We start from the raw sequence: 127,432 nt of genomic DNA, 5'->3' as shown, positions 1-127,432 counted from the left end.
ATGAATCAACACAATAGATTTGGTCTGAATTTTGAGTTTCATTTTCATTACTAAAGAACCATAATGGGCTTGAACTGAAAGGAATACCTAATTCTAGAACCCTTTGAGCTGACTCTACCATGAGCTTGATAGGTCAGGGCACACCAGGAAAGAGCTTGTCTGAGAAGTACATATTTCCACTGCTATTGAATGGTTTCCAGGCCTAATATTCTCTTTTAGTTGAGTTGGTAAAGAAGTTTAAAACTGAAAAGAGGATTGACAATAACGGTTCTCAATCATATGATCCAATAATTGATGATTTCTACTGAAAATTGTTATCAAAACCTTTTATCTTTCCAGATATTTTCTCTTACCTTTCAAAGCACCATCAACTGGTATTTTTCTATTAATACCATCAGATTTTTTGTCAGAAGATACTAAAGCTCAAAAGAAAGGAAGGATATGTCAGCTGGTATTTTTCTATTAAAAGTACCACCATCTTCACAAATAACGACTGGTCTCAAGGTGATTCAAACTCTTAACTTCCTATGTAAAATCATTGATCTTTACCCCCTTCATTCCTTCTACTAATTGTAGAATTGATAAGATTTTGGTTTGACATCCAAGAGAATGTAAGACGATCTAAAAGTAGAAAATAGTAAAGAAGAATGTGAGAAGATAGGAAATAGAATAAAATTAGAGAAGAAGGTAGGTAATTGACATAGGAATGAAGGTTGGTTATTGATTAAGATTTAGTGGTGGAATTGAGTTTTTTGGTTAGATTTTTTCCAAGATACCTAGGATTTCTTGGAATAAAATCATCGGTTGTGCACAATGCACTTTTTATACTAAATAAAAAGTTGAGATTAAAAACTTAATTTTAAAATCATCAATAGTCTTATATTTGTTTTGTTTTCTCAACCAATCATTTAGTATATACGTGTACAACAAAAATTTGTACACAACATATGATGTTTTCCTTTTTTTATTCATTATCGTTCAAATATCATCTGTGTATCTGGGGATTCAGATCCCACGACTCACTATACACCTCTTGTTGAACATAATAACCCCACCCATGTGTATAAAAATGCACATAATTGAAGATTTCATCTTTGAAAAAAAACTGATATTGGGCTTGTAATGCAATCCTTCAATTATTCCTTAAGAAGGGCTAATTCTTTCTTCTTCTTTTTACTTCCCTGAATGGAACACTATATAATGGTCAGTGGAGTATGGTTGCAGCCTTAAGTCAAATATAAAAACAACCTTTCTTAAAAAATTGCTAAGGTATGAGTACTATATAGGTTTTGACCCCCTGAAAAAGGAAATTTTTATTACATTGGAATGTTGTTGACCCATAGACTTTACTTGTGTGAAAGTCTATGCCACTAAATTTGCTTTTTTTGATACCAATTCTTCTCATCAAAGAAAGATTTAAAAGAAAAGGTAGGTTTTTTTTTCTTTCTAAATTTCTTGGTGAACCTCCATTACATTTAATTATAGAGACACTTAGTATGCAAGTTCAATCAAAAGAGGGAAACTAGTATGTAATTTCAATGAAAACTTTAGGACAAGAAAATAATGATTGAGAAAGAAGAAAATGCATGGGTCATTCAACATTCTCATTTGAAATTCTCTTGTTTCACCACTTGTGCAAAACACTCAAGCTTATATTCCCTATCTGACAGACACATGCCTATAGGCAATAGCCCAAACATAGGGTTTGGAACTTTCCTGAAAAAGTGGCTACTCCATCCAAGAAAATTAAAAATATGCATCATATGATCTTGAGATAACATCACTGTGGCCAAGGTTTGAATGGAATATTATCACAAAAAAATTTATATATGATTCTCCAAATCTTTTTGCACTAACTTGTGGTGCTTAAACAAGCAACCCCAAGTAGAAAAGCATCATCTCATCAACCAAACCCCACCAATATTATTCATGGGGATTGGTTTGATTAGTAACTTGGGAATCCATAAAAGTAAAGAAAATCCATAAAGCTAGGTCCAAAGAAACAAGTGTCTGGGTTTCCTTAGCCAGTAAAGTTGGGCTAAAGATCGATGATAAGATTCAAAGTCTTGAAATCGATTGGTTCACCACCACTTGGGTATTGTTTGTTTCATGGGAGTCATGCTATGGAATTTGGTTCAGGACTTTTGTCAAACAGCTGATGTGTGTAGGGGCTGGTGCACTGGAAAGCTTGACAGATTGCAAGCCAATGCGCTTTTGGTCTCCTTATTGGGGGATACGTGGCTGGATGAGTTGCACTGGTATCACCGACCCCCACAAGTGAGCCGAAGAATGGATTGTGAGAGAGGGAGATAGTCAGCTCTGCAAGTATAATTGACACTCTCTGCTTTTCAGTTAAAGCTCCACTTTCTGATAAATAAATGGGTTGAGAGAATGATGGAGGGGACAGCAACTTTAGAGATTGGCATCTGGCACTTTAAGAGATGTGACGCCTTCAAATGAAGCTATCTTCTTTGATGGGATGAGTAGATTACATGAATGGTTGTGGACAGTAAGGATCTGATCCAATTAGATTTAAAAGAGTATAACTTCATCTGTAATCCAGACAAGGTAGATTTCAGTCCCATTCAAAGCCCATATGGATTGTCTCTGCAAAAGAAAGAAAAATATTTGCTTTTGCTTTCACTTTCAAGAATTCTTCTTCTTGTGGAAAACTGGAAAAAAATTCCCTTCAACGCATAAATGCAGAAACCATTAAAGGAAAAGAACTAATCAATGGTACCCGCGTGTCACAGGTGCATTCAATGCATTAAAGCAACTGATGTCATATCCTTCTTTCTCTCCTAGAAGTTGGATTTCAGCCAGGTTCATGCATCGGCCATCAGTACCTGAGCCAATAATATATACAGGTTTGTGAAACGACCTATCATTTGTTGTGATCTGCAGGTTTCATGGAATCACTAATCGTGGGTATTTCTTGGCTCCTGATAGAGATTACTTATTCGATTATATGGTTTTCATTCTCCTGCACTTTTGCTCACAATGCATAATTAATCTATACTATTTTTTTTATAAGTCTTAATTTATCAAAATCTGTCATTCTTTTTCAGTAAAAATGTTATCTCATCTGTCCGAAAAGATGTCTCAACCCTTTTCTTAATTAATGAGGTAAAATTCTATAGGGTTTACCTAGGACTTCCATCCACTTTGGGAAGTCAAAGTCTTAAATTTTCTCCTTCCTCTCTGAATGGCTAGGAGAAAAGCTTGGTGGCTGGAAGGAAAATCTTTTATCTCCAGCGGGGAAAGAGATTCTTATCAAATCAGTGGCCACAGTTGTTCCCACTTGTGCCATGTCAACTTTTGTTTTACCAAAAACCTTAAGTAACAAACTCACAAAGCAATTTTGAACTTTTTGGTAGAAGAATGAGTCCAATAGGGGTGTCACTTGGGTAAGCTGAACATGTCATGCTTACCCAAAAGAGAGAGGGGTTTGGTTTTTCGAGATTTGCATCTAAACAGGGCTGAAGACTTCTAGAAAACCTAAATTCATTGTGGGTTAGAACTAAACATGCAAAATATCTTAACCATTAGTCTTTTTTGGGTGCTTCTACCCCAAACCATGCTTCATGGTGGTGGAAGAGCATTCTAACTGGCCGAGAAGTCTCAAAAAGGGTCTTTAGAGAAGAGTTGGCGATGGACTCTCTACTCGCACTTGTAGGGATCCTTGGATTCCTGGGGTATCTCCTTCTTACTCCCCTTCGGGGCTAACTCATTTAAATCCTCCAATCTTGGTAAATGGGCTGATTGATTGGATCCATAAGAGATGGAACTCATGACTCATTTCAATACCATTTCCTCCAATTATCAGGCTGGCCATTTAGACTCTTCATGTTTTGTCTACCACCACTCCAGATGAGAGTGTGGATCTTCTACCTGTCTAGGGAGGACAGAGTGCTCCCCTGACAGTGTTGCAACCACAAATCATGTGGGATCCACAGGTAAAAAACCCACCACCCAAACCCGGTGGGCCCCCTGTAATTTGTGAATAGCTGTCAAGGGAGCACAGCATCCTGATGGGAAACTGATCCGGACTCTCCAGATAATTGGGTATGGATTGGGACCGAATTTGGATTTTTTCCTGTTAAATCGGCATATTATTATGCCCTTTCAACCACATCTCATACTTTGGATGTATCTTCTTCCAACAGGCCTCACTGGCTTAAAATCTAGAATATCCAGACCTTACCAAAGATCACCAATTTCATTTGGAGGGATTCTCATGAAGCTCTTCCAACAAACAAAGCTCTATTTGCAAGAAATGCTAAACAATCTCCAATGTGCTGGATTAGCTCAAACTTTGTTGAGTCTGTCTCTCACTTGTTATTCCATTCTGATCATGCTAGACAGGTTTGGTGGACTTCATCATTGAGATTGGACACAACTGAGTTTAGAGGTAACAACATCATGGTTGATTGGATGCATTTCATTGATTCTAAATATCAGGCCTTGGGTCAATTAGATCTTGTTTATACCATCTGGAGGGTAATTTGCTGGGTTATTTGGCCGAAAGGAATGAGTTTCTGTTTAAAGGTAGCTTTCCTTCTTAGTTTAAATCTATGACTTCCATTGATAGAATGTTAAATGATGTTCGTTTTTCTTGTACAGTTTGGAATAATAATGAAGTCTCTTGTAATCTCCCTACTCATCCAGTTTATTCTCCTACTGCTGAGGTTTCAAATTGTTGCAGGATTTATGTTGATACCAGCTGGAATCATACTTCAAAAGATTGCAGTAGAAGCAACATATTTTGGGAAGAAGCTGGGAACTTCATTGCAGCCAGAACAGTAACTTGTTTTGGGCTCTCAGCTACAGCTTTAGAGCTGGAATCAAGTAGAGATGCTTTACATTTTACTATGTCTTTTAAATATTAATAGGTTTCAGGTTTTGAGTTTGTGCAGTTTATTTACATTCCTAGATCTTTGAATGCCCATGCTGATGCTTTAGCTATAAGGGGCTAATAGGTTTTGATTGTCTCATGTTTGGTGGCTTAGCCCACCCCTTTTCTTGTGAACTCTGGATCTTTACTCTTTAGAACCTCTTCAGAGGACTTAATATAATTCTGATTTTGATTAAAAAGAAAAAAGAAAAAAGTTCTTTTATCTCTTTGGTGAGAATGACAAAGGTTCTTTATTATTAAATGGCTACTAACCGTGATTCTGATACTAAAAATCAAAATGAATGATATTATTGCTACCAAATAGAATCAAACCCATGATCTTATTGTTGCAAGATTTGTGTTTTACTGACTAAACAACACTACATTAATATATTATAATGATAAATAACTTTTAACTATAACTTTAATTAAACTTAGGTAGCATTGGGTTGGGTTGGGCTGAAGCTAAACCTGAACCTAGCCAGACCCTATTTATTTGTAACCCGAGCCGGCCCTTTGTGTTGAAAAAATAGGACTGAAATCGAGCTCGGCTCAGGACAGGTTTGAGCCTGGCTAGGTCAACAGGGTTTTATTGTAGGGGTGTAAACGGACCGGATTTAGATCGGATAGCGGTCATACAATATCTGCATCCTGTTATATTCGGACGGATTCGAATAATATCCTATCGGTTTTTAGACAGATTCACTTGATAATCGGATAGTTATTTCTTAAGTAGATTCTTCTAAATGTGCATGAATACAGATTGAATACAAGTTTTTAATTACCTGTTTACATCTTTACCCTTTTATTTGTAAGGGCTAAATTTGAAATTTAAGAATTTAACAACTTTGATAGTTATTTTAGTAGAAAATTTAGAAAAAATAGTCACATATCATAGGTAAAGAGTTTATAAAAAAAGAAAAAGTAAAGCTAAATAAGTGATTTAATTGGATAATTTTATCATACGGATAATGATAAAAAGTATACCATATCTGCATCCTATTAGTAATCGGACGGATTCGGATACCCCTAAAAGGATGCGGATGCGAATTCGGAAGTGAATTTCGGTTATCCATTTACACCCCTATTTTATTGACACCCCTATGTAGTACACAATTTTGAGTAAGATCTAGTTGATGAGTACCATACATTCACCCTATAATTGATGTTCAATTTCTAGAAGTTGAAGTTTGTATTTTTCTTACATCTCTTTATCATATATTTAGGAGAACAATCTATTCTAAACATGGATAAAATGGACTCTAAGTGGATCTCTTCCTAAAGTTATGGTGCAAAGTGTGATGGGAGAACAATCTTCTATTTGAATGGATAGAGAATCTCAACTTCACTCAGAAGGGAATTTACCTCTGAACATTTTAGCCAGCAAGAAAAAATTTACCCATGAACATCATTTTACCCCTATAAATATCCTAGGTATTTGGAAAAATCCTCTTAACTTTGCATGGGTTAGATGCTCATATTTGTGTTTTTTAATTTTGGTCATCATCAGGCCAATTACAAGAACTAATAGCCCATAAGACTCATAGGAATAAAGAAAAGAGGGATAAGACGTGGAAGGAAAGAGATTCGAACTTAAGACTTCTTTAATTTTACTACTTCCACATAAGAGGTTGCTATCATTGTTCTAAAAGTAGATCTAGATATTTGCATATGAGCTGTTACACTCTTAAGCATAGAAGTGATATTTAGCATATGGTTGCATAGCATTATTTATTTTGGCCTTAAACAAGGAAAAATTCAATAGGGAGCATTGGGAAAATGTTGAGGAAACTTTGTTCAAAAAGGTGGTCTAACCTACTGGGCACGAGAGTTTTAACATGGACGCCCATTTGGCTCAAACATGAACCTTATTAAATAATTAGAGCTCTCAAAAACATAATAAATGAATGGTTAAAAAAAATCATAATAGATAAATAAGAGCAAAGTATATATACATCTCTTGGTTTGTTAACTATTATGTTTTTGTTTTTCTTTCTTCCCTAAAATTCCCCTTGTGCTTAAGATGGTTAGTTTTAAAAATAATAGGACATAGCTGCTTTAATTGAATTTTTATTGTAATTGAGGGGAAATTAAAAAATAAATAAATAAATAAGTAGAATACACAATGCCACATATAAAATTTCTTTAACTTTTTAATTCAATTTTTTCTTTAAAAAATATCCATACTTCTTAAAAGTGTAGTAAGATAATATGCGAATTTAAAAAATTAAATAGGTATTGAGTCATTACTTAACCTACTATTCTTATGGTAGAGATACAATTGATGTACAACTAGATACATAGTGCGTATAAATGTAAAAAAAAAATTTTTAAAAAAATTCAAGTTGACGTAAACTTAATAATTTACAAACCAAGGAGATCTATATGTAAGTCACTCAAGAAATAATGAAGAAGAACAGTCCTTTCGACATGATGCCCAATTATAATATTAGAGAAATTCAACCTCAAGGGGTTGCCTCAATTGGAAAGCTCCTTACGATTAAGGCAAAACTTGATCGAAGGATGAATAAGCTAGGCTGAATGAAACTTCAATGTAAAGAGGACATTTGTGATGGCCCTAATTAGCTTGATGATGTAGTTGAGGTGGAAATAGTCTACCCATATGCCTCGAAAATTCTCTGACACAGACCACCCTGGCCCACCTATGTTGGCTAGGCTATAAGAGGAAAATTTTGAAGGCGTTGGAATAGAGGATCTGGACTTGTTGAAGCCATGGTCCGACATGTCGGTCCGTGTTGCCGTGTCCAACCATGGCGACACGGCGACTCAGGCGACATGTCACCAAATGTCGGCCGACTTTTGGTAGGGGTTTGATTTTTCATCAAACCCCTATTTCGAAGGGTATTTCAGGTCATTTTTTACCTGAAATTTTACGTGTAGCCTAATTTGAGGCTAACAAACATATTGGGAGTGTTATTTTGACTTAAAACATCACCTAATCTAAAGTTTATAATTAGCACATGTCCGGCTATATGCGGGCAAAATTGGAAATTTGAAAAATTCATATAAACTAATGTAAATATGTAAACACAACACAAATACACAACTGTAAATAGATATACTAAAGTTTTACCCCAAAAAAAAAAAAAAAGATGTACTAAAAAAGTTTACAATTCATTATACAATTATGTTGAGTATGGCTCATGTTTCAAATATTGTTGTCGACGGACATTGTAGAGGTCCTTGTAAGAATATTTCTATCCAAAATCACATAGATCAACTAAAAACACCTTAGTATAATAATGACACAAGATGATCATGAGCATACATTTCTATAGTTCTATTAGAGACAAAGCGCAGCGGAATATCTTCTTTATGTCTTCCACTAGGAACGAACTTGAGGTGGAAGTTGATTCTATGATCAACTTGATGTTAGATCTTCTCCTCTAGACTCCTCCCTATTCACTGGCTTGATGGTATATCCTTTCTGACTAAGCAGATGTGATTGTGATTATGATCAAGGTTAAAGAAGGGACCTAGCATCCTTTATATAGACAAATCCGTTAGATCGTCCATCAAGATCTAACGGTTGCTATTAGCCGACACTAGCCAGTCCATATAAGAGTTCTAGTAACCATATATTATCCATATCAGACCAATAAGAAACCAAATAAACGTGTAACACAATCAATGAAGCCCATCTTATGTGGAATATTCAATTAATATTTTAACAGTCCTATGTCACTTTGGCAAAAATCGAACAAAAAATCGGCGAAAAACGAATGAAATACCGTTATATATGCGAATGTAGCGATATATCACCAATTTTTCGGCAATATATCGACATTTCGGCGATATATCTTCGACACAGGGCGATATATCGCCGATATATTGTAAATATCGTGTCGCTGGGGGGAGTCGTGTCGCTCCCCAGTGACACGGCGATATATCGCCGACACAGTGTACCATGGTTGAAGTGCACACAAACGACGAGGTACGTATATATGAAATTTTAATCAAGAAAATGGGTGGACCTATCGGTCCAAGCCCCTTTGTTTCCATCACACCTAATGATATCTTGACACCCTAAATAATCCAATCTAGATCCTTTGATTCCCGAGTTCCACCATTCTCATAAGACTTCTTCACCTCAAAAGTTATCATCTAAATGGATCTTCCCAAGACAAAGATCTTTAGATGAACTTCTTTTCCAGCTGGAATCAACAAATAAGAACACACTAAAGCAAACATCTAAGACTTAAAACAAGCTTCAACCTCTCTAATCCAAAATCATGAACCCAACTTTTTCCTACTAATCTATTAACCAAGTGTTTAAAATTGCAAGAGTCAACTATAACAACCTATTAACCCTAATCAAATAAGTTGACGATATCATTAAATAGCTTAATATGAGATTAAAAAAGTACAGATATGTCTACTTCTATATGTACTTGCTGCCCACTATCACACTAAGTCTCACCTCACCTCTCCCAAGTGATCTTCTTTTCATTTTTTTTAATGAAATATGAGAACCTATGAACAAGTTTCTGTAAAAAAATATTACAAGCATGCAGGCCTGAAACCAAACCCTTTCATTAAAAACAATTTTATTTATTTAAATTAACCAGCCAGCCAAACGTGCAACCCACAAAAAGAAACCTCTTCAAAAACACAGAGACCGACCTTCACGAAGTTCACATTTGCACCATCACAAGCTTCTGCTGCTCCAGCAAGAGAGGAATCCCTGCTGAAATCAGCATTGCCCAGAATGCCAAATTCGGTAGCTCGGCCTCTGGAGCAGCCAAAACCACAGAAAATAAGTCCACTCCCATCACCATTCCCATCACCAACTCGTACTCCAACCTCTCTCCAACAACCTTCAAACAAGTCCAAAGGATCTAAATCTGGAAAGCTTTACAGACAAGTTCGTTCCCTCTTCAGGGCATTCCCCATTATCCACCCCTGCATGATGATGCCACTTCCACTATATACCAACAAACCCGGCCAAGATGGACTCATTCATGGAGGAACAAAATTGACTTGCACCCTCTATGGCTGCCGAAAGGCAAGAGCCACACTTGCTGTCCAAGAAAACAGAAGGTGTTTTCCCATGCTAATACTAGAATTAGGGTTTCCAACTGGAAAGCTGCTACAAGAGATGGGTTCTGGGCTTATGAGAATTGCGCTAGAATGCGAGAAGCAACAAGTTGAGAAGACAAAGCTCATTGAAGAACCTCTTTGGAACATGTTCTGCAATGGCAAGAAGGTTGGGTATGGTGTGAAGAAGGAAGCATCTGATGAAGACATGAATGTTATGCAGCTTCTACATGCTGTTTCAATGGGTGCAGGTGTTCTACCTACTTTGAATCCAGAAACATCTGATGGGGAGATGACCTACATGAGAGCTTACTTCGAAAGAGTTATAGGGTCTAAAGATTCAGAGACCTACTATATGATGAACCCAGATGGCAACACTGGACCTGAACTAAGCATATTTTTTGTGAGGTTCTGACATTTTTCATCCAAATGGGGGAAATCACAGGTTCACCAGAAGCTTGATTCATGGAGATTGATGCATAAATAGACATGTTACCATCATTTTGAAGGGTAATGCTCTCCAAATCCGGCTCCAGTTCTCTCTCCTCTGCTTGGAGATTACCAGTTCCATCCTTGTTTTCTGAGTTTGTAAGAGTTTGTACTCCTGTTTCAAATCGGCTATAGAAACCAAGGCAACCTGAGATTCTAAGTCTGTGTTGATAGGTTTTAAGAAATTCTAACCATTGTGATTCGAAAAAATAAAATTAGAGTGTAGATATTTTACTATCTGTTTGTAAACATCTCTGACTGTTAGAAGTAAAAGAAACAGTAATTACTTTGAGTTTGCTCAATTTCCCTTGTAATTCTCGGTCTGAAAATAGACTGAAGGCTTTGGTGCAATTGTAAAGTTCTTTCATTGTGACTATATAAGTGACTGAATGAATTTCTTTTTCACAAAAAAATAGGAATCAAGTGAGGCTGAATACAATATACATTATATAACAAAACGATTCATATGTATACAAGCAATATAGTGGCACCAATATATGAAGATCAATAATGTCACTCTATAAAATCTAAGATTGCACAATTGTTAATGAGGACTCCATTATTTGCCATGTATATGAAAGTTTAATTCCTAGAAGAACAACTGCAAACCATGGTCTAAAAATAGATGTCTCCCAGAAAGTTAATGTTATCCTAATTCAGTTTGCTCGTAACAGTGTTACCTTGCAGTCGTATGTCGTAATGTGAAGGCGTTCGACAACCCAAGGCGCAAAAAATTAAGAACATATGGGTCACCAAGAGGAGTAGTCACTCTTCTTGAAAACAAAAGATCGATGTATGTACACCTAGGTTATGCCCTGACAACTATGCTTGTAGCTAGTACACTTCTAGATGCCCGTAACACCATTAACCAGTCTTGTTACAACTTCGGGCAAGAAATTATAAAGATTAATTAGTTTTCAATGAGTTATACGAATTACCTTTTGCAGAAGGGGGTACCAATACGAAATCGGTTCATCTTACCATTCTTCTGCGCTTAGCTATTGACTAGTTTTCCAGCTCAACTCGCCTTTTAATCTACTAGAAAGTTTATCATTTGCTTTTGGCTTTAGGACAACAAAAACTTATAAACAGACGTCTTTGTCTCAATCATACAAACACAAAAATGATGTTTAAATGGCCATAATATTTGATACTCGCAATATTTAATTAAGGGAGAAGAAAGCTAAAAATTCACTTTTTTGAGGGAATTAAAGGTGAAACTCTTGAGAAGGGAGTAAGACTAAATAGAGAATAAGTATATGAGAGTTGAGAGGGGAGTAAAAGTAAAGAGCAAATAAGTATAGGAGAGACAAAAAAAATTCCTTCTTATTATTCTTTGAATAGCTTAATGAACATGTACTCATTCAGCTTGAAAAAGAAGGGTAAGAATGCCCTTTACTTTAAGAGACCAGAAAAACTTCTAACCCCTCCTATTTCTATTCTATTAAAAATATATTAAAGAACTATTTACAATTATTCACTAACCAAACATAATTTTATTTCCACAATATTCTGGACAATAGTTACTAACTTCATTTTTATCAAAAAAAAAAAAAAAGAAAGATATTTAACTGACTTCTAGAGCAAAAATCAGAATAAAAACTGATACCAAAAAGAGCAATAGAACAGTGTCATAGTATTTGCTTACACTTCTTCCAGGTTCTCATTCCCTAACAATTTTTCTTAATGCTTATTCCATATATACAGATCATTCCATGGTTGGGATTGTTACCCTTTCCCACACACATGATTCAGGCATTTCCTTCGGTTCAAAAGAAGAGTAGCATTTGGCCCAAAAAAACAAAAAGAAAAGTCTAGCAATGAAGTAGAAATTCATTCACACTAATGGAACCAGTTAGTTCACCCAAAAATTGGGAAGTCACTATTAATTTTTAGTATTCAGAACCATATGGAACATAGAGTATCATTAGGACATTCACTTGAGCTGCACCTGGCTGAATTTATATCCCGGTGATGCTACCCGAGGTACAAGCTCTACGCCTCTACCAATACATATATATCGGTCTGAACTGATTCTTCATTTCAAGTATTTCATCAACTTGACTCTCCCTTCATCTTCTGTTGTACAATTTCTGCAAATTCCTCCAAGCTCATCACCAAGACATCATCTCTGTCTGGAATGGCAACCATCACAGATGACACAACACCAGCAACAATGCCTGCATGGCAGAACGGGGAAACAACGATTACCATGAGGTAGATAATTTGTTTGGATGGTTCGGTCAATGCACCAAAACCAAGTCTATAGTGAGGCATGGCAAATAGACATGAGAGTGAGATTGTAAAAAGGTACAATCGTGAGAAATGTTTAGACAGGATAAAACATTGTGCAGCATTTTGTGCCCGCTCCAAGAAGAGGTGAAAAAAGCTACACAAAATCTGGATAGTGACTAGAGAAATTGAAGGATTCATAGATAAGGGCCATTAAGAAGTGGCGATCCCACCTATGAGATTAAGGATTTAATGTCACGAGGAAATTTTCATAGCACTACGAGGTCAGGACATTGAATGTGTCCGTGAATATGTACTCCAGTTGCAGGTAGTTTATATATAGTGGCTCCCCACAAGGACAAATTCATTCGACCACTATGAAATCGTGCATGTCTATAATCAAGGGACCGGTAATAGCAAGTAACTAGATTGCAAAAGCCACTTCTTCACCTTACCGTTATCAACAACACCAGGTATTATATTGATGCTCTTCTCAAGCTCAGCTGGATTTTGGATCCCATTTGGAAAGCTGGAAACACAGGATAGTAAGTTAATTAACTAGTTACAGGAAACTTAACACAGATACTGCTGATAAGATTTAGGAACACGCGTTCAATTAATGAGGATTTATATTACAGATACTACAAACAATGCAGTAATCAAAATCAAAGTTCAGAAAAATCCTACACCAAGACTGACATGGACTAAAAAGTAGAATACTGAGATCTGCAAGAAGAACATACTTTTTGAAGGTTAGGAAGTTGTCGAATACCCAAAACCTTTAACAAGAAGCATGACACCAAATCTTCCAAATCTGGATGATTGGCCCAAGAGAGGATGGAGATTCCAGGCAGGATTCTAATTCATAATGGCAAGTTGAAAATTGAAAGGCAAATCAGATTCAGATAGGTTCAAATGATTATGCTCACCCAAATATTCATATCCAAGTGAAGTTGCAAATTAAGTGAATATAAAATGGAATGGATCCTTTCCTAGCAATCATCAGGTCAAAATTTTGAAGTGAATGTCACTGGTCAATTGGATAGCAGGGCAAGATATCCTTTAGCCTACTTTCATGAATAGACAATATGTGAACTTTATAAATCACCAACACTGGCAATAGACTACAGCAGCCAAAAGATGGATGGGCTGGATGAACTTATTAGGTATGACTGCCAGCTGGTTTACAAATACCGGACAGAAACAGTAAGTACTCGGCCAGACAACTCTGCCAGAAGGCAGCAGACTTGTCCAATAAAGCATCCACAAAATGCCACATTGGAGCCTTACTATCATTAGATGCTCCACCAAATCCAAAGCACATCTGAGAATGAATTAACTGTTCAACAGTGACTACAACAGTCGTCTTCTCATGATCCCATTTCATATAAAGATACTTACTTTAGCTTTAGCTGTAAAGTAGCATGCGCCCTATAGAAGTTCACTTTTTTTTTTTGGGTAGATCTTCAAGATATCCCAAAAGAAGGAAATACAAATAAATAAATAAAAAGTAATTTCACTCATGATATTTTGGGTTTACACACGGATCAGACAATATATCAACTCTCACTCCTTCCATTTTTAATAAAAAGTAATTTCACTCATGATATTTTGGGTTTACAGACGGATCAGAAAATATATCAACTCTCACTCCTTCCATCAATGAAAGAAACTACCGTCAGCTTCCCTTGAGTGCATTTGCTTCTATTTCTGTTTGTCAAGTTTTTCAAATCATGCATCCAAAAACTACATTTTAGGAAATATCTATGGAAGTCTTTGATGGGATTCCAAGTCATTAATGATAGAGGTTAGGAGATGTTCTCTGTCTCACAGGTAGGTTGAACCAGAATTAGGACATGTTCTGTGTCTCACACCACATCCAGGAAAGGACAGAACTCCAGTTAAATAGTCCTGATACGATGCTGACAAATCCAACGGCTGGATATGAACTCAAGGCACCAGTACGAAGAAAGGAAGTATCTAAAACAGATAGAAACTAGGAATAAATGGTTATACAAGGCAGAATGATAACTTACAAAAAACATCCTAAATTGAAATAGAAAGTCACCCATATCAGGGGGAAGAAACAGATTACAAACCAACAAAAATTGACTCAACAACTTTGGAAAGTGAGAAGGTGAGGATAAAAAACAAGAAATATATTAGAGACAGGAAAATTTGGTGGCTGGGAGATGGAAATGTTGAAAGTTTATATGCCGTTAGATTTACCAGCACAAAGGTACTTTGGGTATTATTGGTTTTTATTTTGTTTATATGGTCATAGTAGGGGTATTATTGCAATGTAGAGATTTTCCATAGAAAAAGGACGAACCCAGTGCCGAAGGCTTCTACACAAGCTGAGTACAGAGGGCAGTTTTCCCATACGGCCTTACCTCAACAATTTTTGCTGAGGCTGTTTCAGTACCTTGACCTCAGAATTATCATGCTTGCACAGTTCCTAGTTGGTTGAAAATCAACAAAAATTTAAGGTCTCTTCTACTACTGCCTTCTGAAATTATGAACTTTTTTTTTTTTCAAATGAGAAAAGATGACACAAAAATTCAACTTGATTCATACACCAAATCAATGTGCTACATCTGTGGTTGAAGCTGAAGATGATTCACTACATCCAACATAATAAGATAAAATGGAGATCTCTCAAGAACACTCAAAAAAGGCAGCAAGAACTCTCACCCAGAAATTCTTACTCTCTGGAAATCCCCAAATCTCACTTGTTTCACTTGATTATATATCACAAGGGATAAAGCATAAATACTCGACCAAGTGGGTCAATCCATCATGTCAGGTCGTATAGTAACACAGGGACTTTGCCCCACATCCCCAAACAACATCAGTAATGGACTCCTATAGGCCAAAGCCCTTTCACTGCAAAGTTCAAGCATCGCATAAACTTCATTGGTGTTTGACACATTTGAATTGAGCCCCTGTTGGAGGAGAACTCAGGCAATGTGTTTGACGCATGCGAATTGGCTATTGAAGAAGATGGAGAATCCAACAATATGTTTGCTTGTTGGAGGAGAATTCAAAACAAGGAGGAGATTGTTGTGTCCAGCTTACTCTTTAATATTTTTTGGCAGTGACTTCTATGGGATGTTTTCTGACAATACCATCAGATTGTATTGTCATAGACATAATGGTCTTGCTGATCTGATAGTATATTCAGATGCTGACTGACTGATGCTGATGGTAATAGAGGATTTACCAAAGAAAATTGTATGTCATGGTAATCGTATCAGGTGGAAGAGCTAAAAGTGGACTTGCGGCAAGGTCTAGTGTGGAAGCTGAGTACGGAGATACGGCTCATACTGCAGATGAATTAATGCGGTTTGAGATCACTTATCCATGAATTTGGGTTTTCCATAATCCAGCTACCAAACCCAATTATATGTTTTGTGACCATCAAACCATCCATCTAAACAGCTACTAATTTGGTGTTTCATGAGAGGACCACAGACATTGAAATTGATTGCCATCTTGTAAGGGATGCTTATAGGAGAAAACTAATTGCCACTCCATTTGCGCTTCTGCAGATCAGTTGGGTTACATGTTAACCAATTCATCCTAACTTTCTGAAAGATTGTTCCGAGCTGGGATGAACGATGCATATTCCCCAGCTTGAGGGGGAGTATTTAAGTTTATATGCTGTTATATTAAAAAGGTATGGTTAGCACAGATACTCTTTTTTATATTTTCTATTATTATTATTATTATTATTTTTTGTATGGCCATGAGTAGATCTGATTGGAAGCCAAGGATCCCCGTAGCCGAACCCATTTAGTCGATAAGGCATGTGTTATTGTTGGTGCAGTGTTAGTAGGAGTATTATGGTGTTGTTCCTTGTTTATATCTATTATATAAACCCTACTGCTCTAAGACACATTTGTTAACCTTGAGCCATTTCTTCTCCTAGTGGTAGTTTTCTTCACTTTCTCTTACTTTGCATATTCAGGGATTGGTTCCAGGTCCTGATTTCATGAGAGACAGACAAAATAAATCAGAGGGAGTAAAGGAAGAAGGGCTGTAGCAGCAGATTGATGGCAGCACCCAGTAATATCTAACCCCAAAGCTGTGGATCGATGGGAGGTGCATGCAATCTAACTAATATAGATCTATAACAAAATAGGGAAGTTAACACCAAACGAACAAGTCCAAAACCATATTAATACCACCTCTGCATCTGCAGGCCTCAGAATAACAATACAACCTCTTGGGGGTGGGATTTGAAGGAGGACTCTAGGAAGTTGTCCTGCATTATGAACAAGTCCGAAACCATAGTTGTCATGGTTCTACCAAAAACCAGCACCACAGTTTGCATGGCATGTAGGTAAGACAAGACACTGGAGAGGATTGAGCAAGCAGAAGGGAAAAAAGGAAGAAGGATAGGTAAGACCTAGGTTTCTCTCCTAGGCATTGGCCAGCAAGTCACTAGGCAGTTCTGTATCTCACAGAGAAAACCTGCATCCCTCAAGGAACAGCAACAGAGATAGGCTTTTCTTTTCACCCTTTTTTTTTGGGGGTCAAGTGTTGGATTAGTATGAATCCCCTGCTACTTTACTTATATCTTTGCTTGCAGCATCACAAGAAAATAGTAGCTCTTCCTGCACTAGCAAGAGAGTTCTTGAGGAATCAAAATAGAAAGCTGCTACATTAATACAATTAGAAACAAATTTAATCCTGTATAAAACCTAAATCCCTAATATTTGGAATTTTATAGAATTGGCCCATTATATTAGGGCATGTTTGGTTATACCCGTTTGGTTGTGAAAATCTCTGGATTCATGAAATCTAGAGATTCATCTTTTTACTGGGTATGAGGTCATCTCTACTATAAAAGCACTAACATTTGCACATTCACAAAAATCACAAATGAATCCACAGATTTCATTCCATATATTCAGGTTAACCAGACAGTTAATTTTATAAATTATAACTTATAGATTTGAAATCTCTAGACTTATGTAACCAAACAGACACTTAGAGAACTCAAATTTTAAAAATTCCATGGCCCAAAAAGCCAAGAAAGTGAAACCAAACCCAAACAACAAGCCCAGCTTCTCTTCCTGCTGAAATCTGTCACTATTATTCCTCATTTTTGGTCAAAGCTCTAGGTTCTTGAAGGATCATTATTCTTGAATTGTATAAGACCTTACTCCATAAAGCATAGGTGTTCCATGGAAACCCTAGAACAAATCATTTTTAATTTGGGATATAGCAGCATGTAACATTCCAGATATGTCTTCACTTCAACCTCACTTTAGTTTGTTACAGAACATCAATTTTCCTCTAATATTGGATAATTGATCTGAGTAAGGAAGTGCTTTCTTAAAGATACTTGCAGTCAAACAAAGTCTTAGGCTCATGTATTCTACTTTCACAAGAAAGTGTGGTTTTAAAATTTATGATGAGTTTACAGAGAGGCAGGCGGCCCAATAAGTATTATTTAGGGTTTTTTACATAAAATAATGAATTTTCGTCTCTTCTCATCCTCCCATCTTCTTCACTTTCTCCTTTCCCCCTCTTAACTACAAGCTGGACAGCATGTTTTTCTGAGGAGTTGTCAGACTTCCTAAGCCCATCCCTCCAATGCCCCTCTGCTGCAACCCTTACTGTCACTAAAGCCACCTTCATCCCACTAAACAGCCCAGGTGAATTGCTTAACAGGGGCCACCTTGCGCTATTACTCCTGCATAACCAGTGCCATGAACTCTTTCTTCCCTTATTCCATTCAATTCTGTTTTTCTTCTTTCCCTATTCATCCTTCCTAGCTCTGATGAAGACAAAAGAACTCTCTGTTCTGAAACCAAAAACTATTTGTTTCCCTTCTCCTTAGTGATCCCAAAGCCTCCCCTCCCCCAACTACACTACATGGCAAGAGTCACACACCCTAGGGAAGTAGTCGATTCAGGGCTAATGTTCTCGCTTCTCCTCTCAATTCTGAACAGGTTCGTCAAGTCTCCTGGGTGACCTGGCTTCCCCCTCATCGTCATATACCTTACATTTGAAGCCTTGATGAGGAAGACCACCACCAACCTGTGCTTATTTTCTCCCTCCTCTCTTCACCTGCCACACTCTATTCTCAGTTCCAGAGAAAAGAATGTTTGTATCCATTGATTTCTGAACTACATACCAGGAGAAGGAAATTCCAATCTTGGGTGTACTGAGGATGCTGGAGAGAAGATCACTGTACCATAAAGTCAGCAATTCTTGTAAAGCATTCTGCCCTTGGCCATTACCATTACACTGCCACATGCATGGAATCAGGGGTGATAGTGTGAGACACAAGAACATGATTACCTGGGTTTTCCTTCCCGATATGTTCCTTCTCTTTTGATGTTTTTAATGGAATCCTAGTTATGGAGAATTTCAGAAGGTAATGGACCCTTTTCTTCATCTTGATTACAGAAGTGAACGATGCACCATGTGACCCCAAGATTGGGGATGAGGGAGTAGATAAGTAGCATCAAGAGCTGGTAGGACTAGAAATAATGTTGGCTTAGCCAACTGAGACTACCAGGCTGGTTTTGAGCAAAAAGAGAATTAAAATTCACCATCATGGCTGGGTCCTTGCTATTGGGCATCACCCGTCAAAATCTCCTAATCTGGTACAGTAGAAGGATATAACATCTTTCACTGACACCCTATTTTAATTGATCACAGATAATAGGTAACAAGTACTATAGGGTGGATGAAGTGGAGAGGTGCATCTGAGGTCTTGTGTGGTCGACATACTTCTTTAAAGCTCAAAGGAAAATTCTACAGGACCGTCATTCAACTAGCTATGATGTATGGTGCAGAGCGTTGGACCATTAAAAATAATCATATAGGCAAACTCAGTGTAGCAGAAATGAGGATGCTAAGATAGATGAATGGCAAAACTAGGAAGGATAAGATATGGAATGATCATGTTAGAGTTGGTCTAGGAGTTGCTCAGATAAGTGATAAGCTACAAGAAAGTCGTTTGAGGTGGCACGGTCACATTCAACAGAGGTCTTAAATGCCCCTATACGGAGAAGCGATATATCCACAGATTAAAGGAATTAAAAGAGCTACAAGCAGATGTAAGATAACCTTAAGAGAAGTAGTGAGAAAGCATATGCATACCTTATGCCTTGTTTCTAGCATGGCCTCAAATAGAGCTTATTGGAAGGCAAGAATCCATGTATCTGATCCCAGTTAGTTGGGACAAGGCTTGATGATGATGATGATGACAGATAATAGGTAACATGCATTGCCTTTATGACTAAACCTCAGATCGGGGATGGTTACATTATCCCACTATAAGGGTAATATGGCTATTCTAGAAAGAAAAAAATTATTAGAATTTTAAACCATTATTTAACAGTTTTGACCGGCTTATTATTTGGACCCTTTTCAGGGGGGTGCATGTAAGGTGAGATTTTCGAAGGGGATGCATGTAAAAACCCTATCATTTATTATTTGGGGATCTAATTTATAATGGTTTCTAATGCAATGTCAAATAACAACAACAACAACAACAATAAGCCTTGTCCCAACTAAATGGGGTCGGCTACATGGATTCTTGCCCTCCAATCAGTTCTATTCGAGGCCATGCTAGATACAAGGCCTAAGCTATACATATCCTTTCTCACCACTTCTCCTAAGGTTATCTTAGGTCTACCCCTAGCTCTTCTAGTTCCTTCAATATGGATTATATCACTTCTCCGTAAAGGAGCATTTATAGGTCTCCGTTGAACGTGGCCGTGCCACCTCAAACGACTTTCTCTAAGCTTATCACTTATGGGAGCAACTCCCAGCCCAACTCTAATATGATCGTTTCTTATCTTATCCATCCTATTTTTGCCACTCATCCATCTTAGCATCCTCATTTCTGCTACACTGAGTTTATCTATATGATTCTTTTTAACAGCCCAACACTCTGCACCGTACATCGTAGCTGGTCGAACAACGGTCCTATAAAATTTTCCTTTAAGCTTTAATGGAATACGCCGATCACATAAGACCCCGGACGCACCTCTCCACTTCATCCACCCTATTTTAATTCTTTGGGAAACCTCATCTTCCAAATCACCTCTTTTACTTATGATTGAACCAAGGTACCTAAAACAATCACTCGAGAAATCTCTTTATCGTCAAGTATCACCACCTCATCATCTCGGCCGATCATGACTAAAGTTACAAACTAAATATTCTGTCTTCGATCTACTAAGTTTAAAGCCTTTTGATTCCAAAGCTAATCTCCATGATTCTAATTTGGTATTAATCCCCACTTGGGTCTCATCAATCAACACAATATCATCCGCAAAAAGCATACACCAGGGGACCTCATCTTGAATGTCTTTGGTTAATTCATCCATTACCAAGGTGCAAATAGATATGGGCTTAAAGTTGACCCTTGATGTAGCCCAACTGTTATCGGGAATTCATTACTTTGTCCCCCCACTGTTCTAACACTAGTCACCGAACCATCATACATATCCTTAACTATATCTATATATTTACTTGCAACACTTCTTTTCTCTAGTACTTGCCAAATTAACGCTCTAGGGACTCTATCATAAGCTTTTTCTAGGTCAATAAATACCATATGAAGATCTTTCCTACATTCTCTATACCTTTCCATAAGTCTCCTAATTAAGTAAATAGCCTCCGTTGTAGATCTTCCCGGCATAAACCCAAATTGGTTCTCCGTAATCGTAGTTAAGTGTCTCAAACGGGTTTCAATTATTCTCTCCCATAATTTCATCGTATGGCTCATCAATTTAATGCCCCTATAGTTATTACAACTTTGAATATCTCCTTTATTTTTGTAAATTGGAACCACAACACTTCTCCTCCAATCATCTGGCATTTTCCCTGTGCTCATAATCTTATTAAACAACTTAGTCAACCAAACTAGTCCATGGGTTCCTAAGCTCTTCCATACTTCAATTGGGATTTCATCAGGACCTTGTGTCTTGCCGAGTTTCATCCTCCTTAAAGCTTCTTTTACTTCGGACATCGAAATTCTACGTATATAAGTTCGGACCTTGGTGCCTTGGTGAAAAGTGTAATCGTCCGAAACATAAGTGCTTGAAGAATGCTCATTTAGTAAACTAGAGAAATAGGTTTCCCATCTTTTCTTAATATCCTCCTCACAAACTAATACTTTACCATCTCCATTTTTAATACATCTAACATGGTCAAGATCTCTACTCTTCCTATCCCTCATCTTAGCTATCTTATAAATAGATTTTTCCCCTTCCTTTGTGCCCAATTTATTATACAACTCTTCATATTTCCTTTCCCTTGCTTTTCCTGCAATTTTCTTAGCTTCATTTCTATCCAACCTATACCTATGAAGATCCTCAACATCTTTAGTTCTTTGCCATGCCTTAAAACTAGCTTTTTTATTCCTAATGGCAACTTGAACCTCACTATCCCACCACCACGTCTCTCTATAAGAATGAGTCTTTCCTTTTGATTCACCTAGAACATCTTTAGCCACCTTCTTAATACACATAGCCATCTCATTCCACATTGCATTGGTATCCCCTTTAAAATCCCATTTTCCTTGTTTGACTACTTCATTAATGAAGGATTTAGAGTACTCTCCTTTCAAATTCCACCATCTTATTCTGGGATAGTTTACCTTGGACCTTTTATGTGTTCTTGGGACTAAGCACATATCCAAGACCACAAGTCTATGTTGTGCAGCTTAAGCTTTCCCCGGTATCACCTTGCAATCCTTGCACAACAATCTATCAGTCCTTCTAGTTAGGAAGAAATCTATTTGGCTTCTATGTTGTCCACTTTTGAAAGTAATTAAATGTTCATCTCTCTTTTTGAAGTAAGTATTTAATATAGATAGATCGAAAGCAGTAGCAAAATCCAAAATTGAAATCCCCTCCTCATTCCTTTCTCCAAAACCATATCCTCCATGAACGCTCTCATATCCTCTTTGATCTTTTCCAATATGTCCATTTAAATCACCTCCTATGATAATCTTTTCTCCTTGACGAATTCCTTGCATTAATCCATCCATACTTTCCCAAAATTCTAGCTTTAGACTTTCATCTAATCCTACTTGAGGTGCATATGCACAAATTATATTTATGCACTCTTTCTCCATTACCAGCTTGATAGCAATAATCCTATCACCCACTCTTTTAACATCCACCACATCATTTTTTAAATCTTTATCCACTATTATACCCACTCCATTTTTATTTGTTTTATCCCCAGTATACCAAAGTTTAAAGTCATCCAACTCTTTGGCTTTTTTACCCCTCCATCTAGTCTCTTGGATGCAAGCTACATTAATCCTTCTTCTCCTCATAACATCAATCAATTCTAAGCTCTTACCAGTTAAAGATCCTATGTTCCAAGATGCCAATCTAATCCTACGCTTATGGACTAGCTTCTTTACCCGCACTCGTCCACGGCGCGGGAACCCTTGCCTACTTATCACCGCATCCGGGCGCCGATGCGACGCGTCGCTTATAGGGGACGCCCTAGCTAACCCTTGCCCACTTATCACTACACCCGGGCCATAGTGTAGCGCGTCGCTTCTTTTGTCGGGGAACGCCCTAGCATAGCTTTTATCATATAGGGTCGAATCCATGAAAAAAGGCTTGGCTAGATTTTTTCCGGTGCCGGCTGCCGACCTGACGCACCAACCCTCCTCCTTTACCCGGGCTTGGGACCGGCAGCAAAACACTGGCGGAGTTTCTAATGCAATGTCAAATCTGCAACATAAAAAGCACTATTTTATAAATAAAAAACCTTGCTTAATGCATGAACATGCTACTTCTAATTCCAATTCAAGGGAAAAGAAAACAGTAATCTAGTATTCCTTACACTATCAAGCAAGAAATAATTCCATCTAAAAAATTGAATGCATGTCATTGAATAAGACACATACCTCACATCTACCATCATATTTCCTAGATCTGTGATCACTGGACCATCCTTCCTCAAAGCAGATCGAATTTCAGGTACTGCCATTCACTAACTGCAGTTAATACCAAAACTCCTCCTGCATGTAAATTACATGAACTAATGCAAAATATCTAGATAAGGTCATATAATGAAAAGACGACTGTTATAGCATTGGAGTTGGAAGTCTATTCAGCATATAAAGGCCAACCTCCTCCAAGAGTCACAAGACGCCTCAAGACAGGTGATATTGCAAGAGGGAGAACTTCAACCTACAAAATGTGTAGTAATTTCTGAAAAAAAATAAAGAAAATGTATAGTGATGGAAGAGGGGGGGGGGGTTGCAGTCCTAAACATGATATTTCATGGAGAAGTACTTGATGTCATTCATAATGGATTTTTGATGATTCCAACCATTTAAACAAATTTTCTCATGCTCAAAAAACCATAAGATACCTTATACACTTGAATAGTAACTCAACCATGCACCGTAAAATCCGCAGAAAATTAACATTTGACTGTTGAGAATATCTGTTCCATTGAAGATTGAACTCTGAATAAATGATTAAATATCAAAACTTTCCGAAGTTATATCCTTCATCTACTACATTCATATATCTGGTGGACATTTAATTGAAGTGTGACATTCCAAAAGGACTGTAAAATGAATTAGAACACAAACAACTCAGCCTTATCTCAACTAAATGGAATCTGCTACATGGATCCTTGCCTTCGGATCAGCTCTATTCAAGGTCATACTGGATACAAGACCTAAGCGATGTATGTCTTTTCTAATCACTTCTGCCAAGGTTATTTTAGGTCTGCCTCTAGCTCATTCAGTTCATTCGATGGATCTGGAATTATCCAAATTTGAAAAGTGATCCTATATAATTTAACAGATCAATCAGAAATACTTTGAATGATCCAATTAGGACCAAAAAGGGAAAAGGATCTAAGCTACTCTAGAGACACATTGTAATCATTCTCTCTCTCAATTTTGTCAAAGTTTTAGATAATAACGTGATCTTCTTGAGAAAGGAGAGTTCAGCTATTATGTATCACATAAATCGGGTTTGTGTTAGTTGGAATCCATGTCAGATTTCAGATTTTGATTGCTATGTGATTTAACAGGTCAGTTAAATCCTCAATCAGATTCAGATTCAGATCAGATGAGACGCAAGTCCAACTCAAATCCTTGACAGCCCCAACATTCCAATACTCCAAAAAAGAACCCAATATGGTATGGTAGCTTCAAAGCTTTTTACCCTCCACAATGAATTTGTTACGTAGGCATTGTGTCAAGCTCAATACTCAGGTAAATGGCAAGAGCTAACCATAACATAGTCATGGTCGGTGTCATGACTAAATGAACATGAGAATGAGGCAATCAAGCGCATGCAGTGACAGGCATGCATAACCCATATTACCAGTTACATGATATTCAAATATGCACATATATCCTATGTCATCGCTAATAACACACTGGGGGGATACACTAAAGGTCTACATGTGCCAAGAGAAATACTATCAAAAGTAACCACCGAAAGATATCAACTCACAGGAACAGGAAACGTGCTACCAAGCTGGAGAACCACTTTCGATTGGTCCACCAATATTATGCACTCCTTTGCCATGGAATCAATTACCTGATTGAGACAATCAGACATGAAAATAATTACAGTTGAAAATAATTAAAAGAACCAACTAAAAATTTTTATAAAAAGTTAAATCAAACTTCAGAGACAATTTATAGACACTGGTACATTCCACAAATTGACCCCATTTTACAATTGTGATGATTAATGGGCCCAGTAGGTCAGCAACTACAGAACATAGGCTCATTTTTTAATATGTTAGTGATGACTTTTTACCTTTGTGGGTCTAATTCCTTGTAGGTTGACACTGCCAAGTTATAAAAGCAAGACATTTAAGTGTCATCTGTAAACAGTTAAAGGATGCCATAGCATGTCAAAAAGTGTAAGTGGCTCAATAAAGAATTTTATCATTTCATACTCGTTATCTCTCACATACAATATTTTGAACCCCCCACCCAAAAAAAAAAAAAAAAAAAAGAAAGAAGAAGAGGATTTTGTAGCCAAGAAATCATTTAAGAGAAAAAAGCAAACATACCTTTTGCATGGTATGAGCAGCTCCCCCACCCTGGCAAGAAAGAAATCTCTGTTTAGTGTGATCAGCACTAAGCATGCCTTGAATGTAACCAAAAGACGGAAAAAGAAGAAGGGAAGATTATGAATCAATTTAACCTTCAATAAGTTTTTATTCAAGTCTACTTCATCTGCTCCATCAAATGCAATGTCAATGTTATTGACATCATTCAAGTCAACCTGCAAGTTAAGAAGATTACAAAAATGCTGCGAAGAGTATAAAATTACTTCTATTTTATTTTCAAAACATAGAGAAGGGAATCTAGAAATGGAACTCACAGTCTTTACACCAAATTGCCGAGCCAGAACTCGTGACTGATAGTTTGCTCCTACAGCAACAACATCTTTCAGCTGAAAAGAAACATGAGGAAGATCAGTGAAAATGGTTAATAAGTTGGAACTTCAGTATGGTTTCATTAGTTCTTATTAACATTAGTCAGCTGGAAAACAATGAGAGGTCCAATTCTCAAGAGACCAGTTGTGAATCCTACTAGAATATAAGAACTACAATACTTCTGTGATTTTTTAACATGTAGCACTCAGGATTATTTTACCAAAGAAACAAAAAATAATTCTAAAATTCCTCTGGTCATATACTACAAAAATCAGCCTTCAATACAACAATTTCACTTTTCATTTTGCATTAGAACCAGATAATTTTTCCCCCATATTAGTACCAATAATCACATTTACAAATTCAAATTTCAAGGAAATAGAAACTTGGCAAAATGAATGTATTAATAGTACAAGGAATACAACTTTTTTTAACCCACTTTTCTTATGATGCCAAATAGTAAATTTGCTTCATTTTCTGCTGGAATTTGGGTTCTATTGAAATTTCTGGAGAGCAAAACACTTCTACATCCCAGAATTGTGTCTTTTGCTCTTGAGCCCAGTTGGATTAGTTTTTGAACAGGTGCTTATGTCATTGACTAGGGTTTATATAGCCAATGTAGTTCAAAGGGTTCCATGAGTCTTTCCTCTTATTTCCATTTCTGCTCTTCATCCTTTAATTTTTAATACTCTGGTCATGTTTCCTTTTCTTCTTTTTTCATTTGTCAGCTCATTCCCTATCCCTCTCCTCCTTTTCTTGTCTCGAGAAGGTCTTCAACCACCTTGGTTTCTATTGGAACCATGTAGCCAATCCCATAAGTTAGGAAAGGCTTAGTTCATTGTTGCTGTTGCTGTGAGAAGGTATGTAAATATTTTTCAGATTCCTTTAATCAGTGGCTGTAAGGGTGGGCCCTAGCGCAATGGTTGGTGGACAACAGTTGCAGCCTGAGGTCGAGGTACTGGGAAAGCCTCTCAGAAAAAATTGGCGGGATAAGGTTGCATAGAAAATTCCCCACCCCCGGACTCTACTTGTGCCTTCAGCACCGGGTTCTCCCTTTTATTAAACAGAGGTTGTACTGTAATTATGTGTCACTGGGTTTCTGATATTGCATTCTACTGGTTTAACAAGTTTCATGGGTTTGTAGTAAAGGAAAATAAATTTATTTTTGCAGCTCTCAATTCTTATAGTTTCTAAAAGTACCATGATTAAGTTTGAGGTTACTGGTGTTTATGACTGGTGGATTCCAAAAGCAACTAGGGTACGCATCTCTAGGTCTCTCACACATGGGGAGGCTAAGATCTATCTGATCTGTTGCGAGTAGTATTATATAAGTTGAGACTTAGAAGTTGTCTGCTACATTAATTTCTAATAAATGGATGATGCATTTTCATGGACTACATGTGTTTTTGACTTATTTGTGTGACAGCCTTGCATGGTTATTCACTTCAATTGTATCATTGCATTTAGAGGAGGTAGAATTGCATTGTGCTTATGTTTCCCCTCACTGAGCTTGTGTTGGAAAGCTTACCTTTCAAGGAATATTTCTTTTAGATACCCAGATGGGTAATACTCCAGTGTTGAAAGAATACATTTGGCGGGCACAGGAGATAGAGACACAATGTTTGTTGTGTGTGTGAATTGTGCTTACAGACATTAGTGATAGAACCACTGAAGAGTCCCATATCAGGAAGAATTCTATTAAATTTTCAGTTCAGGTTTAAATTTGAATACAATTCACAATAGTTTAAATTTTGAATTTAAAATAATATAAATTCCCATGATTTTCTCATGTAAACATTCAGGTTGTTGTAACCAACATATACATGTTGGACGTTCTAGTTGTAACTTGTAACCCAATTCAATAACCGTTTGAATTTTTCTATTATTAAACACAAGTCTGACTTACCTCCATGTAAGCAGTTTTCCTCCAAATCTTGTTCATGCTTCCCAGAGCATCAAGTTAAATGATTGACAGATGAGCAATGACTCCTTTTGGCTATAGTAATACCAATTCCCCTCTACCTGATCCCACTTACACTACAGCTCCCCTTAGCACCATCCACTCAACAACCAAACTATCACCAAACTATTACAACCCAACACAACCAATTACCCAGACCAAATAACTGTGGATCCTTGATTGTCACACCAAAATTCTACTCACCATCTAATCGATCTCCCAATCACTATATTCAACCCCTCAAATGCTAGATCTATATTAAAATTGGTCATCCAGCTAGCAAGTTCTATTTTCGGTATCCTCAAAGATGAAATAGTGCTCCATTACCCCCTCCTACACCATATGCAAGCTTGTGCACACCAATGCAATCTCTATAAATAATACTAAGTGGATTCTGAACACTGTTGCTACCAATCATATGACATTTGATCCTGTTACTTTGCAACAATCAACTGCTTATAATGGAGATGAACAGGTTTCAGTCAATAATGGTATGAAACTTCCTATAACTCAAATTGGATCATCACTTATGATAACTCCATTAGAATCTTTGCAATTAAATGACACTCTTGTTGTCCCACAAATTTTCAAAAATTTACTTTTGATTTCTCAACCTACTAATAATAACTGTTCTTTTGAATTTTCCATGGAATTTGTGCATAAAGGATTTGAAGTCCAGTGCAATTCTGCTGAAGGGTCTAGTCAAAGATAGGCTTTACTCACTTTTGGCCAATGATGTGCCTTCCTCGGCTCTTTACAGTTCCAAAGCATCTTCTAAAATTTGGCATCATCAGCTTGGTCATCCATCTCCGTTAGTTTTAAATAAATTACGCAGTAATATTTTGATTCATTCATTTTGTAAAATAAATAGCTTTTGTGAGGCATGTCAGCTTGGAAGACATCATAAATTAACATTTTCTTCTTTTGTGAGTATACTACTCACCTTTTAGAACTCATTCATTGTGATTTATGGGGACCAACAAGAATTTTGTTTGTTAGTAGGTATTATTCCTATATTAAATTTGTAGATGATTTCACTCATACATGGCTTTATCCTTTGCACAACAAATGATGCAATCCATTGTTTCAAACATTTTAACACCATGGTTGAAAATCTCTATTTTTTTACCATTAAATTTTTTTCAAAGTGATGGTGCTTTTGAGTTAACACGAAGGGAGCTTTCAAAAAATATTCAGATGATTGTGGAATTGGTTCTCACATTTCATATCCTCACTCCCCTGAACAGAATGGTGCTTCTAAAAGGAAACATCACCACATTACAGAAACAGGTTTATCTCTTATGTCTTAGGCATATATGCTAAAGGAGTATTGGATGAAGGCATTCATGACTACTATATTTTTAATAAAGCGGACAAGGCAAATCACCATATGAAATGCCATATAGACAGGCACCAAATTTTTTTTTCCTGTGAGTTTTTGGTTCACTATGTTATCCCAATTTGAAGCTATATCGAGAAGACAAATTAGACCCAAAGTCTAAACCTTGGGTATTTATTGGTTGCAGTCAAAATCACAAAGGGTATCGGTTGTTTCTGAAAGGAAATATCGCCACATTACAGAAACAAGTTTATGTCTTATGTTTCAGGTATATATGCCAGAGGAATTGGACGGAAGCATTCATGACTGTTGTATCTTAATAAACTAGATGCCAACACCAGTCTTACAAGGCAAATCACCATATGAAATGCTATATAGACAGGCACCAAATTATTCTATCCTGCAGGTTTTTGGTTCACTGTTTTATCCCAATTTGAAGCCGCATTGAGAAGAAAAATTAGACCCAAAGTCTAAACCTTGTGTATTTATTAGTTGCACTCAAAATCATCAAAGGGTATCAGTGCTTAGACAAAGACATTGGTAGGGTTTTCCTTTCTCATCATATTACAATTTATGAGAATACTTTTTCCTTTTCAACATGCTTTCCTCAAACCAACCCTACCTTATCAACCTAAACCTACAGTCAGTATTCCACCTCCGCCTTTGCAACCTTAATCTATTACCCACCCCACCCTCCTCACCCTCTTCCACTCCACCATATAATCATCCCATGCCTCAAACCCCAAACCTCATCCACCACTATGCCAACTCCACCACCACTACCCTCTCCCTCATCTCCATTGATCCCACCCCCAACACCACCAATTGCTCCAACTCATCCCATGGTGAGAAGAAGCCAACCCAGTTCTATTAAAGCCAAGGTCTATGTCTCTTTTTTTACCACCAAACACCCTATTCCTAAAGCCTTCATAGCATCGACCACAACCATCCCAAGTGAACCTAAACCTACAAAACAGCCGGAAAAAATCCTAAATTGATAGCAATAATGTAGGAGGAATAACAAGCACTGATGAAAAACCAAACATGGACATTAGTTCCTTACACTCAAGGCATGAATGTTGTCGGTTGTAGATGATTTTATAGGATCAAAACAAAAAGTGATGGGTCTATACAGAGATAAAAGGCAAAATTGGTTGTCAAGGGCTTCAACCAACAAGCAAGGATAGATTTTCATGAAACCTTCAGTCTAATTGTGGAAACCAGCCACTATTTTTTAGAATTGTCTTATCAGTTGTTGTCTCCAAATCATGGTCGATTCATCAACTAGATCTTAAAAATGCAATTCTGAATGGATCATTAACTGAAGATGTCTACATAGAACAACCTCAAGGATTTGTTTTGTCAAACAAACCCACCTATGTCTATCATCTACAAAGAGCACTTTATGGTTTGAAACAAGCTCCAAAAAGCATGGTTTCAACTTTTCAAGGGATATCTTCTCCAATACCAATTTAAACAAAGTGTTGCAGATCAATCTATGTTTATCTACAGCAGCAATAGTAATATGATTGTTTTGTTATTATATGTAGATGACATCATACTGATAGGTTCCGGTGAAGCACAAATTCAAATGGTGATCAAGAAACTAAGTATGGAGTTTGCTATGACCGATATTGGAAACTTACATTATTCTTTGGGGATTGAAGCAAAAAGGGATTCCATTGGTATTGTCCTCACACAAAACAAATACACACTGGATCTCCTACAATCAACTGGTTTGGATGAGTCCAAGCCTTGCTTCACACCATTAGCTTCTGGAAGTAGGCTCTCCCTCATGGATGGCACACCTTTGGTCAACCCAACTGATTACAGACAGCTAGTGGGAGCTCTACAATATCTAACCATTACTCTGCCAAACATCTCGTTTGCAATTAATCATATCGGTCAATTTATGTAAAACTCCTGCAGATGCACATCCATAGGCAGCAAGACGCATATTACGATATGTGAAGCACATATTGGGTGTTGGTATTCAGCTCAAATCCACCAATATCACTCAGTTAACTACCTATACAAACGCTGATTGGGCTGGGTGCCCTGATACACACAAGTCGACATCTAGATTCTATACATTACAGGAAACAACTTAATCTCATGGTCTTCTAAAAAGAAACCAACCGTTTCCAGATCTAGCACTGAGGTAGAATATTAAGGCTTTGGGTAGTAACCATTTCAGAAATGTTATGGATCACCTATATCTTGTGTGATTTACAAATTACACATACCCCGCCACTAGTGGTACACCATGACAGTCAATCTGCTACACAAATGGTAGCCAATCCAGTTCTACGTGCCCGTACGAAGCAGATGGAGGTGGACTACCACTTTATGAGATTTAGTTGTTAACAAGACTCTCAATGTTCACTACCTCGAATCAAAAAGCCAAATTGCTGATATATTCACAAAAGGATTACCATCATCAGCTTTTTGGGAGCATTGAACCAAATTGCTGCAGCTACCACCCATCAGTTTGAGGGGGAATGATAGAACAACTGAAGAGTCTAGATGAGGAAGAACTCTTTTAAATTTAGAGTTCATGTTAAATTTGAATTCAATTCAAAATAGTTTAAATTTTGAACTTGAAATTTTGTAAATTCCCTTTTTTTCTCATGTAAACGTTGAGGTTGTTGTAATCAACATATACATGTTGGCAGTTTTAGATGTAACCGAATTCAATAACTGTTTGAATTATTTTTATTATTGTATAATATACGATGATTAAAAGGTACAAGAAAAAAAAGTAATGGCTTGATGATGACAACATAATCTAGTGATGGTTTAATTTAATTAGGCACAATTCCGTGGCATTAAAAGGATCATCCCCAACCACATTTTTATACTAATAGGGGAAAGGTCCGGTTCGAGGTTAACCCATAGCACACCCCCATCGTCTCCTGATCAAACACAAGTCTGACTTACCTCCATGGTAAGCAGATTTCCTCCTTCAAAACTTATTCGTGCTTCTTTTAATTAGAGCTTTTATTCAAAAATTTTAGTTTTAATTTATTTAATTGATTCAGATGTAATAAGACAATTGAGATAACACTGTAATAGTTAATCTGTGAGAACCTTAGTCATTTGAATTAATTTAGTTTAATTCTTCTTCCGCTACTAATGATTATTGGGTTCTCTTATGCCATTAATATTGAGATATATGGTGTAGATGTGAGATGTGGCCCTTAAACTACACAATCTTGGATTGTGTGGTTTGCCAAACATATCAGTCATGTCCTGAGGCTATGTAGTTCAGGTGGAGTGTTACATAAACTACGAATGACATACCCTTCGGGAACTAGCACTTTCTTATCAATTAGGGCATTAAGTACCATGTTAGGCTTGCAGCAAAATTATTCTCATAATAAAAGGATCAGTTAAGTTTCCTCAGTTAAGCTCAACCAAAGAAGACTAAACAGTTCATGGAATACAAACATACATCACTCCTGTGGACATTAATTCATGACCCAAACTCCAACAAACTATGGTAAATCCTAGCACAAAATTCCAATAGAAGCATGCTAGGCCAATGGATATATTAGAACAGCAAGTAACTACATGTAATTGGCTAAGTGCATCGAAAAAGAAAACCAGCCATTCCATCACCATTGGCTTACAATGAAAAGTTTGAAATGGTTAAACTCTAAATAGGAAGCAAGGAAACATAGGCTACAGAACTAAAAGGAAGGATCCTTCTCTGTGGTCTGTACTAACTCACTGATAGAAATTGAGTCATGCACAACGAGATTCATTCTGGATATGATCTGATTATGAAAAACAGAAATTGGATACGAAGCAAAATGCTTTACCATTAGCTTCTTTGTAGTTCTCAGATTAATCTTGAACATTTTTTTCTTAGAAATACCCTTAACCTTCATATTTTTCTAATAAGTTCCTTGACTCACTGATGTTGATTCATATTTACAAGAATCCTCCTCCCGCCACCCTCCACCCACACCCCCCCCCCAAAAAAAAAAAATAATAATAAAACCATAAAGTTGTTTGTGACTTGGTGATGGCTCATTTTACTTAAGAATTCTGTTTGGGAATGCTTTCCAAATTGATTGTGTTAACAGTCTCCCAGTTGCAGATCATGCAGACATGAGATTCCTAATGCATCTCAATCATCCTTAGCCAACAGAGGAAAATCAGTGGTAGTAAAATTTCAAGTTTGCACCTTCTGTTGACTAAGCAGCCTACCAAGCTCTTCAATGGCAACTGATGCTGTACTTCCTGTGCCCAGACCAACCACCATTCCAGATTTAACAAGTCCCACAGCCTTCTTTGCAAGAGCACGCTTTAAAGCATCCTGTGCTTCATAAGTTGAACCTAATATTTCATAGAAAAATCATTTTCAGAACTTTATCTACAATTAATTTCATTTGCAGGAAAAGAAAGAAACAAGGATGCCAAAGCACAAATCATCAACTTCTTTTTAAGGATAAAAGAATCACCAACTTTTAATACTTAACATTTTCACATATATTTATCCAAGCTTTGTATAGATCATCAATTTGTGACTGCAAATTATACTTAAAGGGATGCAAATCTGTATTCAGGAAGGGTATTTGGAGGTCTTCATCAGATCTGATTCTAAATTGTCAGTGGATATTCTTAATGGGACTACCCAAGGGCCTTGGTAGTATCAAGCTATAAAAGGGCAAATTTTGCAAGAGCCTGTTTTGTTAACAGAGGTGGAGTTTAGGCATGTATGGAGGGAATAGAACCAACCAGCCAATTACAAGATAAGGGTTCAGCTTAGGCACCAGCAAGTGTGGTGGGATCCTAATCAATTCCCTAGAGAGCTAGTTGATCTAATTCAAAGGGACGCAGAAGTGTGATTGGGCTTCTTTTCCTACATGGGATACTGGTTAGGAGGTAATTCCCTCTTTGTCTAGATCCTCCTTACCCCTCTTTCTAAAGGGTTTCTAGGAGGATGGCTTCTTTGTAAGCTTCTCTTTAATATAAACCATACTTATACCCTCACCCCCACCCCCCCAAAAAAAAAAGGAGCAAAACAAAACATCAAGAATTCGTGATCGTCTGTTACAGTCTATCCAGAACGTATTAAGAGACATGTGTTTTGCAGACTCTCTTTAAGAGAAATGAGTATCGCACACACCACACGTGATCCAAGCTCTCAAAATTCTGGCTTCAAACTTCGGCAATTCAATCAAAACCAAACTCTAAACTTCGAGTACAAGAATTGAACGGACAAGAAAGAGAAAACATCAATATTTCTTCAAATTACCATTTTGGGAGACCGCGGAGATCGACAAACTTAACCTTCTACTATTGGAATCATAGAATTTACTTCCATTTATGGGATGGCTGGTTCTAGAGAAGAACAGAGATTTATCCCCGGCTGTTAGCTGCTTCAAAGAAATAACTCCTTGCATTGCAGAAAAAAGGGGAAGCTAGGGTTTTGAAGGTGAATATCTGCAAAGCGCCAAAGCAGCTTCAGTGAAGATACTGAGATCAAGAAATTCGAGGGAAGTAGGAAGAAATGTGGAAATGATCACTCCTCTCCTAAAGTGCGATTCAGTCCAACAGAGATTTGACTTTGGTTTACAAACGGTCAAATTTGGATAAATCAGTAGTGGGCCCCAATATCAAAATCTTTACGTTACCGGCCCAGCCTAGTTCGCAGTTCGCAGTTCTAAGGCTGTAACAGGGCCAGACTAGGCCAGCTGGGCCGAGCTTTTGCAATCCCAAGTTCAGCCCCGTAGATTCTAGCATAAGTCCATTCTGACTCTAATTCGGGGCCAAGGATTATATTTATTATCCTAACCCTAAGCCTTACAGGGCCAAGCTAAGCCCATTCCCGCCTGATTAGCCTTGTCCCTGGCCCTAATTGGTCATGTCTTTAGCCTTAGCCACTGGCCTTGATTGCCCATACATTTGGCCTAGGCCTTGATTGGTCATCTCCTTGTCTTGTTCCTTATACATTGAAATCAAGCATCAGGGAACAAAATTAGGGCCAGGTTTATGGCCAAAATAGGGCCAAAGTCGAGGCAAAAAATTAGGGACGGGTCGGGACAGGCTAGTGGGCCAAAGAGGAATCCCAGGCCCGCCCTTGGCCCTAGTCAGGGCCAGAATATGTTGGCCCTAACCCGCCCTCAGGGCCAAAATCTTGAGCCCAAGCCCTATTTGGGCTAAGGGCGGGCTTAGGGCTGGTCAAGGCTATCAGGGCCAAACTTGCACCCCTAGTTTGCACACCGCTGATAAAGTGTTGGATCTTCTTCACCTAACTCGTTTGGATTTCTCCCCTGATGAGTGTGCCCCCCGACGGCTTTACAATCACAAAAATGTTGTCAAATTTCTACTCCTTCAATGTTGGAAAACACGGCATATTTTCAGTTGTTTATGGATTCTTTGGTGGCTTCCTCTTTTGACCCCAATTCCCTCCTTTTGGGGGGTGTTGGGGGGGGGGGTGGTTTTTATTGGGGGGGGGGTGGGGGGGTTGTTTTGTTTTTCCCTTCTTTTTTTTGTTGTGAGAAGTGACCAACCAAGCGTTGTTTGTTTTTTTTTTTTTTTTTTTTTTTTTTTTTTTTTTTTTTTTTTTTTTTTTTTTTTTTTTTTTTTTTTTTTTTTTTTTTTTTTTTTTGTTTTTTTTTTTTTGTGTTTTTTTTTTTTTTTTTTTTTTTTTTTTTTTTTTTTTTTTTTTTTTTTTTTTGTTTTTTTTTTTTTTTTTTTTTTTTTTTTTTTTTTTTTTTTTGTTTTTTTTTGTTTTTTTTGTTTGGGTGGTGTTGTGGGTTGGGGGGGTGGTTTTGTTTTTTTTTTTTTTTTTTATATTAAGTTAATTTTTATAAAATATAAAAAAAAAAAAAAAAAAAAAAAAAAAAAAAAATTTATTATGGATGTCCATTACCCCAAAGAGATTGTACTTCCAATTGAAGATCTCAATTACCTCGGGATGCAATATTGGTGAAGATCACAACCATCTCATTACACAATATTGGTAGTCAATATTTCCATTCTATGCACCTTCTATCTTGGGCGGCAATCTATCTTTCCATATCAAGAATATCTTATTGTGTGCAAGAATCATATATTGTATTTCCATATCAGAGTAGATGCTCCTTCTACTATAAATATGTAATGCACTCAACTGAATGAATTAGTTCTGATTGAACTCATCTTGTCTTTCTTCTTTGTATCTAATATATTTTCTCTTTATTTTATAACACGTTATCAGCACGATTCCGCTCGAGGAACGAATCCGCTCGAAGTATTGCGTTTTGAGAAGAAAGGCAATGAGACTATGTATCATTATGTTTTCTATTCCAAAGTGAAAAGAATGATCGACCTCCTCGCACGTTTTTGTAAATAATGGAGTTTACCTTGTCCATCTTGAAATGTAAGTGCATCATGATAAAAAGGTATGTGTTTTATTGAATCTAAGAATCAATCAAATAATAAGATATTATGTTGCTTTAACGATTGTTGTTTTATTTATTGTAAATAGTGGTTGCTAGCTTTGTACCACAAATATTGTTAAATGCACTGAAGTTGCAAGATTTGAAAGCGTAAATAAGTACGATTCTGAGATGCACATGAAGTTGCAAGATTTGAAAGCGTAAATGAGTACGATTCTATGAGATGCACATGAAGTTGCAAGATTTGAAAGCGTAAATGAGTACGATTCTGAGATGCACATGAAGTTGCAAGATTTGAAAGCGTAAATGAGTCCGATTTCTGAGATGCACATGAAGTTGCAAGATTTGAAAGCGTAAATAAATACGATTCTGAGATGCACATGAAGTTGCAAGATTTGAAAGCGCAAAATTTGAAAGCGTAAATAAATACGGTTTTGTAGTTTTTGAAATTAATTCTCTTTTGAAATTATAAGGAGAAAATATTATTCATGAAAATATCGACAAATTTTCAAGTTTCGATTTGTTGTTACAATAGTAATATTGTAAAAGGAGTTTTAAGAAATACTCGAATGATATCATGCCTATTTGTGGGTGAGTAAAATAATGGACTATTAATGAAAAGTCATGAAGCTCGTCTTATTGGTTCTGTTCCATTCCCTGAAGTGAATGCAACAATTCATGATATGCCGAAAGAAGGCAAAATTAAAATTATGATCATGATTGTAGAAGAGGATGAGGCAAAAGGCGGAATAATTACCGTCATTATTATGGAAGTAAATAAGAGAATAATAAGGATTCTCAATATAACAATTCAAGAAGTGAAGATAATATTTTTTACCGATTTGGTATGAAAGCTATTAGACATGTATCTATCATACTCCACAATATTTAATTAAGCTTTGTCAAGCCTTAATTAAATAAATAAAAATAATGTGGAGATAAATTAGATTTTCCAAAATCATGATACTTGAGCAATTTTTGCCTATAAAAGGAATGATTTTGATGGCCTCACAGATACCACATATCTAGATCTTGCAAACTTCTTTGAAGATAATAGTTGAAGATTTGATTATGTAATTATTTTCTCTTCAAATCTCATCTCATATGTTAGTTTATCTTAAATTTAATCTTTTTCTTCTATAATTTTTTTATTGACTTTCTATATATCTTTTAATATATTTTGTTTCATTTTGATGAAGAATGTGAATATTCTCTTATATCTTTGTGCGCATATTATCTGAGAGAAAAATATACATATTTCTCTTATTTGATGATGCGGAAGCTAATGTTCATATAAAATCGGTAGTACAACATTGATTGGAAGCTCCGGAAGAGCTAATCTATTATTATCTGGGAGATAAAATTGGTTATAAATAATTCATTATTTTGTAGTAAGTCTCAAAGAAACTTATTAAGTTTCAAGCTATTTGCCAAAATTATTATCAGATTGAGACTACAAATAATGGTATAAGTAATATCTATACAAAGTTATTAGATATTTCTCCCAATTTGTACTACACGAATATCGCATGGTTGAAACACATGCTTGGGTAAATCAAATGAACATTGATTCCAATAATTTTATTATTTGGCATGACCGGTTGGACCATACCGGATCAAGTATGATGCAAAAAATTATTGAAAATTCAATTGTCATCCATTGAAAAACCAGAAGATTCTTCAATTAAGTGAATTTTCTTGTATTGTTTGTTCTCAAGAAATATTTATTATTAATATTCACCAGCTAAAGTTGAGATTGAACATTTTACGTTTTTGAAACGTATAGAGGGTGAAATGTATGGGCCCATTCACCCATCATGTGGACCATTCAGATAATATATGATTTTAATAGATGCATCTATAAAGTGGTCACATGTATGTTCATTATGAACTCGCAATTTGGTGTTTGCGAGATTGTTTGCTCAAATAATGAGATTAAGAGCATAATTTATGAATTATAAGATAAAGACAATTTGTCTTGATAATCTTTGGTGAATTTACATCTCGGGCTTTATGATTATTGTATAACAAGCTGAGATCACGGTTGAATAGCTTTGTTACTCATGTTTATATCCAAAATGGTTTGGTAAAATTATTTATTAATTGTCTCCAATTAATTGCTAAACCATTGTTTATGAGAACAAAGCATCATTTGTACGCATCAGGCCAAAAGGTTGTCATAAATTCTCCCTATTACAATTGGCTTATGGTCAGAAGCCAAATATTTCTCATCTTAAAATTTTTGGATGTACGGCTTACGTTCCAATTGCTCCACCACAGCGCACAAAGATGAGTCCCAAAATAAAGTTGGGAATATATGTTGGATATAAATCTCCTTATATAATTCAATATATTGCTAAGGATAGGAGATTTATTTAATGCAATACTTGCTGAGTATTATTTTGATGAATTAGTTTTTCCAACATGAGGGGAGAGAATAAACGAGTTGGAAAAAGAGATTGATTGTATGCATTATCATTATCTCATTAGATCCTCATTTGAGAAACTTGTGAACTTGAAGTTCAAAGGATAATGCAATAAATATTATAAATCAACTGCGAGTTCTTTGACTGCTAAGAGTTACTAAATCTCATATTCAGTTGTAAATGCTCCAATTAGAATTGATGTCTGAGGACAATCTATCAGTGCAAATGAAATTAAACCACGTTTAAAACGTGGAAGATCAATCGGTTCCAAGGATAAAATCCTAGAAAAGAAAAGGAGCAAATGATCAAGATGGTCATAATATGGAGACAATTGATTATGAAGATCCTGAAGACATAACTTTCTATAAAACCCCAGAAGAGGTTCAGGTACCTGAAAATAATGAAGAGATCTCGATTAGTTATGTCATTGCAGGAAAAAGATGGAACCGAAAAGATAAAGTTGTCGACAACATTTTTGCATATTATGTTATTGTTGAAATAATACATCAAGGCGAGGATCTTGAATATAAATTTGTTGATGAATATAAATCAAGAAATGATTGGCCAAAATGTAGAGACGCAATTCAAGCGGAATTGAATTCGCTTGAAAATTAAAGTTTTTGGACTGTAGTCCAACATCCGAAGGTATAAAGCCCGGTGGGGTACAATTGAGTTTTCTGCGAAAAATGAAATGAGAAAAATAATGAAATCGTGATATATAAAGCATGAATTATGGCACAAGAATTTTCGAGATGCCTGGCATTGATTACATGGAAACATGTTCTCTTGTGGTGGATGCAATCACCTTGAGATATCTTATTAATGCGCGGTATATGAAAATTTTGACATGCGTCTAATGGATATTATTACAGCCTATTTATATGGCTCACTCGAGTGTGAATATATATGAAAATCCTGAAGGATTCAAAATGTTGAAGCATATAAAAATTCCTAGGAAGTTTGTTCAATAAGGCTTCAAAGATTATCAAGGCATATATGGTAATCTCCTTAGTGGATATTTACTAAATGAAAAGCATAAAAATGATCCAATTTATTATTGTGCCTTTATTAAAGGATATGGATCTAATTTTAGTAAGTATATATGATGATGATTTAAATATCATCGAAACTCTGAAGAGTTTCCAAAAGTAGTAGATTATTTTAAGAAAGTTGAAATGAAAATCTTGAAAAGACAATGTTTTGTCTTGATTTATAAATTGAGCATTTGATGAATGAAATATTCGTTCATCAATCAACTTATATAGAGAATATTTTGAAGAGATTTTATCTAGATAAAATACATCCATTGAGTACCCCAATGGTTGTGAGATCGCTCAATATAAAGAAAGATTCATTTCGACCCCAAGAAAACAGTGAAGAATTTCTTGGTCTGAAGTACCATATCTTAGTGCTATTGGGGCATTAATGTATCTTCTTGATAATACACAATCGGATGTAGCATTTTCTATAAGTGTATTAACAAGATTTATTTATTCTCCAATACGAAGACACTGAAATGTTATAAAACATATATTTCAGTATATTTGAGAAATTATTGACATGATATTATTTTATGAATGTGGATATCAACTTACTAGTTTTGCGGATGCGGGATATTTATCTGATCTACATAAAACTAGATCTCAAACATGCTATTTATTTTCAAGTGAATGTTAGCTATTTTATATTTGGTTAAGATCAATGATACAACACATTCATGAAGCATGCAATCTTCTACTAGAAGAAGGGAATTTCAACAATATTATATGAAGATTATCTGCATGCAAAGCTCAATTGAAGGGATGATACATCAAAGAAGATAGAGCGAAGCATATTTCACCGAAATTCTTCTTCACTCTTGATCTTCAATGAAATGGTGAAATATATGTTCATTGAATTCGTTCAAGTGATAACTTGTGAGGTTTATTTATTGAGGCGTTGCCTACTTCAAATGTTGAGAAGTTGGTATATGATAATGGAATGTACGTATTCAAAGATACTCAATGATGTTATCATCGGGGGGAGTAAAATACGTGCTCTTGCACTCTTTTTCCCTTAACCAAGGTTTTGTCCCCCGGGTTTTCTGGTAAGGTTTTTAATGAGGCGACTACCAATACGTATTATTTAGATATGTATACTCTTTTTCCTTCACTAAGATTTTTTTCCCACGGGGTTTTTCTTAGTAAGGTTTTAACGAGGTACATTATCTATTGATGGACATCCAAGGGGAGTGTTATAAATAATATTTATTATGGATGTCCATTACCCCAAAGAGATTGTACTTCCAATTGAAGATCTCAATTACCTCGGGATGCAATATTGGTGAAGATCACAACCATCTCATTACACAATATTGGTAGTCAATATTTCCATTCTATGCACCTTCTATCTTGGGCGGCAATCTATCTTTCCATATCAAGAATATCTTATTGTGTGCAAGAATCATATATTGTATTTCCATATCGAGTAGATGCTCCTTCTACTATAAATATGTAATGCACTCAATTGAATGAATTAGTTCGATTGAACTCATCTTGTCTTTCTTCTTTGTATCTAATATATTTTCTCTTTATTTAAAAAAAAACCCACCCCTGATTTTCTCCCCAATTCAAACCCGATTTGGTCCATGATCTTGACCATGAGTTTGGCCTTGATTCTGACTTTAATTTGGGTCCTAATTTTGACCTAATTTTTTGCTTTGATTATGATCCTAACTTTCATCCTAATATCGATTGTCAAACTTACTTTGATCCAAGTTCTATATTTTGACCCTAAGTCATTTTGATACAATGAGTCCACTTATTTTTATATTATTTTTCATTTCTATTGATGTTATCATTTAGTGAAAATACATGATTTTTTTTATTTAATTTTTTCCTATGTTATAATAAAAACAAACCAAATCATTTGTTATATCCTACATTCTTATTAAATATATTTATGTAAAAACAATTGTTGGCTTGCTTAGAATAAAAATTCTAATCCAATTTAATTAGGGGGCTTGAAAATCAAAATTATAATTAAACTAGGCTAGTTTTTAAAGGCCATCAGAAATTATTACTCATAATTAGGGCATTATACAATAGAAATTTCAATTATATTATTCTAGGTACTATTTAATAATCATTACACAAAAACAAAGTTTAACTGAGTGTAATTGTGTGTACTAGCCTCATACTATAAACAAAAATTGAAAACCAATTCAAGTCATTCTTGTACCTAAGCATTACTTTTATAAATCAACAATCCTAATTTGGAACATCTAAATAAAATTTTAAAATAAAATGTTCTTAAGAGAAATTAGAATGACATGATTTATAGATTAATTTTTTTATATCTCATAATGTATTAAAAAAAAATATACTTTTAACCATATTAATTGTTGATAAAAGATAATGCATCGGCCTCCAATGATGTGAAGTATTTAATATCTATTGTATATATTTTTTTATTAATGAATCAATAAATGAACATGAAATCAAATTGCAAAGAGATTGACAAATAAATTATTGTTCGAATGCAATTCATTGGTATTTTTTTAATGTAAGAACCTCATTGTTCAATCCATAATTGACCAAATTATTGGTATTATTTGAAAAAAAAATTAATTTTGAAGAATAAAATATACTAACCTACGTTCTTCCATTGCTGATGTCCATTCACTTATATCCTTTGTGAGAGTCACTGTAACCAATAAATATGCATTTGCATGAGCGATATTGCAATTTTGTTGTTATAGGGACGAAGCCAAGAACAACAAGCACATTTATACACACGTAATTGCAAATAATTAAGTAGAGTTTTATATAAAACTTAAAAAACACTCTGATTATGAAGAGTTGCAATAGGAAGCCAATTGATCAAGTAGATTGTTGTCTCAAATGCGGTTAATCAAAAAGACATAGGAACACCTTAATGAGAAGATTGAGGTGCAATACCCCGAATAGAATGAACTAATTGAGAGGGAAAAGAGGCATTACTATGATTTAAATTAAAAGGTCATTTATGGGATTTACCCATTTGACAATCTTCACAAATAGAGTGGGATTGGGGATTAAACTAATGAAGCTGAATTTCGAAAAATAAAAACAAGACATTTAGAAGAAAGATGACCAAGACGATCATGCCACATAGTTTTGGAGATTTTTTGTCAACAAATGCTTGAGGTGGTGAAGGAGATGCCTGCAATGAGGCTGGAAAAAAAATAAAGGTATTCATTCCTTGGAGCAGGATGGAGCTAGAACGAGGATCCTTCACAAAACAAGAAGGGTGAAATTCTAAAATCACATTATTATTAGAGGTGAATTTACTAACAAATAGCAAATTTTTTGTAATTTTAAGAACATGAAGAATGTCTTAAATGAAACAAATGAGTGGGGCTAGAAAGAATAGAATGTCAATATGTGTTATGGCCAAACCTTCAACTTACCAACTTTAACTTTGTCAGATCCATTGTAGGGAGTGCTCATATGTAGATTGTTCAGTAAGATGGTGAGATGCGCCTAAGTTAGGGTACTACGCCATATCTAAAGAAGGGGTTAGTGGGTTACTAGCAAGCCTATAGGAGATAAACAATGGGGTGGTCCTTGAAAAGTTGGGTTATACTTGTTGTAGTAGTCGAGACCAAAGTGATTGCCACCTTGACAAATCTAATAGAGAGTAGAACCTCCTGGATGATTAAGGTTATGCGAGAAGCGTCCAGAGCCACTTCCACGTCTGTTGAGATACCCATGGCCACAACCAAAACAACAATTGGAAGAGTTCTATGATTGAAGGGGGGTGGTATGGCTACTTTGTTTGCTTCAACCAATGGAAGATCCAAAATTAAGAGAACGCTGCTCTTTGAGAATTTCTAGACTATAAACAAGACCAGTGAAGTGATCATGACTAAAAGGATCAGTACAATTCATATTCAGTACCAATGCCACAAAGAATAGTGAGACTGATGTCTGCATAAAAAATAGGATGAGAAGCAACAACTAAATTTGCAACAATTTCTCTAACATTCTGGAGATTGCCATCCATAGAGGAGGAGCCCTTTTAAATTTGAATGAGTTGATATTTGAGTCGTATAATTCATGCTTGAGAGTGGAAGCATAGGTGCATTTGAGAGTGAGTCATGCTACTTAAGAAGAAGATATACCAACAATATAAGTCATGGATTGAGTAGTGAGAGAAGAAAATAATCTAGCTTAGAATTAGTTGATCCTGTCATTTCCAAAGGGAATGCTCTGGAGTTGTAGGCGGTGGGGATGGAAAGTTTCCATCAACACACCCTAAAAGATCATAAGCAAGAAGTATGGCATGAACTATGCACACCAAAAAAGGAAATTGGTGTTGTCCAATTTAATGGGAAGATGTTGGATCACGTTTGAAGGAGAGATGAAGGAGGAAGCAAAAGAGGAGGAAGTAGTGGTGGAAGCATTAGTGCTAGACATGATGTTTTAAACAACTGATTCCTCCTTTTCTTTATTCTGTGCAATAACCATAAAAAGAAGAAATGGAAAGAAGGAGACGATAGTCGTTATTGAGTTGCAGCAAAAGGAAGAACGAAACAAAGATAAAGGAGAAGAAAGAGCATAATTGAGGGGAAGATCTATTTCTTTCTTCTTCTTTTCTTTTACTTTGTTTTCTTTTTTTTTCCCCCTTTTGGGACAATAGTCAAAGGCTCTGATACCACTCAAGAGAAAGAGGTGCATTAGCTATAAGCTCTATGTGAGCTAGACTGGATTTAGTTATAGTGTTTGTATTGGAAGAGTTATGATAATACAAGAAAAGAAAGATAGAATGAAACTAGAGTTAAATGATTATGATGTTAGGGTTGTGGCTCTTTGAGTTTGAGTTTGAGTTTGAGTGAGATAATAATAACATGCTTGTTAAATGAAGTTTGAATACAACTATCGTTATCCTTTACATAGGGAAACCAGAAGGAGAAGAGAAAGGACAATTAAAAGTGTCATCCGCCATAAAATGAAAATACGATGTACATACCAATTCATTTCTAGAAAATAATCAAAAACATAAAGGTCTTGAACAAAAAATTTATGCAAGGGATTAGTATCTTTTTTCATATCACCAGGTATGAAAAAACATAGAAAGAAGAGTATGCATTAAGTGGAAGATAATAACATCACTTGTAAACAAGCAAGAAGTTCGAGAGAAAACGGGAGGAACGAAAACTATATCCCCTTGTAACTCATTGCTGCAGCTGCATGATTTTCCCAAAGAAAATCAAACGAGTGAATCACAAACAAAGAGATAGAGAGATTGCACTTACCTAGAAGCCTCCATTGATGGCTAGAATCTAAAACCCCAAACCCACTTTGAGCTTCTAGTGTTTCTCAAACTAGAGACACTTGATGGGTCATCAACGGATGCATAATCGATAACCAAGCATCAAATAAGCACTTAATCAATACACTAATTTTGACCTTCAGAATTGCTAAATCTTGCAATTTCTATTGAAGAAACTTTGCAAGTGACGAATACCCAAAAAACTTTTTCCGTCTCCCAAAAGTCTTCACTCTCTTCCTCCCCCATTGGAGGACCATTAAATTATCTACCCAAATATCCCTAAAATTGCAAAGCAATGGAGAAAACTAGGGAAGAACCAGATAAAGGTATGGTGGCAAAAATCCTTCATTTTTTTTTTTTTTTTTTTTTTGGTAAAGCAAAAATCCTTCAGTTACATAATGGAAAAGACGGACAACAGACATGGCATGTAAACAATCCTACATTTGTAACATTCCACTTCCTTACCCATTAACCAATGTAATGCTCACTCTTTCTTACCCTTTTTTTTTTTTTTTTTTTTTTTTGGGGGGGGGGGGGGGGGGGAGGATGTAGAAAAGTAATACTCATTCTTTGAAACCCAAGAAGAACACCCTTCATTCTACTTTGATATCACCAGGGAGAACATTGAAGCAGTTGAACCAGTGAGGTAAACACAGAAACAGCAGAAAAATTGGAGCTATGAAACTAAGCTTAGGAGCAAGACAGAAGAGTACCACCATATAGCTCTGTTCAGCCCACCCCTACACTTTGAAAACCTAAAATTTTTACATGATACGAAACCCCAGCATAACCCAAACCAAACATATTATACCAAACCAGGTCATGTAATACAATCAGCTCAATTCGCCATATTATCAATCAAGCAGATCGACCACTGGATTCTTTTTGAAGGCATCTACTTGGGCCAATTTTGCTGCCACTGCTTTGTTCGGGAATATGTTGTCAGCTTTCATCCTTTCCCTGAACCCATACGCTGGAGTCTTGGCATTCAAATAAGACTGAAGAAGAACATCAAATGGTCGGAGCCGACCAACATAACCCGCCCGTTTCAACCTGTCGAACATCTTCTCAGCATTATGGAAATCACCCCTTTCTGCATATTGGTCCATGATTATGATATGAGAATTAAATAATGGTTTCACTTTCCACGAGCTCTGCTGAGCTGCCTTTTGCATTATTTCATCTGCCTTCTCCACCTCCCCAGCCTGTACATAAAGCTTTACGAGCCCATCCAATATATATGGATCAATACGGCATCCACTATCAATCATCCGCTTTGCGAGATCTTTTCCTTTGGCCAGCAGTTTATCCCCTGCATAAACCTTCAATAGGGCAGCATAAATCTTTGATGACATCTTCCAAGTAGTGAACGTCTCTTCAAATACAGCTTCTGCCTCCTCTACCTCCCCAAGCTTACCCCAAGCTTCAATGGCAGCAACGCACTCCTCGAGCTGGGGCTTTGACTGACATGCCTTCCAGACTCTCCTTATATCATCAGCCTTGCCAAGGGCTGCATAAAGTGAGAGTAAACTCCTGCAGGCCCTACGGTTCTCCTTCAGGTTGCACCCCTCCATCTCCTTCAAGACTGCCTCTGCCTTCTCATTGAGGCCACAACTTATGTAATGTTTTGCCAGCACAAATTGGGTAAAGAAATCAGGTTTGATCCCTTCAGCCTTCATAGTTTCCAATAACTGCTCCATCCCTGTAATATCATTGGACTGCCCCTTTGTATCTATTAAAACGCTGTACGTGAATAGAGTAGGCTTGACATTTTCTTTCTCCATCATCAACAGGACATCTGCTATCTTCTTCCTGTCAAGCCTCTTGTACAGGAGAATCAACTGGTTGTAAGCAAATGTTGACAAAGGAAAACCCAGGTCACTCATTTTACTGAAGACTTCCTCTGCTTTCTTTCCATTTGTAGTTGCAACACAGTTAGCTAAAAGGGTTCGGTATACAGTCTCATTCCTGAAGGGTTCTGGGATCTTCCCAATGTACTGCTCAGCATTATTAATGCCACGTACTTTGGCTATCAAATCAACATGAGAAGCATAATCACGTTCAACAAAGTTGAATGACTCATTTTCCTCCAACCAATTTGAAACCTGCAAAGCAATGACATATAAGCAAGAGTGGAGATGGACATTAAAATCCTTATATATAAAATATCAAGGAATTGAGCATTGAATTGAGCATTTCAAGATTGACCAAGAATGCCATCAACGAGAATCAAGCAGCTACTTGGCATAATGGTTGTGACTAGTGAAAAAAAGACAAAAAAAAGGTCAAGGAAGGGCAGAATAGTGATTCCCACTAACTTGGATTACATCAGAGGTCAGCTCTGGTTTTATATTTGTTTGCACCAATCACAAACGAGTTAACATGAAAAGATCCATGTACAAAACCTTTGTAGTTGGGAAAAAGTTTTGTTACATTGAGTGAGCTACAGCTACTTGGTATATTTATATTCAAGTGTAGTGATTTTTCATAATTGCCAGCATCCATTCTAATACTTCTGGATTTGATGAACATAATTCAGTGTCAAAAGACTTCACTAATGACCATCCACCCCCACCCATACCGGGGAAAAAATCAGGACAAAAATACTGAAAGGCTCCAAGAATGCATAAGCCACATCCTACCAATGCAACACAAGATGCCCCAACCCATGGCTTTGCCAGACTCCCAAACTTAAAATTAAAGCCCAACCCCCCCCAAACTTAAAATTAAAGCCAAGCACCAGAAAGAAAGCACACAAAAAACATCCAACTAATCAAACCAAGAATCTGCACCCTACAAACATGTGCAAATAAGAAACTTCAGGAACTGACACTTTATCCCTGCATCCACCCCTTTGCATACCTACTGAGACCATCCATTAGGGGTTTAGATATATGAACCAGCAACAGTTAGATTCACCAATCTTAAATTCTTCCTACCCTGGTAGACTTGATCACACGTTGCTGAAATACGATGAAACACAAATCAATTAACCTCATTCAGCGAAACAGTTCAGTCTGCCATCTCCACCATCATTTCATCATTTCATAAATCTAGGCATCAGACACCAAAGAAGGAATATATCACGGTACACAAACGGTAACAAAATATTACCTTTTTCCAATAAAGCAACTACCTAGGGTAGCCATAGACCCACAGGAATGGTGGATGACCCAATTTAAGAGCTGAGAGGCAGAAATGTAGATATATATGGAAGTTCAGCATCCCCTTAGGTGAATTACAGGAGCAGGGTAATCATTAAAAAGTTTAGAAGAGCTTCTGGATTTGATATTTCTGAAGAAAAAAGAACCATGCAAAGAAAAAGTCGAGGGTTGTGTAATGCAATACTATATACGAATTGGTTTACCATAATACCGATGCTAACAAAAGTGATTGCTAAGCTTTTGTAGCAACAGTTTACCACATCTGGAGAAAGAGAAAAATGCGGAGCAGGAAAGGAAGATCTTATAAGCAAATCCGAGCATCAATAGCCTTTTGATGTACTGGGTCGGCTGGAGCCTCGCGGGGGGGGTTCCGGAGTGTTTCAATTCGATGAATAACATTATTGATGAGAGAGTTTCAGCACGAGATCAAGGATGCAGTACGGTATCAGGGTTTTACAGTGCAGGGAATTCCTGTGGCAGCTGGTTATTTGCATTCTTCCAGTCAATCTTCGCCCACAAGACCCCATAAACTGGCAGGCCATCATCCCCTAGCATTCCTCTTCTCTCCCCTCCATCACACCTAAGCCCAATCCCCTCCTATACCATTTGGTCATTCTTCTTCTTCCCCAAAACCCTAAGTTCCATAACTTCCCCACCACCAAATTCCTTACCATTTTATAATCACCACCCCCAACTCCCCCATGGCACCCGAGTCCAAGTTGCAGCCCTAACTACCCCCTGAAAACCCTAGAATTTGGAACCCTAATTTTCCAAAACCCCATAGCATTTCAAACTTGAAACCAAAAACAGCAAGGACTGAATTAAGGTTTCAATAACCCAAAGCCTAAATCCTCTAACCGAACCTAGTACACCCCACTACAAACCCTAAACAGCTTGTAATTCCCTTAGCCATAGGGTTTGACAAACCCTAATTAGACTGTTGATTCCTTCTTTGATCTTGGAACTTGCCCACACCCTGTTAAGGCTACATCAGAGTGGTATGAGAGCCATGGATGAATCAGCAGAAGTTAGGACTTAGAGATCATACAAAATATCCTAGCAACTAGGGTGGCCCAACTGGAACACCCATGCAGAGAAGAGCAGAACAGCTACCTGCCCTACCTCCAAGGGTGAATTCCCAGGTAGTTATCCCTATCGTGGAAACTCCAGTGGGAACCACAGAAACAGGGAAGATGCTCCCACAGGTAGTCACACAGAAGACAGAGGAATGGTCACACCCAGGCTTCCAGATATGACAACCCTATTTATGATAGGAATGAAGTTGACGAAAGACCTCCCCGAGGAAGACCTTACCATACACCAGTCACACTAGAAGAGCACATCGGATCCTAATTTAATGGAGGACAAAACCAATGGAGAGATGGAGCCTATCACAAAGTCAAGCTCAAGCTCAAAGAATTCTATAGTCCTCTTGAATCCCAGGCATTCGGATGATTATTTAGACTGGTATGATCTGCCAGAAAATAGGGAGATGAGGTTGGCTCGAACCAGGCTAGTAGGTGCTTCCCAAGATTGGTGGGACACAACTGAAAGGGAACAGTAATTTGAAGCTAGAAAATTCACTACATGGAACCAGATGAGAAGGGAATTGACAGAAAGGTACCTGTCCGAGCACTACAAAACCAGCTTACAGGAGCAGCTCCATACACTGAAATTCTGTCGCTGACTATATACACCATTTTGACTCCCTAGCATCTAAAACAGTGACAGACAGCAAGCTTTAGAGTATGACCCAATTCAGGCTTGGCCTAAAATATTAGATCCGGATGGCACTTAAGAGTGACAGATGTACATGACATAAGGGACTTATTTGACAAGGCCCTATGAGCTGAATCCTTGCTGACCCAGAAGAGATACAACAATACAGTTCTTGACTCTCCACAACCCCTAAAGCTCTCACACCAGCCACCACAAAGTGTTAATCCTCCTAGAGCAGACTACAAGGGAAGAGGCCCTACCCACAGCTGCAATCCTAGAGACTGCTACTACTGTCATCAGATGGGTCACTTTGCCTGAGAGTGCCCTCAAAGAAGGGAATATTGCTGTTCTTGATGCCAACCAACAAGATCTTGGAAAAGAAGTTATTTACCCCCACTAGAAGCAAGGTTTAACATATCGTGTATCGGTTAGGTGATTTTAAGAAACATCTCATTTCCTATTGTATTGTATCACAGTCACAGATACGTGAAAATTGAACAAAAATGGTCAAAATGCCTATAGAAATGATCTAATATAAATGAAAAACAACAGATACAGTAAATAGATAATCATTCTCTCATGCATAAACGAGTACAATCTCAGATGCCCCAATTTTACGGTTATGTACTCCTTGTACATTACAGAAGAGCACATTATATATGGGCTTCCTTGTGCTTGATGAGTGTGAATGAAACGGTTAACCTCTGCTAGGGATAACTGCCAAGTTACAGAGATTTGTAAAATCTGCTGAACCTTTTTCCATCTCCATGGGTTGGGGTCCTAAGATGCTTTCATTGATAGTTACACCATAATCTTGTGAGGATTGCATAACAGCAATAAGTCTTTGCAGAGAGCTGCAAACCCTCATTATAGGCTCTCAAATACAGCTTATTTGCAACTCATGTCTTAGCATCTTTGCAAAAGAGTGATCAGCTATTCATATGTCAACTCATTTGGTGAGACATTATGAACTTTCATCCTGTGGAACCATTTAAACGTGTTGAGAAACACGATTTTGGTGGAATGGCTTATTAATTAGTGTAATCTTAAGCCCTCTATTTATAATAAAATGAAAATAACACTATTACAAAAATATCCTTACTTGGGTAACAAGAAATAGAAACTTACATGAACAAAAACTCTAATAAAGTTGAACTCCTAGCAGAACTCAACCAACATTCCCCCTCAAGTTGAGGCATAGATATTAGGCATGCCTAACTTGCCTACAATAGGAAGGAAATCTCCTTCTTTCAAACCCTTAGTGAAACCATCTGCCACTTGGTCTCCAGAACTCACAAAAGGCATGCAAATAAACCCTTGTTCCACCTTTCCTTTGACAAAAAACTTGTTAATTTCAATGTGCTTAGTTTGATCATATTGCACAGGATTATTAGCAATACTAATAGTAGTCTTGTTGTCACAATATAGCATCATAGGGTTTGGAACTTGGATTCCAATATCTTGTAGCAAGCCTTTCAACCATAATAGTTCACAAAATCCATGAACCATAGCTCGATATTCAGCTTTGGTACTGGATAAAGCTATCACATTTTGTTTCTTACTTCTCCAAATAACTAGATTACCTCCAACAAAGGTACAATAACCTGAAATTGACTTTCTATCTAGAGATCCAGCCCAATCTACATCAATGTATGCTTCTACTCTTAGATTATCAGTGGGTGACAAAAGTATTCTTTTTTCAAGAGTTCCCTTTAAATATTGTAGTATTCTGATAACACCTTCATATGAGTTAAATATGGATCATACATGAATTGGCTCATTATCCCCACGGCATAAACGATGTCTAGCCTGATGTGGGACAACTAAATAAACTTCCCTACCAGCCTTTGATATCTTCCTTTGTCCACTGGTTCTCGCTCTTTTTAAGTTTAGCTCCAGCTTCAATAGGGGTATCAACTACTTTACACACCAACATTCCCACTTCTGATAATAAATCTAGGACATACTTTCTTTGGGATAGAAATATACCCTTCTTTGATCGAACCACCTCAATCCCTAAAAAGTATTGTAACTTCCCTAAATCTTTAATCACAAACTCTCTACCAAGAAAGTCCTTCAACCTTTGAATTTCTTCACCATCATTCTCTGTGATGACAATGTCATCCACATAAACAATGAGAAGTGTGATGTTAGTACCCGACTTCTTGACAAATAGTGTATGATCAGCATTGCTTTATTTGTACCCAATAAAAGTCATTGCCTTCAGGAGGCGTCCAAACCAGAATTTAAGAGACTGTTTAAACCCATAAATTGACCTCTTCAACCGACAAACTTTCCCTGCAGTGTTGTCATCGGAGAAACCATGTGGGATTTTCATATAGACTTCTTCCTCTAACTCTCCATGTAAAAAGGTATTCTTTATGTCTAGTTGGTGCAAGTTCAAGTTTTTGTTCATAGCTACAGACAACAAAACTCTGACAATGTTCAGTTTTGCAACAAGGGCTAAAGTCTCCTAGTAATCAATCCTATAGATCTGGATAAACCCCTTTGCAACTAGTCTAGCCTTCAACTTGTTAACTAATCCATCCATATTTTGTCTAACCACAAACACCCATTTGCAGCCCACTGGTTTTCTTCCTGGAGGAAGTGTAACCAGCTCCCAAGTATCATTTTTCTTCATTGTCTGCATTTCCTCTACCATAGCTACCTTCCAATCTCTTATTAGTATAGGCTTCCTACCAACTTTTAGGACCAGATATAAGATGATACAAAGGATATAAAAGCACAGTAAGAGTCAGACAAAGAGTCATAAGAGATATATTTAGCTATAGGATGTTAAGTACAAGATCTGACTCTTTTTCTAATAGCAATAGGAAGATCAAAAGAAGATACCTCAAGGGGAACAGTAAAATCTGATTCTAGAGAGAGGAAATTGAAGTGGTAATGTGCCACCTTTCTCCACCTGCTTTAGTCGGTTGTAATTCTTCCTCTGATAAGTCTACACCTTATTATGGTCAATCTTGTTTTGAAAGTCCACAATAGTGTGCCTCACAGGAGTGGTCTCCCTTTGACCAAGTTCTTCACATGGTTTAGAAAACGGAGGGGGAGAATTAGAGTCCTCTGGTATACTGGTTGAAGTCTCCCCCTTGTCAGGAAACACTTCTTTAACTCCTAAGTTGTGTTGCGGTGGTGTGATAGAAAGGTCTCGGGTTGGAAAGAGCACCTCTCCTCTAGGACTCTCCCCCTGGAAAGGTGTATAGTAAGGTTAAGACTCATTAAAAATGGCGTCCATAAAGACAATGATTTTTCTGGAAGGAGGATGATAACATTTGTACCATTTCTAAGTAGCAGAATACCCTAGAAAAATGCAGTGTAGGCCACAAGGAGCCAGCTTACTTTGATGGGCGGTGATTTTGGCATAACAGACACATCAAAAAACCTTTGGGGGAATAATAAATGAAGAAGTTCCTTATAAAAGCTCGTTAGGACATTTAAAATCAAGTATCTTACTGGGCATCCTATTCATAAGGTAAGAAGCAGTGAGGATAGCATCACTCCATATTGATCAGGGACATTCATAGCAACCATAAGTGAATGGGCTAGCATCACTCCAATATTGGTCAGGGACATCCATAGCAATCATAAGTGAACGGGCTATCTCTAAAAAATGCCGATTCTTCCTTTTGGCAACCCCATTTTGGGCAGCTGTATCAACACAATTGGTATGTTGTATTATGCCAAAGTCAGAGAGATATCTCTGAAATTCACCATCAATATACTCTATGCCATTGTCATTGTGAAGGATCTTTACAGTGGCATTAAACTGAGTCTTAATCATATTATGAAAATTACGAAAACATCGAAAATGTAATTTTTTTTGTTTTAAAAGATAAATCCATGTAAAACGAGTGTGACAATCAATAAAAGTAACAAAGTATCTATGGCCAATAATAGACACACGTCGGCAATGGCCCCACACATTAGTATGAATTAGTCCAAAAGGAATAGATTTTCTATTATAAAGAGAAGGCAAATAAGTAGAACGAGTCTGCTTCGCAAAAATGCAAGCATCACAAAAATAAATTCTTTTTTGTTACAAGAAGAAACTAAATCGGAAAATACTTTCTTAAAAGTTTCTAGAGAGGGGTGACCTAGCCTACGATGCCATTCTGTTGAAGGTCTGATATTACCAAATGGACCTAATTAGGAGATGCAGTTAGAGCAGAAGTAGATTCTCCAATTGGCTCCAACAGATAAAATCCATTGTCTAGTTTACCATGTCCAATCTCCTTCCCCGTTACTAGATACTAGAAGATATAGTAAGATGGGGAAAAAGTCACTTTACAATTCAAGTCATATGTAAGACTACTGATAGAGAGCAAGTTAGTAAAGAAAAAGGAAACGTGTAAAACTTTAAACAAAAAAGTGATGGAGAATGTTGAATGGTCCCTTTTTGAGCAATGGAAGAATAAGAGTCATCAGCAATTCGAACTTTTTTTTTTCCAAAAGTTGAAGCATAATGTAAGGAAAGAGAAGATGAACCTGTCATATGCTCCGTGGCTCTTGTATCAATGATCCAAGGAGCAAAAACTGAAAAAACATGGTAGCCTATAAAAGTTTTACCTAAAGTAACAAGGTAGGAGTTGGTATGGGCAGTGGAGGAAGCAGTAGTAGAGGTTGTACAGGCAGCAGAAGACTACAAAATATGTCGCAAAATAGCTAACTTCTCCTGTGAAAAACCAATGTCTGCAGAGGGTGTTGTGGAAACTATCTCGAAAGATTAGCTTTCGGTTTTTCCCATCTTTGTGCTCTTTTCTGTTTAAAATCAACAAGCTTCCCATGGAGCTTCCAACAATTAGCCTTGGTATGATATGGTTTGTAACAGTGCACACACTTGACAATCTCCTTAGCTGAATAAGATTTAGTGCTAACAAACTGTAAGGTTGATTTTTCCACAATAGGAGCATGACGCATGGCTAATTGACGGCTTTCCTCACACTGAACAAGGGCATAAGATTGTTCTAGTGTAGGAAAAGGAGAACAATTTAATACTTGCACTTTGATCTGATCATACTCCACATTCAAACCTACCAAGAAGTCATATACCCAAATCTTATCAACATGTTTCCTATAAGTAGTCACATCATCTAGATTAGTGGGGTAATAAGCCCCATTATGATCCAACTCCTGTCAAATAGATCGCAAGTCAGCATAATATTGGGTCACAGTCAGTTCCTTTTGGGTAGTCTCATGAAGCTTCTTTCGTAGCTGATAAACCTGTGCATCATTCCAAATTTGGGCTGCAGTATCAGGTAATAGGTATCCATGGGCAATATTTGAATTTATACATTTCAAAAGGAATGACATAATAAGAGTCATTCGAGATCCATTTATCCTGTGAAACAACTGTGATAGTAGGTTTGATAGTGGTGCCCGTAATGAATCCAACAAGTCCTCTTCCGGCAATAGTCAGGTAAGCAGATCGAGACCAGATCAAATAATTTGTTCCATCAAATCTTACCGAAAGAGGATGAAAAGTGGGGTAATGTTCAGAGCCATAGGGAGTAGTAGTACAATCGGAAGTTGTCATATTGAAAAAATTGTCTACAGTTCTTCAATCTTCACCCTTTCAAAAATAATTGAAACATCGCAGAATGCAATAGCCAAACCACGATTTAAAAGGTGCATATAAGGAACACCATTTTTTTCCTTTCTTTCCAAAATATGCAAAATTACAGAAAAACCCTTGAAAATATGGAAAATTACATAAAACCCCTGAAAACATAGATAATTACAAATAGACCCTTGGAAATATGCAAAATTACAAAAGGCCCTTGAAAATATGAATAATTATAGATAGGCCCCTGTAAAGATGAATAATTTCATATAGGTCCTTGTAAAACTGTAAATTCTCAATAGAGGCCCTTCATCTATATGAATTAACAAGTAGACCCCTGGACTAATTTGGTCCATACTTTTGGTACAAGGCATGATTTTGGTTCAAGGGTTGAGTATGTTTTTAAGGAGTTATCGTTTCAAAACTCAGAAGAAGAGATGTAAGAGGCTATAACGAAATCGAAGAAGAAAAATATGCCAGGAAGCTATCGTTACAAAATCAGTAGAAGCTTTCAGAAATCAGAAGGAGAAAATAGAAGAAGGCGGCAGAATATTGTTTCAAAAATCAGAACTGCGATGAAGTTTGCGATGGAGATGGAGTCTGGTTTCAGAAATTCAGAATATCGTTTCAGAAATCAGAACTGCAATGGAGAGGGAGTCTGGTTTCAGAAATTCAGAGAAGAAGAACCCAGAAGAAGAAGGCGGAATATGAAATCAGAAGAAGAAGAAGGCTGAAGGTTTCTGCGATGGATTCTAGGACTAGGTGGTGATGTTAGGTTGCAGGGGAGGTTTCGGTTTCAATGACAGAGTAGTTGCAGCAGCCCTTTTTCTCTTTTTCTTTTTCTTCTTTCGCTTCCCTAATCGGACTTAGGCTCTGATACCATGTTGAGAAACACGATTTTGGTGGAATGGCTTATTAATAAGTGTGATATCAAGCCCTCTATTTATAATAAAGTGAAAAGAACACTATTACATAAATACCCTTACTTGGGTAACAAGAAATAGAAACTTACATGAACAAAAACTCTAATAGAGTTGAACTCCTAGTAGAACTTAACCAACAAAATGCATACTTCCCACGTTGTTCCTTGCACACCCAGTGATAATGGCATTAAAAGTAACAACAGTTGGTCCAATCCCACCTGAAACCACCTCTCAGATGATGGAAGCCACCATATCAGACCTTCCCTGTCCAGCATAAACTGATGCCATGATTGTGTATGCATACGCTTAATACCCACCTTAAGCATACGTTCCCATACCTGAATAGCCTCATCATAGAGATTCCTTTTTCAAGGGCACTAACCAACGCTCGATATAATACAATATTAGGCTTTTGACCTTGCTCCACCATCCTTCAAAGTATCTGCACAGCTGCTGAAGTTTCTGATGCTTTGGAAGTTCCGAATATTATTTTTTCAAATTGGAACAAGCTAGAAGAACAGAATGTCATTCCCAAATTCCCAGTTTTAGGCCTTCATCTTCCATCTTATTAAGCAACTGAACATCCCATCTCCAGTCCTTATCCCTTTTCTCTTAGCAGCAGAGGACAGAAATTTGAAAAATGTAAAACAATTAATTCATGTGATAGGAAATTTGGCTTTGGAACCTTGTCTAACAAATCTTCATAAATCTCCAAAGCAGCTCACCATTTCTTAATCCTTGCCCATCAACCATATAATATGATTGCAGACAGATAGATTAATATCAGATTCCCTCTCTCTCATCCCATTATAGAATTTCTCTTCAACATATAATGACCTTCATGTGTACAATCCCAAGCAAGGCACTCTTATTCATCCTATCCTGATTTCAGACCAGCCTAATTTATTTCAATAAGAAGCTTCAGTACATTGTTGCAGCTCAATTCCTTCACAAGCACTGTCACATCACTTGGTAGCAAATTCAAATGATGACCTCAAGCTTAATTAACTCAGTTTCCCAGTCTTCATCCCCAACTCTTCCTATCTCCCCCTTACGATATTTTTCTGCTGCAACTCGAATTTCCCGTGGCTCCGTCTCTCCAACTTGTCACTAGGCGAGACCACCTCCCCCTTCCCCCACCCCCCACCACGAAGCTAAAGCGATAAATATTGGTGATATCAATATGCATCGAATCATTCAGTCCAGTATGCATCGATTCAATCAATAACTGTCGATACAGATCAATGAACAGTGAACTTCTAAATTTCTGCGTATTGGCATACCATCCGTTGTGTTGTATCGACCGATATGTATCGCTTTGTTTTGAGTTTTAACTTGTTTTAAGAAAAGATGCATCATGTGAATCGTGTATCATCTCAGCGTGTGGTGGCCGATACATTGAGAAACGAAAGAGACAATGTGGAAAAACAAAAATTTAGAGGCGTATCAACCCGAATCGCATCACAAACCTACAATACAGCTATGCATCGGCCGATATGACACAATACAGAACAATACTTTGAACCATGACTAGAAGCAAATCCAGAAGACCTCTATGATGAAGGATACTTGGACCAAAACTCTTACATGAATATAATTCCAGCATCAGAGGGAAAAGGCTGGAAAAGGAGCTGCATTTTCAACACCAGATTTAAGGTAGGCAAGCATCTAGCACAAGTAATAGATAGTCACAGCAGAGTCCGTGTGATGTCTGAGGGTTCTGTCAAAAAAGCTGGTCTGAAGACTGAAAAACATCCCCAACCCTACAAAGTATCCCCCCCGAATGGTGCCAAGCTAGAGGTTTCTTTGAGATCTCTGGTGCCGATCAACCTACACTTATACTCTAAAGGGAATTGGTGTGATACTGTTCCCATAAGGTCATCAAATATTATTCTCGAGAGGCCATGGGTTGTACGACAATGATGTCAACATCGTGGGTCAGGGGAATAAATGTAAATTTGACCTTAAAGGTCAGAAAATTGTACTCCTACCTTAAATTTGTCAAAAGAAATCCAGAGCAGGCAAACCCTCAGGAAAAATCAGAGAAGTTCAAGCCCCAAACAATAGCTCTTGGTTGCTCCACCTAAGGAATTTGAAGGAGACTCCAGCATATGGTGCAGCTACCTCAACTCACAACCCCCATTTAAGACTCAATTGAGGAAGTTCTCAATGACATGCATAAGACCACTCACATCAAGTGGATCAAGGAAAAGGCACTCCAGTTCCTTCTACATCCGGAGGTGGAGCAAATCTGTGAGAAGGCCTTAATTGCCACCTACCTTAGGTTCTAAGCATTCCCACAATACAAAACCCACCACTCAGTAGCATTATAACAAAAATCTTAAGTTATTATTTATTAGATAATCTAATAATTTGAAAATGTAATAATGGTTAGGAGCTATTGTCTAACCAGGATCACTGGGTGACCGACCTTGCACAATAACATTTGACCCAAATGACCCAAATGCATCCCTCAAAGCTGATCTACAATCATTTGTAATAATGGTTAGGAGTTATTGAGATTACTAACCTTTTTCAAAGGGAACTCCTAACTCCTAAATATCTCACCTCAGCATAATGGATTGCAGCATCGGGTTCAGTTCCAACTTCGCCACCACCTTCTTCAACGCTTTTATCAATGCTGTATCTAACCCCCAAATCTTTTGCTCTATCAATACTAGGGTTAAGATAGTAGTAACTTTATCAGAATTAAAAGAAACACATTTTCAGGCTACTGACTTCTATATTTTTTGCCTCTTGTTTCAAAAGCCAATAGCAATCACTGAAAAAAGAGACAATTGTCAGAAAAAATTTACAGATTCAAGAAGACAACAATCAATTGAATAGGCAACGCCTGTGAAACTATCAAATAAAAGGGTATGTAAGGTTCCACCCTCTATTTATTTTTCTTGAATTTCCACTCTTTTTCTAGAGACCCGTAATTAGGTCAGATCTATGCCAACCATTGGATCTGTCCCAAACTTTAGGAACCCCATGCCCCCAACCTAGTGACCTTCCATGCCAATTTCAGCCCTATCAGACCAACCAAACCCTAGTCTAAGCTCTAATTCCTTTACAGCTATAGATTCCCAAACCCTAACCCTAAAACTGTGAAACCCTGATTTGAACCTCAAGCTAAAAGGTTGGTTTCGATAAAATCAAGGAAGAATTGGCCCTCATTCACTTAAAGCTGTGGCACTCATGCACTTGGGAGGTTCCATACCAATGCTGAGAACACTATTCTCAATGGAAAACAACAAAGCAAATATTAATCTTAATCTATTAACTATTACATGAGTAGGGGCCCATTTATAGCCTTTGTGTTGCATTTATAGTTGAACTCGAATGGAAAACTGAACTGATATATAACTCAAATAATAAGTACTCGCCTAATAAGGACTATTTAATTAAGAGCAAATTGCACCGACACCTCAAAATGGAGGCCTTAAAGCACTAACACCCCACTCTATGTTTAAAAAACACAGAAACCCCAAAACTGAATTTTCATTGGACACATTACTCCAATTTATCTGAAAACAGTTTAATCACTGTTTATTTTCTTTCAATTTCAAAAGTATCCCTATAATAAACAGTGTCTTAACGGTTTTTAGTGATAAATTGGACAAATATATCTAATGAAAATCTAATTTTGGGGTGTCTGTGTTTTCTAAACATAAAGTGGGGAGTCAATGCTTTAAAGCCTCCATTTTGGAGTGCAATTTGCTCTTTAATTCATGCGTATCAGATCCCTGAAAAGGATTAATTAATTAATGAGTATTAGGTCTCTGATAAGGTCTATTTAATTAATGTGTATAATTTAAACCAAATGAATGACCTATTCTCATACTTGGCCTAGACATTGAACTAATGGGCCCATATGATAGGGTCATAACTACATAAAACATATGAAACAAAGGGTTAACACCCATATCTATCAACCCTAGGTTGATTTCAAAAGAAATAGGCCCATTCAGGGTTGCACCTGCATCATGAATGGATATAACTCTATGAAAGCATGAACCAGCCAGATCAATATGTCCATGGAAAATTTCACAAATTAAATAATATCACAAATCAATCTGGTTCTGATGTATTATCTAACCATAAGATAAGCTAAAAAAGGTAACAAGAAAGTTAAGCAAATGTTCACAACTTCTAGAAGCCATTATATTTTAAAAAATGGAAATAGAAGTAAATAAAAATGTTCTGGTGAGAACCAGAGTTTAACATAATGGCAGCTGATCCATTTAACATTATTTTAGAATTAAAAGAGATAATTTTTCGTGCTACTGCTATCTTTTTTGCCTCTTGTTAGAAAAGTCAATAGCAATCACTGAGAAACAATACAATTGACAGAAGAATTTTACAGATTCAAGAAGACAACAATCAATTGAATAGGCAATGGCTGTGAAACTATCAAATAAAGGGATACGTAGAGAATACCTGCAAGGCCTTTCTATACAACTTGCGCTTCCGAAACTGAAGCATAGAAAATGATATCTCAGGCCGTTCCAAAGGATTCCCTTCCTCAACCCACTTATCAAGGGCACTTTTTATATGTTTAGAATTTCTAAGTACCCTCCATAAATCCAGAGACCTTTTCTTTGACTCCTCATCAGCCACGCCAGTTTCAGTATCAGGCAAGTGAAGCTCATCCCGAGAAACTTCAGCTAAAAACTCTTCAGAATCTACATCTGATAGTTCTGGCCCAGAAGCTAACTCCTCAACCATTGCATCCCCTGTGGTGTTCTCTTCAATGGAATCTGTGTTCGCTAGTGTTTCATGCTCAGAGAACCCATTTTCCAAGTCTTCACCATCCTCACTACTCTCAGTGCCAGCTTGAGAGGAAAAACAATAACTCCCTTGAGGAAGCCGCAAATGAGTTGATGAAGAATGGTAACACCGCTTTAGAAGAAGGTACCCACTACATACCGACTCAGCAGGCTCACTGGTCCCCACGGCAATCTCTGTGTAATCACCTTGTACAACTAATTTAGAACAAGAAGCCCGTGAGGCCCCTAATCGGCATCCTTGGCTCCTGAGGGTGTAAAAAACATAACAATTAGAAGCTACTAAACATTTTAGTTCTCCATAGCAAGTCTACACATAATCCATTAGGGGAATCCAGAAAGAGAAAAAAGAGAGGGCAATTGAAAGTGCCCATAAGATGAAAACAAAATGGAGATACCAATTCATTTTCAGAAATAATCCAAACATAAAGTCTTGAACGGAGAATTTACGTAAGGGGTTAGCATCATTTTTCATATCACCAATCTATCCATCCTTCACAACCATGAACAGAGAGTAGAAATGACCAAGTACATAGACAGAAGCAACTGGAGAAAAGTTTGCAATAAATGGAAAATAATAATATCAATTGTAAACAACCAAGAAGATTGAGAAAACACGGGAGAAATGAAAACTATATCCCCTTGTAAGTCACTGCCGCAGCTGCATTTCCCAAAGAAGATCAAACGAGTTAATCACAAACAAAGAGATAGAGAGATCACATTTATCTAGAACGCAAACTAAATAGGAGAAGCTGGAAAACAGAGGATTTCAGAAGTTACTTATCCATGCGTAGCCAAACACTTAAAACCCACAAGTAGAACAAGAAATGGAGCTAAAATCATTACCTGAGAGGATTAGCATATCTGCGAAGTGCCCACATGACGATAAACCAATGGTAACTGAAAAGAAATTGAAAACCAAAAATGCTGAACCTATAGAGGATCGACAGTATTGATGATGCCCGCCACCCGCTGGTTCTCACTGATATTCTGAGTGCACAGCGAACTCCATTGATGACTAGAATCTAAAACCCTAAAACCATAAAATCCGTTCTGCAAATTCCAGGTTTAAGCTTGATCCCGTGGAGCTGCACCTTATTTTTCATGCCTAGAGCCACTCTCTAGCCCTTAGGGCCTTGGCCATTTCAAACCGGACCTTCTACAAAAAGGAAAAAGCAAAAATTCATTACCTTGAATTGTAAAACTCTTTAGAAATGAGTCAAGGATATCTTCTACAAAAAACGAAAAAGCAAAAATTGATGGATATCTTGCCTTTCCGAAATCTGTTGCGAGCATAATATTATGCAGTCAGATGTTCTATTTTCTTTTCTTCTACCAAAAAAAGGGAAAAAAAATGTTCTATTTTCATAAACTAGTCAATAACATTTTATTTAAAATAAAAATAAAAAAAAAAAAACCTCAAGATATGTGGCAAAAACGTAGATACCAAACAAATACGTCAAATTTACATAAACAACCCAAAACGTCATATAATGTTGTATAATGGTACACTCCATTAATATTTTATGTTAAGTAGTGATTAGATAATTTAATTTTCAAAACTACACTAATTTCTCATGTGGATTTATTGACTTTACTAAAAAAACAATCATAGATAATAATTACTATTGCTCTCCTTTATTACTATTATATCTCCTGTATTTTTCAAAATTATTAATCCAACCTTAAACTTTGTCTACAATTACTATTGCCCCAAAATAAGTTCTGTTAGTTTATTGATGATGTGGCATCTTTATATTTTCTCAAAAATCCCAAAATACCCATTTACTTATTTATCATTTTATCAAGTTACAGTAGTATCCTTAATGAACTTTGGAGAAAAAAATATCTATAATCTGTTTTGTTCTCAAAAAAAAAGAAAAAAACCAATAAATAAAGAATAATTGAATAAAATTCAAATAAAAACTAATGAGGAAGGAAAATTGAATTCAACTCAAATTGAAAATTGAATATCACCTAAAATATTTTCAAAATAAATGAAGTTTAGTGCTAGTGGGGAACCAAATAGAATTTGGATTTTGGTCATTTCTTTAATTCAAAATAAATGAAGTTTAGTGTAAGTGGGGAACCAAATCGGATTTGAATTTTGCCTATTTCTTTAATTCAAAATAAATGAAGCTCAGTGAAGGCAGGAAACCAAATCCGATTTGGATTTTGCTCATTTTTTTAATTCAAAACAAATGAAGTTTAGTGAAGGCAGGAAACTAAATCCGATTTGGATTTTGCTCATTTTTTTAATTCAAAATAAATGAATTCAAAACAAATGAAGTTTAGTGAAGGTAGGGAAACCAATTTGGATTTGGATTTTGCTCATTTCATTAATTAAAAATAAATGAAGTTTAAGGTAAAATTGATATTTAATCTAATTTTTATAAATGGGATAGCATGATCTTTTGATTTCTTAATTTTAATAAAAGGCAAATTAGACATTACATATTTAAACTTATCGGCTACTTAATCCCGTTATAAGGAAGTGGGCAACATTAATTTCTTAAAAAACAGGATTTTACTAGTAATCAAATCAAACTACAGGGAGGCAATGGTAATTATCTCCTTAATTTATCCTTGAAAGTGGGAATGTTTTACGTATCAATATTGTCACTTTCATACTTGTCGTATTTTGCTTTTGCAATTAATGAATGTTTTAGGCATCAAGATAATTAATTTCCATCTTTGATAATATTTGATCCTTGTAATTAGGGAATGTTTTAGGCATCAAGATCACCGCTTTCATCCTTTGCTGATGGGTTCAATAAAATATCTTTAGGATTGAAGTTGTCGATTACCACCCTAAATCTTGGTTTCTTCAAGCCCTAAAAACTATGGTGTTCTATCCCTTTTGTCCTCCTTGTGGTAAATTTCTGTGTAGAAATGAATTTTATATAGCACACATAGAAGCTTTGGAAGTTGCTAATTAGATTGTCAAGTTTCTCTGAGTCCTAAGAGGAAAGGTGTTTGCCAAATCTTTTCAAATCCCCTTTTTTTCTATTCTGTGAATTGTCTATCAATATCTTCCAATAGTTATCAATTCCTTCCAACTCCATTAGTGATGTAAAATGTACCCTTCATTATCCTCAATACAATTTTTTTTTATTAATGTTTAAATGCAACTTGGATAAGAAAATAAGTTAAATAAAGAAAAATAAAAAAGATAGAAAAATCTATTTATATTTAAACTTTATGGTTCTAACATAAAAAGAGATATTTGCCAATTCTTCATACTTATGGGGTTGTCTCTACTCTTTACATAGATATTGGGGTTTCCCTATTTTTCATAAAAAAACAAATCTAATTTAGAACATGAGGAGAATAATACAATCATTTCTTCATCTATAGACATATAATCATTGTATATGGATTAATAGTTTGGGTGTTTTGAGTGTTGAATCACTATAAGTATAAGAGGTGAGCTCCTTAACAGGTAATAAGTTGAGGAATTTTTTTTTTTTTGTTCACATTCTTTCACTATATATTTTAGGGATAATTACTATTGCCCCCTTTATACTTTGGTTTTATTACTGATCAAATCCCATTTTTGTGAAATTACTATTGCTCCCCTCACTTTTAAAGGTGTTAAGTGGCTGTTAAAATCAAATATGAAATGTCTATTTTGCCTTTAAAATTAAGAAATAAAAAATATGGCATTACCCTCATTTATAGAAACTATATTGCATGTCAATTATAACCTTAAAATCTTATATTTTAGAATTAGTTTTGGATTTAGTGGGACCACATACTTATGATTGTTGAAACTTTCACGTTCCATTTAAATTTTCATAATCACCATGATGGAAGTTTTACAAACAAATTAGCATATAAGATATAATTGATAGAAAATTTGGTAACATACATAATGATCAGCATATATTAGGTGATTTTTAATTTTCAGCTTTGAATTAAATTTGATATTTCTTAATATTTTAGTTTCTATTAATTACATCTTTCCTTTATTTGGTGGTTTCTTTTAAAAAAGAAAAGTGAAATTAAAGTTAATTTTTTCCTATTAAGGGTAGTATTATAACTTGAAAAAAAAGTAAATAAGTAAAAAGATAATTGTAGGATTATTTTTGGGATTTTGAAAAAATATATAAATGCCTTACATTATCGATGAAAATGATGATCACAGTATGGTTTTGATCTCCAAATGGGCTCACTCGCTCATTAAGACGGTGAATGTATTCCCCGACAAACGTTCAAAGAAGTTGGAATATGTAATTATTTTATAGAATTTATTTGAGTGGATTAAAAGTAGTAATATAAAAAATCCAAACAACACAAGGGTATTTTTGTCACAAAATTTATTACACTAACTATTTTAACATTTATTAACATTTGTTCTTCAGTAGGGACATATTAATCTTGACTTTTCAACTTTGACCATATTAATCTTGACTTTTCAACTTTGACCAAACCTCCTGCAAAGCCCTTTAAAACTCGTTGGTGCTTATCCTAACAACGAATGGACAATATGGTGAGAAAAACAACGAACGGACAAGAAAACAAATAAGATTAAGAGAGAAAGAAAGAGAAAATCTCAATTTGGAGGATGGAAATGGCCAACAAATAGTAGAAGAGGGAGAAAGAGATCCAACATTGTTGTAACTAGCAACAAGTGTTTCTCTATTGTGTGGTTGGACCAAGTCGGTTACTACAAGATCCCACAATCCAAGCTACCCAGATTCCAATAATAAACAATCACGATCACTGTAGTCACCTTTAAATACCCCAGAACCATTGATCTCTGTTCAACGTAGAGAGAAGAGAGAGCTAGAATGGCAAATAAAGCATGTAGATGTTTGTGATGTGCGTGGTTCTCCTTTCGAACTATCTGAACCTACCAAAGGCAGAGGCTGAGTTTGGATACATCACCTGTTTGAAAGATTGTCTCAAAGAATGCTTAGGCTCTGGGTTGGGCCATAACCCTTGCGAGATGAAGTGTGATTCGGATTGTGGAGCCAAAGATAAATATGGTAAGATACACTACTCCAATCTCATGCACATGAAACCCTGTTAAGAGTAGATTTGAAATGAAGAATGCATCATTTGGTGGTTTGAGTCCAGATCCTTTTCACCCAGGTGCACGGTCCATCCCATTTTTCTCTCCCTGACATAGGTGGGCTTGAGTGGCCTGCGTCAAGTTGAAGTTGAGTGTGAGAGGGAAAAATGGGTGGATTGTGCACCTTGGTGGAGAGGATTTGAATTACATTAGCTTTCTCTCTTTTTTAAGGTTCATGCTTACTACCAATTAAAAAAAAAATGAAACTGGTCCTCGATGATTTATCGGGCCGGGCTAGACTTGACCGCATCTAGCTGGATCTGCTTGTGCAAAAGGCTGGACCAAGTATGCCTGTTGATTGTTCGGGCCAAGCAAGGCTAGTCTCAAGCACATACGAGACGATGTCAATTTTGGTTAGATTGACTCACATCTTGATAGGCACTCGATGGGCTGAAACATTGGAGCTAGACTGACCTACTAGTAACCATGCTAGGCCTATGCTGACATATTTAGGAAATATTTGAGATCCTTGGTAGAAAACTATACTTCCCTTACATCCCTCCATCACATTTAGGAAGGGGATTCATTTCTAGTTTACATTGTTAGTGATCAGAAGCAAGCCCTCCTCCTAAATATGTGATGGAAGAGATATGAGGAAAACATAATCATCTACTTCTTCTTTTTTGGTTTGCCAACCCCGGTTTCCAAGGCTTTGCCTTGACTAATCCGGTGTTCTACCCGGGTTGCACACCTGGTTGTGGTGGGTGAGTCTCCCAGTGGGGCTTTTTGCATCCACAAGGTTTTGTACCCGAACTTTTGCTTAAGGGGACCAAGCTGCTTACCACTTGGACCAACCCCCGTTGGTCACAATCTTCTACTTCTATGGATTGAAAATCCAAACTCTTTAGCACATGGATTAGGTCTATATGGGACTTTAGTCTATCAGGTTCTCCCTCCAAAATGAGGGGAAAAAATCTTATGCTTGGTTGACAATAAGTGTAGGAAAAGATACAGAATAAAACATAATAAAAAGAACCATGAGGAATGTTTAATTCATGTGTTTATCTCCCTAATGTTATACTTTATAATGAGTTTCCCTCTTCAAATTAATAATAAATTGCATTTTTCTCTCATTATGTAACCATTTCTTGCTTAAAAAAAATGTAATCTTATCCAGCTTCCTATGATTCAAATTTGACAAATAAGGAGGGAATGAATTAGGGTTTATATTATCCACTAAATATTAATTGTAATTTAAATAGTTAAACCTCTAACCCATTTAATGTATTTGTTGAAGCGAGATTGAAGGTGCATTTTCCTTAATAACAAAATATGTACCAATGTTAATGAATAAGATGGTACAACAAGACACATCAACAATGAAAGTCATATATTTTGACTTGAGATATTGTAATAGGCCAAACAAAGTTAAAACCTGTTCACATTCAATTTTGTAATAGATTAATCTTGAGGGGTGGCTTATTTGGTAAAATATTCAATACTTTTATGTAGGAGGTTGGGTCCCCTCAGGACTAGGAGAAAAGTTTCACCTTACATTGAAATTACATATGACAACTACCCCTTGAGGAGTACTTAAGATGCTTGTAAGCTAGCATGAACAAAACTCAATTCCAAAAAAATTGTGCAATAGATTTTCCCACAGGTGAAATTATTGGATATTAAAGAAAGCGATTTATGTATCCAAATAATCTTCATTTGAGGCATCATTAATAAATAATAATTTAATTTATATACTATAATATATGATTATGATTTATTTTTGGTCAACATCATCAAACCAATTATAATGGAGGTTCAAATTACAAACCTTTTTGGTATTGTTGTCTCTATATAAAAGGATGTCACCAATGTATCATAAACACTTCAGCTATTGTCACAATTTTACCGTTCTATGCAATGGCTTTCCAGTACAAACAAACTGAAATGAAGAAGAAAAACATAAAATACATTTTTTTTTAGAGTCTTTTACATGGACTCCTTATTCAGATATTGAGTTTCCTTCTTACCATATGGTGAAAAAGTGTCTAGGCCAAGGAGAATATTGTTTTGCAAGAATGTCATTAAACTCATTTAATTGAAACCTAGATATGCATTTTTCTATAATGAGTGAAAGGATTCCCCTTTGACCCATCTTCTTAAGTTGGGTCTTGCTTGGATGTTGCGCAATAAATGCTCATTACAATACAACCTATGGTCAAAGACAAAATTTTGACCATTTTTGTCATAGTTAAATTTTACTAAAAAAATATTCATTTATGTGAAACCAAGCAATATAGAGTAAACCAGATTTTGTTATGACCACAAGTTTTGATCCAAACCATCTACACCATGAAGCAATTCGCTCCTAAGTCATATCTCTCTTGTGAGTTCTCAGGTCAGAGCCTAGGATACCGTCAATCCGCAGCGGCAAGGCTTGCTAGGGAGAAACTCAAGAAAACCGTCTCAGATCAGAGCATGGGAGACAACTTGTTAGATGTGGTAATGGCTGCCAAGAAGAAATCCGAAGAAGTCGTCTCTGTCCTCCCAAATCTCGGCAAAGCTCAGTCTACTTCAACCCAATTGCCACCAGAAGCACCACCAAGACCATTACCTCGCCGGGAATTTGATTGCGACAACCAAGGTAGATGTAAGAACAGATTCATCGACGCGTTTGGTAACACCATAGATAAACCTCAAGAAGCAGAAGAAGCTGAACAGGCTAAAGACAAGGCCAAAGATTTGCTTAAGAAAATCAAGCAAGCAGAACAAGGTAACAGTTTGGGATTCTGCAAAGCAATGTTTAGTGTTTACCCTAATAATTATTTCAAAACCATGCATGCATGGCTTACCAACAGCTTTGTGCTATTGTTGTTAGGGTTGTTGTTGAACCCAGAAAGTCGCCAGACTGATTCGTTCCAGAGAAGTAATTTGTTGAAATCACTTCTAATGGTTCTTTACAACTTGGAGCCTCAAGCCACTAAGGTAATCTCTCTTTCTTCTTCTTAGTAGAAATAGGTGTTTTTATGCACTTTTCGTTAATGGTTGATTGTTTATGCAGGAGATTTTTGAGAGAATGAAGAGGGAGAAGGAAGAAGGTAGACGGAGCGCCGCCACCACTGCGACTGCAAGTGAGAAGGGTGGTATGAGGACATTGAAGGAGTTGAGAATTCGAAGAAGGTTAACAATTCCACGTCACTACAGGAAGCTTTCACGCCCCACAAACATATATTGATATCTCATATTTAGTTTCAGAGCAGCGGCTGACATGGCATCGCATCTGTAGCGAACGGTCAAATGGGTTCAAATCGGAAACATGTGCAAAATCCCATCACTTACGTGAGTCGATTCATTTGAGATCCAATTGGAAGAAAGATGGGTGAAAGGGAATTTCTTCTCCCACCTCTATAAGTTTAGATAGGACAAATTTTTAGGGTTTCAAATAAATGAAGGTCCTCTATGAGGGCATTTTTGGACTTCTAACTAGATAAAGGTCTTTTAAGTATGGCATTTTGTGAAGCAATGTGGAGATGATGTTAAAGAGCAAGAAGGTCAATTTACAATGATGAGTAAGGGTAAAATGGTCATTTTATGATGACTCTTAAAGATCTTTTAACGGTGTAAAATTTAGAGGGCATAATGTTTGATTTTTTAAAGAGTGCTTTTTGTTTAGTATAATTTTCATGGGATACATGCAAATTACCTTTTTTATTCTTTTTTCTAGCACCACAAAATATAACTTTAATATAAATCTTACATATTTGATTTTTTTTATTTTTTTTTGTCTATATTACTTTTTTAATCCAATAAATCAAGCGTGGGAAATTTTTGACTTTTTATTCCTTAAGAGGCAATAAAATATTCTAGGTGGCCTATTTACTGGCCTAAAACATTTTCTCGTAATATTTTAGCTTTTTTTCTTAGCTTTCTATTCTTATTATGTGATTATGCTTGAATTTCTATGGAATAAAACCAAAAAATTTGACCCAAAAAAAAAAAGAGATAAAACAAAATAATTTCATAAACTAATGAGTGATAATATTATTTGATGATAAGGCACTGAAACTAGGAAAATGGGAGTTAAAAATTAAGATATGAATATATTATGTGATTATTTATATATCCCTTTCTTAAATGAAAAACATTATATATTGATTGCTTAGCTGGTGCTCCCACATTTTTTTGTGTCTTATTACTCCAAAAAGACAAAAAAAAATCTATTATATATTTGTGGTTTATTCAATCAAGGAAAGGAAATGATGGTGAAATTAAATGAAAATGACGTCGAAGTGATTGCAAAAGGCAGGGCTAAATGAAAATCCATGATAGTGGAGGAGAGAAGCCCTACATTGATGGAGCACAAAAGTTCAACGAATAGTGTGAAAAAACTGGAAATCTACAATGTAATTTTTCCTTGTTCGTTCTATCTTGTGCTGTTGTCAATGTTTCAACCACTTTTGGGATTCTTATTGAGTGAAAGATGAGTAGAAGATATAGAGCATAATTTTGAAAACTTTTTTTTGCTTCATCTATAAAACATCGAAAATTGAATGACATGGCATGAGATTACAAAATATATCTTATACTTGATTATTTTATTATCGGTTCATTTTATGTCTTGCATGCCTTGGATATATCTTACAATCCCTCACTGATCACTTATTGTCTTTTCATTTCAACCACCCTTATCTAATTGTGCACTTAACTATGGCCTCCCAAAAAAAAAAAATTGTGCAGTTAATGTGAGAAACACGCTTAATACAAAATGATTTGAGACAACTAAGAATTTCTATCTAAATGAAATTAATTAGACAATTCCAAGTTTATCAAAACATTTTTGTACGTATACAAAAGTCAACATCTCAAGTGCATGTTTCTTACGAAAAATAACAATCAAATACACATAACTAAAAATGACAACAAAAAATATCTGTTTTCTTTTTTAATCACTAGCCCATATAATAGCAATTCAACTTCAGTACAACTGTGTTGCCAACTATCTGATTTCGATCTCGACCGTTGACAGCAGATACTGCACATTAAGATAGATCCTTTATTTAATTTTACTTATTTGAATTGTCTTGATGTAGTACAAAGTTGTACTCTCTCTCTCTATCTTTAGATCTAATTTCATGGAAAGTACAACAATACATGCAGTACATGAAGTAATAGGCTTTAGAAGCTCTAGTTTGTACTGGCTTTCAAGTTTTGCTTTGCACTGCTACTTATAAAATCTGGTTTCTTAGTTATCATCTATTAGCAGAAGAAGAAGAGGCGGAGTTGTCCAACAGGGGTTGCCTGAGACCACATGAAACACCATTTGAAGCGGTTCTCCTGCATTGTTATTGTGTATTTATGTGTTCTCAGGTCGCCCCTGCTGGACTTTTTCTTCGCCATATGATTTGTTTCAGTTTCTCCTTATACAGGTTCTGCAAATCTCTCGCTTTTACTTTTTTTTCTTCCCTCATTTTAGAGTTGCATTTTGATACGAATCCGACGGTAGCTGGAGCAGCTCAAAAAGATCCTCCACATAGGACTAAACGAATTAACAAGTATGCGTTTGGTAACGTTTTCCGTTTTGAGAAACCAGTTCTTATGCAAAACCATTTTTTAATGTTTCTGTGCTAAAAGACCGTTCTTTAGTTGAAAATGGGCGTTTGATAAATCTGCTCTAAAAATATTTTTAAAATACTAAATAGAATATGTTAGCGTTTTTTTTTTTTTGGTAAAAAATAAGTTGGTGTTTGATAAACTTGTTCTAAGGCTTCAATTTGAACCAATTTTATCACTTTCGTTTCTGTTCTTTGGTAAAAACATCTTTTTTATGTTCTGCAAAAAGCGTTCTTTAGAACACTTTTCTGACTGGTCCGTTCTTATTGAACAGAAGAACGAACCGTTTTATCAAACGCCTCTAACCCGTTCTTCCGTTCCCAAAGAACAGAAGAACGTCAGAAACGTTTTTTAAGAACATTATCAAACGTGCCCCAAAAGACCTGCTTTTCTGAAGGATTACACTCAATGATGAAATGGGTTGTTAGAGATGAAGGGCTGAGATTTAAATAAAAGTGGGTTGTTAGATGGAAGGCCGAGATTTAAATAAAAATGGGAAATGGGTTGTTATAGATGAAGGGCTGAGATTGAAATAGAAGTGGGTTGTTAGATGAAGGGCTGAGATTTAAATAGAAATTGGAAATGGGTTGTTATAGATGAAGGGCTGAGATTGAAATAGAAGTGGATTGTTAGATGAAGGGCTGAGATCTAGATCTAATGAAATGCTATAAATGTAATACAATTCAGTAATACAGCATCGAAGAAGTTATCTCCTACCTTATTCTGCTCTCTATCTCTACTTCGTCTCCTTGCTCATTCTTCTTCTGCAACTTACAAACTATCTGAATCATATTACATTTTCTCCACAAAAGATTTTCTCGTCTAATGCTGTCTTTGGGTATCAGTTGCATTTTTGAGAAAGAAAAGAAAATAGGGGTAATGGGGAATTGTTTTTATTCAAAAGAGATGGTTCTTATGGTGATGTGCATAAGCTCCAAAAACTTCCAACCAACTATGAAGGACTGGTCAAAATCTATGGATCCGTTTGAACCCGGAAGAAGATGGAGAAAGAGAAGACGACAGCCATGGAAGAAAAGAGTTAAAGAGGAGGACTGGGGAAAAAATTCGTAGAAAAATAAAAATCATTTCTTGATAGAAGGAAAAAAAAATCATGAAAATACAAGAATAGGATAAGATTGTATTATTGTTTTTCTGAAGAATTCAAAAAAATTCATGAAGATACAAGTATAGAAGAAGTTCAAGGATACTATTGTATTTTGAAAAAGTTATTTCATATATTAGCACTTAATTATGATCTCCTATTATTGTATATTTTTCACTTATAAAAAATTTGATTGATAAATTGGATAACTCAGGTATCGTATTAGTTTTAGGAGATAACTTGGGGGGTGACATTGAAAATTTCCTAATAACGAATGTAAAAGCATAGTAGTGCATATACTAATGCACATCCTAGTAGCCCAACCATTGATGTACTTGGGGGTTTCTAGTGTGGCAAAGTGTCTAGCTTACGTCCAACTAATAGGATGTGAATGGTAAGCGATTCAACCCTGAGGATGGCTCAATTAGTAAAAAACCATTTCGACTCCTCTCAGGCTAGGGATATAGCCTCTCATAGCCAATATATAAAATTGCATGCCCCCAATATGTAAAATGGTAAGCGATTCACTTCCTCACTTCCACGTTCTACTTTGATACGATTAACCCCTCATCTTCCAAGCACAACTATGGCAAGATTGAGAATTTGATTTTGAATTAGAATTCAAGTGAGAAGGATCAATGCACTCATGGGAAGTTTGATTTGATTTAATTTCATATCCACTTAACTATAAAATGTAAAAATTATGTAAATATTTCCTAATGTGTTGATTATCTCATTCTCTAAATCCTATGTGGGTAACAACTCTTGTCTATAAATCCTTGAGGAACATTTACAGTCAAAGTAATGAAAATATCTGTCCCTCTACTGTTTCTGCAGGAAAAGTCAAGTCCAAAGTCAAAGCCTGATTTAGCTTTTTCCTCCGCACCCACATAAATTGTCATAATGGTAGCAAATTAATTTGATTTTGAGCTGCATGAAGTTGGTGTCAAAATAAATTTCTAAATAATGTTGATCTTATTCAAGAATAGCTCATGTATATCTGCAGCAGTGAGTTCTTATAATAGTATTAGTCAATTGTACATTGGGGTTTACCCAAAAAAAAGAAGAATTGTACATTGGGGGGAGATTCTCTCATGTTACAGTAATTGTCAATGAGTACAGAGTTACCAACTTGCTCTCACCAGTAGTCATTGCAAGAACATTCTCCATTCCTGAAATGGTGGAACCGATTCCTATCCCTAACAACAATTTCACGATTAAAAACCTTAGAAATGAGCTTACTTGCATGGTGACAATCGTCGCAGACTCTTAGATTCTTTGATATCCTGATTGTTTCTCCAGGTTTGGTCTTCAACAGACCATAGGCAATAGCAAGCTTCTCACTATGGTAGTGAAGTGAGTTCTCCTTCTCTTTCTCATCAACATCATGTAATACTACTTCAGTGTGAGGCATATAGCCTGCAGATCTTATGCTTTCCAGCATTTCATCTACTTTGGCATGGATCTCTTTAGCATGAGGATGAGTCCTGCCTCCAGCGATGAACTCATTGACAGCACCTTCTAGTTCAATCATAGAAAAGCCAGGGACCTTTTTCACTCCCCTATCATTCATCAATTTCCTGATGTTTGCAACATCATCCCATCTACCTACTTTTGCATACAGATTAGCCAATAAAACATAGCGCCCACTATTATGAGGTTCTAGCTCGATAAGCTGTTTACCTATCTCTTCTCCCAAATCAATTTCTTCATAGATCTTGCAAGCTCCAAGAAGGGCACCCAAGACACCTGCATCAGGACTAATAGGCATCTGATCTATAAGCTTTCTTGCCTCCTGTAACAAGCCAGCTCTCCCAAGCAAATCTACCATACATCCGAAATGCTCAACCTTTGGCTCAAGTCCATAAACTGTAGTCATGTAATGGAAGTAGTGATGCCCTTCTTCGATTAACCCTGCGTGGGCACAAGCACTAAGAAGATTCACGAAAGTGATACTGTCAGGGACTACAGATTTCCTCTCCATCTCCTTGAAGAGCTCGATAGCAGCAGCTCCTTGCCCATGCATTGCTAGGCCTCCTATCATACAGTTCCAGGAAGAAATGCTTTTGTTGGAAAACGCATTAAAAACTTCAAAAGCCTTTTCCAAGCAACCACATTTACAGTACATATCAATGACTGTTGTTGCAAGTTTTGAGTCGAATTCAATCCCATGACTCACAATGCATTGATGTATCCATTCCCCTTGCTCAAGAGCACCGAATCCTGTACAAGCTGACAATATAGTTGTCACCACAAACTTATCCAATTGCACTTTCCCGGCCTGCATCCTCTCAAACAGAGAAAATGCTTCATTGAAACGGTTGCTTTGGACATATGCAGCAATCATAGCATTCCAACAGTCGGACTGCTTCTCAGGCATCTGCTCAAAAATTTTGTAAGCATCATCAACAAATCCCATTTGAGAGAAACCAGAAATCAATGTCGTCCATGAGACAACATTTCGTTGTGGCATCTTATCAAATACCCTACGTGCTTCCTCCAAATGGTGAAAATTCACATACATATGTATCAAGTTGTTCTGAGAGAAGCCATCCTCCAAGAATCCAAATTTCAATACATGGGCATGAACTTGTTTTCCTTCCTCAACTGCATTGTGGATGCAACAAGCTCTAACAATCAGGGGAAAGGTAAACTGGTTAGGAGCAACGGATGACTGCAACATTTGAGCATACAACTGAATGCAGTATCTGGTAAGTTGAGCTTCCAAGTTACCTCTAATTACAGTGTTGAAAATGAAGGCATCTGGGTGGGGAATTCTCATCGAATACCTTTAGGGCGTAAGTCAGATCCCCAGATTCAGACACAGCACAGAACTTGATTATTCTGCCCATGGCATCATTATCTCCAGAAAGGCCAAGCCGAATCATTTGTGAGTGAAATTGCTTGAGCTCAGGCATTGTGGAGCAGGATTTGAGGGCATGGAATGTTGGGTGGTGCGTCTTGGGAGAGCTTACAGAGGGGAAGCTGGCAGTTTGAACAAGCACTAGAGAATTCGCCATCTCTATTGAAAAGGTGAACTAGTTCGAGACTTAAAAAAGGGAAAACAAATAATTTTTACCTGACCAAGAAAAATCTGGTTCAAGAAAGTCATTAATGTCCCACAATTCTGGGGAAAGACTCAGAAAGCTAAATAATGTGGCTCTGCCTTCTGGGTTTGGCTCTTCCTGCACAAACAGTGAAAGGAGAGAGAATTTCTAAATTTCTAAGTGGATATTTTCTCGCGATTACATCAACGGTATGCACGTCAATCCATCTCAGTCGTTGGATTAGCGCGACACCTCATGCCACGATGTTGTCCTTTTGTCAACATCTCACTCCAAGAGACGCTGAACCAGAGAAGTATTATCTCACTACCCACTGCTGCTTCTTCGTTATCTAACGTGCCAGCCAGAGGAAGTTCTCTCACAGTTACACCCTCGTCTCTTTTTGTATAAGCTCAATTTTTGCGTCTGCCAAAAAAGACTTGATGCGACAAAATTTCTTGGAGAAGGCCATTGAGATCCATGGCCTCTTTGAAATTCTCAGCGGTGACTGAGTTTTATGAACCCAGAAAATCCAATGTTTCTGGGAAGGTGGAGACCTTCTGGGTTTCTTGTTTTACTGGTTGGGTTCAGATATCCAGAGGAGCCCTTAATGCTTACCCCCTCAGAAGACTTGATCACATCGGGGTTTCGAAGTTTGCTACAGAATTCGTCGACGACCCAGAATCAAATCCTGTTGATTCCCATTCCCTAAAATCGCTGGAAGAATCAAAGCCTGAGTTGAAACCAAATTCTCGACGTGAGGGCAGGAAAATCGGGAAAAATCTTTGGAAGAGATTTCGAGCTGTCAAGGGAGAAGTGGCTCTGAACTCTGGGTCTAGGTTTAAGGAACAAGAAGAAAAATCGCTGATTGAACGTGATGGAGAAGTTAGGGAGTCAGTTTCAAGTTTATCTGTTGAGAATGGTGTAGAGATTGCCATGCCTGCTGTTACGCCTTTTGCTAGTGTTGAACGTTGTAACTCCGTCTTAAAAAGGCTTGAGAGGCTTAGTGACAGCAAAACACTGACCTTCTTCGATTGGATGAAAAAGAATGGGAAACTGAAAGAGAACTTAACTGCTTACAATTTGGTGCTTCGAGTGCTGGGAAGAAAAGGGGATTGGGATGGAGCACATGAACTGATTGAAGAAATGACTTCTGGTTCTGATTGCAAACTCAACTTTCAGGTTTTCAATACGCTTATATATGCATGTTATAAAAAGGGTCTTGCGTATATGGGGAGCAAGTGGTTCCGAATGATGTTGGAGAATGGGGTTAAGCCCAATATTGCCACCTTCGGTATGCTAATGAGCCTTAGCCAAAAGAGTGGCAATCTTGAAGAAGCAGAGTTCACCTTTGCACAGATGAGATCCTTCAAAATACAGTGTCAATCTGCTTATTCAGCAATGGTTACAATATATACTCGCCTTGGTTTATTTGATAAATCAGAAGAGGTCATTGGCTTTATGAAAGAAGATGGATTGCTTCTGAATTCGGAGAATTGGTTAGTCTTGCTTAATGCTTATAGCCAGCAAGGCAAGCTAAAGGAGGCTGAATGCACCTTGATATCAATGCAGGAAGCAGGGATTTCCCTGAACATTGTGGCATACAACATGTTGATTACTGGTTATGGGAGAGCCTCTGATATGGATGCTGCACAGAGCATATACCAAAAGCTCCAATATGTTGGTCCAGAACCTGATGAAACAACTTACAGGTCAATGATAGAAGGCTGGGGTAGGGTTGATAATTATTCAGAGGCAAGGTGGTACTATAAAGAACTCAAAAAGGCAGGATTTAAGCCCAACTCCTCTAATCTGTATACAATGATAAACCTGCAAGCAAGGCATATGGATGAAGAGGGTGCTGTAGAAACCCTAGAGGACATGAGGAAGATGGGGTGCCAGTATTCCTCTATTCTCAGTAATCTCTTGCAGGCATATGAGAAGGCTGGAAGAGTAGACCAGGTGCCTCAGATTCTGAAAGGTATGCTTCGAGAACATCTTTTGGTTGACCAGACTTCATGTTCAATCTTGGCCATGGCCTATGTGAAAAATGGGTTGGTAGATGATGCTTTGCATATTTTACGGGAAAAACAATGGGAGGACCCAAATTTTGAGGAGAACTTGTATCACTTGTTGATTTGCTCCTCAAAGGAGATGGGTCATTATGAAAATGCTGTCGATATATTTACTCGAATGCCCAAATTGGATGACCGTCCAAACCTGCACATCACTTGTACAGTGATGGACATATATAGTGTCATGGGTCTTTTTACTGAAGCAAAAGACCTCTATCTTAAGCTAAAGGCCTCAGGAATTGCCTTGGACATGATTGCTTACAGCATAGCAGTAAGGTTGTATGTTAAAGCCGGTTCTTTGACTGATGCTTGTTCGGTCCTAGATGCAATGGAGAAACAGAAGGATGTCATGCCAGACACTTTTTTGTTCATGGACATCCTTCGGATTTATCAACGATGTGACATGGTAGAGAAGTTAGCAGAAACATACTATAGGATATTGAAGAGTGGAGTCACCTGGGATCAAGAAATGTATAATTGTGTTATTAATTGCTGTGCTCATGCTTTGCCACTGGATGAGATTTCTCGGCTTTTTGATGAGATGCTCCATCATGGTTTTGCTCCAAATACCATTACCTTCAATGTCATGCTTGATGTTTATGGAAAGGCCAGGCTTTTCAAGAAGGCCAGGAAGGTATTCTTGATTGCCAAAAAACGAGGCATGGTAGATGTGATCTCGTACAACACTATTATAGCTGCCTATGGGCAAAGCAAAAAGATAGATAATATGATGTCTAGTGTTCAAAAAATGCAATTTAATGGATTCACTGTCTCCCTTGAAGCCTATAATTGCATGTTGGATGCCTATGGGAAAGTTGGCCAGATTGAGAAATTTAGAGATGTGTTGCTGAGGATGAAGGAAACAAATTGTGCTTCTGACCACTATACATACAATATTATGATCAATATATACGGAGAGCAAGGGTGGATTGATGATGTTGCTGGTGTGCTGACTGAATTGAAAGAATGTGGACTTAAACCTGATTTATGCAGTTACAACACATTAATAAAGGCATATGGGATTGCTGGAATGGTGGAAGAGGCTGTTGCTGTGGTGAAGGAAATGAGAGAAAATGGGATCAAACCTGATCAGAAGACGTATGTTAATCTAATCAGCGCATTGCGGAGGAATGACAATTTCCTAGAGGCAGTTAAATGGTCTTTATGGATGAAGCAGCTGGGCATGGCAAGTTAAAAATGCTGACTTTAACTATTTCTTGGTACCATTGCTCTTTTACACTTACCTGGAAAGGATTGATGCTGACCTCTCTGATTCTGTTGAATCTTCAAGGAACTCAAGCTGCTTGCAGTAAGACCTTTAACTTGGTGGAATTTCACAGCTCCATGTCAATTTTGCCTGCCCTTACCTTCCCTTCCCTCTTGTGGATGATCTGACTTGCTTTCTGCCAAATTTCTGAGGTCATTTTTCTTTTCCAATGGAACCAAGCTTGCATAGTCTTAAATGTATAGCTATTGACTCTGGTAAGAGAATTATCAAAGTCTGCATGTGTCAACAAAATGATCCTGTATAATTTTGTGTTCGTAAGAACAAAATTAGTCAGCAGTGAGAAAAAGCCAAAAAGGTTGTGATAGATGCTTCTCATTACCATTTAGGAGAAGATAAAATTCTCTCAATTGAGACCTGGAAAACCATTGAATTGTCTGTGGCATACAACCATGCTGCCATTGACTTGTATCCATAATGAATACAATAGCATTGGTGCACTGTTTTTCTATCTTTCATTTGTGGAGACTGCGAAGGAAAATATGGTAGTGTGAGTAGACTAAAAGGGATCAGTAGTATCAGCTAAGGCGCAGTGACATTCTTTTGAATGATGCATAACTGCAGGTTCAGATCCACACCCCACTTGCCATAGAAACACCTCTTCCTGAGGCAGAATAGAGGTATAACAGTGCCTCTCAGACTTGGGAATTGGGATGCACTTATATGAACATTTGGATGATAAAACTTCTTCTTCTAAATTCTAAGGTTCAGCATTCAGGTGATTACTTAAGTGTCTCTCTTGCTTCTCTTTGAAAAAGGTCAATTAACGAGCTTCTCCTCCTAATTTGTTGGGGTATTACCCACTGATCACTTCTCAACGAGTTGGGATCCTCTACCCGTTAGGGACCCACCTCTGAATTTAACGAGACAAATTAGAAGTGACCTTATTCTTAATGTGTGTTAGAGAAGTGTAAGGAAAATACAAACTTCTACCCGTCAAGATATGGGATATGAACTCGTTTTCAACGGCGATGAGGATTATTTCTTACAGATGATCTGACTCTCAATTCTATACAAGAAACTTAAAGCAGAGATGCTTTTAATGTGGGCTGTCAAAGGAAACTTGCTTCAGTCAAGTTGAAATGAAGAAATAAATTGGTATTGCTCAAGATGCTTTTCTGTTTTAATAGATTTTCCCTTGTATCAAAGTTTGGGCATGAGAATAACTAACGAATCTTGATAAACGAGGGAGAGAGTATACCTTGAATTTTAGATGAAGTGGTTCATAAGTTGCCATTGTGCCTCTCTTTGTCTGACAAAGTTACCTTCTCTCTGATTAATGCACAGTAGAATTTTTTTAAGTTGTTCCAGATAACATGTTTTTATCTCTGGAAAGACTTAGGACCCCCTAGAATGTCAGAAGGGTTCTCTGGATTGAAAACTCTCAAGATGAGTACTCCTACAAATTTTTGAGTTACATTCATTCTAGACAAAAGATAGGTTTCCTCTTCTTTCCACAGTGCAGAGAGAAAGACTAATCAAAATAATGCAGGCTTAGGTCATCAGGGACAAGTTCAAAGATAATAACAGAACTTCTAAATAACAAGTTACAATATTCTTCTCCATTGGTAACCTGATAGGCCCCTTTCACAAGTTCAGATGTGGTAACATGAACTTGACGAGCAGCAAGCCACAAAATTCGTCTACATTGACAACTTTGATGAGCACCTTTCAAAATACAGGGATGTCTCACGTCTTGGACATAGTAGAACAGGTTTTCCTGTATCTTAACACTTTTGGTATTCCCTAAAGTCTTGTCATCAGACTCATCACCCTTTAGGGTTTGTGTCTGATTAGGGGAAATCAAAGGCAAGCAAACAAATATTAACAGAAAGCCAGAACAAAAACTTTTGTGATCAGTATTTGGGATGCTTGCATAATAAGTGCCAAAAAAAAATCATTAACTTCATAAACAAGGCTCCCTAAGATCATCTAAGGGTGCAGGGGTTCCTATGACCACCACAAGAAGAAAAAAAAATTCTTTTATCAACAGTATGAAAATTTCATTAAGAGAGTAAGTAAAAAGACAAGATGATTTCCCCTCATTTGAATCATCTTGTGTGCGGAATGAGACACAAGATGACTCAAATGAGAGGCAGTACATGGCATGACGAGCCAGCAGACAGTATTAAATAGAAACTGGGAAAATATGAAATGTTAAAAAGGGAGAAGAAACATTTAATGGAGGATATAAGAAAACATGGGGAGAACTATAAACATAATAGACCATATACCTTCCTTAGATCCATCAAACAAGAGTACAGAAAAACACAGAACATGGTAAGACCCCCAAGAAACATGAATTTTACCTCATAAGAAAACATAACTCCAGAAAGCAGAATAATTTCTTTTGATTATGCAACATACTGGACTTAAAATATCTGGAACTGCTACAAAGTTGTCATCAATTATTGCAGAGCTAAAGAAAAACATACATCATAGCTAAAACCCAAAAATCCACAAACTTTTCTTTGAAGTTTGCATCTTAAAGCTCACTTTGCTTCATCCTCTTCCTTATTCAGACCATAACGACGCTTGAACTTAGCAACCTGGCCTAAACTTTGGGCCATCTGGCGCCTGGCCCTGAAATGGTAGACTTTACCAACTTTGTGAAGTCTGGTCATTGTGACATTCAGCAACCTCCCACTCTGGGTTACATATGATATCCACTGCAATTGAGGATGCAATCCTTTCCTCATTTTCCACTACACTGCAATCCAGGAAGAAGGTTACTAATGAGTTCACACACTTCTGTTCCAGAAAACTGGTTAGAAGTATGGTTTAGCTCACATTAAAAGTAACAAAGAAAACAATGATAAATAAATACAGAAAATACATAAGTAAACTAAAAAATGAAATCTCAACAAGCTACTTCTGCACTTAGGCTCTTTTTGGTATCAATTCTCATCCTCTATTATGACTATTTAAAAGAAATAAGTATAAGAATTCATTATTGGTCAAGAATGAAAAATGGTTTCGGTGACATTTGTCGACAATAAATTGTGGAATGAAAAATAAGTTTGGTATGTCAAAATGAAAATTTGCTAGAAAATCAATACAAAAAAAAACCTATTGTTAATCAAAACACATCAGTTGGTACTTTTCCAGATTGTTAATCAGCAGGCACCTAAATTGTTAGGAAGTTAAAACAATGACCGATGAAAAACTATCAGATCATTATCTTCTGGAAATACAATGAAACAATCGTGAAAATTCACAAAACAGCCACTCTACAAGATGATTCAACTCTAGAATCATCATAGTTATATTGTCATTGAAATAAAGATTTTTCACGAAGAATAGAATAGCAATAAATCAAACCGCCATGGCAGCATGCTAGTAAAACATCTGTTAGCCAATTAATCCGTTTGAAATTAGAAGTCTAATTGAAAATACGAATCACTATTTCACTTATCATTTAAAGCAGATTCAGTGTGTCCTTTCTTTCACTTACCTTAGGAACGGTCAACTGAAACTCGAGGCTTTTGCCGGGGAGAAGTCTTTGAGGTCAGTCGATCTTTGAGGCCCTGCTTAGTCTGCTAACCCTTGGAATTGCTGATGAGCTTTTGGGCTGAGAAGCTTCAGGTAAACTAAATATGTTCATTACCCAAACAGTTACAAAATAAGATCAACATCGATCAAGGAAACAGAGCTGAACCCAAAAATTCGAAAACCAAAAGAAGCGATTATCCAAAACGTGAATGACATAAATCGAGCCTGTATCACCATGACCAGACAAAATCAAAAGAAAAGAAGGTTTGAGAAGCCGCCGTAGACTTGAGAAGAATTTTTCCCAAGAAATGTAAAACTGCTCAACGAGTCCAGTACAAAAAAAAAATGAAATAAAATTAAAAATAAATCCTTTTCAAAACTCCGAAACAAGAAAATAGAGAGAACTAGAAAAGAAATTCATAAATGTAGATCCACCTTCGAAGTTGAGAAATTTTTCTGCACGAATTGAGAGCTTCCGACAGGGAAAGAGGGTTTGAGAAACCGCCGTAGCCTTGAAAAGAATTTTTCCAAAAAATGAGAGCTTGCGGAAGGGTTTGAGAAGTGCGTTTATAAAATAATGTGCTTTTACTGTTATACCCCTGTCTTAACTTTAAAATTTCAAAGTATACTCCCCGCATAAATGGGGAGAATGACTTTTCATCCATAATCCATTAAGGGACTTTTAATCCATTGTGGATTTTGGAAGTTTTTTTATTATTTTAAATAAAAATAAAAATGATAATGAATGTCAAAACAATTCAAAACAATGAAAAAATCTCATAATAGACAATGAGAATTGATACCACAAAGAACCTTAGTAAGTCCAGGATCATCAATATGTTCAGGACCTAAACAGCTTGATGGCAACAGTATTTTTACAAAATTTGGCAAAATAAAATACTTACAACAATGATTAATAAGTGTTTAATACATTTAATAAGACTGGTAAGCAATGATATGGACCTATAACATATATTCACAACCTAAAAAATAAAATAACAGCAATCTCTAGCCTATTTTTCTTTCTAAACCTACAAAACAGGAAATGAAACAAGCAGAGGCATACTTGTGAAAGTCAGCACTTCAATTATGTAAAACTTGACATTCATCTTTGTAAGGGGAAATGCCAATAACTATTGGAGTTCAACTCCTACCTTTAGTTTGCTATTCATATGTGAAGTTTTTCCCAGTTGAAATTTTATAAATAACAAAATATAATTTTGAACTTTAGTAATCGAAACATGCATAAGAAAATAAGTTGGGAGTACCACAAGAATTATCAAAGAATATGGCTAAATTTGAGTATTTAATTGGATACTATTGGCTTATTTATCCAATGGACGAAACCAGGGATTTAGTGTTGGTATTAGATGTGTTGGAAAATGTCATGTCAGCATTTGTCACATCAGCCTCCAATCAGTTTTGATGATGACAAACACTCTACTAATGTTTCTATGTAGATATGTTTTGTCCAGCTCATCACTACAGAGAATCTCGATGTAAATAACCGGATCAAAGAAATTACCGGAGAGTCAAGCTCAAGATCAACTCAAATCATCTTAGACAAAGAACCAAAGTCAAGAGGAGCATCAAGACCGTTGATCAAAGATCAAGTCAAAGACCAAGTCAAAGATCAAGACTTAGGCTAAATTAGGGCTTAGGACATTTTCTCATACACACACATGTAAATGCATTCATAATATGTAATTCATGTTACTAGAGTGACCTAGGACATGTTAGTAAGGTGTACAACGCTTAGGGTTGACAAAAAGATCCAAAAACCCAAGCCATGTCCCAGCCCCAAAACTGTTCAGCAAAACAGAGCTCAGACGGTCGATCGTCTGTTTTGATGATTCTGTTTCTCAAAAACAACAAAAGGCCAGACGGACGCCCGTGCTGGGCAGTCCGGGCAGACGGATGACCGTCGGGCGGACGGATGACCGTCTAGGCAGATGGACATCCTTATGGCCCTGACTTGACTATAACAGCTAGTTTGAAATGGATATTCTCAACAGCTGTTTGCAACGGATACTTTTGAGACGGCTGACCGTCTGGATTAAAATCTCGCTAAGATTTTATATCCGTTGGGGAAATGAGGAGGGCATTAAATTGAGGTCTATAAAAGCCCAACCACCCCCATTTGAGAATCATTCTTCTCCCCCATCAAGCACATATTCACTCACAAGTGAAAAAGCAAATCCTTGGTGTTTTTACCATTATTACTGTCCTCCCAACTCCATTTAACTTTGAGGGATATTCCAAAGTTAATAAGCAAAGTTTTACTAAAGCAAAGCTTGGAGTTATTGAAAGCGACTGAAGTATATTGATGCTTGCTATTCTTGATTCATTCATTGCATCACTCGCACTCAAGGGGTAAAGTGTTACTCTCCTTTGATAGGTAATATCTAATACTTCTTGTATTTTGAATTGGTTATTTAATACTAGTCTAGGTTGATTAGAATTTATTGTATTGGGTACTCTTGCCCCGTAACAAAGATTGTAAGGGTTTGATTCTCTACCCATTGTATTGAAAGAGATTCGTTAGTGGAAAAACTCTCTTGAGGCTAAGAGAAGAGTGGACGTAGACTCGTATAGTCGAACCACTATAAATTATGTGTTTGTGATTGATGTTTTCATTAAATTTCATTATGAATTGTTAATTCATTTTGAAATTGCAACCAAACCGAGAATTTGGTATAAACCACTAGGTACAACCTAATCACCCCCCTCTAGGTTGCATCAACAAGATGTTGTATTGGCTTAAACTGATATTAATCTAGATAAGCATGGATTATTCAGAGCTTAGAGAAAGAGAAGAGAGATAACTCAAAATGGTCACCGTTTAACCACATGAATGGGGTGACAAATTCAGTTTTAATAGACTATGTAAGGTTCTTATGATATAAAATAGGTTCTCAATTCCATATTTGTAAACTTCACTCCAATGTATAAAGCAAGTTCTACAAGGTTTGGACGGAACTAAGTTCTTAAGAATCAAATTTTTCTTCAATCTGCAAAACCTAATCTACCTTATGAGGGATTTTAAACATAAATACGAAACAAATTGCAATCATAGAAAACAGTTTAATAAATCTTTGTATCACAATTCAGAAGTGAATATAAGAGTAAACAAAGAAAGAAGAAAAAAAATACCTAGAGAGGAGTATCAACTGAGTAGTGTGGATTTACCTACCAATATTGTTGGATTGAGTCGATTGACAGTGACTTTTAGTTATTCGGTGAAGACAATAGAAAACTATGAATATAAAAGAATCACAAGGAGAAAAACGCGATACTATTTCGCTTACCTTGATGGGTCGGCGTATCGCAATTGCAACACCAAGAGATGCAGAGACGAGAAGATGAAGAAGAGAAGAACGCTCCAACCAAGGTTTAAAGTATCCCATGATACCATAAGATACTAGCCGATACGTATCAATATTTGACCCAACCGATACGATACATCTCGATACGTCTCTCCATTGAATTACACTAAAATACATTAGTTAGAGCGATACAATACTTGATACAGGATGATACGTCTCTTAAAATCACCTTACCGATATGATACTCGATACTAATACTTTAAACCTTGGCTCCAACAAGTTGATTACGGACTGGGTAAGAACAGGGATCCCTTTCGAAAGATAAGGCTAGGGTTAAATGTTCGTTGAAAGAAGAATAAGGAAAACAAATGCTCAGTCTTATAAAGGATCCAAAAACGCCAAAATATCTAATCTTAGTAATTTTTTGGATTGAACCAAGTTACAATATTAATGAAAAAAAAATTGTAATTGCAATCATAGAAAACAATTTAATCTTCCAATCCTTTTATTTTTTAGATTTACCATCAAATTTTTTATGTTGAACAAAGACTGAAGCCCAACAATACCTCCATTGAGTAATTACTGAATTCTTACCTCCCCTCTGACCAAAGCACACCTCTCCTCCTCCTACCTTCTACGTTGGGACCCCCCTCACGTAGGAATAATAAAATTGAATGTAGATGGATCCTAATTTCAAAACCCTCAACTCTCAAGCATTGGTGGCATAGCTAGGGATCACAATTTGCAAATTATTTTTGCTTATGGACAAGGTATAGGGAAACAAGAGTCTTTAGTAATGGAAGCTCAAGCGATTCGCAAAGGCTTTCTACTGGCTCTTGATCTTCACATCCCCCATATTCATGTCAAGAGTGATAATCAAACTCTAAGGTCTTTCCTTACACACATAGAGTCAAACATTACTTGAAAAAAAATCACACTTTATCACGCACATCCTTCATCTAACCTCCTTATTTGATGTATGCATTTTCTCGCATTTACATCGAGAGGCCAATTATGCAGCTAACAAACTCACCAAAGAAGCACCCAAGACTTGGGATTGATTTATCTATCATCATTCCCCGCCCCCTTTTATGTTTTGGTTTTACTGTTTGATATTGTCTTGCGAATTTCTTTTAAATAAATAACACTTAACATTTTCTCACAAAAAAAAAAAACTAATTCCAATAATATTTTTTCATTAATATTGTAATTTACCACAAAACTATAATATAATTGGGAGGTGGTGGCTGAACAGTCATGTAAATTGCTTGACTGAATGGTCCTTAAAATCTTACCATTAAATTTGGTAGAAATAAATCTGAATTGTCCATCGTAAACGGTTCAGATTTAATTTAATAGATTTAATGGTTAATATTCATTCACATGTTACTCTGTATTGTTCTATAATATAATATAAAAAAAAGAAAGAGAGAGAGAAAGAAACACACTTCTAAATTCTAATCTTCTATAGAAAATAAAGAGGTGCAAACGAGACGAAGCGCGTCCGAGCGTGTGACCTTGACATCAGAGCGAGATTGTTTCAGCGTTTACGTTTGAAGCCACAAAATTAGATAGAAGGGAAGAGATCCCGGTTAGAGAGTTAATGGTAAGTGATTTTCTCTCATCTATTTTGATTATCTTTTGGTTTTCTTCGGCGGATTTCGAGCCGTCTTATTAGAAATTTAGAAATCACCATGCTTAGTAAACAATTCGTGAATCTTGAGTACTCCTCATCTGGGGAAAATCAGTGTTTTTCTTTTTCTTTTTTTGGTCTTCTGAATGTTTGTAAGAACTCTAAAGACGAAGTTCGCAAGAGCTGTTTTTGATTCCCCCTCTCTGCTTTTATTCTCTAAAGACGAATTTTTTGATTATGTATTTCATTTTGAGCATCAGGGGCTGAAGCCCTAGTATGGTTGAGAAGGAATTTTTAAGCCTAATTAGATAGGAGTTTGTAGTGTTCTGCATGTATTTTAGTAAATTGGAACAAAATAGCAGTTATGATTAGGATAGTTTGTATCTATACTGGAACATCTAAAGCTATTCTCTCTGATCATTTAGGATCATAACAGTGATCTGCTCTTTCCATGTAGGAAGTTCTTGCTTGCATAGTAGTGGATACTATCTTATCTTTTAGTACAAAAACTTGGAAGAGAACGCAATTGCATTTGTTTCTATGATAACTATATTCTTTGGTATTATCGATTCACACATGAAGTTATGTCTTTGTTATTACCTTTAGTTGAAAGATTACTGCTTTCAGTTTTTTCCTTTTTGTGTTTATTTGTGGTGATTTAAAAACAATGTGTTGGACTAATGAATATGATTTGGGTTGAATGGGAATCAGGCTGGCTTTAGCCTTTACTTATATGCAGAGGTGAACAATCTATGATGTATACAGGACAAAAATACGCTAGTGACTATCTTACTCTGCACCGATATTATGAGACTTTCCCTTAAGTTGGTGCATATACATCACACGTTCCCAACTTGCAAAAAATTAGATGAAACATTTTTCCACTTAAGACTTTTAGTGAAGATTATGGTCAATGGTTTTACTTTACTTTTTTATTCTATTTTATTTTTGGGTTGGAGGGGGGGACAAGACAAGAAAAGGTACTTCATTGATAACTTGATCACATGTACAGAGATAGGTTTGCATTGTTCAGATTACATAAGTTAGACCGTTGACTGCTTTCCTTGCGAGATTAGAAAACCAAGTTAGAAGAAAGTCATTTTCATATCTTGAGTACTTAATATTAGGCCCCTTATCCACAACTTCCAAAAGAAGAGGCGTATGGTCAAATGTGTTACTGTTAGAAACAAAAAGCACACAAATACATCCCTAGTCCAGTTTCTTTTTGATGCAGACCATTGATCTCCAGATTTCTCATTCGATCATGCTGGAGAGGGTTAGAAGCAGTGATGGCAGACTTGCTGTCACAATAAGGTTTCATAGGAATGTAGTGGGGACAGCCAAATCGGTGAGTGGACTATTCTACATAAGTTCACGGATGCCAAGGGCTATTGTGTGGAACTCTATTGCAACAGCAAACCGAGCCTCAACAACTTGCTTCTTACTCCTCCAATTGAAAGGATTGTCACCAATGAAGGTACTGTATCCTATTGTAGACCTTTAATTATCAATGAAACCGGCCTGCCAGAACCTGTGAAGGCCTCAACTTGGAGTCGATCATAGGAAAATTAAAAGGTACCGGACTTGGGGCAGACATTTAAGTAATGGAGAATGTGCATTGCTTCCATGTGAGTAAAGTAAGGAACTAAGCATCATGCAAGGAACTAAGTATGTTGCATGTACTGGCTGATTGAACTATCTGCATAAGCAATGCCACAGTGATTATGTAAGTGGTAAATCAGTTGCCTAACTAATCTGTAGTAACATTCCTTATCAATAGGATCCGTTCCTTGCTAGCCAAGGGAAGGTTGAACATTGTTAGTAGGAGTATCTGTTGGCTTGCATCTTTACATATCAATCTCTGTGAGAAGATTGGAAATATACTTCCTCTACGACAAGTATATGCAGTAAGAAGACCTGGAAACTTCAACACCAGTGAAGTACTGAAGTCGTACAAAATCCTTAATACCAAATTCGTTGCCCATTATTTTTCCTGGGGGAATGTCTTCAGTGTTATTTCCAGTAATCACTATAGCATCAACATCCATTCATGTATAAGTAAAATAACAATCTTCCCACCAGACTGCTTGATGAACAAGGTGTGGTTAGCATTACTTTGGGAGTATACCGTAGTGACCATAGCTTGGTCAAAATTCCTAAACCACGCACAAGGTGACTGCTCATCCCATAAAAAGCATCCTTCAACTTGCACACCTTTTTCTGTGTTTTTGAGCATGCAAATTGTAAAACGAAGTGGAATGTCCGTGGAGACCTCCTCAAGTTCTGCAAGAAAGAAGACATTTTTCACATCCAGTTGTTGTGAGTCCCATCCTAGATTGGCTGTACAGGATAACATAATGCCGATGGTGTCATCTTGAGCAATGGAGGAAACATATTTTGGTATCAGTTCCATAGATCCGGTAAATCATTTGACGAAGGGCCTTGCATAATCTACTGTAGCATGAGCTTCTTGCTCGACACTGAATACCCATTTGCAGCACCTGTCTTCTTTTGTGGGGGCAGGCACACGCCGCACACCACATCCCATTGGGTAATATCCCCTCCCCCCCCCCCGCGCCGGGAACAGTGTTTATTTATTTCCCTCTTAATGCTGCATCTCATCAACCATAGATACAAGAATGTGTCTACAACAGCTTCTTGCTAGTTCCTGGAATAGTAGGTATAAAGAGTACACAAAACTAAAATATTAGCAAAATAGTGAGTCATAAGATACAGCCTCCGCATTATGATGTAAGGTATAAGATGTAACACTTTGTGAACTGCAGATCAAGAGAGGAGTCAACAAGGGAATCAACATTATGTGTGTAAATTATTGGACTCGGTTGGGATAGTGGTATTACCATATACATATCCAATTATAATCAAGATGGATTCAAATTATATGCTATAGGATTTTGGGCGGATTTGGACAATGACTGGGTAATATATATATATATATATATATATATATATATATATATATATATATTTTTTTTTTTTTAATAGTTTAAATGAATATGAATGTGAAATGAGTATGGATTTTTAATTATCTGTTGACATCTTTACTGATGAGGGTTAGGGTTGACACTCAAAAGTTCAGCAATTACCTTCTCTTCTACTCTCCAAAGCATTTGATTTTCTAAACCCCCCCCTCCCACTTTTATTTTATTTTTACGTTGTCCTGTATATAATTTAGAGATATGTGATTCGATTTTGGAAAGAAAAAAAGAAAAAGAAGAAGAAGAAGGCAAGGGGAACGAGAAAATGGAAGGAAATAAAATAAGGGTAAGATGGTCTTCTTAAGTTTAGACTGAATTGTACTAATGGAAGTGGGACAGTTAATATATTTCGATCCAATGGGGTGTTATGCTTTAGGGCAAATTTTTTTGGGGTGTCCCTGATATTAATTCTTTTTCAAAAATGTGGGAGGTACCGTATATTATGACATGTAATATTGGGAAAAGGGAGGGTCTGTGTACATGACATTTGCCCTATAATAAGAGAAAGAGGTTTGCAAGCAAACTGCAGAACTATACAGAATTACAAATATAATCTGTTAAAAGCTAGCGGTGACACTAGGGGTACCTTTGTCCTAGTGTCGCATTAGGTTAGAGGCTTTTTTTTCTTTTGATTATTATGTTAATCTGCCGCCAGAACTTATTAGAGGCAGATCAGTCTCTTTCTCTTTTTTTAAAATATTATAAACATAAGGACTGTGATTGGGAGAAAACTAACCCAATCCCAGGCTCCCTTTCCTGCTTGTGATATCTCTCTTCCCCACTTCTCCTTCTCTCTTCTCTCTTGGCCTTGGGGGGGGTGGGGGGGGGGGGGATATTAAATAGGGGGTGGGGCCCTGCGCTCCTTATATTTCTCCTTTTTTTTTTTAAGGGGGGGGGGGGGGGGAAAAGGAAAAAAAAAAAATTTTTTTTGTTTTTTATTTTTTTTGTAGTGTTTCCCCTTTCCCCAACCCCTTTGGGTTGGGGGGTGGGAAAATATAGTTAGGATATTTTGGTTGTTTTGTTATTAGGAGTCTAATAAGAGTTTGTATAGGAGTTAAGTTAGAGTTTGTATTCATATAGAATTCTATTCCTTGTAATATTCTACTTTCCACTTAATTATAAATAAAGGGCTTGAGATCATGGATCAATAAGCCATTCTACTACAATCGTTTCTTTCAACATGGCATCGAGCCTAAGTTCGATTAGTATGTTCTTCTATTTTTTTCTGTGTCTTCAAACCTATAAACCCACAGCAGATTTTTTTCTCCAAAACCCTTCGCAGTTTTTCTTGTTCTTCAACAACCTAATTCTGCAACCATCGTTTGGCAGAAATTTTTCCCTTTTCAAACCCATCGCACCGCACCGCTGCACTATTTTTCAGTTCCACCTAGAAGACCGAGAGAAGAAAAAAAGGAAAGAAGAAGAGAAGAAGAACCACAACCTGCTGCGCTTCTTGCGATTAGAAAAACGAATCGCAGGCCACAACGCTGCTTCGCTTCTTGCGATTAGGTAAACTGAATCACGGTGGGCTAGGCCAAGAAGAAAAGGAAAGAAGAAGAGAAGCCACCATCGCCATCGCCTTCACCTTACTGCTGCTGCTGCATCATCTTCCCAATCGTGCGCAACATAAATCTTTGATTTTTCAGGTGTGTGGAAGAAGATATCGATTGTTATTTGGTTGGTTTTTGGGTTCAACTTCTGATTTGGTTCTTTAGTTCATTGTTTGGTTCAATTCTTGGTTCATTGTCCAAAATAGACTAGACCGAGAACCATATTTTCGTGTTTTTTGTCTTTGGTTCTATTAGACCGGACCAGAATTTTTCTTTGGTTCAAAAAAAAAAAAAAAAAAAAAAAAAAGAGCAGAAGAAGAGGGAAAAGGGAGATTTGATCATATCATTGTTTGGCTATTGCATTGTGCGACGTTTTAGTTTTTTTTTCACAAGGTGACTAAAGAGCTGAGACAATTTTTTCAACATGGCAACTATCGATGGTACTCTTGCTCCCACCGGCCACTGAACATTACCCAAATTTTCATCCTCTTTCGGTAAGATTTGATGGGACAAATTATTTGATTTGGTCACGATCTGCTTACTTAACTATTCTTTGGAAGAGGACTTGTTGGATACATTACGGGCACCACTATCAAACCTTCTACCACAGGCGTTTCCCAGGAAAAATGGATCTCGAATGACTCTCTTATTATGTCATTTCTCTTGAATTCCATGATTCCAAATATTGCCCGTGGATATCTATTACCAATCTGCTGCCCAAATCGGAAGGCTACTCTTGAAACATATGGACGGTTGGGGAATGATGCACGGGTTTATGAGCTACGAAAGAAGCTTCATGAGACTACCCAAAAGGAACCTTGTGGCCCACTATTATCTTTGAGTTGCGATCTCTTTGGCAAGAGTTGGATCATTATGGGGATTATCACCCCACTAATCCGAGATGATGTGGCGACTTATAAGAAGCACATTGATAAGATTCGAGTATATGACTTCTTGGCGAGGTTTGAACGTGGAGTACGATCGGATCGGAGTACAAGTCTTAAGTCGTTCTCCCTTTCCTACACTAGAGCAGTCTTATGCTCTTGTTCGGTGTGAGGAAAGTCGTCGATTAGCCATGCTTCATACTCCTATTTTGGAGAAATCAGCGCGTGCCAAACGATCGGTAGGAGATTGTCAAGTGTGAGGCCCCAAAGGAAAATTTTGGAAACTCCATGGGAGCTGCTGATTTTGAGAAAAAAGAGCACAAAAAAGGAAAATCGAGCTCTATCTCGGCGTTCCGGACCCCGGATGTTGGTCTCTCACGGGAGGAGTTAACTTCTGCGCGATGCAATCTCGCGGGCCCACGCTTCCTCTCTAATCAAACCAACCCCCTGCTACTTGGGTAAAACTTTTACAAGCTTCCAAGTTTCTTGGTTCACTCCTGGATTATTGATACCGGACCACGGATCATATGAGGTTTATCCTCTTTTTCTTACAATATTCTCCAACTGGAAAGGATAAAGTTGAATTCGATGGCTCTATTCTTCCATTCTGGAAAAGGACCATCAACATCTGTCTTTGTTAAGTTTTACATGTTCCCTCTTTCTCTAACTGCTCTCTATCGGAGTCTTACATGCTTAAATTGTAAAGTGACATTTTCCATCGGTCTTTGGGATCGTAGGGGAAGGAGATTGGACGTGGTAAACTAGACAATGGACTTTATTTGCTGAGCCGATTGAAGGAAGGAACATCTAAGGTCCATTGGTAAACGGACCCAGGGGAGTGGAGGCACCCCTAGGAACTCTTAAGAAAATATTTCGATTTAGTTTCTTCTTGTAATGAGGATGATTTTTTGTGAAGCGATTTTTGGAAGGACTGTTCTACTTATTTACCTTCTCTTCATAATAGAAAAAATATTCCTTTTATGTTAATTCATCTGATGTGTGGGGTCCTGGACGTGTGTCTATCGGCATAGGTACTTTGTTACTTTTATTGATTGTCACTCTCGTTCTACATGGATTTATCTTTTAAAACAAAAAATGAAGTTTTCCGATGTTTTGTGATTTTCATAATATGATTAAAACTCGGTTCAATGCCCTTGTGAAGATCCTTGCGTGAAATGGACAGTATATTGATGGTGAATTTCAAAGATATTCTCGACTCGGCATAATACATCGGACTAGTTGCGTTGATACGGTGCAAATGGGGTGCGAAAGGAAGAATCGGCATCTCTTAGAGATAGCCCGTTTATTATGATTGCTATGAATGTCGACCGTCGGGTGATGCTATTCTCGCCTTACCTTATGAATAGGATGCCGGTAGGATACTTGGTTTTAAATGTCTAATGAGATTCTTGAGGAGCCTCTTCTTTTGTTATTTCCCCAAAGGTTTTGGATGCGTGTGTTATGCGGAATCACACCGAGTAAGTTGGCTCCGCCTAGGCATATTTTGGGGAGCACTGAAAGGGTACAAATGTTATCATCCTCCCTCAGAAAACCATTGTATCCATGGATGTACTTTTCATGAGTTTTGCTTTATACACCTCTCGGGGAGAGTCCTAGAGGAGAGGTGTTCTTTCCGACTCTAGATCTTCCTTTCACACCAACACAACAAGAGTCCCAAAGAGTTCCGACCGGGGGAGACTTGCGGTATACGAGGACTCTAATCCTCCCTTCAATTTGAACCATGTGAAGAACCTAGCCAAGGGAGACCACTCCTTTGAGAACCTGTTGGGGTCTTTCAAAACCAGATTGACCAAAATAAAGAGGTGCGGACTTATCGGAGGAAGAAATACAACCGGCTAAAGCGGTGGAGAAAGGGATACGTTACCACTCGGTCTCTGCTCCAGAATCGGATTCTGCTGAGGTATCTTCTTGATCTTCCTATTCTTGTTAGAAAAGGGGTCGGATCTTGTACTCAACATCCCATAGCTAAATATGTTTCTTATAACTCTTTGTCGACTCCTACCGTGCTTTTATATCCTCTCGTCATCTGTATCGTTCCTAAAAGTTGGCGGGAAGCCTATCTTGATAAGAGATGGAAGGAAGCTATGGTAGAGGAAATGCGAGCAATGAAGAAAAATGACACTTGGGAGCTGGTTACACTTCCTCAGGAAAAAAAGTGGGTGCAAATGGGTATTTGTGGTTAAACAAAATATGGATGGATCGGTCAACAAGTTGAAAGCTAGACTAGTTGCAAAGGGGTTTACCAGGACCTATGGGATTGATTATCGGGAGACCTTTGCGGTTGGAAACTAAATCATCGAGTTACATTTGTGCATGGTTGTGAACAAACACTGGAACTTGCACCAACTAGACGTAAAGAATGCCTTCTTACATGGGGAGTTAGCGGAAGAGGTCTATATGGAAATCCACATGGTTTTTCCGATGACAATACTGCGGGGAAAGTCTGTCGGTTGAAGAGGTCAATATATGGGTTAAAGCAGTCTCTAGATCTTTGGTTTGGACGCCTTCGAAGGCAATGACTTCTATTGGGTACAAGCAAAGCAATGCTGATCATACACTATTTGTCAAGAAGTCAAGTACTAACATCACACTTCTCATTGTCTATGTAGACGATATTGTCATCACGGGGAATGATGGTGAAGAAATTCAAAAGTTGAAGGACTATCTTGGCAAAGAGTTTGAAATTAAAGATCTAGGGAAGTTCGGTATTTCTTAGGGATTGAGGTGGCTCGATCAAATAAAGGTATATTCCTATCCCAAAGAAAGTATGTCCTAGATCTATTATCGAAGTGGGAATGTTGGGGTGTAAAGTAGTTGATACCCCTATTGAAGTGGAGCTAAACTTAAAGAAAAAGAGGGAGAACCGGTGGACAAAGGAAGATACCAAAGGCTGGTAGGGAAGCTTATCTACTTGTCTCACACCCGGGCGGACATTGCTTATCTTGTAGGTATAGTGAGTCAATTCATGCATGACCCATATTTAGCTCATATGAAGGTGTTATTATCGAATACTACGGTATTTGAAGGGAACTCTGGAAAAGGAATACTTTTGTCACCCATGATAATCTAAAAGTAGAAGCATACACCGATGCTGGCTGGGCTGGATCTCAGACAGGAAGTCAATTTCAGGTTCTTGTACCTTTATTGGAGGTAATCTAGTTACTTGGAGAAGTAAACAGAATGTGGTAGCTTTATCTAGTCTTGAAGCTGAATATAGGGCTATGGTTCGTGGAGTTTGTGAGCTACTATGGTTGAAAGGCTTCTGCAAGATATTGGAGTCCAAGTTCCAAACCCCATGATGTTATATTGTGACAACAAGGCTGCTATTAGTATTGCTAATAATCCAGTGCAACATGATCGAACTAAGCACATTGAAATTGCGGGTTTTTGTCAAAGGAAAGTTGGAACAAGGGCTTATCTGCATGCCTTTTGTAAGATCTGAAGACCAATTAGCAGATGTTTTCACTAAGGGATTGAAAGAAAGAGATTTCCTTCCTATTGTAGGCAAGTTAGGCATGAGTAATATCTATGCCTCAACTTGAGGGGAGTGTTGGATTCTATTAGGAGTCTAATAAGAGTTTGTATAGGAGTTAAGTTAGAGTTTGTATTCATATAGAATTCTATTCCTTGTAATATTCTACTTTCCACTTAATTATAAATAAAGGGCTTGAGATCATGGATCAATAAGCCATTCTACACCGTTCTTCAAAAAAAAAATAAAAAAAAAAAAAAAAAAAAAAAATTTTTGGTGGGGCCCCCAAAAAAAAAAAAAAAAAAAAAAAAAAAAAAAAAAAAAAAAAAAAAAAAAAAACACAAAAGGGAGGGGGGTGGGCAAACAAAACTGTTCTAATATACCCTCATTTATATTAAAAAAAAAAACTGGGGGGGGGGGGTGGTGGCATGCCTTCTATTGTTGGGGGGGGGGGTGGGTGGGGGGGAAGAAAAGAGAAGAATTTTACAAAAAAACCTCCTGTTTTATTTTTTTTTTTTATAATGAAAGTAAAGGATAAGTAGAGAGGGGGAGGGGGGAGAAAAAAAAGAGTGGTAAAAAATAGTCACCTGCCAACCTTGGCAAACCTTTTTCTCTATATGGCAATACTGAATCTACAATTCCTTAATTTATGCCAAGTATTCTCTTTTCTTGTTGTGTGCAGGCAAACAAGCATACAATTATTCTGATGCAGACTTCTCAGAACCGGGCAACTAGAACATTTATGGATTACGAATCCATAAGTCAAGCAATTGATGGTATTTTTTCTATTTCTTGACATATATCCATGTTTTTTGATAACTCATTGTCTATGGATGGAATGATGCTAGTTGCTGTTATTGTTTTAATAAGGAACAATGGTGATTTTTATTAGACAGAAATAGAAGATTCAAAGCAGAATGCATAGTAGTGACATACTGGAGATTATGTCCAATAAGTTTTTTCTAAAATACATAATATTTATCCCCTCTGCTCTGGGTAAAAAAGAGGAAATACCCACTACCATGGCAGTTTCAGTATCTTTCTTGAAGTCCACCATGGCCTTCTAACTCCCTGCCTGGCAAGCTGATCTGTTGTTTAAATTGCTGATTATTGTTTCCTTTAGTTGAGGGCTGATGTAGTTAGTTTTGAGTAATAGTAGAAGGTGTTCCTTTCAATAGGCCGAGTACCACACTTTCGATGATATGACATACTGTTCACGCTGTGCCTACATAAGTAACCTATCTTTTGCTATCATGGCATTTTATGTTGCATCCTTGATGTTTGTACCGATGTATTACTTTTTTGTTTGAAAAACCCATGTATTACATGTCTATCAATTGTCCATGCATGGATTAACGTTTCCATTCATCTTCATCTTAAGTTATCATGGGAAGAGGGAGGCTTTTGACAACCATTCAAATCTCAAATCTTCATCTTTAGTGTCAACTATTTCAAATCTCAGCTCAATTTGATTTCAGCTTAAGTGTCAAGTTTTAGTCCTCATGGATATAAAGGCTTTTGATAGTTACCACACATGTTTATCAAGGCATTGTGGCGATTGTGGTGTTTAAGTCCAGGGGACTTGGCATAAGTGCAGCCGTAAGACATCACCTTTAAGAAATTGTTTGGTTTGATTTTTGTACTTTATTTGAGAATTTCTGTTTCATTTCATTCATTTTTGCAAACCGTACCCAGACCCAAAAACCGTTGGAGCCCCGTGCATTGGTTAGACCTTTGGATCTCATTCTTGCTAATGAGCATGGTTAACTTAAAGGGTAAAGTAGTAATTTCATGTGAAAACAAATCACTGCCTTCCTCTTACATTCTCACCCCCACTTTGATTCTGCCACCACCCCACCACTACCACTTCGTCACCAACATTGCTACCACCACGCCAGCCATCACCACAACCACTATGGCCCTCCTTTCCAAAGAAATATGGTGAATGTATCCTCAGAAATTGAACTACAAAGGGTTTTTGTTTACGACAAAACATAAAGTGAAAGAATATAAAACACAGTTTGTGTTGCTGTTTCAGATGAACAGGGTCACAGCCCCAAATTTTACGTAGTGGGAATATTCCCAGAAGATCTGTAGGGTCCAAGATCAGATTGCATTGAAACTGCAGAGGGGATTTAGGAGTTGGCTTTCTATTTTCGTGATTGCAGCCTTTAGCTGTTGGTATATTTATTGGTTACTAACTTTTATTCCTTGCATGTTGGTTGATCCATAAAGCCTCGTTTCTAATTTTGGTTACCTTGTATTTCTTTGTCATTAGTTGTAAGATTAGTAGTTTAAAAAATTAGTTAAGGTTGAGACTAGATCCTAATATCCAAGGGGGAGTACACTGCAGCGTATAGGAGGGATACAGGGGATCATTTCCATCCAACCATGCGAAGGACAAAATAGAAGGACAAGGACACATGGCAGGGACTCATTGGGGAGCAGCTACTTGTTGTTGGGAATATTCAGAGGGTATGGCTGAGGTGGGAGGGGTTAGGATTTGTCTTGGGTAGTGGTTCTTGGGTATATTAGGGGAAAGAGGGAGGAACAAAAAGGAAGAATTGAGTAAGCAAGGGGTGACCAGGTGAGTAAGCTCGCTGGGGAGAGGATGACTCTCAGGTTCTGGGGTGTAACAGTATAGGGTATTCAGGTCTTGGGGTGGGGAGTTGTATCTGCCAGAGCTATTTGTAATTGCCAGATTAGGTGCAACAGTTCACTGGCATTTGCTCGGTCAGTGTAGTTGGTTAATTTAGTTTGGAGACTCCTCCATTACAGCTGCAATCCAAGCCTTGGCTATGCTATTCGATTGTGTTGTCTGTCTGTCTTTTTGAGTTGAAGTTGCGGGTATGATTGAGGGAGAAAGAGGTTCTTATCAGGTTGCCTAAGCTATTCATAGGCCCCTGTACCCCCTCGCCCCCCCAAAAAAAAAAAAAAAAAAAACTATTGTCACAATTCTGGAGAATAGAACTTTGTGGTTAGGCTTGCCAACAGTTATGGACTAATTCCGTGTTCAACAGCTGTAATAGCTGCAGATGAGACAGCCCATTCCCTGCCCCTCCTCTTCGATCTTCTCTTCTCCTCGCTTTCCTGTTTGATATACATTAGCTGCAGGTGAGAGAGCTCCCTACCCCTCCCCTTCTGTCATCTCTGCTCCCTTTCTTGTTGGATATACATTGCTGTGCTGTTTTGTGACTGCAACTGCTGCAAATGATCACTTTTGAGAAACTCTTTGAAGACCAGATTCATTCCAATAAAATGTTCATAGCTACTGCTACTGTTTCCTCTGTTTTCCAGTGGATCGGTTCCGTGATGCAACATTGAAGCTGATTTTCTTCTGTGTCCTCCATCACAACCTGCAGAGCTTTGGAACACCTCCTCAGATCATCACCCCTTCCATTTGATCCACATTCTGTTGCTGGTTGCCTCCTAGCATTAACTTTCAATTTTCATTCCCCCATTCACGACGACTTCATGTCCATCAAAACCACACCAAACAGGTAGCGAATCATCACCTTCTCTGGATCTACACTCTGCTTCTTGTTTGGAGTCCCAGTACCCATTGGCTCACAAATTTTCATCTAGCATTTTGTTTTGGGATCTTTATCATATCTCAGCCATGGATAACTAGAATTGGCTGAATTTTTGAGCATAGGTTCTCATTGTCACCATCTCCACTTGACCTAAGGTCAACGGCAAATTGTTAGCTGGTTTATGTAGTTTCTGTTACCGTCTATTTGGTATTAAACCTTCTAATTCAGAGTTGCTTTTATTATTGAATTATTGGTGATCGACTGCTACTATTATCGATTCACTGTAGATTTATTCTTAATTGAACCTCTTCTATGTTAGTCTTTCTTATTATTTAAGTTGTCCATTTTGATACAATCAGAATATATTCAAGTTTTTGATGATATATCTTTATATTTTAACTATATCATGAATTCCATCTGAAATTGAAATAAAAAATTAACCAAATGCGTCCTTAGATCATATAATGACCCAAGAGACTGATTAGCTTGATGCTCGATATTCACCCTTGGGGGTCAATGGAGATGGCCAGAGGAATCAAATTTGTACCCTGAAAAAGAAAGCTCCTTTTATCATTTCAGTGTGGCTGTGTTGTGTTGCCTGGCATCCAAACACAGCCTATTTACAGATGGGGATCTAATTTAAAAACACAAAAAGAAAGTTATATGCTCAGTGTAACCTTTGAAATTGCATCCCGATCTTGGGTATCTGATTTTAAACCATGCAAGAAAAGTAAGTATATGCTCAGCATGACCTTTTGAACTGCATCTTGATCTTTTCTCAGTTAAATCCCAAAGTTTTTCAGATGTTGGGTTATGTTGTTGACTAGCCTGGTAATTTCAAAGTTCCATTCTTGTATTGAAGATTACCGCTTACGTTTATCCTTTCATGGCTAGGTATTTGTGCATTATATGAAAGAAAATTAAAGGATCTTTACCCAGCCAGTGGGAATCTCACTTACGATATTGCAGATCTCTACAACTTCATTGATGGTCTTGCAGACTTGAGTGCGCTAGTGTATGTCTCACCAACTCAATGAACCTCTATAATTTTTGTCACCTGTTGCATTCGTTACTAGGGTTTACCATCTCTCTCTCTTATGTAGACAAGCATAAGGTTGAAGTGCAGGATCTAAGGTACAAATTTATTAATTACAGCGTTGCCAGATGCAGGATGGGACAACCTGTGATGGGTTATGAGAAATGCTCTATAGTAATAATTGGATTATAATTGCAATGTATTGGCTCTTGTAGGGGATGATGATCACATTGAGTTGACTTCTCCTTGAACTGTTTTTCTTGTTAAAATTTTTTCTTTGTATGGTGAGGGGTGGGGAGAAGGGGGTTTGAGGTATTTGGTACTTCATGTTGGTTACATCAACCATGTGAATGGTGCCATTCTATCTCGCTGGTTCTTGACCATAAATAAGGACTGATCATGATTCTTTTCCATGACGAGTGGGAAGCACAGTATTTTTTTCTTTGTATGGTGAGGGGTGGGGAGAAGGGTTTGAGGTATTGATGCTTCATGTTTGACATCAACCATGTGAATGGTGTCATGCTATCTCGCTGGTTCTTGACCATAAATAAGGACTGATTATGATTCTTTTCCATGACAAGTGAGAAGGACAGTACTGATGTTTCTGTTGTTTCATTCTGGTTTGCAGCTATGATCATTCCATTCAGGCATACCTTCCATGTGATCGCCAGTGGATTAAACAGCGCATTTTTCAGCACCTCAAGAAATTGGCAACACATTGAAGAGAACATTGTATGCTGCAACCTAATCTTAAAGTCCTCAGTGCTATAGATTATGCAAAAACGAAGAAAAATGCGTGGTACCGAGAAGTGCAGAACCAGAGTTCAGTCTTGCTTGGACCTAAGTGATTACACGAACATGAACAATATAGTAGGTGGTTGTGTTCCATTATGCTGTATCTGATATGTTGGCCTGCTATTGCTTTCTTATTTTGCTTTGACCTTGATGGCGTCATGGTGTGATTTATGGCTAGATGAATAGTGGTGCTCTATCTTCTTAACAAGCCTTTCTACGATTTGCAGATTAACAATTCCGGACTGATGATGCTCTTCTTGAATGATGTTTGAATATTTAGGCAAATCATCACTCTTTTTACCAGTTAGAGATAGGGGTATAAATGGATAATCGGAATCCGCTTCCATCCGAATTTGCATCTACATTGTCTAGGGGTATCTAAATTCTTCCGATTTATATGATGCAGATATAGTATATTGCTTTCTTACTAATATTGCTTTCTTACTGCTTGTTATTGTCCACCAAAATTTTTTTATTTGGATTTTTTTTGTTATCCTTATAGATCTTCAACTTAGGTGACTAAAATTTACTACTAAAGTTGTTAAATCTTGAATTTTAAATTTATCTCTTATGAATAAAATAGTAAAGATATTAACACATAGTTGAAAATTTGTATTTAATATGTATTCTTATTCATTTAGAAGAATTTACTTAGAAAATAACTATTCAACTATTATCTGAATTTGATTAAATCTGTCTGAAAGCATATAGGATATTATTTGAATAATCCGTCTGAATATAGTAAGATGCGAATATGGTATTACCACTATCCAATTCGATCCGATCTATTTATACCCGTATGCTTTAGTGTGCTGGATGGCTTCTTTTCTTTCCTTAAAATCCAATGGAGTCTTGGTATGATGTGAAGCTTCTCCCTCCCACTATTTCTCATTGGATCCATGAGTGGTAAGCTAGAAGGTTGGGCTTGGGGGAGGAGAGAAATTGCCTAATCTTTTCCCCATGTAATACAAGTAAGACAAAGCTTATTTGCACAGTTTTCAAGGGTCGGATTCAAATCCTTCATGTGATATGAAAAAAATAAAATAAAGGCCTTTTGATCATGAAAATTGCTGAACTAAAATGGTCATTGGCTTATTTTGGGAACCTTGAGTGGGGGAAATGCAAATTGTCATTTTTATTTTGATAAAAAGTGACATGTTGGGTTAAACCTCCAAGAGTCCAAATTAAAATGAACCTAAAATCTTCCCCTTAAGTAATTACCAAATGGTTATAAACAAGTTCTTCATAACTCATGTTTTAGTGAATGCAGAAATTTTAGAATTTAGAATTTTCTTTATCAAATAAACACTGATTGTCTCAGCAAATGAGAAATCCTGAAAGGGGATCAATATTGATACTGTGATTGATGTAATTATTGCTACAGAAGATCGTAGAATTCCTTAATTCTGAACTTAATGGGAATCCATGAGTGCGGATTCTTTACTTCAATGGAGAAAGGATTGTACTTTTTTCACATTTTTCTAGGAAGATAACCTATCTTTAGTCGACCTTGTCACTACTGAGAAGTGGACTTTTCTCTTAAATGTGTGGTTGAGAGATATTAAGAGAGTACAATCCTACCAACGGGGTTGGTCCAAGTGGTAAGCAGCTTGCTTAAGTAAGGTTCCGGTATCGAAACCTTGTGGATGCAAAAAATCCCCGCTAGGAGACTCACCCACCACAGCCAGGTGTGCGACCCGGATCGAACACCGGATTGGTCGAGGCAAAGCCTTGGAAACCGGGGATGGCAAACCAAAAAAAAGAAAAAAAGAGAGTACAATCCTAAGCGTGTCAGGATAGAGGTTCCTATCTCGGATTCCATATGATCAAGAGATCCTATGTATCTCAAAGTAGAAACACATTTTTGATTTACTACACATTGAATTTACTAATGGTTAGATTTCGTGTACTCATGGTTTCTGTGAAGATTTTTGGTTCAAAATATACAAAAGAGGGTGTGGCATCTCAACAAACTTCAAGCACTAAACGCATACCTTGTGAGGGAGAGGAGTAGCAGCCGTAGCAAACTATTCTTCTCTTGCAGGCAATTCTTGTGACTCTTGTCAAATATCTTCAGGGATTCTTCTCTATCTCTCCCTTTATAAGAACCTTCCCTCCTCCATTACAGTAGAAAAACAAACACAAACACAAACCCAGAGGCAGACAAAGCTACTGCTATCATGGATATTGCATTCTCTGTTATTGGCAGTAAGCAATCAAAGAGGAGCCTCAAATCTGTTCTTGTGATGCTACTGCTGTTTACAGGTATAATGCTTAAGGTTGAGAGCCACGGAACACCAGTTGGAGATGTAGCTACGTGTGTGTGTTGTCAAGTCAAGGCTGTTTTCTGTTTTTCAGCTTCATGTGCTACCAAAGCTCCCTCTGATGCTCTGCTCTGTGTATTAAGTTGTGGGCTTACTTTCCTCCAGTGTGTGGTCGATTGTGGTACTACACCTCTGTCTCTTCATCATGACAAGCATGCTCTTCCACCCTCCAACTATTAGTCTCACACCCCCTCCCCCTATGGTTTTTCATTCTTGAAAAACTCCTAGCTCTGTTATATCTAATCTTAACTGCAGAGATCATGCAATTTGATGTTCTTTATAATTAATGAATAAACACACCTATGCTATTTTATCATGTAAGAGAACTACTAGCAAAAATTCCTACCTTCCATATCTCTCTCTCTCTTTCTCTCACACACACATATCAATGATGAACTTGAAGAAACTGTATCTCTTGAGTAGAAAACAGGTAAAAGGAAAATAGTTTCAGATTGGTTGATCTTGAGAGTACTGCTCCTAATATACAAAGTGAATCTTTTCTCTCAATAGTTTGAGCTTTTGGGTTGGATTTATACATGATATCAAAGCAGGTTTTCTCTAGAATCGGGTTGATTTGGATTCCTTTACTCTTCTTCAAAATATAAAGAACCAACTTTCATTACTTTGTACCCTTGTCCATACAGTTGATTGGTATTAGTCTTAACTGATTGAGGTTCAATACAATTCAAGGTTATGATCCAATCTTGCTGCAGGTGTCTTCATTTTCAACTTTACGATTTAGGTGCAACATTACTTAAAATACATGCGAAAGTATCTAGTTTGGAATATTTAGACCAATGCTTCAAGTTAGCATTGATAGATGCTACTAGGATTTACAATTAATGGACTCTTAAATAATGCTCGTGTAGAGATCTACAACGGAGGCTATTTACTTAATTAGGAGACTTATGGAAAGGTATAGAGAATGTAGGAAAGACCTTCATATGGTATTTATTGACTTAGAAAAAGCTTATGATAGAGTCCCTAGAGCGTTAATTTGGCAAGTACTAGAGAAAAGAAGTGTTGCAAGTAAATATGTAGATATAGTTAAGGATATGTATGATGGTTCGGTGACTAGTGTTAGAACAGTGGGGGGACAAAGTAATGAATTCCCGATAACAGTTGGGCTACATCAAGGGTCAACTTTAAGCCCATATCTATTTGCACTGGTAATGGATGAATTAACCAAAGACATTCAAGATGAGGCCCCCTGGTGTATGCTTTTTGCGGATGATATTGTGCTGATTGATGAGACCCAAGTGGGGATTAATATCAAATTAGAATCATGGAGAGTAGCTTTGGAATCAAAAGGCTTTAAACTTAGTAGATCAAAAGAGGAATATCTAGTTTGTAACTTTAGTCATGATCGGGCGAGATGATGAAGTGGTGATACTTGACGATAAAGAGATTCCTCGAGTGATTGTTTTAGGTACCTAGGTTCAATCATAAGTAAAAGAGGTGATTTAGAAGATGAGGTTTCCCAAAGAATTAAAATAGGGTGGATGAAGTGGAGAGGTGCATCGGGGTCTTATGTGATCGGCGTATTCCATTAAAGCTTAAAGGAAAATTTTATAGGAATTGTGTTATCCCAATTGCTATGATGTACGGTGCGGAGGTGTTGGGCTGTTAAGAAGAATCATATAGATAAACTGGTATAGCGGGAAATGAGGATGCTAAGATGGATGAGTGGCAAAACTAGGATGGATAAGATAAGAAACGATCATATTAGAGTTGGCTGCAGGAGTTGCTCTTATAAGTGATAAGCTTAGAGAAAATCGTTTGAGGGGGGGGCACTGCACACGTTCCAAGGAGACCTATAAAGTGTCTCGTTCGGAGAAGTGATATAATCCATATTGAAGGAACTAGAAGAGCTAGGGGTAGACCTAAGATAACCTTAGGAGAAGTGGTGAGAAAGGATATGTATAGCTTAGGCCTTGTATCTAGCATGGCCTTGAACAGAACCGATTGGAGGGCAAGAATCCATGTAGCCGACCCCATTTAGTTGGGAAAAGGCTTATTGTTGTTGTTGTTAAATAATGCTCGTGACCAATCTAATAACTTATATTAGACCATAAGTTAGGTATATCTCAAATACCTCAATATTCAAAAACTACAATTTGGGCTAGAGTGATAGGCGTAAAAAATTCAACAAAAATTAGAATAATTCTAGATGGTCCAAGAAGAAAAAATCAACAATATTTTTGTTTTTTAATATAATCAAGCATATTTCATTTTAACAAAGTTAGGGGTATTTTGGTTATATTAAAAAAATTTAAAATTCCTTTTATTAATTGAAAATGGTCCTGAACCTGAAGGGTGCCTAATGTTGTGGACCTATTTGTAAGGTTTGTAGAATTGGGGGAAGTCCCAAGTTTCGTTGTAAAGTCGAGAAAAAAGTCCATATATATATTTTTTTATTTAAATACATGATAGGGTTTCATCGTTGGTCCCAAATAGATTGGATCTCTTGACCCTCTAACACTATAGAGCTCTGGTCTTCAGATTACTTTTGAAAATTCATTGAGAATCAACTCATTAGTGTAAACAATGGAATACAAGACACTAAAAATTTCAGGAAAATTACATGACTCCCTACTTTTAGGTTTCCCTTCACAAGAGTAGCCCTCAAATATTTTAGTTAAAAAAATGAGTAAATTGTATAGCCCCCAATACGACCAAAGGGCCTATGTCAAGATCGACACCCCACTTTATGTTTAAAGTAAACTGACCCCACCAAATTAGATTTTCATTAGATATATTTGTCCAATTTGTTACTGAGAACCATTCGGACACTGTTTTTTTTTTATAAAGAATTGAAAGAAAATAAACAGTATTTTAACTGTTTTCAGTGACAAATTGGACAAATATATCCAATGAAAATTCAATTTTGAGGACTCTATGTTTTTTAAACATAAGATGGGGTGTCAATGCTTTAGGGCCCCCATTTTGGGATGCTGGTACAATTTGCTCTAAAAAAATTAGCCAAAATTGACTTTGGTTTACAAAACTAACAAAATACTGAAAACAGTGAGTTTTCATTCTTTTTGGACATTTTTACCTTTAAAGGTTTCCATACCAACATATTAAGCAACTATCATCTTCTTCCTGTAATTCCAACTTCTCCATTCTTTCATTTTTTTTTATTGTCTTTTAGGGGATTAAAAATAATTGGCGTGGTTAGTTTTGTAAACCCAAAGTTAATTTTGACTTAGTGTTGTGAACTAAAAGACTGAGTCGGCGGCTATAAAGAAAACCTAAAAATAGCTAGTCATGTAATTTTCCTTATGCTAATTATTCTATTGCCATGGATTGAACCGATGTTTCCAATATTTTGTTTAGACAAGTAGGTATTTGGTCCCTTCAATCTGACTAAAGTCTTTAGGGAATGATCTAACATTGCTCGCGTAGGAGTCAGTCCCTTAAATTTTCTCATTTCATACTCTCGAACTAAAGAATAAGACCAACACATCAATTTATGAAAAATCAGGAAAAAAAAACAAAGAGTGACTTCTTAAGGGATAGGTCTTCCCACAATTCATGGAATTTCATCAGTCAGTTTATTTGGTTCTCTAAATGCAAAAAATTAAGGAGCTTGTTTGATATATACCACCCACCTTCTTCCATCTTATAGCTAATGAAGATCCTACCACCATCGTGATGAACTAGTGGTCCCAAGCTTACTTCCAACCGGTTTATTAGCCACCATATCCCAACTTCAAATCCACTCCACTCTGTTTTTTGCATTGACAATTATGGGCTCTTTGACCTAGACATGGGATCACTACCGGCTTCTGTAGACTATACCAGGCCTTGAATGAGACTATGCTAACAGAACCAATGCTTGCACCGGTAGTTCCCATGGCTAACCATCTTTGAAAGAAATCACTCCAGCAACAACATTACTTGAAATTTATGCCATACAATTCCAAGCACTTGCAAAGTATAATCATGCAGCTCATTTCATTTGACAGTGATCTGGAGTTGAGATTAGCTACAGATGATCAGTCTCTACATAGCCATGTAAGAGCCTCATTCAACAGGATCAAGAGATTCAAGACATGGATTAGGATATAAACCATAAAAGTTTTCTTTTTTCCCTCCGGATGAATAAAGCAACGGTTCTTGTGTAAAACAAAACCCCAAAAGGAAAAAAGTGCATCAGCAATTCAAATCTGAACCAAAATTTGATATGTAATAAAATTAGGAAGCTAAGTTAAACATCAGATAGATAAAAATAAAAATAAAAAAAACTGCTGCGGTTTCATACTATAAAGATACAATAAAATTTTCTTTTTCTGTGTGTTACTCTAAAAGCTCTGCAAGCTACCTTACACATTATCACACCGTTTTACTATCACTTTGATTTCCTCTTCATTGTTGATTCCTTCTTTGATGATCCCTTTTTAGAAAATCCCTTGTTTGATGATTTTTTATTTAAGTTCTTTTTCGGCTTCAATTTGTCTGAGGTTGAAGTCGACTTGCCTTGCTGATTTCTTTTTTTCTTCTCTTTCTTCACATTGAACATTGTCACAGCCTATTTCAAGACAAAATATCCAGATAAGCCAACCCATTAATGGGAGATGCAGTAAGGATAACGAAATTTTGAGACACCAAAAAAGAAGACGTAGCAAATTTGCTGACTCACCTTATTAACATCAAGTATTTCATGTGAGTGCTTGGACATTAGCTTGCTGAGCACCTTCTCTGTTTGCTGCTTCTCTCGCATGCCCATTCCAGATCCTTCAGCAACGGGGAGGAACTGTGGCAAAATAAAGGAGATAAATGAATAAATCATGCATGCATAAGGCGTAAAATTAGTTGGAGTGGTCCGTGTCCAAGAGGGAATTGTTATTGCGCACACAAACCTTGCGATGCTTCCCGGGATGTTTTGCATCTTTCTCTCCTTCAAGTTTCTTGTCAAACTTTCCACCACTGGCTGTTGCAGTGGCTGCCATTCCAGCCACATTCCCTAGCTCGTCTTTACTGACTTTAGTTGGTGCACGTCGGGTTCCTGTTATGGGCAGTGCTGTGGCAGCTAGTTGAACATGGCTGCCAGAAATGCTTTATTAGAGCTTATTAAAAACTAACGGAAAAATAGAGGATAGTACTGTCGGATAATGCTAATGGTGTAATCATGACTTCAAGCAGGATTCAAACAATGCAATCAACTAATTCTAGTTTAACAGTTGAAAAGACTTAAAAATAGAAAGGGTGAAGGGGGCAGGGAAGTCCAATTAAATGCATGATTCAAATCTCAACTAAGATGGACCAAAATTAGGGTTCACTCTGGGATTCTCTTAAACAATGATAAAAGCATGGGCTTATTAGTTTAAAAAGTAACTAGTTCTGATAGGTTTCGACGAGTTACGACAATCTTTCGAAGACATCAATTGTTTCACACCAATATACCCAGGAATGACAAGCTTTAGCCAATTTTAACCAACCCAGTTTTAGTAATTTCAAGTCTTGGCAGTCTCAACCAACAGCCCCTTACACGTCGAGTTTTACCCCAACATTCCCTGGTGTCAACCCATCTCAGCCATTTCTCAATTTCTAGCTGGTCGAAACCGAGAGAACCTGATCCTTGATTAAAAGTTCAACTCATATCCAAGTTATCTTGGCACTGGAACAACTGCTGAATGATAAGCACCATTCAAATGAATGAGAACACAAAATCAACATTTGCAGCCAATAATGCGCATTAGGGATTTACCCTAAATACATCAGGCCATGGTTTGGAGTCTAAATTGTACTAAGTCCAAATCAAATTTACTTACTTCTCTAAAGTACCAGTGAATGTGAACAGGCTCTACAATTATGTAGGCAAATGTGGAGGGCGAACTGTGAGCCCCAGTGATCAAGTTGAACAATGGAGAGATGGTAATTAGACATTAAATGTGCTGATTAAAGATGAGAATGTTTAATGCATGGAGATATTAGGTAAAATCAATTCAGAATGCAACTGACACAGAACATTCCAGATCTTTCACTCTTCGATGTTTATTTATGTAACTTTACAAGCAAAGGGCACCTCACAGAAAAGTTTCAAGGACAAACCTAGGCAAGGCACCAACTTTTGCAGCTTCCTTCAAATTCTGCAACCGGTTCTTTTCTTGCTTCCCAACTCGGTTTTTCTTTTCTTCCTGTCTCTTGGCAAATGGATCCACTCCTGGCTCTGGAGAAAGTTACAGTGAAACCATAAGAAGAGTAATCACCTTCAAACATTTTCCATTGGAACTGTTTAAAGCTTCCAAAGCAATCTCCATAATACAATTAAAGATCTCAAATCCATTCATGAAATTGTATGTGACACCTCAAAATGATAATTACTCCCGAATCATGATAGGCATACATACAGAAGCTTCCAAAGCATATATGGTAAGGCATAACAATTAGAGGCTCAGAGCACCATGTTAACCAACTCACATTGACACACCTAAACATGTTTTGCAGTATATTCTCCAACCAAAGCAAAAAAGGAAAACAAAAGTCAGCAAGGCTCCCAATTCAAGACTGAACTTTGACACTTTCAGCACAAGAAAGGATGAAGTTATAAATGCAGAGACTTGGATGGACCAAGATGTTCCTAATGATGGTTGAAACAGATACGATGACCATCAAACATAATATCAGATACTAGATTATCCTTCCAACGCAACCTCCATAATTGATCCTCTAAATGGAAAAGAAATGTTTTTTTTTAATTTCTTTTACCCATCCATGATGTCTCAAGATAGTGCAATCTTGCCTATGGGAGACTTTAAACACTGACAATGATAATAAATAGATACTAAAGGCATCTACAATTTTTTTTTTTACATAGACAAATCAACATTTTAAGAAGAATATGCTTGCCACATTGGTCAAGTGCACACTTGCTGAACACTTGGTCACAGGGTCAAGTACTGGAAAAGGGTAAAGCTGCACATGTTTAACTCCTCCTGGATCCTGCTAAACAGGGGAGCCTTGTGCACTGGTATGTCTTCACCCACCTCCAACACCCCCCACCCCACCCAGAAAAAAAAAAGGTTAAAAGTTTTAAGAGGCAGGAAAGGCTGTCCCATACAAATAGTATTCACAGCATTTTGCTCATGTAAAAAAGAGAAAACATTGTTTTTGTACTAATGAGATTTGATGCATACTACCGAGTCAAAGTATTCACAAAACAATTGTCATAATTAATTTTCTAACTAAAAAGGAATAAGACTAAAATCTCCAAACTTTTGAGTTCATTGCCAAAAAAAGGGGAAGGCAAGTTCAAATCATTTACCGTCAGTCATCTTGGCCTCAATAATGGGTACATCATTGTCATCATTAACACGATCATAACCATAGCGCCTCTTCCACTTATGAGTTTGTAGATCAAACACCATCTTGTCTTTCTTATAGTTCTTTATACCTTCATGACATTACAAACAAATGTGTCAAGCACCAAAAGCGAGACCAGAACACCACTTTAAACTATGCAGCTTAGGAAGAAGCAACACATTTTTAAAAAAGCATTAATGGCCTACAAACATCACAGAATAGTCTGAATAACTAACCTTTCTTTTTGGCAAAATTTTCCCACTTGGTAGGTGGCTTTGGTTTTGGAAGCTGGAAAGGAAACAAGAGAGCTGACATGAGAAACCATGAATTCATCCCTAGCAAAAAGAAATTTTTTCAATTACAGGGGTATATCAAACTTATACTAATTAAAGTCAAATGATGCACAGAAACAAAGGTACTACTGACAAAAGTTATAAGTCAGGGATTAATACATGTAGGTTAATACTGACCCAAGGGCAAAGACAAATTGACAAGAGTGACATAAATGATTGGGTTCCTGGAACTCTTCAAAATATGAAGAATAAATTTTAGTCTGTATCGGTTGCAAAGATAAAGAGAGAGAAATAGGGGCATAAAGGCTTACATGCTTCTCCCTAGGCAATCTTGTTGTTGGAGGAGGTAGTTGTACAATAGGCCCATCCCTGTCTTCTGTTGAATGCAAGTTGAAAACAACATTTGCAATTGCTTGGACAAGCTCAGTGCCTTTCTGGAGGCATTCTTTAACTAACTCTTCCCTATATAAACTCAAAAAGATCATACTAAGTTCCCATATGTCCTCACAAGCAATACATAACAATCAAGAAGCTTAAAATATTTTGGCTGTAACAAGAACCTATTTCACATTAAGTTCCCATATCTCCTCACAAGCAATACATAACAACCAAGAAGTTTAAAATATTTGGGCTATATCAAGAACCTATTTTCAGCATAATTTTGTGTTTCCTAAATGGGCTAATATATACTTAATGGGTCATCTGCTCAATAGTGAAGAAACTACTTTCAGTTTGGGTTCTAAAGATCAACAACGCTGGTTATCATAGTTGTCAGGATGCCATCTAGAAAAAGAGAATTTATGCGGAAGGGTTTGCATGGGTTCTTTTTTCTTTTTTGTTTAATAAACACCATGTAAGTCATAAAAAGTAGATTCTTTTTTTTTTTCTTTCTTTCTGTTCTGTTGCTGTCACTGGTTTTGTTTCTCCTCCTGTTTCATTGCCTTGTCACCATAAAAATAATGCTTGTTATCCTAAATTTAGTTATTCTCGTATCTAAAGAAATTGATAGCTTGAAATACACAATTGACGGATTTTCTTTTCTTCATCACCATGACATTATGACAATAAGGCTTGTTATTCTGGAGTTAGTTTTGTAGTATCTAAAAACTATGACAAACTGATTAAAATGACACAAGAATCTTTCGTTCAACCCTTCCCTTTTCAGTTAAGAAACAAGAGGGGGTTTTCCAGGGAAAGCTTCTGTTAGGACAATCAGTGGTTTGCTAACTGGTTATTTCCCCTGAAATGCTGTCGATATTTAATTTGACCTTACACAGTTATTATCAATAATTCCCTACTGGGAGGCAAGTTTGGCTTCTACAACTGAATAGGTGCCAGTTAAAATGAATCTGAAACCCAAAACATAACTTCAAGCATAGTTTTAAAAAATAACTAAATAAATAAAATAAAATCCAACATAACAATCATAAAATCATTAAAGCATGGGGGGAGAAGAAAAAACAGGATCACATAAACCAAAGAACATAAGTCGCATAATGACAGACATAGACTTCCTTTCCGACGTACATAAGAGAAACATCTAATGAAGATAATGAAGATAAGCTTGGCAAAGAGAAACCCAAACCTGTCAGAGGGAAGAGAAGAGAAGCTGAGATGTGGATCGTATGCCATCAGATTGCCAAGGTCAATCTGGTACTTCTGGGCCTCCATCTCCATGACTGCAACCTCTTGTTCGGCAGCTGCAGTCCAATGAAGAGTCGTCAAACACAAGAGTTCACCAAAAAATTTCAGAGCTTTGGCCTTATAAATCAAGAATGACCAAGCAGTAAAATGCAGAATCAGTTTTAAGCAGTTAAAGTATTGTGTATTGGTAATGTATCAGTCTGGTGATTTCAAGAGACATTTCACTTTGTGTCATATATACGTACGGATGGGTGTGGAATTGAATGGAAATGATCAATATATGTAATGGAATGGTCTAATTTAAACATAAAATAGTAGATATAGCTAATAAATAATCATTCTATTATGCACCTATTATTCATAATCACCAAGAAGACATGACACCTCTTTAGATCATATTTTATTTATTATACTTATGAAATATCTTATTCTAAACAAGCACATTCACTCAAGTTCAGTGACAGGTAAAAGCAACCAAGATTGTAATAATGAACATTTCATCTGTGGTTCCCCCCCTTTTTGATAAGAAGAAAAAAACATAAAAACACGAACAACAAGACATTACCATCAACCATAAAGATTCCTAGAATATAGTAGAAAAGAAAGACTATGAACAAAATTCATTTAAGGACAGCAAAGGCAGAAAATTTCAAATAACTTCTAAGGACCTGACTTTGCTCACGACTTATCACTGAGACTGAGAAATGCTAGAAAGACATTTGCAATACAGAACTGAGATTGTATTTTAGTCAGTTTTGACATCTGAAAACTCAATCAAACTCCAAGGAAAGCTCGAATTATCTTCATGTCAAACAAAAATTTAACAAAAAATAATTAAAATAGGTGGTAATGAATATCAAATGCAATCCACGATATCATATTTGCAACAACAATGTCAAAAGCATTTAACAAAAAGGCTAGTACTTTCTTAGCAACTTCTCAAAGAAGGATAAGAACGCAGCCTCCAGCGGCAACATAAAAAAGAACTTCTCAAGAAAGCCAAATATTAAGTAGTATTCTGTTAAAACAAATTCAAACAGAGCTCCAAACAGGAAAACTGAAAACTCCAACGATAAAATAGGCAATGTCAAGGGCGGGTCGGGATCAGGTCTGGATGGTGTTAGATTAGGATCAATGTCGAGTCAGGATTGAATGTCTACATATGCATCTAGCTTCCACAGTCGGGTCTTCATCCAAGCATACTCAGTTAAAGAAATAATAAATAAAAAAAACAAATTCATAATCATTTAAGCATTATATCGTTAGGAACCCAGAATCCCACCAAACAATCTCAACCCATAATCATTTTATGGCATGAGTTTAGGAGACGAATGATTTGTAAACAACCCATTTTCAATGATAAAAAATCTGAAGAAAATCCCCAATAGCCTCTCAACGTAGGACTAATAAAAGCAGCAACTACCCAAAATATGCATAAGGAAGTGGAAAATACCTTAATCAGAAGCAATTGAACGAAATTAAGAAGTGGGTTGCAGACACACGGCTTCAGTTGAAGAGAGATCGGTTGCAGAGACAGGGCTTCGCTTGCACAAGAGGGCTTCGGCTTCTGGTAGAGAAATCGGTTGCAGAGATGCTTCCAAATAGAGAGATCGATTGCAGAGAGCTTGCGGCCTCACGCTTGCTTACGCTTCAGACAGACGAGAGACACGACAGAGACTAGAGAGATGAGAGAGATTCGAGAGAGTCGTGAGAGTTGACAGAAACGAGAGAGAGTCGTGAGAGTTGAGAGAGTTGAGAGAGAAGAGAGAGAAGAGAGACAGTTCAGAGACCAGAGATAGACGAGAAAGAGACGAGAGACCTTAGGGTTTTGTTTGAAGTCGACTGAAATTACTTCGATCTCCTTATCACCGTCGACTCCTGTGTTGTGCCCGCGCGTTTTCACCGAAGCAATTCTATGTTGGCACAAAATTTGTGTGCCAAACACGAAAACACCTAGTTCACCACACAAAATTCAAACCGGTTTATTGTATAAACTTCTACTGACTTCTGTGTCAAAATGTAGAAATAGCATAGAATAAGTGCACCAGAATCGCTGTCATACATGATACAACCCCATAGTGACTAAATGATTTTTTTAGTAGATAGATAAAACAAAATTTTTTTAGGGCCTGTTTGGTTACATGAATAAAATCTCTGGATTCATGAATCTGAGAATTTTACCCATTTGGTTGTAAAAATCTCTAGACTCATGAAATCTAGAATTCAACTTTTTACACTAAAAACGTGAATATGTAGATTTATGGGTAAGAAGTGAAATCCAGAGATTTCAAAAAAGCTATACATTTGTACATTCACAAAAATCACGTCGATCAAAATTTTTGTTAGGATGAATCCACAGATTTCATTCCACAACCAAACATTTAATTTTATAAATTATGACTCCATAGGTTTGAAATCTATAGATTTGAAATCTCCAGACTTATGTAATCAAATAGGCCCTTAAACAATCAATTACAAGTTCTGGCCTCTGAACCAAATTTTTTAGGATGAATCCACAGATTTCATTCCACAACCAAACATTTAATTTTATAAATTATGACTCCATAGGTTTGAAATCTATAGATTTGAAATCTCCAGACTCATGTAACCAAATAGGCCCTTAAACAATCAATTACAAGTTCTGCCTCTGAACCACAATACTCTTTGAAAGTCATTACACAAAATTCGTGGCTCAGGTAATCAACCACAATAACTAGTGCCCTGCAGATATACTCTTTTGTGTTGTTCACCATCCTATATATGGATAAACCAATCAACTATTGGTCTGACTGGTTTTAACCCATACTTGGGTTGTTTACTCTCTTTTTTTTTTTTTTTTTGGTACAAAGGGCTTTATTTGGCTGGGGGAGAGTCGAACCCACGACGTCTTCACTAAGAATTGTTGGTTTCAACCACTAGAACAGCTCTGAGTTGGCTAGTACAAATGGGCTTTATTAAGCCAGGATAGGGATATTAATAGCCTCAGTAAGAGTCGAACCCACGACTTCTTCACTAAGAGGTGTTGGTTTCACCACTAGAATGGCAGCTGACTATACATTTGCTATGGTTTTCAAAAATCGATACACCAACTATACCAATTGATGAACTGAAACAGGAAAAAGAATCACAATAAAACTCAAAAATAGATAAACATTAAAAGCAGGAATTCTGGTTGATCCCACAGTTCCCCTTAAATAATATTATAGCCTGGACAAGTGCTTATCCTCCTATATAATTAGTGAAAAAGGGGCCAATATATAATCACCAAACCGTATTACTTACATGGAACCTGTCACACCCCGCCCGCCAGGCCCGGTTACCCGCCTGACGACCCGTGGGTGCGAACCGTCACAGGATCCATGGTTTTAGTCTATCAATAATAATAAATACAAATACCTGTAATCAAGAGCAAGAATAGTGCAATAATTAATAAAAAGGTTACAGGAGTCCAAATACTCCAATAAATATCCAAGAAATAATCAAAGGAAAGAATCAAGAATCAAATGTAATATCGAGTTCAGTGGAAGCAACAAGAATAACTAAATAATCTTCATCTTCGGGAGGCTTCATGCTTTGCAAGTCCATGTACCACTGTGTCTGTGCCACATCGACTTCAAACGAGAAGGCTCTTTCATACGAATCATCTCCAACTTCCGACGTTGTGCAACCATCTCGTACAGTTTATATAATACATACAATGGAAGGAATGAGTTCCAACGAACTCGCAATAAGGAACAAGCAATCTCATAAACAAAAAAACCCCGAAACACAAAAAAAAAGAAAGGGGGGGTTGGGGGAAAAAGAACGGCACAAAGAACAAAATACACAAGGCCCTAAAGGGGGGCGACCTTAAAAAAAAAAACCCGCCCCCCCCCGGGGGCGGGACCCCCCCCCCCCGCGGGGGGGGGGGGGCCTCCGGGGGGGGGGGGGGGGGCCCCCCGCCCCGGGGGGGGGGGGCCCCCCCCCGGCGGGCGGGGGGGGGGGGGGGGGCGGGATCCATGGTTTTAGTCTATCAATAATAATAAATACAAATACCGTAATCAAGAGCAAGAATAGTGCAATAATTAATAAAAAGGTTACAGGAGTCCAAATACTCCAATAAATATCCAAGAAATAATCAAAGGAAAGAATCAAGAATCAAATGTAATATCGAGTTCAGCGGAAGCAACAAGAATAACTAAATAATCTTCATCTTCAGGAGGCTTCATGCTTTGCAAGTCCATGTACCACTGCCTGTGCCACATCGACTTCAAACGAGAAGGCTCTTTTATACGAATCATTTCCAACTTCCGACGTTGTGTAACCATCTCGTACAGTTTATATAATACATACAATGAAAGGAATGAGTTCCAACGAACTCGGTAAGGAACAAACAATTCTCATATATATGTCAATACAATCCACGAATGCACATATGAAATGATATGGATGATATGCGAAATATGAATGATACTAAGATCTAACTATGCAAGTCTCTAATGGGTGACATGCTTTAAGATATACACCAGCCCTCCTTTGGGTAAGTCTCATCACTACGATCCGGCAAGGACCGGTTACCTCTCGTAGGGATCCCGGGCAAAGGGGTAAGTCCACACGGCTCTCAAAACCGTGGCTGGGGGTTAAGTCAACACTCTCTCACCACGACCATTGGCAATGAGTGCGGCGCATGTCGGGGTTTCTAATCCAATGCAAGGTCATAATGGTAACATACTATATGAAGTCCAGATACTTCCCCTATGGCACCAACCAACTCGGTTCAAGTATCCTTCGCAACCTAGGAGTGAGAATCCTCACCGACGGGCTACCTCTGTTGGACTCCACTCCTTAACCCTATGGTCATCCACATATTATTGGGGCGGATGCTCTCATGACTCCTCGCGACACCCGGTCCGCTCCTTGGACGTCCATCAGCCCAACCCTAACATATGCAACCCTACCATTACATGACCAATAGTGGACCACCGAGTCTCCGCACGGACTGGTTACCGCTTGTTGGATGAAACATAGTCACGTCACCATTGTCACGGGTCACCCGGCTTCAATTCCCCTGCCGAAAGGGTAATAGCATGTGGGGTACCTAGCCATGCAATTCTAGACTCCCTAAGTATGTCATCAAGTAATCATGATAGTCTTTGGAGACATCAGCGGGCATGTGTCCCATTCCAGACCTTCGATATCCCAAGCCAAGATATCCCAAAGGAATACCCCTTCCATCACAACTACACTACAATCACTCTTTATCATACCATGAACAGTTGTGCAATATCATAAAAGATGAAGTACATCAAAGAACACCACTAACAGCAAGTATACAATAAGATTCACATGCTTTATACAATTACGGCAAGTTACATGATCAAAGAATAGTAAATAGAACAGCTGAATCATCATGTATATGTAATTGCATATAAATAAGAATGCATGTCCTTACCTGTAATTATGTAAAACTCCTCTAACTTGAATTCCAGAAACTATTATAAGACTTCTACTTGAAACAGAGAACACCTATATAGAGGGTTACAAGAATATATAAGAGTCAAGAGTCAAAACAATTCAAAAATCAAACCTACACAGTTACTGGAAACCAGCCGGTTGCTTGTGGCGGTTGCTTAAGTTAAGCGACCTCCACAAGCGACCGCCCTGTTTCAGGACAGTTTCCAACTCCGAAAATCGGACTTTTTATCATCCGATTTCAATCCGTTTTGGGATGATCTTAGTCCGAAATTCAAGCTTAATAAGTCTAGAACAAGGGGGTAACAAGAAACCCTAGAATTAACAAAGATTTATTACCCAAATCATTCCCCTTGATGGGATCCATCCATTAAACAAATGCGGGGATTCGTTTCTGGACAGGATCTCATCAAGAACATTGAAAAGGGAGATACAACAAATCAATTGGGTAACCACTAACAAAATGGGGATGGGTTCATATCAATCAGAGGTTAAAAAGAAGAGAATAGAAGATGGAGATTCATTACCTTAATAAGAATCACCAAGAATAGAAGAGAAAAGGTTTCATATCATTAAATGCACTTCAGACCTGAATCCCGCACGTTTCCACTGCCGCCTAATCGCCCAAAATAGCAATCCCGAACATAATAATGCGTTAATAGGGCGAGGGATGCTATTTATAACGAACATGGGGCAAAAGAGGGCATTTCCCGCAAGCAGAACCGGGCGGTCGCTTAAGGCGGTCGCTTGGTTTAATCAACCGCCACTAGTAACCGCCCCCAAGTATATTGCTATACAAGGGTGCTTTGCTCATGGGGTTGAAGACCAAGTACAACCTAACCCAAATGAAGACATGGGGGAGATCATAGTCCGAAAAATCAATCATAATAGGTTTGTAACAAAGAGGTTAGGGTTTCATCATAACATATGACTCATGAAAAGGTTATGATCACGGAAAGAGAGGGAATGATTGTTATCAAGAAAATAACAAGAAATCATAGGAAATCTAGTTTATGTTAACAGAAACATTACCCATGAGGTTTCCCGCACATGGAAGGTTACAAGAGGTTTCCAGAAAGATCATTCAAGGATTAGGGTTAAGGTTTCAAGAATCTATTAGCTAGGGTTAAGATCATGATGATGATCATAGATCTCAAAGAATAGAATGAGATCATGGAATAGATGGTTGCAAGAATGCATCATCTTCTTCCTGATCTCAAAAAGAACAAGAACGAAGAAAGAATAATTAGAAATCCTAATTAGGTTAAACATGGATCATGAAGAAAATATAGTGATCAAGTTTAGGTTAACACAAATATCACCCAAGGGAAAGAGAAACAAAGAATGCACAATCTGAAAAAGTGTTGGGAAGTTTCCAACAAATAAAAGAACAATAGGGTTTCATATATGGTTACCTCTCATGAGAGTTGGTTACCTCCCATGAGAGTTACCCATAATTAATTCTCATAAAAACAACCCAAGATAGATAAAGGAAAATCTCATTAGTATTTCAAAATAAAGAATGGAATTAGAAAGGGTCTACTAATGAGAGAAAATAAGGTTCTCAATTAAAGTGAAGGGAAACAAATTCAAATCATACAATTAGGGATTTACTAACAAGAATCCGTGTATCCCACGAAAAGACTAAGGAGAATAAAGATTCACCCTTAGGGCAAGGAATTTACAATCAAGAAAGGTTTTGGGGAGGGTCCAATGAATTAATAGAAAATAAAAGGGTTGCCAATTGTTCCAAAGAAAAACAAGGATCAACTCCTCAATCATGAGGACACAAGGGAAGGTCATGGTAATAATATGAGATCTTCCCCACAATAATAAAGATAGGTAGGAAATTAGGGAAAGTATCATTAAGAGCTTTGGTGGAATCAAATTCAAGGGTCATCGTCATATGGCTTCAAGATCATAGAGTGAATTGGGGGATTCACTCTAGGGCTAAAAGAATTAAAGAAGAGGTCATTACAGTAGTGTAATACCCTTCTCATGATCAGAAGATCAAAAGTAGAGAAGAAAGAATGAATTAAAGAAGAAGCGAATTGAATACCAACCTTTTAGAAGAGAAACCGATGAAGAAACCTGAAGAAACCTGAACAGATACTTGAGGATCTTTCTTGGCTTCGAAGGAGAGGTTATAGGAATCTTCCCACGTTCTCCCAAGGCTTAGAAACAGATTGAGAGTGAAACACATGGAGTTCCCCCTTTTAAATAACACAAAGAATTCAAGAGTTACTAGGGTTTCACCAAACTGACCAAACTGACCCCTGTGGTTGATTGGTTGCCAAAGAGGAAGTTCAAAGGTCGATCCCACACTATCTAAAGGTTTAGAAACATAATGGAAATAGTTTACCACGAAATTAAAAGAAATAAAGCTTTTGAAAACCTTCAAAACAGATATTTACCAAAATGCCACTGCTCGGACAGCTTATTCAAAAATAGGGATTTAATGGGCTAAACTTCAATATTTTTGGATGGGCTTCTTTCAACATATCATACTACTTACCTAGTATGGAGGGATGTCTTCAAACTAGGTCCAACTAAGCTTTAGGTCCATCAACCAAGTTCTTCTTCACAAATAAATAGTTCAACACCAAATCAAATAAGGTTTCCATAAGGAAACACCATCATCAATATCCATGGGTTTTGGGTCAAACACCATATCCTCTACTGAGATGGCCCACAAAGACATCTTCCTAAGATTTTGAAAGATAGTAAAACGGAAATCACGGTCAAACTTCAAAGTCAACATTAAATTAACCCTACTTGACCCAAAACACATCGGGTTTCCGGGCTAGATTTGGGCTGGGTGTTACACCTGGGCAAAGGGGTAAGTCCACACCTGGCTCTCAAAACCGTGGCTGGGGGTTAAGTCAACACTCTCTCACCACGACCATTGGCAATGAGTACTGGCGCATGTCGGGGTTTCTAATCCAATGCAAGGTCATAATGGTAACATACTATATGAAGTCCAGATACTTCCCCTATGGCACCAACCAACTCGGTTCAGTATCCTTCGCAACCTAGGAGTAAGAATCCTCACGGACTGGCTACCTCTGTTGGACTCCACTCCTTAACCCTATGGTCATCCACATATTATTGGGGCGGATGCTCTCATGACTCCTCGCGACACCCGGTCCGCTCCTTGGACGTCCATGAGCCCAACCCTAACATATGCAACCCTACCATTACATGACCAATAGTGGACCACTGAGTCTCCGCACGGACTGGTTACCGCTGTTGGATGAAACATAGTCACGTCACCATTGTCACGGGTCACCCGGCTTCAATTCCCCTGCCGAAAGGGTAATAGCATGTGGGGTACCTAGCCATGCAATTCTAGACTCCCTAAGTATGTCATCAAGTAATCATGATAGTGCTGGAGACATCAGCAGGCATGTGTCCCATTCCACAGCCTTCTGATATCCCAAGCCAAGATATCCCAATGGAATACCCCTTCCATCACAATCACACTATAACACTCTTTATCATACCATGAACAGTTGTGCAATATCATGAAAGATGAAGTACATCAAGGAATACCACAAACAGCAAGTGTACAATAAGATTCACATACTTTATACAATTACAGCAAGTTACATGATCAAAGAATAGTAAATAGAACAACAGAATCATCATGTATATGTAATTGCATATAAATAAGAATGCATGTCCTTACCTGTAATTATGTAAAACTCCTCTAACTTGAATTCCAGAAACTATTATAAGACTTCTACTTGAAACAGAGAACACCTAGGCATAGGGTTACAAGAATGTATAAGAGTTAAGAGTCAAAACAAATCCAAAATCAAACTTACACAGACACTGGAAACCGGCCGGTCGCTTAGGTTGAGCGACCGCCACTAGTGACCGCCCCAAAAACAGAGAGTTACAGATCCGAAACTTAGGCTTCTGATCATCCGTTTTCAATCCGGATTTCGAGTGATCATGGCCAAAGTCTCGAATCTAACACTCCAAGAGACACTAGGTGAAAAGAAACCTAACAATTATCACAAATGGATTACCCGAAACTCTCTCCCTTGACTAGATCCATCCATTAACAAATGCAGGGATTCGTTTCTGAACAGGATCTCATCAAGAACATTGGAAAGGGAGTACAACAAATCAATTGGGTAACCACCAACAAAAAGGAGATGGGTTCATATCAATCAGAGGTTAAAAAGAAGAGAATTGCAGATGGAGATTCATTACCTTAATAAGAATCACCAAGAATAGAAGAGAAAAGGTTTTATATCATTAACAGCACTTCAGACCTGAATCCTGCACGTTTCCACTGCCGCCTAATCGCCCAAAATAGCAATCCCGAACAAAATAATGCGTTAATAGGGCGAGGGATGCTATTTATAACGAACAGGGGGCAAAAGAGGGCATTTTCCCGCAAGCAGAACCGGGCGGTCGCTTAAGGCGGTCGCTTGGTTTAATCAACCGCCACTAGCAACCGCCCCCATGTATATTGCTATACAAGGGTGCTTTGCTCATGGGGTTGAAGACCAAGTACAACCTAACCCAAATGAAGACATGGGGGAGATCATAGTCCGAAAAATCAATCATAATAGGTTTGTAACAAAGAGGTTAGGGTTTCACCATAACATATGGCTCATCAAAAGGTTATGATCACGGAAAGAGAGGGAATGATTGTTATCAAGAAAATAACAAGAAATCATAGGAAATCTAGTTTATGTTAACAGAAACATTACCCATGAGGTTTCCCTCACATGGAAGGTTACAAGAGGTTTCAGTAAAGATCATAAAAGGATTAGGGTTTCAAAGAATTTATTAGCTAGGGTTAAGATCATGATGATGATCATAGATCTCAAAGAATAGAATGAGATCATGGAATAGATGGTTGCAAGAATGCATCATCTTCTTCCTGATCTCAATCAAGAACAAGAACGAAGAAAGAATAATTAGAAATCCTAATTAGGTTAAACATGGATCATGAAGAAAATATAGTGTGATCAAGGATAAACAATTAGAGAATGATAGGTTACAATTTTAGCAAAGAAAACACATTGATTGGCTGTTAACAAGATCAAACTAAGGGTTCTTGGTTTGATCCAAGAGGTTAGGATTTCACCCTTTTTTTGGCTCCCAATGAAAAGGTTGAGAGCACCGGATGAAGGGAAATAAATTGATAGCCAATAAAACAAGAAAACATAGATGATCAAGTTTAGGTTAACACAAATATCACCCAAGGGAAAGAGAAACAAAGAATCAAGATTCACCCATGGGAAAGAGAAACAAAGAATGCACAATCTGAAAAAGTGTTGGGAAGTTTCCAACAAATAAAAGAACAATAGGGTTTCATATATGGTTACCTCTCATAAGAGTTGGTTACCTCTCATGAGAGTTACCCATATTTAATTCTCACAAAAACAACCCAAGATAGATAAAGGAATATCTCATTAGTATTTCAAAATAAAGAATGGAATTAGGAAGGGTCTACTAATGAGAGAAAATAAGGTTCTCAATTAAAGTGAAGGGAAACAAATTCAAATCATACAATTAGGGATTTACTAACAAGAATCCGTGTATCCCACGAAAAGACTAGGGAGAATAAATATTCACCCTTAGGGCAAAGAATTTACAATCAAGAAAGGTTTTGGGGAGAGTCCAATGAATTGATAGAAAATAGAAGGGTTGCCAATTGTTCCAAAGAAAAACAAGGATCAACTCCTCAATCATGAGGACACAAGGGAAGGTCATGGTAATAATATGAGACCTTCCCCACAATAATAAAGATAGGTAGAAAATTAGGGAAAGTATCATTAAGAGCTTTGGTGGAATCAAAATCAAGGATCATCGCCATATGGCTTCAAGATCATAGAGTGAATTGGGGGATTCACTCTAGGGCTAAAAGAATTAAAGAAGAGGTCATTACAGTAGTGTAATACCCTTCTCATGATCAGAAAATCAGAAGTAGAGAAGAAAGAATGAATTAAAGAAGAAGCGAATTGAATACCAACATTTTAGAAGAGAAACCGATGAAGAAATCTAAAGAGATGCTTGAGGATCTTTCTTGGCTTCGAAGGAGAGGTTATAGGAATCTTCCCACGTTCTCCCAAGGCTTAGAAACAGATTGAGAGTGAAACACATGGAGTTCCCCCTTTTAAATAGCACAAAGAGTTCAAGAGTTACTAGGGTTTCACCAAATCGACCAAACCGACCCTGTTGGTTGATTGGTTGCCAAAGAGGAAGTTCAAAGGTCGATCCCACACTATCTAGAGGTTTAGAAACATGGTGGGAATAGTTTACCACGAAATTAAAAGAAATAAAGCTTTTGAAAACCTTCAAAACAGATATTTACCAAAATGCCACTGCCTGGACAGCTTATTCAAAACAAAGGATTTAATGGGCCAAACTTCAATATTTTTGGATGGGCTTCTTTCAATACATCGTACTACTAACCTTGTATGGAGGGAAGTCTTCAAACCAGGTCCAACTAAGCTTTAGGTCCATCAACCAAGTTCTTCTTCACAAATAAATAGTTCAACACCAAATCAAATAAGGTTTCCATAAGGAAACACCATCATCAATATCCATGGGTTTTGGGTCAAACACCATATCTTCTACTGAGATGGCCCACAAAGACATCTTCCTAAGATTTTCAAAGATAGAAAAACTGAAATCACGGTCAAACTTCAAAGTCAACATTAAATAAAACCTACTTCACGAAAAGAGGGGGGGGTGGGGGGGGAGTTGGGGGGGGGGTAGGTGAACCGGGGGGATTAAATAAAAAAAAAAAAAAAAAAAAAAAAAAAAAAAAGAAAAAAAAAAAAAAAAAAAAAAGTGACAAAACTCAGATTATTATTACTAATAATGCATAGGTATGTGACTGTGATTTCAATTTTCACCTAAAGACTTTGTAGGAGGAAACCCTGGAGTGGGCTTTTGTCCTTGAATGCTGGAGATATAGCTGTGGAAGGAAGAAGAAGAAGAAACCCTTGCTTTTCCCCCTTTTTTAAGTTGGTTCGTTACGTATCGACTATGTAACAATACGGTTCCGATACGCATTGATCAATAAATATTTTTTTGGAATTTGCAATCTCATCCCTGAGTTACCTCCAAATACCAATGCCACCCTAAGTTTCCCAATTTATCATCGGATCAAAAATTTTAGGCTCAATGAGTTTTTATTTATTCATTTATAAAATTACCTCACATTTTGAGTAAAAACACTACCCATGAATTAAAAAATTAATTATATCTCCCAAACTTTGTGAGAATCTATAATGAAGAAGAAAAAGTCGTGGACTGTAAAGAAAAACGAAGTCAGTTGTAGGGTTTTCATTCAAGATTATTTTTGTCTTTTTGAAATGTTTAACTTGCTTGTATCAACACTTAACTATAATCATTTCTCAAGTATAAGGGGTTGCTTTGATATTTTTTTCAAGCTGAGGGGATTTTAATTGATAATTGATATGATTCAGGGAGTGACATTAATATTTAGGGGATAACTCTAGGGTGGCACTGAAAGTTTCTCATATTTTCTTAAATGATAATAAGAATATGTATCATCGTATTTGTTTCTAGCCTTACCGTCCAATATGTAGTGTTTTTTTTTTTTTTTTTGGGGGGGGTAGATTTTGGAATCTAGAGTACACAAATATTTGTTTGAAAAAGATATGTGTGGATGGGTATCGGCCGATACATTGAGAAACATGGAAAACGATATGGAAAAACAAAATCCAGATACATGTCGATCTGTCTCATATCATAGGTTTGCGATATATGGAACAAGATGTGCTCATACCATAAACCTTAGTTTTAAGATTTATGGAATCGGACTGTTGAATCAGATAACTTGAACCCCGATTTCCACCACTTCAAATAAC

At 37.1% G+C, this 127,432-nt stretch overlaps 6 protein-coding genes and 3 pseudogenes across 9 annotated transcripts; 3 read left to right on the top strand and 6 right to left on the bottom strand.

Annotated features, from left to right (window-relative positions):
* The first annotated feature begins 9,555 nt into the window (after window positions 1–9,555).
* Window positions 9,556–10,766, top strand: LOC149002000 (protein MIZU-KUSSEI 1 pseudogene; annotated as a pseudogene).
* A 1,318-nt stretch (window positions 10,767–12,084) lies between these two features.
* Window positions 12,085–34,931, bottom strand: LOC149001999 (uncharacterized). Its single transcript, XM_089137211.1, has 10 exons — window positions 34,655–34,931; window positions 33,581–33,732; window positions 26,035–26,106; window positions 25,855–25,935; window positions 25,721–25,750; window positions 25,150–25,236; window positions 23,802–23,862; window positions 23,577–23,652; window positions 13,129–13,202; window positions 12,085–12,621 (listed from the first exon to the last, which is right to left on the bottom strand). The coding sequence occupies exons 1-10, from the start codon at window positions 34,800–34,802 to the stop codon at window positions 12,497–12,499; spliced, it is 906 nt and encodes a 301-aa protein (XP_088993337.1). The 5' UTR covers window positions 34,803–34,931; the 3' UTR covers window positions 12,085–12,496.
* Window positions 34,932–46,084: 11,153 nt separating this feature from the next.
* Window positions 46,085–62,918, bottom strand: LOC149001997 (pentatricopeptide repeat-containing protein At1g80270, mitochondrial-like). The gene is made up of 3 exons (XM_089136576.1): window positions 62,523–62,918; window positions 61,330–61,924; window positions 46,085–47,607 (listed from the first exon to the last, which is right to left on the bottom strand). Exons 1-3 carry the CDS (start codon window positions 62,555–62,557, stop codon window positions 46,357–46,359), a joined length of 1,881 nt encoding a protein of 626 aa, XP_088992702.1. The 5' UTR covers window positions 62,558–62,918; the 3' UTR covers window positions 46,085–46,356.
* On the bottom strand, window positions 56,447–59,462 carry LOC149001998 (uncharacterized; annotated as a pseudogene).
* An 11,440-nt stretch (window positions 62,919–74,358) lies between the features above and the next one.
* LOC149001996 (pentatricopeptide repeat-containing protein At5g66520 pseudogene) lies at window positions 74,359–76,602 on the bottom strand (annotated as a pseudogene).
* A 324-nt stretch (window positions 76,603–76,926) lies between these two features.
* LOC149001995 (pentatricopeptide repeat-containing protein At4g30825, chloroplastic-like) lies at window positions 76,927–80,740 on the top strand. Its single transcript, XM_089136677.1, has one exon. The coding sequence runs from the start codon at window positions 76,927–76,929 to the stop codon at window positions 79,714–79,716; it is 2,790 nt and encodes a 929-aa protein (XP_088992803.1). The 3' UTR covers window positions 79,717–80,740.
* A 621-nt stretch (window positions 80,741–81,361) lies between these two features.
* LOC149001994 (Ribosomal protein L31) lies at window positions 81,362–83,846 on the bottom strand. 3 transcript variants are annotated; one of them, XM_089136679.1, is made up of 3 exons: window positions 83,734–83,846; window positions 83,261–83,396; window positions 81,362–82,516 (listed from the first exon to the last, which is right to left on the bottom strand). In XM_089136679.1, exon 3 carries the CDS (start codon window positions 82,503–82,505, stop codon window positions 82,299–82,301), a length of 207 nt encoding a protein of 68 aa, XP_088992805.1. In that variant the 5' UTR covers window positions 82,506–82,516; window positions 83,261–83,396; window positions 83,734–83,846; the 3' UTR covers window positions 81,362–82,298. The 3 variants fall into 3 exon arrangements, with proteins under 3 accessions (XP_088992805.1, XP_088992806.1, XP_088992807.1); XM_089136680.1 differs by having other exon boundaries at window positions 83,261–83,385; XM_089136681.1 differs by having other exon boundaries at window positions 83,261–83,377.
* Window positions 83,847–88,065: 4,219 nt separating this feature from the next.
* Window positions 88,066–102,775, top strand: LOC149001993 (enhancer of rudimentary protein). The gene is made up of 4 exons (XM_089137532.1): window positions 88,066–88,230; window positions 97,866–97,959; window positions 101,611–101,731; window positions 102,381–102,775. Exons 1-4 carry the CDS (start codon window positions 88,228–88,230, stop codon window positions 102,472–102,474), a joined length of 312 nt encoding a protein of 103 aa, XP_088993658.1. The 5' UTR covers window positions 88,066–88,227; the 3' UTR covers window positions 102,475–102,775.
* A 6,186-nt stretch (window positions 102,776–108,961) lies between these two features.
* LOC149001992 (ribosome biogenesis regulatory protein homolog) lies at window positions 108,962–126,516 on the bottom strand. 2 transcript variants are annotated; one of them, XM_089137977.1, is made up of 9 exons: window positions 115,570–115,932; window positions 114,058–114,172; window positions 112,784–112,934; window positions 112,416–112,467; window positions 112,142–112,270; window positions 110,929–111,046; window positions 109,737–109,920; window positions 109,517–109,630; window positions 108,962–109,405 (listed from the first exon to the last, which is right to left on the bottom strand). In XM_089137977.1, the coding sequence occupies exons 2-9, from the start codon at window positions 114,147–114,149 to the stop codon at window positions 109,226–109,228; spliced, it is 1,020 nt and encodes a 339-aa protein (XP_088994103.1). In that variant the 5' UTR covers window positions 114,150–114,172; window positions 115,570–115,932; the 3' UTR covers window positions 108,962–109,225. The 2 variants fall into 2 exon arrangements, with proteins under 2 accessions (XP_088994103.1, XP_088994102.1); XM_089137976.1 differs by lacking the exon at window positions 115,570–115,932 and adding an exon at window positions 126,452–126,516 and having other exon boundaries at window positions 108,963–109,405.
* Window positions 126,517–127,432: the final 916 nt, after the last annotated feature.

The sequence above is a fragment of the Hakea prostrata genome, chromosome 10, assembly GCF_041222555.1.
Source record: "Hakea prostrata isolate BN-2017 chromosome 10, UWA_Hpros_2, whole genome shotgun sequence".
Classification (NCBI taxonomy): Eukaryota; Viridiplantae; Streptophyta; class Magnoliopsida; order Proteales; family Proteaceae; genus Hakea; species Hakea prostrata.
Note: the sequence above shows the minus strand (reverse complement) of the source record. Positions and strands in the feature narration are given on the sequence as shown.

What these genes read in the sequence shown, in the direction of transcription:
- LOC149001999 (XM_089137211.1), bottom strand. Translation starts at nt 34,802, where the DNA reads ATGCAAGGAGTTATTTCTTTGAAGCAGCTAACAGCCGGGGATAAATCT. An exon ending in AATATGATGGTAGATGTGAG is followed by an intron (nt 13,203 to 23,576) that starts GTATGTGTCTTA and finishes CTGTGTTTCCAG; the next exon opens with CTTTCCAAATGGGATCCAAA. An exon ending in ACCTGGTGTTGTTGATAACG is followed by an intron (nt 12,622 to 13,128) that starts GTAAGGTGAAGA and finishes TCTGCCATGCAG; the next exon opens with GCATTGTTGCTGGTGTTGTG.
- LOC149001997 (XM_089136576.1), bottom strand. Translation starts at nt 62,557, where the DNA reads ATGTGGGCACTTCGCAGATATGCTAATCCTCTCAG. An exon ending in AGATATGCTAATCCTCTCAG is followed by an intron (nt 61,925 to 62,522) that starts GTAATGATTTTA and finishes TTACACCCTCAG; the next exon opens with GAGCCAAGGATGCCGATTAG. An exon ending in TGTATAGAAAGGCCTTGCAG is followed by an intron (nt 47,608 to 61,329) that starts GTATTCTCTACG and finishes ATTGCTTTGCAG; the next exon opens with GTTTCAAATTGGTTGGAGGA.
- LOC149001995 (XM_089136677.1), top strand. Translation starts at nt 76,927, where the DNA reads ATGGCCTCTTTGAAATTCTCAGCGGTGACTGAGTTTTATGAACCCAGA.
- LOC149001994 (XM_089136679.1), bottom strand. Translation starts at nt 82,505, where the DNA reads ATGAGGAAAGGATTGCATCCTCAATTGCAGTGGATATCATATGTAACC.
- LOC149001993 (XM_089137532.1), top strand. An exon ending in CATAAGTCAAGCAATTGATG is followed by an intron (nt 97,960 to 101,610) that starts GTATTTTTTCTA and finishes TTTCATGGCTAG; the next exon opens with GTATTTGTGCATTATATGAA. An exon ending in GCAGACTTGAGTGCGCTAGT is followed by an intron (nt 101,732 to 102,380) that starts GTATGTCTCACC and finishes TCTGGTTTGCAG; the next exon opens with CTATGATCATTCCATTCAGG.
- LOC149001992 (XM_089137976.1), bottom strand. Translation starts at nt 114,149, where the DNA reads ATGGAGATGGAGGCCCAGAAGTACCAGATTGACCTTGGCAATCTGATG. An exon ending in TGAGGCCAAGATGACTGACG is followed by an intron (nt 111,047 to 112,141) that starts GTAAATGATTTG and finishes AACTTTCTCCAG; the next exon opens with AGCCAGGAGTGGATCCATTT. An exon ending in ATCCCGGGAAGCATCGCAAG is followed by an intron (nt 109,631 to 109,736) that starts GTTTGTGTGCGC and finishes ATTTTGCCACAG; the next exon opens with TTCCTCCCCGTTGCTGAAGG.